We start from the raw sequence: 107396 nt of genomic DNA on the forward strand, positions 1-107396 counted from the left end.
TGTTCTTGGTTGTACTAATGAAGACTCTTTGTTTAATTGTTTACAATTTAAAGAGACAAATAAAAAATATACAAAATATGTAAACACGCAAAAATATAATTTATTGGACACGCTAAAAATACGCTATATTCATTCACTGAAATTATAACTTTTAAATGATTGATTTGTTTTTATCAAGACTGTATAAGTTTGTATCCAATAATTATTATTCTATTGGTATAAAATTTGCACTAAACACGCAATTCATTAGTTAGGTGACCATAATTTAAATTTAATAGGCGATTATTTTATGAGTAGCATTATAAAAATGTTAAAGTTACTCAACATTCGTGCGATTTGTGACCTACTCCCCGAAGGAGATGGGTTAGATCTTACCTAGAACTGTTCTGTGAATTTCTGCGTTAGTTCATCAGACCGCGAAATGACAATTATGCATACTTGCATAGGCTAATTGCACTTCAGCTGGGTCGATGATCGCCTGATGTCAAGATTGATATGATATTTCACGCCAGGGTCGACCGTGACACTCATTATTGTATATTATATAAATACTACACTCTAATTGTGGTAACATTAATCATGATTAAAATGCATTTTAATATTAAACGTTCGCAACAAAGGATTGTTCAGATTGTGGTTAACGAGCGCTACTGTCTGATGGATTCACAGTTAATATCAGTGGTCTGAATGTCTAAGTCTTTGGGTTATTATTCTGACATATAATTAACCTCAGTCCGTATTGTATGCACGACTATAAAATGTTGATTAAAACGTGATCTTTTGAGCTTTGATAATCAATCTGAAAAAACATTGAGTATAATAAAAGCAAAAAATTATAAAACAAAGGCGTTGCATAAACAACGATAAACGGTACATTGTTTTAAATTTAAAAAACACACCAAAATTATATAAATTGCTTTTAATTATATTTCTTTTTTGTACTGTAACATACAATTACAAAGCAAGTCACATACTTGGACAAAAAATATATAATAAAAAAGCAAACATATTTTTCGTACTAAATTTGATTTGAAGCTAGCAGTTTATTAGCGAGAGCATAATATCAAAGCTAATCTAATAACAATAACAATCGTTTGACGACAATGTGTGTGTATATGGCATAAGTTGTTATATATTTACATTAAATTTTTAGCGCAAATATTATTCAAAGTAATCTCTATCAGATACATTATGCTAATGTTTATTCTGTCTTAACCAATTTATTTGTTAGAAGGCAAAGCTATTTCTATATGTATACATAATTATTTTACTACAATTTCGGACAATATATAATTATTGTTATGTATATGTAAACTCTTCGTAGCCTTGTCTGCGTCTGAAATGTTGTACTCTGGTTTTCGTGAAGGTTTACGTGAAGAGGGAAGCAGCTGCTTTCTCGGTCTACTCTGCATGTGATTGTCGCCAGTGCTCCACTTAGTTTTGAGCTCAGATAAACTCGTATGTTCAAGTTGAAGTTCTTGATAATGTGTTGTCGGAAGTGTACATTTAGGAGCTGTGTATCCGCCTAAGCGATGTTAATGCTCGTCCTCTTCTCACTGCAATGGCCAACTACAAATAGTAATTTGATCTTACTAGAACCTATTTGTGTTGTCCGACCGATAAAAAATATACAAGTTGCAATGCACAACTTAGAGACTTGTCGTTTCGAATCCCAATGTGCTGTCCTTTGTTCGTTATAAGCAATAGCACTTACGGTTACTGTCATGCATTTGGCTAATCCCTCCATTATACGTACGATATGCATAACGGAGGTCTCAAAACTTACATACGGTGTCGTAAAACTGTTAGATTTGTTTATGGCGTTTTTAACGCGTAAGAATTTTTATTTTTACGGTCGATTTCAATAAAGGCTTTATGTCAGCCACATGTCTATTAGTCTTCAGTTGACTCAGTGATTTTGCTTTTATCTCCTCTATGGTCACAAAACGACAAACTTTTAATATCCTCTTTATGTGCGACAACAAGAAAAAGGCACAGAGAACAATATCTGCTAAATACGGTGGTTGCGGAATTACATCGGTATCCAGGGACGTCATTTAGGGGAAGGGGACATTTGTCCATCCTTGAATTTGGCCAGAAAAATGCATGTCATTTAATGAAATACTATAAATCTAAATAAAATCGAAATATTAAAAAAAACAACTACTAAGCAACTTTTGTCCCCCCCCGAAAAAAAATTTTGAAATGACGAGTCTGACACTCTCGGGTTATACTGCTAGGAAAATCTAAGAAAAACCAGTCTCGAATCTATCCTAAAAATATTTTTTTAGGATATCATTTCAGTGAAATTATATCGAAATATATATATTTTTACCAAAAGTGCTAGTAAAATTTCATATGATTTTAACTTTTCGATACGTAGTAACACTGGCGTAACCAGGATTTTGTCAAAGGGGGGAGGGGTTGTCAAAAAAAAGGCAAGATAATTTTTGTAATATATATTTAATAAACATAAAATCACCGGCTGCGCGCCGTCAAGTGGGGGGGAGGTCCAGACCCCCCGGCTGATAATTGACATGCGCATCAAAAACGATTTTACCAATGCGTGAAATTCACAAATTATTGTTATTTATATCAAGTACTGTATGTAAATAAAAACATGTCAACTGTCATTTTTAAAGTATGAACGATTATTCTCTAGCGTCTCAAATTAAATATTGTGTTCTTTATAAATTATATTTTACATTGGTTAACTTACTTATTAACACCGTTGATTTTTCAACCTGTACGACACTAATTATAAAATAAAAAGGTTTATTGTTTCACTCAGGTAGTATATTAAACATAGATATTTATTGTACAACATAATTATTATGAAATCCGAAACTTCATATGTAGACATTAGTTAATTTCAGATAACAAAATTAATTACAACGTTTGTTGTGTCAGTAGTTTTGTTTAGAAAAAATGTCCTTCAACTGAGTTTTGCCATAAATTATATGTATGATATGATCATCACGCCACTATCAAGGTCTTAGGAATTTTAATAAATTTTATCAGTTATTTGGTTTAAATTCATAATAAGAATAATATTGTGCGAACCTTTTTATTTAAATATTCAAAGTTTTTGTGTATTGAATTATTTTTAAATTCACTTTTTGTACAATTATTAGTAGGATGTGTCTCCAAGTCACCTAAAAGATCTGGTTGAACTCTTAGATCCCGGTGACTTCTGAAATAAATCTGGTCTAGCGTGAAGTGAAAAGCGTCTGCGTTCTCTGTAGTCGGCTCGGTTGATACTCAGCATAAGTTTGTTTCAAGTTAAAAGTGATGTTGCAGAAGTGTCTGATAGATTCTGATAGAATTGAGTTTAGAATGCTGTGTTTAAAGCATATATACTATATCAGAGTGAGGAGAGATATATGTATCATCTAAAAATACCCTCCGCATAATGATGCAATGTGGATCTGAGGGGTACTTTTTGTCGCATTCCATTGCATTATACAGCGTATTTCTTTGTATTTGTATTAGATTACTGTATAGTTTACAAGTTTGCTTAATGAAAGCCCATTTATAAAATACGTTTTTGATCCGCTCATATCGAAATGTAATTTATTGCCTTTTAACAAGTCTTTTTTTCACATATCCATACAAACATATGTATATAATAAAATAAAATTAATATTATTATGCTTTCAAATTTTTAACACAATAACGTGGTTTTATCAAATAGAATAATTGTCAATAGAAAATATTAGATAATGAATATGTCAGCAATTTATAAGAGAAATTATGAAAGCATTATCTTTATATTCCATTTTTAAGTAGAATAACTGTCAATTATATAATATGAAATTGCTTATCATCACATAAAATATTAGCATAAAGATATCGCTTATGGTTTTAAGAAATTTCATAATGAAATGAAAAAATATTGTAAGTCTATCATAAGTAACGTTTATTAGAAAGTTTTATAACTACACTTTTACTGTACAAAAGTGAGTATCGGAGACATATATTTTTTTAAATTAACTATTCTATAATATATTCGGTTTCTTGGAAAAAATATAGTTCCGCTGTTACTAGATCAGTATCTTACAATGATATTGAAAAACAATAATATTTTATAATTTTAATATTAAAACTTGTCAAGTAATATTGATTACTAATAAATTACAATAATTAAGTAATGAATTATTATTGATGAATTTCACGTGTGTTTATATTTATGGCATATTTCCATACACATTTGTTTAACAATTACACATAAATGTGTCAGATATGGTTCTATAATGAATGGTTTTACGTCATGCAACATCTTGAATTTTTGCATTCGTGTCAAGTTTAAATACTCACAATTATTGTCTTTTTATTGCAAGAATTCATCACGGTGCAGCAAATATTGTATGGCAATCCTTGAACTACAACTTTCCTCGGTTGGCTCATTAATAAATTAGCATTTTCTCAAACCGTTGTTAGTAGTTGATGATAGATAATATAGCATTTGTATTGGTTCAACACACTTTATGTGTTATAGTAATTTATTTTCATTATCTAATTATAATAATTTATATTTAGATTTTAATGTATGTTTTAAGGCTCTGAATGATCTAATAGTATATTATTGTTTTATTGCAGGTCCAAAAACACATTGCGTTACTGGTTTACTATTTTTGTTTGCTGGAATCTTCACGTGCTTCTATACGCCTTTAGAATTTTTCTTGAACGAACGCTTAAAAATGATTCCAGGTAAGATTTTACAATGATATATCATATATGGTAATAAATTAAGCTTGTTTTGATTTTTTATAGGACTACCGGCCTTTGATTGGTGGCTGAATCCACCGGAAAACGTACACTTGAACGTTTATCTATTTAACGTGACAAACCATGAGGAATTCTTAAATGGGATCGATACTGATCTGAAATTTGAAGAAGTTGGACCAATAGTTTATAAGTAAATATTAATAATTTTATATATTATCCAATCTTGAATGCTCTATATATACTTTCCCATATATTGGGCAATATAACATTGCTTAGACTAACTGTACTTCTAGATTCTTTGAAGAATGTTTCCATAGACCTATTCTCCTTTTTTTTGGTTTATAAATTATTCTTAAAAGAAGAACTTGTAATTACTTCGGCCATTTGCTCTTTTATAATGAATATAGTTCATAATCTGATTTTTTTAAAGGCATATACTTGACTCAAATTTGAGCACGTGCAAACGTTTGCTCCATGAAACATTTTCTTCTCTTCTATCAACACATCAACAAAGAATAAATATGAATATTATTACATATGCTCAAATTTAACTAAACCTTTGTCTTGAGAGGTAAATTTTCAAATGACACCACCAACTAGAGTCACTGGTTGGTGATAATGTAGGATTTTTACCCATTAAAACCCTTCTCTGCTTCATCTGCCGCTTTCACTTATTGCTTTAAGGAGGCGACTATCTTAGAGCTGGGTAATCTTCTTCGCCACTCTAGGCTCATTACAGGCAAAATAATTTTTAAAAACATGTATTTTTTAGGGAAATGCTGGAACACACAAATATCACGTTCAACGAAAACAGTACGTTGACATATACGGCCCGACGCTGGCCCGTGTTCATGCCTGAATTAAACACTCACATAGACTTAAACGCAACACTAATACATCCAAATATGGCACTCTTGGTTAGTAATGTGAATAAATTGATAATTAAATAATATGTATAAGTTACTATAATTTTGTTTTTAGGGGCTCGCGGCTTACATTCAAGACTTGTTTCCCATTAAGATGCTCTTCAACATTGCAGTGAGAAATTCTCCGGTATTCAAGCAAGAGTCCATATACAATTCTCTCTGGAATTCAACAGATCCTATATTGACTTTTATAAAAAGTTATTTTCCAGCTTTGGTTCCGACTGATAATCTCGGAATTTTAGACGCTGTAAGTATTTAAATATGGGTGCTATTTAACAACGAATTATTTTAAGAGATATGTGCATTTAAATAAATACTTTGTTCCATAAAATGAATTGTATGTGCATTTATGTAAGGTAAGTTTTCGGATTTTTCTTCAGAAAAGTATTTGTTGTATAGAATTATTCATACGGTGTTCACTTTTCTGACCGATGCTCGTTCACCCCTGCTCTCTCGCACCTAACTGTCATAATGTACAAACAATTCGTTTTATGAAACAATTATTTATATATTGCTTATTTAAATTGTTTTCCTTAAATATGTAGTCTTTGCCGATTTGCATCTTTATCTACTTCACTGCATGACATAATCCATTCTTGCTTTTGATTGTGTTTTTATAATCAGGTGCCCTCATTGTCTTATAACCTGCACAATGCAATGTCTATTATATCTCTATAGGGAAATTTATAGATACATATCAGTCTGTTATCTTTTGATCTTTTCCAAAGCCTGTCCATAACCAATGAAATATATATAAATATATTATTTAAACCATATTTATAGTACTTCTCATTAATTAATTCATTAGTACCAACTAAAATTGCAGATATTATGGATCCTTTTAGCTTATTCTTAATCTTATATGTTCTTGAATTGGTTTTATACACTTCTTTTTTACAATATCTTTATAAATAAAACTGAAATGTGTAAAAGTTTTTGGAATAAAATTATTAAATCTTTCTATAATTAATTTATTTGTTATATTTATTAATGCAAATATTTGTTTCAGATGTATAATGAGTTTACCGATGAAGCGACGGTATTCATAGGTCCAAAATGGGGCAACGAAAAGTTCTTCACGTTAGATAAATATCAAGGTTCTTCCACGTTACCGGGATACAGTCCGGAAATTTGTAAAGATACATTCGAAAACGCAACCGAAGGCATTTTATATTCGCAGAGATTGACGAATCAATCTAGATTGAGGTATTGGAGAAAAACTATTTGTAGAGTGGTTGACCTTTTATACGACGGTATGTATTTATATTGTAAAAATATACTTTTCATTATAATCTTTTCATGTTTTAATTTTATAGGCGAGAGGGTTGTAAATGGTGTAACGGGATATCAATATACATTACCGAATAATACATACTATAGGATAAACGATACTGATTCCGTTGATTGCTATGCAGGAAAGCAAGAATTACCGGATGGTCTTAGTGATGTTTCAATGTGCTTTGCCAGTAATGCATTTGCTATTTAATGATTTATGTAAATAATGTTGTTCAATTGAAATAATTATGATTTTGTGTTTTAGATTTTCCTGTGGCAACGTCTTTACCTCATTTTATTGGCGTCGATCCCAAATATTATAAGAGAATCAAGGGGATTAAGCCAGATAACGAACGACATATGTCATATGCATTAGTTGAACCGGTAATTATAAAGTTTTAATATGTGACAAGTTATGGTAAAAGTGTATACTATGTGCCTATTATTATATAATAGTACAATGATAGTTTTCTGTTTGCTTTCTTATTCTTCATATGTTGGCCACTAAGCACAGACTTTTTTGGTATTATGATCCATATTTTTAATAATGTACTAGACATATGTATTCTTTCAATTCAAAGCTTACTGAAGGATATTTAGTACATTTCATATTTACGTTTGTTAAAAATGTTGAGAATTTACCGACTGCATTGTTTTTGGTGAATACTCGTTTTCCATAATGAAAACTTCTATACTGTTGTTCTTAATAGACTTTTGAGAGTATTGTTTTTTTAATATTTGCTCGTACACACACATTGCTCATAAGCAGAACGACAGGAATTAATGTAAATGCTAGTAATAAAAAGTAATTCAAGTCGATGTAGACAATCTCTACACTGAGATTGTTTGCATTGATAAAACTGACGAATTTGTAGATCTAGGCTCATGAATGTATTGAAAGTGTGAGATTGATGCATCCACGGCGTACACAAGTATATTAAAAAGCACGTGTACATAAAAAATAACTAAAACATGTATTTACAAAACTTACAAAGACCCGTTCCGGTAAATGAGTGCGAGATGTATCAGTGTTTTCCAACAGTTGTAGGCTTTTGAGCAAAAAGTATTGAAGAAGATTTTTAGAACCACCGAATAGGGTGATATTTGACAGCGTTGAATTATGTGAGATGTATTGATAGCCTTACACTAGCAATTATATTGAAATATAATACAATATAACTAAAAGCCTGCAAAGCGGCTAACTTTGATTAAGTCTGTGGCAGTGCAGCATGTGCGATTCAGGATCACGATAGTATAGAAAGATGATATTGCCGCCGATCTGTAATACTGTCAACTCTAGTCGTTGCCAGGATGATTCATAACAGTCAGCACTTATGTGTCCAACAAGTCAACGATGACATGGAACCATAACTTCATTAATATTTAAAGAAGTGAAATGCAAACTAGCATGTTAATGCTAAGCAATTTCTCTCACTCTTCTGACGCTTAAGATAGGAAATAATAATTAATCAGTTTTTGTAGCACCGGAAACAAGAATGTTGCCAGATTACATTCAAACTAAAAAATACGAATATATGGAACTGACTGCCAGATGCGCAGAGAAGTCATTTAGAAGGGGAGGGAGGGGGAGGGAGCATTTGCTCCCCCCTTAAATTTGGTCAGAAAAATACATGTCATTTAATTAAATACTATGATTCATAATGCTTTCCCACTGCGACGGCATGATTTTATTGCTTTTGACGCAAATTTCTGACTTCTGAGAAGGGTAAATTGTTTTTTATGCTCTCCTATTGGTCAAAATTCGGTTTAGATATGCTTCATTCGATTCTCAATTATTGTTAATTGTAATATTGTTATAAAAAGTCTTAATATAAATGCTTGATAGCCAAGCGTTTGATTTTTTAATACCCATGGGATTTTAGAAGCTTAATGAAGATATCAATCGAATCACAACTGCCATAATCCAATAAAACTTAGGGTAAGAAGATCTTGGATAGATTGCAACTGCTTGGTCTGTAGCGCATGTGGTTTTTGAGGGCTATTTAATTAAATGACCATTTTTTGAAGAACTGGCGGGGCGCGGCGTGCTAGCCTAGGGCTGCCACACGTCCCGGTACATCGGGATATGTCCCGGTTTGTGTCCCAGTGTCCCTGTCCAAGAATCATTTATCCCGGTCAATTTAAAATTTACGCATATTAAAAAAATATTTTCTGATAATATACATAATCTATATATATAAAAGATTCGGGGTCAAATTTGAATATATTTTTTTTAACATGTAAGTCAATATTAACGAAATGTTCCAGAGTAAGTGTAGTGACACACGACCGTCAAAATACAGTTGGATGTTTTCATAGAAAAATATTCGCAAACAAGTAAAGTTTCCGCCATTTTGAGATTTAAAATTGTCTTCAAATTTTTTTTGTTTATTTTTTTATAATAAACGTATGATTGTCGATAAAAGTTTTGCGGGGGGGGGGGGGGTGTCCTGGTCGGTAGTACCACAATTATGGCAGCCCTATGCTAGCCCTTGGCCATGGCGAGAGAGAGAAAGTATATATGTGCTGCCAGTTGTTAAAAACCACACGCTTCTCAAGTTGAGCGGTGGTGTGGCAGCACTGGGAACTGTCAGAACGCCGCCACAGATCCCATTGCCAGAATTTTATTTGAAATTCGATATACATATATATATATATACACTTGTTATTCACTACTTAATTAGCCTATACATGGTCACAAACTTATAATCTACACATACTTAAACTAACAAAAATATGCATAATAAGAATTGAGAATCTAAAAAGAATAAAAAAGTGTGGTGAATAATTGTTTGTAGGCGAGATTACTTAACCCTTTGAACGCGATAGTCAAAAATAATATTTTATTTTATTTTTTTGAAAAATGCAAATTTTACCTTGATACTGTGTTTAAATGTTCTGATTTTTTAATTTTTATTCATTTAAAATGATATTTTATTTTTATTCAAACATAAAAGGTTTTTCTTGAAAAGCATTTTTTTACTGATTTTTGCGTAAAGAGATAAAAAAATCAATTAGGCGACTTTAGTCGCTTTCCGCGTTCAAAGGGTTAAACCAAAAATCTTGCTGGTAAGCGGATGCGCCGTTTCGTACTTGTTTTCGTTTGTGTCTAGTGCTTTGGTGTTGACATGTTGTGAAGTGGGCGGTATTTTGAATTCATCTGTTTATGCCGGTATAACACGATCTACCGAAACGACAACGTCTTTACCTTTAATATTCACCACAAATGTTTTAGTGTTTCGTTTCACAACTTTATATGGTCCGTTATACGGCATCTGTAGAATGTCTTTTGGTCCGTCGTGGCGAATGAAAACCTGCTCCGTAGTGGCCAAGTCTTTGAATATGAAAGACTTTTTGTTGCTGTGGTGCGTGCCGGGGACTGGTCGAAGCAGTTGGAAGTTTTCCTTCAGCTCTTTGGCAAAATCTCTTGCATGTTTGACGGTCTTGCAGCAAGAAATTCGCCTGGTAGTGGCAGTGATTCGCCATATACCATCTCTGCAGAAGTGGCTTTCATATCTTCGCCCCAGGATGATCTTAGACAATACATAAAAGAACTGTAGGTAACGTTCCAGTCCATCGGCCATTTTCATAACATTTAACTGCAGCTTTTAGTTGTCGATGCAAACGTTCTACCTTTCCGTTTGCTGCTGAATGATAAGCTGTGATCCTTAGGTGTTTAGCTCCCAACAGCTTGTTCATTTGATTGAACAGTTGTGATTCGAACTGGCGGCCTTGGTCGGTAGTAACGCCAAGAGGTACGCCGAATCGTGATATCCAGCCATTGTAGAATGCCCGGGCGACAATGCTTACTTCTTGATTCACTAAAGGGATGGCTTCAGGCCATCGTGTGAATCGATCTACACAAGTTAGACAATATCTTTGCCCTTCTGAATGTGGCATAATGATTATGTCTATTTGTACGTGCATTTTAGTAGTTGAAATTTTGGCACGTTGGCATTTATGAGTGCTTACAATTAGAAATTGGCGTTGCTTAGCCCAGAGAAAAGTGAGATGAAGGACTGAAACTCCTTCCTATGGTAAACCACATTAAATCTGTAGCTGTGTAAGGTGCATAAGAATCCGTCCATGAGCAACAACGTATGTACCTGGTTGAGTTTCACATTGAGGCGCAGGGTGTGAACTGTCGTTTCGCTCGGCTAAGCCCGGCGCGAATTTATTGATAGTCTCCCGACATCACTATTTCGTTTTAGATGATAATGATGTATGTTATGTGCAGCATTCCCATTAACACGTTTTTACCACTATGTTTCATAGTCTATTCATACTTTTAATAACAATAATAATACAGTGAAACGTTTTAAGTTGCAAAAGTAACAAGAGACTCTGCAACACTAAATGTCTTGTAACTTGATAAATGGACTTTTGATTAACTCAATCATCATATTTCATAATTGAAAGGTACATTGTATTTATTGAAAATTAAAGAATTACATTATAATATATATGTACTATTACATATAGAACATATAAATAAGAAGGCGCTTGTTACCACTAATAATTGACACCACTGGAGATACGGTTTACAAGGCACGGTATCCGGGGGCGTAGACCTTCGGCGACGTGCCATCTTGGGCTGTGGTCGTGAGACGCACTGATATAGTCGTCCTCAATAAGACAAACAGGCGTAGACTCCTTGCTGACCATCTAAGTAGTGCTTCGCTTTGAAGATTACAGTCTCAGGGCTTAATTATCTTAGGCAGCTCTAAACAGAATGATAGATCATGGTGTGCATCTGATAAAAGAAGCAGCAGTACTCCTTAGGAATTGATGAAGTCAAAAACAAACACATTGTTAGCACCAGAGAGCAAAGGCTGGCGGATAATCTACGAATAGGACCAAACGTATACGAAGCAGTGGGTACATCCACATAGGTCCTGTTCTAAAATCTCCAATATAAATATCCACAAGAGGAAATTAAAATGTAGTTGCTAGTTTGTAACAAATGTTACCATGCTAGTAAATACCTATTAGTATCTAAGATATTGAGTAAAAAACAAAATTGAACTATATAAGAATATGATAAAACTTGTCATCACATACGGCTGTCTCCGGTAAACATATTTGGACCCATAAGGCTTGATAATGGGACTGCCAAAAAGAAGAAGAAATGGTTAGTTGTAATGAGTTAGTGTATCGAATGTTATTTATGATTTCTCAATTTGTGTATCACCTAATTGGGTTACAAACAATCTATGAAATTGATTTTGCATTGTCAGTAGTCTTTTTCTTTTTACTTATCATTCTTGACTATTGTATTTTATATTGCTATTATTATATTTTACAGATGACCGGTATTCCATTAGAGTCTCGTGCAATATCACAGAGTAATTTGATAATCAGACCGCTCACCCGATTCAACAAAAACATAATGTTATTCAGCGATATGATACTACCAATGTTTTGGATGGAAATTGTGAGTATAACACATCTATATTATCATAAACCATAATATTAAACTAACAAATTTGTTTGAATTTCACAGAAAGAAGTAGAACTGCCTAACTACATTTGGCACCTTATAAACTTTTGCGTGATCTACGTTCCGACTGGTCAAATAGTATTCAGTGTTGCTTGTATTTTAATTGGAGTTCTATTTCTTTGGAAATTCTTGAGAGCAAAACTCCATGGATCTAAATCGTTTTACAGCCAACAGCAGTTGGACAACTTCACAAGGAGGAAGATAATGAAAGATAATTCTTTACATTTGTCGTGAATGAACGCGTTAATTTAATTATTTAAGTTGAATTTTAACTGCCAGTCAATTTGACCAAAGGAATGAAGTTTATATTTCAATTATATGATTATTAATAATGCTATTACTTAAATATTGTAATTTATTTTTATAACATAATCTAAAAAATGTTGATATTAAATAATTGAAAATTATAATTAAATTGACTTAATATATTGTATCATATATGCATAAATATATATGTTCCATTAAATAGTTAATATAAAACCTAAATAAATCAAAGCTTGTTGCCAAAGTAGAATTTATTATATATTTTATATTTGTTAGTGCAATACTTTGTTACTAAATTGTGTTGTTTCATTCAGCTTGATGTTATTTTAGCATATTTAAACCTAGTCATAAAACTAAGATTTTTTAATATGCAGAGGAAATTATAAGAAGTGAGAAAACTAAATATCGTTTATATATGTGATGTTTAGAGTCAATATCAGAAATAAATTGTTAAACATTTATAAATCATTAAATATATCTTTTGTTATATTTTAATATATAATATTATAATGATTTTCATCTTGAATACTACCTTTGTACATGCTTTCATATCACATTAATCCATGTCTGATATAATTAAAATATAAAACATGTTACATATAATAGTAACCAATTATTACCTTTACCCTAAGACTTAAAGTTAAGCATTTCGCTGACTTCTAGTCTGAATAGATGTCCAGCTATCAGATACTGCATTTTTATATTTTTTATAATACAGACTCTCGTTTTTGTTATATCAATGTCACCCAAATTCCACCCAAACTCAAAAGTTTACAGCCAACGAGAGTGATTATGCTTAGTGTTCCATCTTCCAGATGTAAACCGTTCTTATTCAAGTCTTGTAAAATTGTTTTAGTTCTTATGTATATACAGGTGCTTTTGAGAAGCACTTGTTGGCAAAGACCAATCTTGACTTAATGAAGTTTTTATATGTCTGAGTTAAAGTTTGGAAGAGTAAAGAAACATTTACTCTACATTACTGCATTGTAGAGACCACAAAAAATTAACATGTTTGATATTGATTTTAATAGTTCATCTGATACTAACCATAATAATGAAATCGTATATTATTAATTCTTGATTATTTAAAGACTCGCAGAGGGATATTTCCATAAATTAATATTAAAATGTTTTATACGAAGAAGAGAAATTATATATAAGAAATATATTTATCTTATATTGTAGAAAATTTTATTATACATTATAGAAAAAATATATGAATTTGTAATTGACTTTTTTTATTTTTATAGTCTTATATACTACTTGTAATTTATATTGTATTGAATAAACTTGCCTTGTCTGTCTGTGATAGAATAAATATAAATTCATATGCATAGGAATTTATATATTAACAAAATGCACTGCATTATTTCTTCAAAGCATTAAATTTTTTCTATAGTCAATTAAGCGGTGAATTATTATTTACTTCAAAATTAAAAAAAAATAGAATTGTCATTTTATACACAGATTATAATGTTTTTAATACATTAGGTGACTGACCAGAAAAACTATGTATTTAATATGATGTATAAATAATTTATAAGTAATATTATAATTATTATTGTAATATGTTTTATGTGTGTATTTTTGTATAATACCCATCCACAAAATATTTTTGTACAAGTACATACATACATATAATATATTGAATAAAAAGTTTTAAATTACCACAGTTTTACATTCAGATTTGCACAAATTAACAGAAATACTATACTGCTATATTATACAAGTATAAAGCGGACACTCTCAGTTCATTACCTTTAATATGACGCAGCCAAATGTTGATTTTTAGTTCAAGAGTCAATGGGTTTTTGACATTCATTGTATTAAAATTTATTACATTATTAGCATAAATATAATAACCACAGCTGATTTATAAACTAAAATAACGAATGTAACTCACCATTAAACAGTTATTTATTGAAATTTATTAAATAATAACTAAAATTATTTTGACAAAATATCCGGTCAAATGTGAAAAGTGCTTAAAACATGTTATACATGTTTAAATCTGAGATCACAGCTTGTAGACATAAGTAGACTTGGAAGAAATAGAAGTTCATGATTTCTGTAGGATAATACATAATAATGCTGGAAAAAAAGTAGCAGAGAAAGATATTTTACAATGGTTAGAAGTATATAAATGTGACCTTGAGAATCATGACTAAAAGTGAAATAGCAGATGGATTTATGATCTTGAAAAATGACGATAGAAGTGAAGATAGCGAGAAAGAAGATATAATACGCCAAAAAACAAACTTATCGGTGAAAAGATCGAATCTCGACAATCTAATAACAATTATTGGCTAATCGTCAGATAAAGAAATTCAATTATATTACACGTATTTTCGTAATTTTAGAGAGTTGATTATAAAAAAACAGCAGACTTCAAAAGTACAAACAAAACTTGATTTTTTTCAAAGCCAGCACGTCGACATTGAATATTAACGTCAATTTACATCGAGTGTCTGGATATATCATCCAAATACGAATAAACAGGATTTTTTGTGTTTTTACATTTTTTAAACTTTATACATACATATAAATAAAGTGTATTTTCGGAAAAAATGTTTCTTTATTTATTTTAATTTGATAGAAAAACGATCTGTTTGTGAGGACCACACAGATCACTCGTTTGTGGGAGATCTTATTCTTGAAACTCGCGTTAAAATCTGTGTAGAAGATATGTTGCAACTTGTTCAAACTACTACACCCTTAGACAATCGGCATTGGCCGTGGCAACTGAAAGTGGGCGAGCACTAAAACCCCCATCAAGCTGGCCATGTGTATAAAAACGGATTTACAGCGCAATCAGCAAATTTTCGAATCGTTCGATACCAGCTCCCATTAGACAACATCTAACTTGGACTCATTGAGTTCGTACAAACTCAAACCAATAGAAGCCGCTGATCCTATAAATAAGATCGAGAAAGCCGCTGCTTCCCTCTTTACGTCAAACCTAGTCCAGCTCGATGTGCAAAATTTAGAGCTAAAACCGTTTCGGAGACGACTGGATCTCAGACGCATACTTGACTCAGCTTATTACACAATATAAATTATGAACTAAATATAAAAAAAATAATAACCACTGAAACATAAGCAAGGACTGTTAAAACTTTGAAAAAACTTTATCTAATACTTGTTTTATTTTTAAATTTCTAAGATTTATTATACTCACCTAGCTTACAATTCATTTTAAATTAAAAGCCAGTCATTGAAATTCATTAAAAAATATTATTATTGATTCACATTGCTAACAATGCAACCTTCGTGTTACGCAATAAGCAGAAAAAACTATCGTGAACTCTTATCCATCTATATGAATGATAATTAGCATCAAGTTCTCATCTAAGGATATTGACCACGACCTTGTGACACTTGAGGTGCCAATTCGGAGATGATCATAGTAACCAGATGGCCTTTGAATCAGTTCAACTTTTCTATAATTCTGCAAAAGTGTATACATGCAGAAACCTTGACGTAAACAGTGTAAATACTGATGCAATTGCTATACACATTTTTCTGCTTTTGATTACTTTTCATAAAACTGTTATAACATATATGGATTATAACAGATTTTCACTATTAAGAGTGGCTCAGAACAACATTTACATATATATTTTTTTTATACATATGTACATATATAAATAAAAGGGGTAAGAGAGCGTAGTATCTTATTAAATTGAGCTTATAAAAAATTCTCTAATAATGAGCTTAATTAAGCGCACAGAGTATGTATAAAAACATAAACAATATAAAACACATATGGTAATTATATTTGTATAATTAATAGATTAATTTTCACTAACAATTTCATTTTCTAGTGTTAATATATAATTTAAATTGCATTAGCTTCAACTGAATAATACATTTTTTATGCATACAAGTGGTTTTACGCACAATTTCAAGTTTGAGAATGTTTGCGCGTGTTTTCATTTTACGACAAACTTTCCATTTCGCATGCGCTCCATTTATTGTATAATTGGAAGATTAATATTATACAGAAAAAGTTTTTATAATATGTATTTAATTCCTATGATTTGATTCATTGAAATAAATTAACCCAATATTAAATTTATTGTAATAGGAATGTCTAAAAAAAAACAATTCCTAAAAATAAATTTAAATTCAATTTTTTGTATAAAGGAATTTTGAGTTTTGGGAATTAAAGATTTTTTATTATTCTTATTAACGTATTTTTTATTTGTCACTTAGCAAATAATTAAGTAAAAAAATATTTTTATAAAATACATCTTAAATATGCTTTTATAATCTCTTGTTATAAAAGCATGGTTGTTTTATCTAATGAATTTTTAAAGTATATATTTAATTTATTTTGTAAACAATGAATATTCGGAGAGTATAAATATAGGTGATTCTCGGCGACGGCACGATTTTATTGCCTTTGACGTGGATTTTTGCCTTCTGACGAGAAATAATTGTTTTTTGCGCTCTCCTATTCGGTTTAGATGTGCTTTATTCGATTCTCACTCGTAATATAGTTATAAAAAGTTTTAATATAAACGTTCGATAATCGAGCATTTTCACCGCGATGGCACGATTTTTTTGCTTTTGACTTGGATTGGAAATTCACTATATGGCAACACTGAGCAGCAAAGAAATACACGATAATTATCATGTATATATTATAAGTAGATATTTTTTAATGCCTAATTAAAATATTTCACATAAAATATGATTTCAGAAAATATGTCGCAACGTTGAAAAATTTTTATATTAATTTGTAGCATGAAAGGGTTAATTCGTACGTATTATTATTTATTTAAGAAATTATATTATTATGTTAAAAAATGCCATTTTTGTCATGAGGCCCGGAATCATTGATTTCTCAAGGCCTGGGTTCGCTCTCGGCGACCCTGCGTTAAAAGCGGACAGATGGCGGACAGACACATCTGTGGTTTTTTACACCACACACGACCAGATTTGTCCGCCGGACGTCTGTGTGGCCAGCTATTATTTTAATTAAAATCTGCTTTTTATATATGTATGTATATATTCTATAAATATTATATATTTATTTATAAATGTAATATCTCTAGAGATTTTCTAAAAAACTTTGCTTATTATATTTTGTATTTTTTTTCTAAGTTCTAAGCCGTCGCTTCCGCTTCCGGACGCGCATATTTTAAAATAAAACATTCTATGCTCAATTTTATACTCTGTAAATCGTATCGCTGTATGAACGGTGTATATAATAATACACGTAAACAAAGGAAATATATTTAATTATAATTAATAAAAATAAAAATAGAGTTGACACGATGATTTTTGAGCCTACGCTAATGTACTCTTTTGTTGTCGACCAATGAAAAATAAGCATTCAAATATAAAACAAGATGGCCGACATCAACGTGACAACAGTTAAAATGTTGCTACGCAACAACAATTTTTATTAATTCGTCATGTGCGTTGTTCGATTTGACTGAATATTAATATTCGGATTGCAAATTAGCTAGGTATGTTATAACTATGTAAATGAAATATATACATAATGTGTGTAACGATTATAATAATACACTGATTAAACTAGATAAACAATCTTCGTAATGAAATCTTCAAATTTTGAATTCTCGGCGACGGGCTCCGCGGCCGAAAAGTGAGTTTTTCCTTTTATATTACATAGACATTATCATTGCTTCTGATTAAATGCACATATACGTTAGATTTGACTAAACCAGGTACGTTTTATTCGTGAGCATGTAATATATTATATATACTTAACACGTATGAAGACTAAGGTTAATGTCGATCAAACCGTATAAATGCCAATAAAACGTATTTTTTTTCTATTGATATTTGGGTATACTATATTTCACGACGATCGCGTGACAATGATTGTAATGCAGTTGGTTAATTAGCTAAAAAATTTGGTTACGGTAAAATAAATTAAAACCATTATTGAAGCAAAAAAATTCACCTATATCGTTCGGTTCCGAGCGACGACTCGCAATATACATATATGTAGTTTCTTGGATGTTATCTGATAGACGACATTTTACAATGATAATAAATATATGATTTCATACCTGAAATAATCGATATTCAAAATATCTAAGAGTGGGTAATTTTTAATTCCGATGTGGCAAAATATGTATACTTCATGGTTTTTAATCAATTTTTGTTCTGTGCCATATTTCTTTTTTCGGAAAAGCCAAATACTAGATATTTAGTTACATAAAACTTATGTAGTATATTCTTTATAAAAAGATAATACTTGCTGACAGTGACTTTAACATGAGAAGATTCACTCTTAGTTTATATATACTAATTCTACATTGTAGCCATATAGGTCATCATATTGTTCCATCATTGCTTCTGAAAAATAATTAAAAACAATGAGACCTTTATCAAGAGTTAAACATTGAACACATTTTACTATTAATATAATCCATTATTTAAATTTAAAAGACATCCGAAGAACAAAATTAACGAAAGTTACTGTTTAGAATTAAACACGTAGATTGGCATCTCCTCATTTTCTTCAAAGTTGTCGCAATACATCATATTTTGATTGTTTGCCATACGTAAATTTTATTGAATCTTTCATTGCTTCTGAAAATTAACTGTAAACGATACTATATAGTGAATAAATGTAACTTTTTGATTACACTAATATGAGATTTTTCATTATTACTACCATTGTAATATATTTAATTAACTTTGGTATGTATACCTTTAATTGCCAAATCACTGCTGTTTGTCTTTTAATATTTGATCCTAGAAAGTCAATAGTAATTTTGTTAGAATAACCGTGATATATTATGCATATAACCAAACATTTACTGGCACACTCCTAATTTATAGTTTTGATTATATTGTCTATAATTCTAATGCTATATCATTTTGAATCATCTTCAATTAACACTTTGTAATAAAAATTCTGTGATTATAACATATTTCACTGTTTATTTAATTGCACTAACCTGCGCGTGGCGTGCGCTTGACAGATGGCAAAAGAGTAGTCAAGTTTGAGAATTAAGGGAAATCCCGGTTTTGGGCGCGCTTGAGTACGAACAACGCAATTGATTTTATTGATTCAAATTGTACACAAAGGTATATAACACTAATTTAAATATTTTTAAAATTATAAAATACTTTACCTGATTTACTAAATTTACGAATGGAACACTTGCTATTATTTTTGTTGACTTTATTATATACCGTTCTGTTATGAATTCATTTTGTAAAACTTTTTAAAATAATATGCTATGTCATAAGAATTAGTAGAAGATAAATATTTTTTAATAATCGTAGGAATAATGACGACTACCTACATAAAATGCATTTATTAATTTTTCACTTTTCACTGTAGGCGAAAAGAATGTAACAAGGGTGTAGGTTTCGCAGCACCGGTGTATATAGCTTGGGGCGATCATTAATAAAAATGCCAACCGTTTAATATTGATTTGATAACATATGTTGTATTTTTATAATTTAAACTAAAAAAGAAACGCAAGTGGCAAGCAAGGTTTAATATTTCTGATTTTTAAAACGCCCATGTACATTTAATAATGTGACAAAACAGCAATAAATAAAAATTATTAGATAATGAAAATAATCGCACTTTTGGAATGTTGTTTTATCCTATGAACGCAAAGCGCGATTTTCATTTATTGAACCAATTAATGGGAAAGTTTATGAAAATATTTAGACTACGTAACTGTAGCAACGAAATTAATCGCAAGGACTTGCTAAAAGCTTATAGTAAAAATGTCGTTATGTCGCTTAACTTAAATAGGTGCTTATCAGGCGCCTATGGTGAGATACATTCCTTTTTGCTCGCTCGCGTGTTAAGTGACGAGAGCGAGTGAGAGATAAGAGCGTGGGTTACATGCGTCCCACACGCCCACTTCTTCTCACTCACTCTCGTCACTTAATACGCAAGCGAGCGAAAGGGAATGTATCACATCTGTTTATATATTATACATTCTATTATATATACAATCATTATTCAATTTAACACGATCTTTATTAGACATCAACAGAAAGTCCGCCCCCAAATCAACGAGACGGACTAGACGATCGAAAACAGTAAGGGACGTTGAACGTTCGCAAATTCTGAAGGATATATAAATCAGAACATATTCGTATTAAATCATTTACATCACTTCGTTTTCGACTCGGTATAAACGAGAATTCAGCTAAACTTGCGCCCCTCTTAGTAGCTCGTTAAAGCACCGCTTTTCAGTCAGGCCTTTTACCGGTTTAATTTATTTCAAAAGAGTTCAATCCGATCTTTGAGATGACTTGGAGATGCAGTATTACAAAAAAGCACATATAAATATTTATTATTGTATAAATTATATATATACAATTTAATAACTATTTCTTAATTGCTTGGATCGAATTGGATTATTGTAGAACATATTAATTCCTAAGGTTTGTAAGCCCTATTAAGCTTTTAAGGAATTTTGATGCATCAAAACTGGACAATGGAATGCGGTTGGTTGTAAGGACATTGAATTTATATGGTGTGATGTGATTGAGGTAGAAATCTTGACAGGCATATTTATTTTCATAATGTTATTAAGTAGTAGCGATTTTTATTTACGCTTTAAGCGATTTTTATTGGCAATTTGCATTGTTTCGCCATCAAAATGATTGTCATCTTCTTTAGCAGAAAATCACCTGAGAGTAGAATGCTTTTTAACTTTATCTTCAACTATTCTATTTATAATCGTTGTTTATATTTAAGTGTTAAATAATACAAAATGACTGGGAACAAAATGCTTTTTAGCTTTGTGTAAAGAGAATTGTTTTATATTATTTTAAATATAAAAAAATAGCTTTTCATTACAAGTTTTTTAACATATAGGAAGCAATTTTATTTAAATGATTCGTTAGTATTTATATTTTAATTCATCACTTTGTCAGTGTCGAATCAAATTGAATCAGTAACGTTTTTAAGGTCGAATCCCATAATTGGGCGAGAAATAACTCGAAGAGCTTTCATTGAATTAACGTTGAAACGTATTATTACGTATTATGTTACGTGGTCCGCTTACTATTCAGAAGGTGAACTACCCTGACTGTCAATGGTTCAAGTTGGCCTTTGGTCATAAAATTAACTTTCTGGCAGGAAAATGCAATGGAACTACTCACACGAATTGAGTCAGTACTAATACAATCGCCGTGAGAGTAGCTCGTGGTCAAGTGTCTAGTGATTCACCAATATATCATAAGTTAGTACAACTATTGAAACATTCAATGATAATAATAATAATGCAGATTTGTGCTAGTGGGAAATTTTATATGAGTGATGATTTTTAATGCTATATAATATTACATAAACTTGAAGGACAAGTCTTTATTTATCGTCTGCTAAACTAGTAAGGTTATATAATAAGGTTGTAGAGTTAAGGTTGATCTAAATACATGTATAATTGTAACGCGATTCTGAATCTGCGATTTATAGAGTTCATATACTAATATGAGTCACACTAAAAAATACATTAATTAATTGGCTTACTAAGTTTATAAATCTTAACTTAAAAAAATGTTTTTTTAAATAATTTATTGTATAAATTATTTATTACTTCAAAGAAATAATTTTAATTATGGTAGCAATGGATTAACTCCGACAGTTATATAAGGGATGTATTCATTTCCTGTTGATTTTTATATTATACTTATATTATGAACGGATGACCATGTTGCAACTTTCACGCATTTCCAACGAAACAATTATATGAATTATTCAACGATTTTAAACAATGGTGTCACCAAATAAATTAATTAAACTTTATAATGATTGTATATTGTATGTATGTAAAATATACGCATTGTCTTGAACGAGTTAAAAATTACAATTTTACTGACGATGAAGTGTTCTAGAAAGAAATTACGTTGACTTATATTAATTTACAATTTTAATGTGGATAATTAAATGCATCGGTAAAATAAAAAAATAACTTCAAAGAGTGTTATATTTTTAGTTATTTATTATTGATACCGAAACTTTTTAATTACTGTTATAACTTTCTCATTTCTTGAATATACAAATACTTTTAAAATTATGTTTCTCGTAACTTTCAAGTGAGCCTTTATTTTATACGTATCATTTTGATCTAAAAATATAACCTTGATCATATAGCATTTCCTATACACGAAATTGTTATTATGAATAATTTAACATTTATTGAATATTATAACACGATTTCCTGTTCTTTCTTGTTTAATTTATTAATTAAAAAACTTAAGATTAAGTTACACTGATATTTTTTTTTTTTTTGATATTGCAATTAGACATGAAAAAATATTTTTGCTATCGACTCTACAGATGATGATTTCAAGGTTATAGTTTATAGTATATAATAATTTTAACGAACTACGCAACTGATTGAAATTATATCTCTTGATTTATTTATGGTATAAATAAAATAAAAGCTCTCTTGAGGTTATAAATATTATTTTTATTTGATACACTATTGAAATTAACAATATTATAGTTTTTTTGTGGTTTAAACAACTTAGAAGTTATATTATATTGTGTTAATTTTGTTATCTATATACAAAAATGATTAATGAAAGGAATTTAACTTTAGTTTCTATCAATGTTTATTTTACTAAATTTAATTTAGAATTTAGTCTAGCAATTCATAATTATTATTATTTATTCATATCCCACTTAGCTATGTAACTAGAATTTTAACTTGTCTTTTAAAATATGTATAAATATCTCGGCAAGAGTATCGATCAATAATAACGTTCAATTCTATGAAGTTGTTTCTTAGATCGACGTTGTCCGAGTTAAATTAATAATAATTGACGTCGTATACTCGAAGCGAATATAACATATGTTATTATAAAAAAATATATATTTAATACGCGTATGTATGTGCATAGTACAATTTATGTTACGAACATGATTTCTTTAGATAATTAACGTTTGAAGGTGAGCATCAGTTAATTTCACAGCACCGTAAATTTTTTGCGGTTAGGTCGAATTTTACGAGTGCTTTAGCAAAACTTTCACATACGCAGTTAAATATGTGCGTAGAATGTTAGTGTTATATTAAAACATTATTGTAAAACAACCTTGTATCTATTATAAATAAAGTTGTCTCAAAATACTGAAATTAATTAATTTCTTAAAATCAATACATTGATAAAATTATTTATGCTTGAGGAACTATTTTTTTATTAATGAATTGCCTTTCTTCAAGTACATTGCTAAATTTATTTATTTAAAAAAATAACGCCAAATTATCAGGAAGTATCGAATTATAATTGATGGCTATAGATTTTTTATAATATAAATTGAATGAACTATTCCATTATGTTTTGTATACATAAGTCATTCATAGTTTTGTATTTATTTATTTGCATTAAAACTACGGAAAATCAAGTGGTTAGTAAATATATTAGCACTCGATTATTTTGTTATTATGTATAATCAACAGATTAATCACAGTCATGTTTGAAGACTACGTTAATATTATTGCAGCAAAAATAAAATAATAATAGATTTAAAATTAAGCAAGGTCTTGTGTTCTTAGAAATTTTCGACAACATCAATCTTACTATTTTTTGCTCCCACAGAATATTTATTATACATTTTTAATATAAATATTTTGGTTTTATTTTATAATGTCATTTATATTTAAACGACACTTTTATTAGTAAATACAGAAAAGAGAAACACTAATTATACATTGGTATTGACGCCACATGGAATACAAAAATGAGGCACAGGATCAGGGGGCGCGGACCATCGGCGGCGCGCCATCTTGAGGCAATGGTCGGTGAGACGCGCGGTTGGGGTCGTCGTTCTCAGGAGGTCGTAGTGCGCACTCTTGGCTGATTTATCTAAAAAGGACCTCGCTCCATGGGCACTATATATTCAGGGTCATCTGCAGTGGAGTCTTCAATGGGGTAGGCCAGCCGAGGACAAATGTTTAAAAAATGGCCTACAACGAGGACCCGACAAATACACTGGCGTTAAACGCAAAAAATGGAAATGCACTGTCTTCTCTGCTTTTTTTAACGACTTAAAGCATTCTATTCAAAATCATTGCTATTCCTAGCGCATGGTGTAGGGAGAAGGTTTCTCGGTAAACCTTTAGAAACGTGTGATAAGCCAACGATTTGGCGAAAGGCTTTATTACGATTCTGTTTTTAAACTAAAGCCACTACATAAACATGTTTTTTTGTAGTAGCAAATAATGTACAGTCATTCAAAAAATGTTTATTTGTTTATGTTTGTGTAGTATCAGCTGTTTCATGCTACTTTTTATCATAACCTAAAAGGTTGCTCCAATAGGACTATTTGAATGTTATTTTTTTATATTTTTGACGTATTTATATATAATAATTTAATAATCGGTTTTGATTACTAATTACGTATAAAATATCTAAAATCACTATTAGATTCCTACGAAAATGATTGTGACTTATTAATTTTTTTTTTAATTATTCCCAGCTTGTCAAAAAATATGATAATCTGTTGGTTTATATTTTTGGACGCGCATCACAGTATAAGTCGTATCGAAGATCGGGTGAGCTTTTGATAATTTGGGCAAAGGAAAGCTGCTATTCTAAGGATCGTTTCGATCGATTCAGTGTAGCTCCGCTTGGTCTGAGTTCGGACAAACTCTTGTTAATTACAATACGTCCTGATTCAAGTGCTTGAAGTTCCTAAATAAAGTGATAAGTACGGTAGTGTTCTGACTTATATAGTCTTGAGAATAAGGGAAAGTCTAATGTACCTTACAGTCATCGATACTTTGGCCAATATCGATGTCTAGGAGTAAAACCAGACTCATTGCTTTTGTCTAACACATATCTTATTATACTCTTTGGCGTGTATACATACCGTAATTTAGATTCAAAATATGTAAATTTGGCGACGGTACCCGTTTCATTTCACCCGCTAATAATAGCCTGTTCTTATACATAAGGATGGAATAGCGTAGTTTGTAACGTCTTAGACTAGTTACACTGAGGTTTGGGGTTCGAGCTCTAGCATCGGCACTCGAATTTTTATTTATAAAAAAATAGCTCCAGCTGCAGTGTCATCTATTGGTTATAAAGTATATTATATATAATAATTTATAATTATTATGTGTAATATAATTTATATTATAGTTAATACTTACTTGACTTACTCAGTTGGTACAGATTTACCCCGTTGTAACGCATTGGGCTTATGACTGTCAGGTTACGACGATTAATTAAAAAAATTGTTTATGTGTTCACGTCGATATTTTTTTATTTATTCAGTTTGTGTGGCACCCATTTGTAAAGATTTTAAATTTTCTTTGCTGTTTTAATGCCCTAGAACTGTTGAATAACTAAGCCTAACTTTTATGCAAACTCTCGTATTGTACGTGTTTCTGTTTCTACCAACGCTTTTAACTGAAGAAAGTTTTATAAATATTTAATAAATTATAGATTTTTTTATGCATATAAATCAATAATATAACTGAATTTTTATAAAAATATAAATTAAAATAAAATATGAAATAAAAAACAGCAATTAATAGTTTATAGTTAGATAGCTTTAATATACTTGTTAATGTAAAACAAGCAGTAGAAGATGTCAAGCAAATGAATACTAGAGCAAAAGGTCACTAGGCGCATTAGCTTACAAATTAGATATACATATGTATAGCCTTTCAGATAATGCCCTAAATAAAAATAACAAGTAGTAGTTTAATTTATACTAAAAGATAATGAACATTATTAAGATATTTTACCCTGTAAGCATAATCTATTCATTTAAAAATAATCATCATCAGTTCATAATGTACGATTTTTTATTAAAAAAAACGACTTTTATAACTCGAGAGTTCTAATGTGCGAATAATGCTTCTAAAAAAGTATAAAGGAATTCAAAAGCATTCCAAGTATTTTTTTGTTGTACGGTCAAAGAGGAGTGACGTATTAAGCTACATCATACATCATTGATCATAATAGTGGAGTACTTAAAAAAATAATTATCGTAAGTTTAGATTCAGGTTGCGATTCAATCAATCGACGGTCAAGTGCGACAGTGAATTTTCATTCAAGGTCTACGTGTATTTTTTTTTGTGGAAATCGTCACACTGTCATGACTAGCATGACAACGTGACGCACGGTTGACTGACTTTATTTTTTTAGGCAATGAATGAATAAATTTGCAATTAAGGATATTAGGTTATGCGAAACAGTAGTGAGATTAGTTAGCAACAGGAAATAGTTTTTATATACATATATTATTTTAAATTCATAGCAGTTTGAGATGTGTAGCTCCACTTATTGAACTCTCGTTATGCCAAGTAGAAATAAGTGGCAGTCCTAGCTAGTGTTTGAAATTAGTACAGAACAGTGTATTGGGTAGTATATTATTGTGGAGATAAGGGAAGTTTAATGTTACTTCTAGTCAGAACCAGACTTTTTGTTATTGACATATTAGACTTGTAGATCCGAAATCTGTACGTCTGACAATGTCGTCATCTTCTTTTGGTTTTGTATCTTTGTTTGTGTTACATTAAGACCCAACGGCTTTAGTGCACTTTTTATGTGATATTAATGTACGTTTTTACTTCGACAATGCTTGGTTATTTTAAGGCAAACAAATTTGTTTAATGATCCTTGCTACTATTTTCAAAAACATATGCATAAATCATCAATGTTTTAAATTAAAATTTGAGTATTGAACATATATGTTTATTATTATCATATCACAATGTTTTTTTTCAATGCCTCAAACATCTCTATCATAATAAAAAAAAAACAAGTATTAAAAACATGAATAGCTGCTTCAAATATGTTTTTAATGAATATAAAATGTTTTACGAAAAATAATATCAATTGAAAGAGTAATTTAGTAAATTTCAAATCATCTCCAGCACTAGATCTATAATAAACTAAATATGACAATGAAAAGGGCAACAGTAATATTACTGTGAAACTAGTTAAAATTTTGTTTTTAATATGCCATTGTAATTTTTATGTTAAATAGTGTTTTAATATTTTTATCATTTTGCATATGAGAGTTTTATTTGAAAATGCACGTCGTAAATTTCAGTAGAAGTGTCTGAGAAAGTGGTCGTTGGTTCCATAAGAGATTTTGTTTTCCGTCCCTTTCGGTGGGACGGCCAAATACAGAGGTGGCCGTTGGGTACTTTTTTAAGCAGATGAAGTCGATTTAAAACGGTCGTTCAGATACGTGTTGCTCTTTATCAAAGCGTTGCAACGGATTCTTTCAATATTTCAGATGCATCGCCCATTTTATCAAAGATGTTCTTTTATGTGTTAGGTGTTTGAAAGCATATGCCGAAACTGACTTTGTCTATGATTTATTAGCAGAATATTTTCAGATTTAATCCATTCATCGGGTGATATTTCATTTAATATATAATTTATTTTTGACAAAATAAATGTTCAATGGGTATTAATGACATAACATTAAATAAATAACAACTTTGCAAATTCATAGAAGAGAAACATATTTTTTCGATTAATTTTATTTGATATGTATGTAGTATAAAATATATATAATTATTTAATGTCAAGCAGTAATTAATTTAATATCATAATTTCTCAATGACTAGTGTAATTAAGTTCATTTACCAGTCTAAGACACACATAAGTCACATCTTAAACATATTATGAATTAATTATAGCACAGGTAATTATTCTCCAAGAATTGCAGTAGTTTGTGGTTACGTTTTATTGATATAATTTCCTGCGCATTAACCTAGATTATCAAGTTTGTTATACATTTATTTATTCACGTTTATATTTTTTAGATCAATAATAAATATTTTAAAAATGGGGCATCGCGAAGGTGGCGATATATCTTATAGAGATATGATGGAAGCCCCTGAAATAAATTCACCAGTGAAGAATTTCTATGAGGGAAGCACCATATTTGTCACAGGTGCAACTGGATTCATGGGAAAAATCTTAATTGAAAAACTTTTAAGGTTAGTGAATAAAATATAAGTGTATGCATTACATAATTTAAAACATATTTTTATATTTGATTGACATTTTTCAGAACTTGTCCTAATTTAAAAAAAATAATCGTTCTGGCCAGAGCGAAGAAGGGAAAAGAAATAACAACACGGTTTGAAGAACAGTTTTCAGATATTGTGAGTATATTTTTAATTAACTAATACTTTCAAATCTGCTAAATGATAATATAGTGATTTCCAAAATAATGTACATTTTACACATAGTATAAATTTATGATTTATTGATTAGTAATTCCACTTAAAAACTAATAATTTTTGATTCGGAGAATATTTTCTCAATTACATATTTCTGAGAGTTCTACAATGTTATCTTTTTCTTTATAAGTATTTAAAATAATAATAAAGTGTATAAAGCGCGATCATAAAATAATTGACGTGTATAATATTTACGTAAATACTTGGAAACGTTTATATAGTAATTTCAACAGCCGCAACTTAAAGTGTATTACATAAGTGATATTCGATTCAGGAAAATCAACATCTAGAGACTTGGTCAATCGAGTGAATGATTTAAAAGTAAACTGTACAAAAAATTGGCAAACAAAGTTAAATATCTCGATGACATAAGAAAACAATAACAGTCAACACATATTTTGTTTTTTTGTGGCATATTTGGAATATGCACAACACAACACAGATTATAAATAAATATTGTATGCTAATATATTATAACAGGTTTGATCACTTATATTGTGTCATATATTTTTTTAGTTGTATGAAAGACTCAGAATTGAACAACCAAACTTTTTGTCAAAGTTGACTTTTGTATCTGGTGATGTCGGTCAACTCAAGATGGGATTAAGTGACTCAACCTATGAAACGATAAGCAAAGAGGTAAGAAAACATGCTTATTTAACTATCAAACAAAATTTACTGATCACTTATTTGTTTTTAAAGATAAACGTCATATTTCACATGGCTGCTACCGTCAGATTTGACGAAAGAATGCAATTGGCCATTCGCGTGAACGTCAGAGGTACTAGAGAAGTGTTTAATTTGGCAAAGCAGTGTCCATCTCTGAGGGCATTCTTACACGTGTCTACAGCTTTCTCCAATTGCGTCGTTCATAATATAGAAGAGAAGTAAGAGCGACTTATTTATAACCATAAAAAAAAGATTGAATCACAATGGTTAGAGACACGTATTGAAATGATTAATTGTTGATCATGAAAGCGAAAGTGCGTGTTTGAAAATACAATAAATAGTATATAGATTCTTAATAGTAGTTAGAATATAACATAGGTATTCGGTAGATGATTTATTAACCTAAAGGTTTCATTGAGCTCACATCTACAACGTTACGTTAACTATCCAGTTTTTTATCATAGTAGTGTGCTTAAAATATGCAATTGATTAATCTAGATTGTAAAAAATGTATGTTTAATGTATTATTATATTTAATTTGTAATAGCTGTCACTGGTAATAAAAAATACGCATAATTTATAATATAATAATCTTGAAAGTGAAACGTTAAATATTTAATTAGCCATACAAACAGTTAATAAATAATAAAGTAATGCATCTTCAGAATGATTTATTATGATGAATAATTCATTTTCTTTAAACTTCTAGGTTTTATGATCCACCAATACCGGCAGATAAATTGATTGAAATATCTGATCTTATGGACGAAGAGACTCTACACAAAATCACACCTACGTGAGAATCTTTAACACATCTATTAAATAAAATTTTTAATTAATTATTAATGCAATTTTTAATTTAAAAACTAGATTGTTAGGCGAATTTCCCAACACTTATGCTTATACCAAAGTTGCAGCTGAAAATATTGTCAAGGAAATGTCCGAAGGACTTCCGGTAGCAATGATAAGACCATCCATAAGTAATGAAATTAGTCAAAGTATTATATTTTATTATTAACTATTTTATATAATATTGTTTTTTGCTATTCTTCAGTTATTGCGACAGCTAAAGAACCCGTTCAAGGTTGGATTGATAACGTTTATGGTCCTACAGGGGTAATAAAATATTTTTTACTTTAATATTAAAAAAATATTATTATATATTTAATATATACAATACTTATTTCAGGTTGTTGTTGGTGCTGGATTAGGACTATTACATACATTGAATTGCGATCCAGAAGTTCTCGCCGATATAATTCCAGTAGATTATGTAATAAATGCCTGTCTAGTAATTGCTTATGAGGTAAATTCTTAATTCATCTTCTTTAATAGAGAAACATATAAACATATAAACTTTAACTGATAATTTTGAAATAAACATCTCTGAAAAATGTTTATTACGAATTAATATTTATAAGGTACAAGTAATTTATATATTTATATAACAATGTTTATATTAATCTTTCGATGGGACTTTTTTTAGTATATCGTACAAAATATATACAGAGAAATATGAATGCTAGTATCGAGTGGTAAATTTGAATTGGCATGTCCGAGAGTCTTCGCTGTAATCGTCGATGATGGTTGATTGGTGATGTATGTTTTAGTGGGACCGTGGATTAGTGATTCGTAATGTGACTGAGTGTCTCATATTTTATGCTAGATCTAGAACGAATTGGGGACAAGGCCAATTGAGATACAATCGCATTATAATCATACAGACCCCAAACCATCTAATGATAAAAGCTAGTTTTTAGTTGCTATTTGATGTAATGCTCCATTTGGGTTTCAATACTGCGATAATTTATAATTATTGTAGGATTTAGTGGCAATTTTAAAATGATTTCTAATGTTTATTATTGAATGGAAAATATTGTCGTTTACGTGATTTTTAATTTTAAGTTAAGATTCCCCACAAAATTGCACAACACAAAACTTTATAAAAATTAAAAAGAATATAGCGTATTTCTTTCTATATCTAATAATTATATTCTTAAATGTATAAAGCACGATGCCTGATTTTAATTTAATTTTTTTATATTTATATTTATATTAACAAAGAACGGAATAGCGTAGTCCGTATCGTTTCAGACTAGTTGAGGGTTCGAGCCCCGGCAGCAGCACTCAAATTTTTATTATTAAAAATGCGCTATGAAAAAAAAACCGACTCCAGCTGCAGTAACATCTATTGATTATTAATTGTATGGAATATAATAATTTCTAACTAATGATGTGGATATGAGCGATTCCCAGACTTTCATTTTGGTGGATTGTCCGATTGACTTATTCAGTTGGTTATTCAGTTGGGCTTACGCCTGTCAGGTATAAGCCCAATGGAATATTTAATAATAATAAAAAAATACCTTATCATAATTATTATCTAATAAATAATTATAATTTCTTAATCGCGCTTTGCGCTAATTATCTTGCACTTTCAGAAAAAAATATTATTGAGTTCGTGCGAATGACAAAAAATAATTAATAGGATAATCTAGTTAAATAATGAGCTGTGAATAGTATATAGCGCATTGGTACAGCGTTTTTTAATTATATAGTATTTTTAGTTAGAAATTTAGATATATAGAAAGCTAGCTTATTACTATAAATTTTGTTTCATTGATGTTTATTCGTATGGCCATTTTTTATACATTATTTATTTACGGCAACGGTCTCAGAAAATGTTGCTGTGTCATCAGCATAACAAATGTTAGTTGTAGTCTGTTGGATTTACGCGTTCGAATAATTTCTAAGAATCTATATAACATATGTGAACAGGCTCACGAACACTGTGACATCTTTAAAGTAGTGTCTGCACGCAGAAGAGTGCTTTTCAAGTACTTCGCTAAAAGCGTGCGTTCAGCATGCCCTTATCTCTCACTCACTCTCGTCACTTAACATGCGAGCGAGCGAAAGAGAAATTATTTTATCGTACGCGCCTGGTATTTAAACCTTTCTTAAATACAAATTGTTTTCTGTTAATTGGAAGACATCGATAGTAAGGAAAATGTTTATGCACAACGTTTAGTCGAATATCCAAGTCATATTTCAGCTGCAATAACAGGAGTAAATTGTAGCTATCTCTCTGGGTCGGCCAGCTGCTAATTATTAACTCGCTGACTGACCAGTTATGGATGCTCGTGTTCACTTTTGTGAAAATACGATTAAATGCCTAATTTCGAGCATGTAATGAATATGAAACTTTTTCTGCAGATCATTAGTGTATGCTAATGACATGACAATGTAATAATAAAATGTTTAAATATGATATTATTTAGTTACTATTGATTTTTATACTAAAATTACAGTCCATTACTACAACTTTTATTTTTTATGATTTCAGATAGCCAGAGTTCATGAAATACCAAATAAAGAAAAAATTACCAATGCTGATGCTACTGAAAAACAGTCTGAACCAGAAGTTCCGATATATAATTACGTTAGCTCAAATAAAAGACCAGTTAATTGGCGTAAGTTTATTATTTACAATTTTAATAAAAAATACTTGAATAAGTTCAGATCCGTGATATTAGGATAAACTATTAAAATTCACTTTGCTATGATTGATTAAAGTTGTGGACCAGATAAAAAATATATGTGAACCAATGTTTTTATTACTGCTTCATCGTTTTGGCTTTTAATATGTTTTATAATATTTGATTAAACGAGATTTTATAAATGTAAGCATAAACATATTATTTTTAAGCGATAAAAGATTGTTTTTTTATTACGAGATAATTTTAGAATATTTGTCTAATAATGACTTAATATTTTTTCAGGCCAATTTATGTATTATATCGAAAAATATGGATTAGATGTACCGACGATGTTCTGTATATGGGTATATTCGTTTAGGCTCAACAAGAATTACTACGTTCACATGCTTTTTGTAATTTTTCTTCATACTATACCAGCTTATATAATCGACGCTGGTACTTATTGTATAGGAAAAGAGCCTCAGTGAGTTAAATATTTAATTTATTATAAAATAAAGTAAAAATTATACATGATAATCTTATATTTTTACAGATTAGTGAAAGCTTACCAAAAAATCCACAAATTTTCCAAAGTAATAACATATTTCTGTACACAGCGCTGGTATTTTCACACTCAAAACGTTCAGAATCTTTGTAAGTCTGTCACTGCAGATGATCAAACATTGTTTGATTTTGATATATCTACTCTAAACTGGGAAGATTACTTCTATACGTATATCAGAGGGTTGCGAGTGTATCTGATCAAAGATTCTTTGGATACATTGGAAAATGCCAGGAAAAGATACCGTCTTTTGCAAATAGCTCATTACACTTTAGTGACGGTTTTCTCTCTAATTCTTCTCAAAATCGGAATGATGATTTTTAAAGTTCTAGTTTAAGTTTATTTATTATGTATTTTTATTTATAGTTAATAAAATTGATTTTCATTATAAATTTAAATTTTGTAGTTTGATTGCTGAAATCTCCTCGACGCGCGTCCCAGTTATTAATAGCATTGTTCAATATCGTAAATTATGCTACTTGAGTTGTCTTCTAAAAGATAAGTGTATGAAAAATTAGGTGAAAAACCTTATGTGCCAGTTATGTGATGTAAGGCAAGAAATTTGGTCGCATATGTATATTTAAAAAATACTTCCTACTCAAAAAATGGCCGTAGAAAAAAAGGATTATGCGAATATAGGAGAACCTATTACTGGTATGAAATTAATGTTTTATATGTATTTTTAGTGTCACTAGTTTATTTTAAATTATAAAAATAATAAAATTACTAATAAATAAAATGGCGATATACAATAAATTAACTCTCTATTTTAAATATAATTCCACAATCGAAATATCGGCACAAGATATTGCATTTCATAACATAAATATAATATCTAAATATTTTGCATACAAACTCCACTATGAGTATGTATGTATATCTTTTTATTTGTTGTTCTTTTCTGTAAAATAAATTCGACGTAGTAACTATACGATAAATACAGGTTTTCAAATACATATACATGTGTATTTATAGATTGATTTATTGAAATGTACAGAATTTTACGTTTATTTTACAACATTTGCTAGTTTATCATAAATAAATAAAAATAAAATTAACTTGCACAACAAGTTAATAAATCAATTTAAATTCCACACAATTATTACCCACGTTAAGTTAAATAATGATTTTAATTTAATTAAAGAGTTCTGAACATACTATTTTATTATTAAAAAAGATTGTAACGTATGACTAAATCATTGATTATGTTTATTATTATGAAAGAGATTTTAATTGATTTGCATCCATTTTCACCGTCAGCGTAAATAATGGATATTAATAATCTGAGCGGACATTTATTAACAGTTTAAAAAATACTTACAACAAGTAATAGGGCCAAATATATTACCCAAATATTTTATTATTACCCAAATATATTCGCCAAACAATTGCACTAAAAGGTCGCTGCCAAATGCAATGGAATGCGTTGCGAACAGGTACCGAAGTTCCAATCACACATTGTATAGAACGACAACTTTGCTAATTATACCTATATAATTTTTTTTAAATATATGTATTATACAATAGCAAAGAGTCTGGCTCTGCCCTGAAAAGTCGACGATCGAGGGCTAAAATAAACTTTATTGATTCTCTCATAGGTGTATCATTGCCGTGAATGATTCTTTTTAGACTTCCGATTTGAAATAAACTGCCAAACTAGCACCAATCGGAGCTCCACCGAATCGAGCGAGATCCCTAAAATCTCGAGAATTCATTCGCTTTACTTTATTTTTACTTAACCAAAAAAATATACTAGTAAAAACTAATATTATGCTATTATCACAATGCTAATAAGAATAAATTAAAAATTGTTTTTAGAATTTTAAACGTGCAATATTTAATTTAAAATATGTCGTACGAATGTGGGTGGTTTTAACCACCCGTACACAGTTTGAGAAGTCACGTTAACGACCACTTGAACAACGAAAAAATAAATCTCTTTTACTATAGTAGTATTACTCCGTTACTAAAGTTAAAGCCACACACAAGACAATCAAAGAGATATGCATACCAAAAAAGACTAACGTGAAGAAAGGAAATCGCGCACGGGTACCGAATATGACATCTTATATATGAAAAGACACGTGCCAGAGACAATACTTTGATTCTGCTTCTATTACTATTCCGTGTTTTTTTCTTAAGGCGTGAACACATTTTAGAGGTGTGTTCCAGAAGTCACATCAGCAGAAAGACATCGAGTCTGAGATCAAGACAACTCGGGACATTAGCAGATCGCCAAGAGATATTCAGAGAGCCACACGAGAACATGACATGACAACGGCAATTCCAGCTTCTCAAATTACAATTACAACCCGACACACAAGCGAAGACTCTGACTTCTAAGAGCCGCATCTTGATTTAATATTACTCGGATATTAAATTAATTGTTGTCAACTTTTCTTGCGTATATTTGCCTAAAAAGACATACCAATTTGGTCTTAAAAAGCAAAAATTGTGACACTGACGTGATAAGCACTTAAAAGTGGTGACTCTGACATGATAAAAACCCTGAAATAAATTTACAATTTAATATGTACAATAAATTTCTTGATTTTTATTTTTATATGACAATCTAACATATAGTTATTTCAGAATATGGGTGGGGATACAGACATATCCAAACATTATTATTATTCTCAATTTTCTCAACGGCTTATGTGGTTAGATCAAGCATGAGCATTGCTATAATTGCGATGACGGATAAAACAGACAACTCTACAGATTTTGAAGTAATAAATACATCTAAGAAACTAAATATATTTTGATATTTTTTTTATAAATAATTTTTTAGACATTTGATTGGGATAAAAAGACTCAAGACTACATATTGGGTGCTTTTTATTGGGGTTATGTTATCAATCAAATCCCCGGTGCTCAACTGGCTCATGTGTATGGCGGAAAATTTATTATAATGCTATCCTTATTGGCGAATGGATTACTATTAATGGTCATGCCTTTAGTCATATCTATGGTATTTAATAGAAATCGTATTGAATTATTATTTTAAATATTAAGATAATATAATATGAAAAAATGTAGGGAGGATGGAAAGCTGCTTGTGGGATGAGAATGCTTCAAGGATTGTTTCAATCTCCTGTTATGCCTGCGATGAATACAATATTAAGCAAATGGGCGCCATTGAACGAAAGAGGACGACATTCTAATTTTATAATTGCAGGTAATATACAATATTTTATTTAAAATATTTTTCATTTTATTTATTGAATATTTTTTATAGGAACTCCATTCGGCACTATAATAGGTTTGCCATTAGTTGGATACTTATCAGGACATTTTGGGTGGCCAAAAGCTTTTCAAATAGTAGGGGCTATCACAATTCTAGTTACTGCTATATTCTTCTTTTTTGTTGCTGACTTTCCTTCACAACATCGAAAGATTAGCAAAGAAGAGAGGAATTTCATTGACGCTTCACTGGGATACGAAATTGGTCTAAAAGTATTAAAAAAAAAAATATTTGATTATATACTATATTTTATATTATTTTTGCATTTATAAAAGGCTCTCAAAACTCCTTGGAAGTCGATAGTTACCTCTCGACACGTATGGGTATATACCACAGCAATGACAGGAATCAATTGGTGTATTGTAACGATGATGCTGGAGACACCGAGTTTTTTAAATATGGCATTGAATATCAGCACTGAAAATGTTAATATAACATATATTTTGGTTCATATTTATGTTAGATTACTAATAAATTTATTTAATTTAAAACAGAGTGGATTATATATGATGATTCCTTATATGACTATGTGGGTATTTGGATTTATATGCAGTATTATATCTGACTATATAATTAAACATAAATATGCTTCTATACCAGTGGTTAGAAAGGCGGCTAGTGCTATTGGTTATATATTTTTATTATGTATATATTATATACAATATATAAAATTAAAAATAATTATTATTTATTTAATAATAAACATTTCAGCTGCTTGGGGTATTGCATTTGGTTTGATAGTTCTCTGCTTTATACCAAAGGAGCAAGTGTCCTTGTCTATTTTATTTCTCTCAATCTCAATTGGTGTCTTGTCTGCCTCCTACGTTGGATATATGGTAACTTATAATATTTAATACATTTTTATATATGTCGGTGGTGGAACTTGTAGTTTTATTCTAAGTGAATATGTACTACTTATTTATTTATACAATTCCGGACAAAGATAACCATACAAACAATGGTTCAAATGCGGCGTAGTATTGATTCAGGTGTGTTTTCATGATAGAAACGGACAAAGATTTTCTTGATGAAATAGTGCATTCAATAGACTTTAGATTTTTGTCTCTAGCGGCATCTAAGAATAACAAAAACTTGATGAATGTCAATCTTTTAACTTCGCATTCGATAAGCCTTTTATACCTGTCTTCACATGACTATTTACTAATCATGATTTTATTACGTTTAATATGCCTCTGTAGTAACCCATATGACGTAAACAAGTATACATATAAACTGATGGGTTGAGTATTATACGTTTTAGATAGATTATTATGCCAAATTGTCGTTACTGTGAAATTTAACTTACAATGTTTACCTCTACTATTGAAGCATAAGTAAAGCTCCTGGGTGAGCCTTTATAAACGAATCCTTGTGATGGATAACAAAACCTATTCGCTGAACAAGATAATGCGTATTATTCAAACGCTGTTTCGACAATCACAACATGTTGTATAAGTAGTGATAAATTTGTCGTAGTCATTGTTTACGTCCTTGTGTGTTTTAATTTAATGATTTATGTCAAGGGTTTGTTTGTGAAGAAACTTTGTTTTTTTGGCTTTTAAGGCGGAATTAAGACGCCGGAAAAGCTGGCAGCAGTTTTTTAAATTTATGTGAAATTTACCACAACATATATGTACATAGTGTCAGAAAGTACTAAGCTGGCGTGTCAAGTTGAGTGCTGTAGGATTTTCTTCGTTGTCCTCTCTGGACCTCGCTCGTTTGCCGTCTACTGACTCTAACTCGAACGCTATTTGCTGTCTGTCTGAGCTCGTCTGCTGTCTCATGATGTGACAATGTGTCATATTTTTTATAATCTTGATTCAGGGCAGCTCTAGTGAATCACAGCGGAGAATGTTGGTGGGTCAATTGCATATCTTTTCGGTCTCACCAACAAAATATGTTTACACCTTGAAGTGAAACTGCAAGGTGGCCACTTTCGATGTCGTTAATAAAGGTGTAGATGATCATATTGTTTTTTGGGTAACATGGATGCATTGTGTCGTGCATCCTTTACGCACAAAAGAGTAATTTTACTCGGAACGGACGTGCTAACAGGTGGTCTGTAAATTCTTACAATGCAATTGTCCAGCACTGATTTCTCTCTTCTATTGGTAGGTCTTTTGTCGAGGCGAATTGGTATTTTCTTTTCATAATAAATTTTAAATATTCGTTTGAATGACATGCTAACAGTTGGTCTGTAAATTCTTACAGTGAAATTGTTCATCACTGATTTCTCTCTTCTATTGGTAGGTCTTTTGTCGAAGCGAGTTGGTACTTTCTTTTCATAATAAATTTGAAATATTCGTTTGAATGATAGTTAAGTTAACGATGCAGCTGGTTAAAACCCCCCACAGTTCAATTAACGATATGTAGGATCCCCCATAAATCAATGCGGCACATCTTGCATTATTCATGTCACATTTTTCTGATTTTTAGTATAATTTCGCTTAAATAAGGTTTACTATTTATCTCAAAAGTAAAATTTTAAAATTATTAGTGAAGCATATCATCTAGCTTAGCATGTTTAATAAACTGTTTTAGTGTTATAATTATTCACCGCAAAACATTGATCGTATATGCATTTCAACAATCTTTGCTTCATAATACAAATTTACTGTGAAAGGATAAGGTACGTAAAATTTATATAGTTTTGAATAATAAAATATGCATTAGCATTTTAAAATATTGAGAAGCCCTGTGCCGCAAAGCTACGCCACTGAAGCATACGAATAATATTTGTTGTATTGATGTGTTAATTTATTTACAGTTGAATCCCATTGAACTAGCGCCTAATTTTGTTGGACCAATAGTCGGTTTGGGAAACTGCGTTTCAAATGTCGTTGGAATTTTGGCACCAATCACTGCTGGATATCTATTGGAAGATGCGGTAATTTTATATGTATTAATGGAATATGCTAGATAATATACATTTAAACATGTGTTGTGATTTAATACAATCAGTTGAGATAGTGCGTCGATTGACTGAGAATATAAAAAAATATTCATCATACTTTATTTTATAGTCTGATACGGCTCAATGGAGAAACGTGTTTTTAGTGACGGCGACTGTAGCGATTTGCACAAATTTGGTATTTATGGTATTTGGTGTTCATGATATCTTACCATGGAATGAACCAAATAAAGAAGATATTGGTGAGTATGATAATTAACACAGATTAAATTTAATTGAATGACTTGTTTTTATCAAACGTGATCGCGATTTCATTTATCGAGTACAATAGCAAATAATTAATGACGTTTTTGAAGGACAAATATTTTTATGTCAATGACTTTTAATCGTGACGTTTGTTTATTTGACCTCTATTTTTATTTATATTTAATTAATAACAGTGTATATATAATATACATTTAGAAATTGTTAAAATTAAGAGAAGTAATTAACATGTACAATATGTTAACGAATTTAGATTATTATTACAACCATTGATTACTAAGTAACAAACACAAAATATGTAAAACATATTGTCCTTCAATTAGCTTATCTGATATATAAAAATATTAACATGCATTTTCCATTAAATATCATTACCATAGGTACATAAGTTTTATCGCAGCCACATATTCATTGGACTCCCTTACGACTACTACTTGTTTCATTCAATGAAACATTTTTTAATGAAAAAATGTCTCTTATTCATTATTTTAATTCTAAACCAAAAAATATTTGTAACTATGCAGTAGTAATTAATCAGAAAGGTGAAAGAAGGTTATATAAAACTTTAGAAGAAGGCAATAAACTGTGTGGGGGATGTTCCAGAAATAACACGACAGTAGTTCTAGCGACTCTAATTGTATACTGTCTTACGACTCACTTTATTTGCTTAATTACTCCATATTTATAGTAAATATTTAATTTGAGAACGTGTGAATATTAATAATTACGTATTCATGCGCAACACGAGTAAATAATTAATTACATACAATTTGCTTTATTTGTAGCGTGTGTCTATTGTAACACGTGTAACAGATGTCTATTGTAAAATGTGTAACATAATCAATAATAATTTGTGGTTATTGGATCCGACCATTAGCGGTAGTTAATGTTTTATTAATAAATAAAATCATTACTTCTTAATTTTTTTGAAGAGTGAAAAACTTCATTACAAAATCTTTTTGAATAGTATTTTTTATACAATTCGAATGCTAAAACTGAACTAGTTTATAAATTTGTGGATGGTATATTTTTTATAATTATTATAGATAATTAAACTTATTATATATTTATTATTTATGATGATTTTAATATGTTCTATATTTAATGCTTACAGAAATGAAGAAAGAAGAAGTAATGTGTATCAATTCTAAAGAAAAAACTACAACTCCCGAGTAAACACCAAATATTATATATTCCGAAGAGCTTATATAAATTTGTTAATTGATAATAAGCACATTAAAATTCTTTGTAACAATCATATCGCTTTTAATTAATATAAGATATACACCTAATTGTAACAATACGACAAGCGATCGATAATTTTTTTTTCAGTATGCACCTAATAATATTCAAACTAAGGTGTTTTTAACATTAAAATCAATAAAGAAGTGCGAATAAAAAATCATTCCCTGCGCGATGTAAAAAAAGTGTACTAAAAAAAATGTGGAAAATCCTGAAAAATACGTAAATATATTTTTTTAATATATATATGTTTATAAAATAATTTTTAATATACATATCGCGTATAAATAAAATAACAGTTTTCAATATAAACAGTGCTGTATCTAATTAATAGATCGAATAAAATAATTATTACATAACGAGCGAATATTTTTCAGTACGGTTGTTTTCGCAGGGCAGGTAGGGGACTAGATAAAAATTTTATATTTTTGTGACGACTAAAAAAAGTGTAAAAGAAAATTCTCCTGATGATGCCAAAGTAATTTTGGCGAAATATAGAGACTCGAAAGTACATGAACGTGAAAAAAATCACGTAAATTGCTTGGTGTTATATGTATTAAAATTATTTTATTTATAGTATTAAATTTTTACAAGATATATTAATAGTTAACATTTATTTTGTTGTTGTCAAGTATTTAATTTATTGTTTCTCTACGCAATTAATTAGGATAATAAATTATTTTTATTTGTCTTGATCAAAAAATAAATCAAAAAGCAAATAATGTTTTAATCACCTAGTGACGCAATCAAGTTTGATATCTAACGACCCGTAATGCGAAACAATATATCTCATTTAGGTAAAAAAAATCGTCATCGTATGACGTCTAAAAGGCGTCAGTCATATTATTTCCCTAACCTTGTTTCATATTGTGTTTTGAATTTTCATAACAAACAATAAACTTGTACCCTATCGCGAAAAAGCTTGTTTTATTATGATTTACAATATTGCCGTGATTTATAATTGTAATGCACAATCGTTCGTTGGTGGTAATGCTATTTTCGAGTGTGTTATAAGTACTATATGGCGATTAGAGAAGCGATTCGCTCATTCTGTCGTATCCATTCGCAAAGTGACATAGTTTGAAGACAATATTTTTAAATATGGACGAGAGGTCAGAGACGAAATTCGAAGGAGATAAACAAGTCGATTGTGAGTTTTTGTCGGATTTTTCTAATAACAAATAAGATATTGTGTGATTTATTGACTTCGATGTTTCAGCGTACGGATTCGGTGTTAGACACGTTCAAGTGTTTTTGATTTTCATGTGTTTGATGGTTGGATACATGATGAGGGTTAATATGAGCGTGGCCATGGTGGCTATGACTGAAAAGAATAATTCGACCAGTGTAGAGGTACAAAACAATTTATAAAAATAATCTGTAAAACTGGCATGGTTATTATTCTATGGTTTGAATATCTTAACATATGAATTAAAAGCTATAAAAGTTCTCCTCTTATTATTATTATTATTCAACAATTACGGTTAATGACTGTCAAATTCATTTTTCTCAGCTGATGCTTTACTTTATCAAACAAATAATGTACCAATGAAACAATATTTATTATTGTGTTTTAATTTGCTGTAAGATATCTAGTGAGTATTGTGGATATGGAAATATTTTAAAGGCAAATTCAATTCACTTTTGGAGGAGCAATCGTATTGTCGTGCAAGAGAATCGAACCTTTTTGATTGATCATTGCAGATACGGGACGTCGCAGTTTTTTATGCATTTTGTTGACTCTTTGATCAAATCTTTAAAAATTAGTTTTGTGAGGATCTTTAGTGCCAGTGTATTTTAGATTTACATTACTAATTTAACACAAAAATTTTTCATTGAAATTAAAATTTACGAGGCGGGTTTCTCGTTAATAAAAAACTTTTTGAAAAGCATGACTTAGCGGATTTAATATCAGTAAATCATATTTTCTATATTTATTAAAAAGCAGTTTTAATCTGGTTCTGAGAAACGGTGTTATCTCATTTGTCGTAGCAATGGTCGCCACAAATGCAATTATGAGCCTAATATATCACGTTAAATATAAAAAATTATACAACTTGCCATAACAATCCTTATAATAGTAACAATGATTGCATAATAAGATAAACTAATGTATTATTAGAAATGTGTATGTTTTTATCTAGTAATAAATTTATAAACTTTTCACACAAACAATATAATAAATCATATGTAAATCAGAAGTGCATTTATTTTATCGCGCCATTTTGTATCTCTCATAAACAATGACAGATTATTTATTTGAATTTTAATTTTATTTTTCAGACATTCGAATGGAGCAAGCAAATCCAAGATATTATTTTCAGCTCATTCTTTTGGGGATACACAATAATGCAGATTCCAGCCGGTCAACTATCACAAAGATATGGAGCTAAAGTTTTATTATGTGTCGCTATGTTTGTGAATGGATTTTCGTGCCTTATTACACCATTGACCGCTAAAATAGTATAAAAAAATAATATACTTATTTAAAAAAAAAATATTTATTACACATACTAATTTTAGGGAGGCTGGAAAGTTCTGTGTGCCCTAAGGACATTGCAGGGGTTAACTCAAGCTGCTCTTTACCCTTGTATATATACTTTCATAAGCAAATGGATACCAAATCAGGAAAGGAGTAGATTAAGCAATGTTGTGTACTCTGGTAAATAATTAAAAAAAAAAAATAGTTTGTAAAACATTTAAAAAAGGTATTATGAGATTCAATGATGTATTTCAGGAAGTGCTATAGGCACAATTGTGGGAATGCCATTATCGAGTTTATTGGCCTCGACAAATATAGGATGGCCTTTAATATTTTACACATTTGGATCATTGGCTATATTATCGGGAATTATATGGTTATGTTTTGGTGCTAATACTCCTTCGACCAGTAAATTCATCACTCAAGAGGAAAAGTCATACATAGAAGCATCGCTAGGAAAACCTCCAAATAATAAAGTACACTAATCTTACATTTTACAAAAATATAAAATGAAATTTTAATCGATATCTATTTTTAGAAATTAAAAACACCCTGGAAATCGATATTAACTTCACTGCCAGTAATTTCGTTAATATTGGCTCACGTTGGTTGCAATTGGGGTTTCTTGATTTTCTTGATTGAAACTCCAAGCTATTTGAAGAGGGTTTTAGGAGTTGATATAAAAAAGGTACTATTAATTTATATTTAAACTTAGAATCACAATAATTAAATTTGGAATTCTCATTTTAGAGTGGTTTGTTATCGGCCTTGCCTTACACGGCAATGTTCTTCGGCGCCATTGCATTGAGCTTCATATCGGATTATATAGTTAATCATAAATTGGTTTCGGTGGCAACCTCGAGAAAGTTGTTTAACACAATTGGTACTTTGATACTTCGAACGTTCTTACTTAATTAATCGTGTTTATAGACAATAATTTTGTTCAGGTGAATGGCTACCTGCGTTGGGAGTGATTGCTTTGGGTTATGTACCACCTGGACAAGAAACCATCAGTATTATACTCATAATATTGATTGTGGGATGTTTTTCTGGAATGAATATGGGTTATATGGTATGAATTTTTATTTATATTTTTATCAAAATTATAGAAAATTCTATTCACATTACGTAGAGCCTTAATACAATTTATTTAATTCAAATCTTACGTTAATTTTGGGACACCCTTTATATGTATGTAAGGTTTGCGTATGATAAATCATATTTCAAAATTTCTAAAAATTGATTGTATCATTCATTATAGTTTGATTTTATGCCTTAATATGCGCAACATTGACGTCAAGATAAGATATCACTACTTGAATATACAATGACATAGTGATATCAATTATGTTTTAAAGCACCATACTTAGCTTATCTCCTTTAGAAACTATTATTATTATTCGTATGAGTGAAATTTTTTCATAATTAAATCAAAATTATTTTTTTTATAAATGACTAAAACTATATTAGTTTTAATTATTATACACGATTTAAACTTATTTTCCCATATTTCAACTGTGAAGCTATAGCCATGATTACAAATTTTCCATAACTTTACGCTACGTAGTTTCCAGGTCGTTTTTGAGATTTGGTTAAACTCCTGGATTCCAGTAACTTCTTAATTGGATCTAGTCTGACGTATAAGTGGAAATCAGCTGTTTCCTGTGGCTACTAACATTTACAAACTATATGGATTGAAATGAATTTGTTGAATTAAAAAACATTTTCTTAAGTTATATAATAAAAAATTAAAGTAATTGTACTAAATTTAATTTCAACATATATCATTGTTTGATTGCATGTTTTTACGGATTTTTTCAGATGAATCATATTGATCTGTCGCCCAACTATTCTGGTTCATTAGTAGCTCTGACTAATTGTATTGCAAATGCAGTTGGAGTTTTCGCACCAATAACGGCTGGCTATATTTTAACTGATGATGTATTTATTTTATTATTTATTTTAATATTTTAAGCAATCGAAGCTCTAACACAAACATTTATATTTAAAGACTGATCCTGAAAAATGGAGAATAGTATTCTTGTTTACGGCTGGCGTGTATTTCTTTACGAATCTATTCTTTTTGATATTCGGCAGCAGCGATAGACAACCTTGGAACGAGCTTAATGTTAAAAATGGAATAAGTAAAATTGAAAAAGGTAATAATAATTGACATATAATAATTAAATCTAATTTCAGAATATCATACATACATACTTTATATTGTTATTAGGTGATTTAGAAAATGAAAATATCATCAATGCGGAAGCTGTAGGACTAATGAATAAATAGTTTTATAGTATATAATTAGTATTTAAATGTACAAAAATGTGATATTATATTTATATTGTGAAATAAAATATTAAAATAAATTGTATTTAGCGTTTTCTTTACTACGGATATGAAAAACTTTTTGCTTTACGTCTAAATAAATATTTACAATTAATTATATAAGTATTTTAAGGTCATTATCTCTAAATTGTATAACATGTATTGTGCATGAGTGATCCCAATTATTTTGTTTAGGTTCAACCTCGACGATAAACTTGTCAGTCATATTTGATGTTATATTCAAGAAGTGTTTTATGTATCATTTTATTTTTTCTTAGTGTGACATAGTTGTAATCATCTCAACATGGATATAGAATGTGAAACAGTGGAAGGTAGAGGCGAAAATGTGAAAAGAACTTGGCTGAAAAGCGTTAGATTTCAACAAGCTTTAATTATGTTCTTTTGCGTGATAGTGATATATATTGTGCGAACTAGTATCAGTGTAGCTGTGATTGCTATGTCTGATATGTCAAACAACACAGATAGTGAAGCTCAGGTTTGGTTCATAATTGTTCAGATGAACTAATATGTCTTTTATATAAAATGATTACTTGAGGTTACAATTTATGAAAAAAGAAAGTATTTATTTTGATTGAATTTTTTTTTTTGTAAACATGTTTTTTGTCACTCTTGCTTTATTTTTTGACACCTGACGCCAGTAGAGATCGTTTCATAGAGAACAGTTCTAAGGGCTACTTTCTGCATTGTTCATAAAGTTCACTGATTGTTAAATGAAAATTAGAACAGTTTTCTTAAGTGAAATGGGTGTCCATTAACTCATTTTTTTTGGTCAGAAATGTCACTTCTTCCTGCTATAAATTATATAAAATATTTGCCATAAAGTTACCATTAAATTTTAACAGTAGTTGCTCCTTTCTCACAGAAGATACGATGCTATTAATATAAAAAAGCAACCATAATTTATTATTAATGATTTTATATTTTTAGACATATAATTGGACTAAAAAACAACAAGATTACATATTGTCGTCGTTCATTTGGGGATATTCTCTCATGCAAATACCAGCCGGAGTATTGACTGTCAAATTTGGAGGAAAATATTTTTTGGCTACTGCTCTACTGTCGAGTGGATTTTTTTCGTTAATCATGCCACATGTCGCAAAAATTGTAATAAAAATATGAGTTCATAAAAAAAATACACAAATAAAAATGAACGTGAAAAAATATTTTAATATAACATTTTAGGGTAGCTGGAAAGCTGTCTGTGTTTGTAGGGTTTTGCAAGGATTCTTTCAAGGATTTTTCATTCCTTCTATACACACATTGATTAGTAAATGGGCTCCACTAAGCGAAAGAAACAGAATCGGATTGTTCATATACTCTGGTAAGTACAAATAATTTACAAGATAACCTAAAGCTATATTTTAAACTCTAATATATCGTGAGACTCAAATGCAAGAAATATAAGACTTTTCGTGATATATAGTTAGAGTTTTTATTATCTTATATTACAATTGCGACAGATGATGTTTTCTCCGAGCAGTGTTGGAGAAGCTGGTCTTGTAGGTGTCTGCAGCGAGAGTGTCTGGAGGCAGTTCTTCTTGTTGCGATGATCGTGTTCGTATCTTCGCGTCTGTCGGTGGGAGTTTTCTCCGCATCGGAGTCCAGACTTAAGTATCCAGGGCTGCAAAGCTCGCTGACCAATGACAATTATGTAGCGATCATCCAGCCAATAGCTGCAGTTGCTTCTTAGAACGAAGAAATAAGCATACGCATTTAGAAAGCGTCATTCGCTTGATGGGCATTGTCCAAGGTCGTATTAAATTGCAACGGGAATCTTGTGGATCCGGTGATTTATTATATCCGTGATCGTTTAGCAGCAAAGAAATATTCTTTAAATAACGGAGAATATTTACAATAAGAACAAAACTCGTGTTTTATTTATGTGATTTTCTGGTCATAACAAGGGTTTTGTGTGGTCCATCCTTTACGCTATTGTCTCCTTGTTGGTGTATAATCATTTTAGTCACAGTAAAGTTTTTATAATTAGATCCTTTTAAACGTAGGCATATGTGTGTGGTCACCACAGATTCTTAATTATTATATTACAATAAAATTAAAACATCAATAAAAGTAGCATTTTTTTGTAGCAGCGTTTGAAATATATTTTGCTTTTTCCGTCATAAATTTTATTTTGTGTTGTATTTTCAGGTAACAACATTGGTACAATAATGGGTGTATTACCATCTGGTTACTTAGCTTCTACCAAAATCGGTTGGCCTCTAATATTTTACATAGTTGGTGGAATTTGTTTGTTGGTTGGGTGTGTTTGGTTGATTTTTGGAGAAGATTCGCCGTTAGAGCATAAAAATATATCAAAAGAAGAGAAAAGATACATACATGAATCTTTGGGCGAAGATACAAAAAATAAGGTATGCTATCAAACGAAGAATGTAAAATTCCTATAAAGTTCCAATATAGTTTGTGAAAATTATATCAAACCTTAAATTATATTTCATTTGGAAATCGCAAATAAATTTAATCATATAATTAATTTGAGTATTAAAGCAACATTGTGTTAACTTCTCGGAGTGTAATTCTAAATATTCAAAGATTAAAAATAAAGGAAAAAACATATACGCAAGTAAAGAGTACATTTTTAAAAACATAGAATAATTAAATTACATAAAGATATACCTGACTGAAAATCATCTTACCCAACCATAAGGGATCGCTTAGTTAAACTTTCTATTGGTCTCACACATGCGCCTCTTCTCTATTGACCCTACGGTTAATGTGCGTCTTCGAGAATAAAAACTATACTTCTTTTAGCGTTCAGTACAACTATATTTTATACGGTTTCTTGATACGCATACATAGACGATTATTCACCAAAACAATTACATTTAATTAATATGTAAAAATATAATATTAATTTATATTCGTTTGATAAATAGAATTTCGTTGACCTCATATAGCACACAGTGTGACAACACTCTGTGCTATTGGTAGTGAAAGAGTGCTGCAATTATTGCAGCACCTTTTCACTACCAATAACTGACTATCATATATATTTTTTTAGAAATTTAAAATACCAGTATTAAAAATCATCACCAGTGTACCGTTTCTCGCTTTAGCGGTAGCACAAATTGGGGCAGTTTTTGGTTTCACTGTAATGTTAACAGAAACTCCAAGCTACTTAAAAATGGCATTAGGATTGAATTTAGGAAAAGTATGCTTTATTAATTAGATATATTATATACAAAAATTCATATTTTTTATTTAAACAATGCAATGAAACTAGTCAGGAGCACTCACAGCAATATTTTATGCATCTGCTTGGATTTCTGCCATCATTGGAAGTTTTATAGCGGACTTTTTCTTAAACAGAAAATACTGCAGAGTTGCTACAATCAGAAAAATGGCTAATACTATTGGTTGAGTTAAAGATATATTATTTTTTTATGTTGTGAATATTTGTAATATGTATTTATTTTACAGGAACATGGGGCCCTGCTTTGGCAATGGTATTTTTGGCATTCGTACCAGCTGGTTATACAATTTTAGCAATCATAATAATAACTTTTATCATAAGCTTGGACGCTATCAATTCAATGGGATTCTTGGTATAATTTTATAAATTATTATTCTAATATTGTGACATAAACTACATTACTTTTAGATGAATCATATAGACTTAGCACCAAACTATGCTGGCATGCTTTTGGGAATAACAAACTTTTTGGCTGCGGCTACTTGTCATTTGGGACCGATAATAGCTGGAGTTATTCTTATAGATCCAGTTTGTATAATCTTTTATTATTACTTGAGTTTATAATTTATTAGAGCAATCCACAATGCAGCTTCGATGCGAAAAAGCCTTACAAGTTCTGGTTTGTTACATTTTCCGTTATTAATATGAATTAACTTTTTTTCTTACAATTTATTTTAAGACTGATGTTTTACAATGGCGGTTATTATTCTATATCAGTGCTGGTGTATATTTTATTAGCAATTTAATATTTATTGTCTTTGGAAAAGCAGAAATTCAACTATGGAATAAAATTGAGAGTAAGTTCAAAGTTCCTTATTTAATATTAAAAAATATATAATTTATTCTTATATTTCAGGTGAGCATACGAACGATTCAAGCAAAGAAAAACGTGAAATCTAATTAACAGAAAATTTACTTATAGGATAAATTAAAATATTTTGCAAAAAATAAAATAATAAATATTAAAAATAAGTTTTGGTTTATCTTATTTCTATGCTTTATTTATATAATAAAAATAACATTTAAAACTGTGCTTTACCGGCGCACGATACACGTGAGCAATACATATACATATGTATATATTGATTTATATTAAAAACCTGCTGTTTTGCTATTTCGTGGTATAATTCAAAACAATATAAACCCTGGATGATTCAAAGTGACTGCTCAGTCCGAATAGTTTTAACGATCGAAGTGAAAGTGGCGGGTTTATTTATGCACTGTATATGTGTTGCTTGTGTTTGCATTTTAAATTTCAAAAATACACCAGGTCTAGATCGTCATTTGAGTGATATATATATATATACTAATTTGGGTTTATTATGGTCAAAAGTTGACGGCACTCTGGTAACACTGGCGTATCGGACATTCTTATCGTAACGACCTGGCGGGCTCGCACTTAATCTGTAATTGCCACCCATTACCTCCCGCTGTCAAAAATGTATTTCGTCGTAATCAAGGTATAAAATTAATATTTACTCTTTCTAGTAAAAAAATATGTATGTGACAATGGTTATTTTTCAAATAGTCTTGAATTTAAAGATTTTTATTTGACTTGCATTAAAACAAGAATTAATAAATATTATTATTTCAAAAATTTAAATTCAATTCAAAAATTATAATTTAATTAATATTTATCTATTATACTCTTAAAATAATTATTCATCAATATAAAAAGTCAAATATATTTGATAATTGAATTGTTAGTTTAATTTTAAATTGTTTAAATATAGTATATAATTATTATTTACAATAAAACATATTGTGCTTTTGGACCAAAAACTATTTTAATGCTGGCAACACTAAAATTGGTAATGACAGTTGTCGTCTATTAAATGCACTTCACTTTAGAACAAGTTCTAATTGCTAGTTTAAATAATATTTCGTTTTTATTTTACAAACTGAATGACATTATAATAATTAATATCTTATAATGATAATTTTTTGTATTTATATCATACTTTAATACTTTTTAATTATTGTTTTACGTGAAGTTTTTTAAATTACAAGCAGTAGTAATAAGAAATGTATCAAGCGGGAATTTAATGTATTCAAACAATAGGCAAGTACATTATATACTAAATTAATCTTATATAGCAACTTTATTATTATATGATAACAATTTCATGATAAATTTCTAAAATAATTTTTATCTTATCAGTAAAATAATGAAGTCAAACAGAAGGTAAAATTATACTTTTCATATACATACGGTATTTTTGTGAACAAATCAATATGATTTTATTTTGTCTTATAACAATACAAATCTAATATTAAATGAATGGTATTATAGTATTGAATCAATAGTTTGAAAATATATAACTGCTTCTTTTTTATATGGAAAGAATTAAAAGGGTTAGAGAGATCCCAGAAGCGAAGAATAGCCAATATTTTGACCTTACTTTTAAACTTTTTAGGATGTATGGCATTTAATCCTATTTTTTTTTATATGGTTGTGAGGTATTTAAAGATATAAAAGATGATAAAAAATATAAATATCACTGGTTAAATAGCAGAAGTGACTTTATTTATGTATTCTGCATTGAAATCCGAACTTTTTTGGATAATTCTATTGCCTGTTAGCAATAAATCAGATTTTTATTGCATATCTAAATGCTATCCTTTCTACATATCTATCTAAAAGCCAGAATTATAACAGGAAATTTATTTTGACACTAAATCAGTGTCATCTCTGAAGATCTGCAAAAGTTAGTACCATCATATTGTTTTCAAGCTTTCCAAAAATCTCCCTTTAGCACAAACTGCAGCTATAATTTCATCCTATGTTTGTGTTTACTACTACTGGGATTTTACTAACTAATCAAAAAATTGTTTTATGTAGATTTTGATATCTAATAACAACTTATTTTTTTACAGATTTTTAAAAATAATATAAAATTAGGACAAAATGAATGTTCTTAAACAATGGAAAGTTTATACTATTATCATAATTATAGTGCTCTATAATGCTTATTCACTGTCAATATATTTTTCTCCTAAGAAAGATTTTTCTCTAATAACAAATAGATTTTCTGGGGACACAGTTTGTAAAAATATTATTAAGTTAATATTATCAAACGGAGCACTTGAGGTAATATAAATGCTATTATATATTTAAATTAAAAATCAATTTATCAATAACATGTTTAATCTTTGTAGAAAAAAGAAGATGAACGCATTCATGTATATTTGCATTTAAAATTTACAAAAGAAGAATTCGAAACACTTAATAAGTTTACTTCTCTTGAAAATCCTTTAAAAGTATCTGACTTGTACGAAGTAAACAAAATATTGTCAAATAATATAATAGTTGATGATGATCAAATTTCTGAGGAAATAATCGAAAAACTCAAAATAATATCACGTCGAATATTATTTGAATCTCCTTTTGTATATTTTCATTTTAATGATAAATTTAATTTTGTTATCGATAAATTAAACATTTGTATATATTTTGTAGTTTTGCATGCTGATTAATGCTATGTTTCTTGATTGGATTTATACTAATAGGGAAGAACATAACGACTGGAAATCGTTTTGTATAGTCTTGGGACTATTTATTTTATTCAACATTTCTGTTGTAAACTGGCAAAAGAGGTATAATTCATTTTATTACTGTTTATATGTTATATCATATGTTTATTTATTATATGTAATAATTATACTTGAAATTTCAGAAACAAATGATTAAAGAAAATCTTGAAAGATTGAACCAAATTGCAAATTTTGACATCTGAAATGCTGATAAAATTATTAATTATATAAAAAGAAGTGTTTTTTAATTAAGCATTTTAATTTATATATGTATATATATAATGAATGATGCTGTTGATAGATATTTGCAATTTAATATCAACTGCATTTATGTTTATAATATTAATATTTAATTTTGTATTTTTATAACACTTTTTTTTAAATATATTTTTCGATCAAAATTATCTCAAACATAAAATAAACTAAAATATATTTATTCTTCTATTTAGAAGTTTATTATTAGGTTTTCTTCTGGAAGAAAAATGCATCACAAGTGTAATGATAGTGGCTATCCATTTCGTCATTATTCATTATTGAAAAAGATGACAACTTCGGGTGTACGCCCCCACCAATTTGCTTTAAAGTACCAGATGTGACGGTACTTGGCATTATCGGTACAACAAGAAACTGTGAGTTGTATCAGGAGTCTGATGCATCAAGTATATAAATTCATGGATGATTCAAAACCCGTGAAGCGATTAACCTTTTATAACCTGAAGATAAGAGGAGCGTAGGTAGACTGCTACTGCATTGCCAGACGATCGGCAGCAGTAAAGCTCACCTTGAGTTGTAAAGCAATAATGATAATTGTTTTACTTCTCTCTTCGCGCTTCGATTCTGGTGGTAAATCCGGGTCGAAGGACCGAATATTTAATTTCTTCTTTGGCGGACAGATGATGATGGGTGGTAATTACACAGATTGAGTCGCTGCAGTGGAAGGTCCTTGAGCCCACGCCTTCCTCCTACAGTCGTATCAGGATCAGGAGTTTCGACCCATGAGCGACCGGATATTACCTAGCCTGGCTTTCGTGTCTGCCTACTACGCATACAGGTGCTAGGCCAGGCCTCCTTTCTAGGTTGTCACGAGAGACGACCGGACATGTAGACCGTCGCGATATAACCACTGATGGTCTCCGACATCACTTTCCTTTTTGGAGATGGAGGAGTCACCGCAGTAGTATTTTATTGAAAGTTTATATTTAGTTACATGTTATATTTTATATTCAAAAATGTGAGTGATCGACGGACGAGGCATCGCCGGTCCTCGAATTTCCGTCGCGGTCTGCCAAAGAATGTGCTGCCCTACGCCGCCGACACAGTGACACAGTGTTAGCAGAGTGCCGTCTAGTTTTGGCCATAATAAATAAATAAATTTGCCCCCACACTTTATTTGAAGAAAACGTAGCGTTCTTTTTGTTCACCTGCGACCTTGACCTTAGGAAGGTGGTCTTAACAGGACCTCGAAGAACCAGTAAAAATCAAAATATATTTGTAAAAACGTCTAATACATAATGGTTTAGAATAACTCATTAAAATGCTTCACGACCAATCGCTTCGACTGTCGGACAACGATTCTAGTGCATGAGAGGGCGTCCCAAGTAAATCACATCAAACATGACTCAAATTGTGTTATAATTCGCATCCCTTTAACAGATTTACTGGGGTACAATTATTATTTGATTTTCATAAAATATATTTATTTACTTACTCTAAAATGAACTATAATGTGTTACTATAAAAATTTACGTCGAGTTTTTTGTACTATATTGCTTTGACTAACTATGTTGTCAGTTATGTTAGGTCAGCTGTCAAATTATTGTTTTTATGATTACGGTTTATTGTTTGCTATGTTAGCTTTTCGTCGACAAATCATAAGTACATTACTAACTACATATATACATTTTTCATGTGATATCTTTGATATAATTGGGATTTTTTTGATATGTTTAATGAATTACTTTATTTAAACAATCATATAAATTTTATTTACAATTGCTTCTAAAAATCACTGAAATAATAGTGATACAATCATTGACCCCCTCCCCTAGTGACATATTTACATTAAAATAGATGTTGGTTCAATTGTAAAAATAATGAACACTTCTTTCGTTATCAATACAAGACTGTTTAAACAAGTTTTTGTATTTTTATTATAAACACATAATTTTAAATTATAATTTTATAAAATCATTATATTTATTATTTAAATAAAATTTTGAGATGGAGGGTGGGGGGGGGGTTAAATGAAATTTCAATGTTTACATTCATATTTTAGATCACGTAGATCATTGTAAGTTGGACGTGGGTTTAGAGGTGGGCATAGATCTGCATTGACTGGCTGGTCTAAACTTCTGGCTGGCTTCTGGGTGACTTACTCAGTGGCGTAGCTATGGTGGGGCGGAGGGGGCGGGCCGCCCCGGACGGCACTTGCTTGGGGGCGGCATATTCGCGATGGGATCGTCTAGTGTGGTTCTTAACCCTGAATGCACTAAAACATATATAAATCCACGAATAATAAGATCTTAATAATAAGCAATTTATTATTTTAATAAATGCTGATTTTATGACCCTGCAAAAAATGTATGGGGGGGGGGCGGCAATTTTAAGGATCGCCCTGGGCGGCACATACCCTAGCTACGCCACTGGACTTACTGTTTTACTCTATATTGGAACCGAAGATTGGAGCTGAAGTATGCCATCAACTGTTCAAGCCTGAATTTATTCCTTGAATTTCTCTTTCTTTACTAAATTTTATAAATATCCATAGAGAAGGCAACTTTTGCTAATGGTCCTTTCGATTCAAACCAAACGGTTTTATACATGCGGCCTGTGGAATGTGATCGTTGCAGACTTCAATGACGTAATCTTCACGATACGTTTTACATTTAAATTAAAAATAAAGTATAGCCATCTTAAGAGTTCGCTACGCGGTGTTGACTACATGTGGTTTACGCATTAAAATAAAAAATATTTTTTAATTAGGAGTAAAATTGAGCACCTCTGCTCATGATAAAGTACACTAAATGGCCGCTAAGGTCGCTCAGATCGTGGTTAAATTTGTTCTGTTACAGTGGAACTCGACATATGTTAGAGTAAAAATATCTTTTACAATTCAGTAGTCACGTTAGTTTTATCTTATCGCGTTGTTTGCGCTATGTGGTGTTATTGTTTGTATAAATTAATTAAAATAAAACTCAGTGTAAGAAATTTTTGCGCGAAATGACGTCTCATGTGGATTTTGATTCCACATTAGAAGATAATGAAATACTTAAGGGTATAAATATATATTTTATTGTGTCCTGAAGAAAAGAAAGTGCAAGAAAAAGTTTACATTTATGACAAATAATTGTGATTTTTAATATATTTTCAGTAGACGATAAAAGTGGCAAATATTTGTGACTTTTGTTGGTTTCTATAATGTATATTTATGAACCTGAAATTTCGCATACCGGCATAGTTTTCTTGGAATATTTTCATAATTTTGGACCTTTAAGTCCGAGTGGTGTGTGACTTTGTCAGTGATATACTTTATGGATCTGTTTAGTATATATTTTATTGCACGTGTAACTATGCATACCAATACTAAGAGTCTAGATTAATGGAATTAGTGTAGCAGGGCGTCGAGTCCTTGAAAAGCTGATATGCGTGTGTCAACCCATGTATAATTTTCCTGCGAGCAGCTTAAGCAAATAATGTCAATGCTTATATAGACTAATTAGGCCGCATAGTTATACTCCGATTTTCTAATGTAAGTCTAATCTATTTAAGGATATAATGCTAATATACAATACATTGTTTAGTGGTGATGAACGGTAATAAAAGTTCTAGCCATCTTATTATGCGGATATCTCTATAAATATGTTAAATATGCCACCAAAAAACCATCACTGATTAAATAACGATTTATAATATGAGAAGTATGTAGGAGCCACTATAGCTTATAAACAATACAATTTTGCACCAAATTATTGATTTATTTGTAGCCACACAATTTGGTTTAAGAAGTTGAACTTTAAAAATACCACATTGTAATATGGATCTTCCTAGAATTTATTTGTAATTAAGGCAACTATTTTAATTGGCTATTCTAAAAGCAAATATATTTTTATTTCTTGCATTATATTAATATCGACTAAAGTGTCTTTTAACTTTATTTAAATATATTTTTGGTAAGGCTTGCTTTCGCAATGACTATCAATATATCAAAATCACTTGGGTAACCTTACTCTTTCCATGGTCAACAATATGTGGCTTACTCTAGAATGGGCAGTCAAAAAGGTTTGTTCATTATTACTCCAAATAACCAAACAATTTATGTTTATCATACATCATTAAAATAGTAATTTATAGAATATACTAATATACAATAAAAAATATTTACAAAAATTAAAACAAATGTACCAATGAGATTTTACTTATCTGCGGGGACGTCCATAAATACCCGAATTCAAGATAATATTTGTTCATCATTAAAAGCTGCGACGAGCATTGGCTTCACATAATGCCATTATTGCGAGCCCTGTTCCCAACCGCTGAGCAACGTCGCTCGTTTGCAACATCATGTATACTCTGGTAGACCGGTAGATTGTAAGTAAAAAATAGTTAAAGGCAATAAATACATGGCGTCTATGTAAATCGCAGGAATTTGTACTCCAGCTAATATGTACTTTTTCATACTTATTTATTATATCCGTTCTATAGTTTTCAATTGAATTAAAAAATATTATTTTTTAATTCAACATTAAAAAATCTTCATTTGTCCTTATTAATTAAAATTGTTTATTTTTTTCAGGAATCAAATATAAGGTTAGGTATGTTCAAGTATTGATGCTTTTTCTGAATGTGGTATCTTCTGGTGTCATAAGATGGCTCATGAGTGTAGCAGTACTAGCGATGACAGAAAAATCCAATAATACAGATGCCGCCGTAAGTATAAAATAAATGTATATATCAAACATTAATTAAGCTTTCATTAAAATGAATTATTTCAGACTTATGATTGGGATAAAAAGATTCAAGGTTTTATCTTGAGCTCGTTTTTCTGGGGAGAGATGTTGATGCAGTTTTCGGCTGGAATTTTAACTTATAAATATGGCGCTAAAAGATGGATGAGCACTTCGTGTATCGTTTCAGGTGTATTGGTCATGCTATTGCCATTGTTTGCCACTTATGTGAGTAATCTATAAGTTTAATATGAACGAATTTAAAAATATATCTTACAGAATGCATTTATAAAGTGATAAATTATATTAAAATATTACAAAGCATTTAGAATATTAACAACCACATAGAGATACGCAGTTATTCTTAAGACTCTATATTTTTATGAGTGCCTTAAATCTCTCAATCATTTATATAACTTTAAAGTTAATTATCTCAAAACATGTCATAGTTAAATTCGCTCATCTAATCTCAACCACTCATGGTGTACTTCATTACATTATTCAAATGATATTTTAATGAAATAAAAGGCGTAATATTTATGAAATAAAGACTCTTGGTTATTTTAGTATAGTATGAAGTGATTTATTAATGAATAGTGTCTTAATGAGTCTTAGCAAAATGTATCAGATTATAGTGTGAATGGTCTAAATTCTTGTCAGAAGTAGAGTACCGAAAGTTAATCGATGGCAAAAGTGCTGTTTTGAAGATGTGAGATTTTTAATAGCATATACAACGTCATTTTCATTTACAATTCTAGTGTATAATCGTCATACAACTATATTTTTATCATTTTAGGGTGGCTGGATCGGTGTTTGTGTATCAAGAGTCTTACAAGGGATTTTTCAATGCTTTATTAATCCGTGTGTGCATTCACTGCTAGGAAAATGGGCTCCTTTGCATGAGAGGACACGATTGGGAACATTTATTTTTACAGGTAATTATTAAATGTGATGTATCTATGTAAATCGCTTACAAATATATTTGAGAAAATCAACGACAAAAGCATAATTTATTTAATGTACCGTATATTTTTCAGGAGTATTTATAGCAACAATATACAGCATGCCGATTGCCAGCTACTTAATTAATAGTAGTTATGGTTGGCCTTGGACGTTGTATATTTTTGGATTTCAATCCATATTTTTTGGATTTGTTTGGCAAATTTTTGGAGCTGAATCTCCGTCTGAGCATAGCAGTATTACAATGGAAGAGAAAAGGTTGATTGAATCTTCTCTGAACACAAAAAGTGATGAGGTAATTTATTAATTAAGCATTGGTATTACAAATATATCATATTAAAATTGATTGAACATTTTAGAAAAAAATCATTCCCTGGAAGGCAATTTTGACGTCAATGCCTGTAATAGCATTCGTATTAACTAACGTTGGATGCGATTGGGGGTTTACTGTGATTCACGTAGAAATGCCTACTTATTTTAGAAAAGTTTTAAAAATTGACATGAAATACGTATGTGGCATAATATAAAATATAAACATATATTAAATATGAACTGATAAATGTTGTAATAGATAGGATTTTTCACATCATTGGCTGATTTATTAGCTATATTTACTACGCTATCTTCCAGTGTGATTGCTGATAAGTTATTGAGCAAAAATAAATCTCTTACATTCATAAGAAAATTATTTAATTCGATAGGTAATAAACGTTGTTTATATCAAATATTTTATTACTGTTAAATGTTTTTTATTTATTTTTGTAGCAGCTGGAGGAGCTGCAATAAGTCTGACTATTTTAGCTCTCTGTTTTAACGGTTACTATACTTCATCTATAATTTTGATAGTATTTTCCGTAGGATTCGATTCAACTGTGAACTCTGGTTTTAGTGTAATTGCCAAATTTATTTATTTTATTACTACAATTTATTTTAATCTATTTTTTACAGTTTAACGATATAGATTTGTCGCCGAATTTTGCTGGAGTACTGTATGCAATATCTAGTAATGTTACCAGATTAATAACTATGTTTGGACCTACTGTGACTGGATTGATAGTTAAAGATACGGTTTGTTAATAATATTTTTATTAATTAATACATTTTTAATTAAAAAATATGTTTTATTCGGATAGAGTAATACGTTCCAATGGAGTATAGTTTTTCTCATATCAGCTCTAATGTATTTTATGGGAAATTTAGTATTTTTGATTTTTGGCAGTGGAAAGAAACAACCATGGGATAGCCATGGCATTGTTAAAGATACAGGTTAGTTTAATATGATGTATTTTTGAAATAAAAAAACAATATGATGATGTTTTTCATAATATTTCAGAACTAGATAATGAAGACAACTTACTTGAAATGCAGAATATATGATATTATTTGATTATGACTGAAATTATTGTATACTAAAACATAGTAACAATAATAATTATAATAATAAGAAACGACTACATCGAATATTTTAATATTAAAATATAGATACAATTACAAAGCCTATTTATTATTATATATTTTAATTTACATTATACCATTAATAATACTATAAAATTTTATGAATTAAATCACAATTGTTGTAAAATTTAAATTTAATTTAGTCTTATAGAAGTAGATAACACATAGCTCATAAATTTTAAAAGTTGACACGTTATATTTATTTTTTTATAAATCAAGTCAGTGCTTTAATTTGACTAATTCATACATATCTTTCAAACATCATGTAGCTAAAATTCCTATATTATAATTAATTAACTCATGAAACAATAAGATATTTCATACATAATATTTAAAAATAAATACTCTTATAATCCACATAATAGATAACACAACGTCAACAAATTTTAACACTTGATTTTTACTATAGTAAATATTGTTCTTAATCTATGTACGATTAAGTATTTTGTGTCAAGTATATTTCCTCATACGAAAACCTCGAGATAATCACATTTGATGTGACTTATCCATCATTGAGATCATTAAATACAATATTGGTAACCACAGTACTACATTTTAAAAATAGAACCGCTTAGAGTCACATCTTTTGATTGTACCGGAAGCCAATAATTTCGTTCGTCTAACTTTTTTATTTAATACAATAGCATACCTTCTCATTTATTATCCTTGAATTTATTTACAATTAAAATAGTAATTAAGTGCGTATATTTCAGTAGCTTAAGTGAATTAAACAATAAAAATGATTATACATTTATAACGCTACTTTTTTTTTAGCAATGTCATAAAATCACTGTTGGTTATCTTATCACACCCTCTAAGCTTGTTTAAGGCTAAAGGATTTAAATGTATAATGTCAGCGTGTACGATTTATATTGTCATCAACAGTTTATTAGATGTGATGTAATATATTATAATAAGTTAGAGCATCGAGTGGTGTGGTTTGGTTTGGACGGTTGATATGTCACAAGAAGATAAAACGGTAAAGTACGAGGTTGAAGAGAAACCAAGCAAAGGTATGTACATATATTATAATCCATTCCCTGAAATATTTTAAATTGGAAAATAGATAAATTTAACTAATTAAAATGATCATTCGATCCACTATTTATATGTTGTGTATAAATAAATAGTTAGCTGATTATTTATATATTTTTTTGTGATATTTATAATTTTAACGGAAACGTCTTTATACGATAATTACATTACTCAGTTGCAGATAAAAAAATAAGTAGGTATTGTGCTATGTATGATAAATATTATAGTAAATCTTTTAAAAGCTATAAAGAGTATAAATAAATAAAATATTGTATAATATTAGATAATCCCAAATGAATGTTGCTTTTTTAAGAATGAAACATAAGAATCACTTTTAAACGTTTATTTTTATTTTATTGATGCAAAATTAAATTTCTGCTCCCATTCTCAAATTTTTAATTTCATTGATTTAAATATTAAGAGGTTTCAATTTAAAATATTACGATATATTTTGAATTTTATTTCTCTCTAGCAAGTGTCGCATCGATCAAAATAAATGGTAGTCGGAAGGAGCAAGGTCTGGAGAATAAGGTGGATGAGATAAAACTTTCCAGCCATGTTCCTTGATTTTATCGAGGCAATTTTGAGAATTGTCACATTTTAAAACTATTCCAACTCTGTTGACAAATGCGGACCATTTTCGTGCAAATGATCCAGCTGATCACAATATAAAATTTCTGTTATTGTTTGGCCAGTTTTAAGAGTTTCGTAATACACAATTTCTTTGCAATCCAAATTTTTTTATAAGAAAGTGGTTACAATTTTTTTTTAAGAAATTCATATAATGTAGTTTTGTATAAATTGTTCACTGCCAGGGCTTGAACCCGCTACCTCAGAATTATTAGTCTACGCTATTCCGTCCTTCAGGTTTTAAATTCAATACAAATCAGATTAAACATTAATCAACTTTAAAAATTTGAGAAGAGACTAGATGGCAATGTACTTCAAATATAAAATATTTTATGATTATTTCAGAACCATGGCTAAAAACACGCTATGTGCAATCTCTTATAATATTCGCCAACGTCATCGCTTCAGGTATAGTCAGATGGATTATGAGCGTTGCTATATTAGCTATGACGGAAAAATCACACGCTGATGTTTATGTATGATGTTTATTAAATATAATTTATTATTAATATTTACTCATTATGTTTTGTTATTGATTCAGATATACGATTGGGACAAAAAAACACAAGGATTTATTCTAAGTGCTTTAATGTGGGGTGAAATGGCGATGCAAATGTGTGCCGGTATTATAATATGCAAATGTGGTGCAAAAATTTCTATGAGTGTTGCCAGTATAGCTTCAGGAGTTTTAGTGATATTTTTGCCAGCGTTCTCCTATTATGTGAGCATTTTTTTATTATTATAAATAAAAAATATATTACTCATACAATGCATTTTTAGGGAGGTTGGCTTGGAGCATCTTTCTCCAGATTTTTACAAGGCATGTTCCAGAGTTTCATATACCCTTGTGTTCATGTTTTAATAGGAAAATGGGCACCGACTAGTGAAAGAACTAGAATTGGATCGTTCATATATTCTGGTATAACTCTTTCATTTAATATTACACTTATTATTTATTATTGACTGATTATATATATTTACAGGATGTTTTCTTGCCACCGTTTTCTGCATGCCAATATCTAGCTTAATACTAAAAAGTACATTAGGGTGGCCATGGATGCTATACATATTTGGATTCACTTCTGTGTTTCTCGGAATCATATGGCAAATATACGGAGCTGATTCTCCTGCAGATCACAAGTCAATATCTCAAGAAGAGAATATATTAATAGAGAGCTCTCTCTATGAAGATGGCAATAAAGAAGTTGGCAAGATACCTTGGAAACAAATTCTCAAATCTAAACCTGTCTATGCCATCATAATATGCCACGTGGGATGCGAATGGGCCTATACTGTGGTGCATGTAGAAATGGCTACTTTCTTCAGAAAAGCGTTGGGTGTCGGTCTTGAATATGTACGTTGAAAGTGAGTAGAGTACGCTCGGGATAAGGATTCCGGTTTGTTATTGTGTGCGTGAACTGTGTGGCTCAAAACAATTTCGCTCAGAATATTTAATTTTTTTATTTTAAAAGAAAATATATGTTTATTTAACATACCTACATCTGAGTTGGAAATTTCAACGGACAATTAAAAATATATTATATAATCGAAGAAACCGGACATTGATGTCATTAATTAAATATTTGCAAAATTCAAAATCTTTCACTAGTCAAAAAAATAATGAAGTCTTTAGCTATTTTTCAAAAGCAAAAAGATATAAAATGGGGAAAGAAATTATTCGCAGATTGTTTAATGGCTCAAAGACTCTATTAAATCATTAGAATCCATTGAAAAAATTAAAAAATTATCATTGGCGCAACGATAAGAATAATAACTTTTTTAAGCCTTACAGAGAATAGTGTAAAAAAACCAACAACGTACGGATTAATGGAAAAATAATTAAAATATTTTAATCCACGGGTAAGAGAACAAATAACTTACAGTGTATTTTTGAAGCCTTGATATCAATTAACCCAGATATGCCTAAGAAATTTTGTTCTCTTAAAATTTCATTTATAAATAAAAAACAGTGGCACGAGTTTAGTGACCTACCCATGGGACAGTGGGCATATCTGGGTTAAACCAATATCAACACAAAATTATTTAAAATAAATCACTAGAGAAGATTAAACTTCTGTGCCACACTGCACTTTAATGACGAATACCAGCGTTGACGAATCAGCGATTGTCCTTAAAAGAGAAAGCGAGACAACGAAGTACACGCTACATCGCTTCTCCCTCTCATATACATGTTCATGCACACAATAACAAACCGGCATCCTTATCCCGAGCGTACTCTAAGATGATATTATTTTAAATTGCTGTAGTTTATCATTTATTTTTCTATATTACAGGTTGGTATTCTGAATTCATTGGCAGATCTAGCTGCAGTCTTTAACATGTTGATTACCAGTAGTTTGGCCGATTGTTTCAGAAATAGGGGATACTTTACAATTACGACTGTTCGAAAATTATTTAACACCTTAGGTAATACTTGATGCATTTATAATAATTTTTATGTATTCGCATATTAAACAATTTTTTTAATCATCTCATTGTTATATTATATTATTTTTCTAATCTACCGATTTAGTGAGATTAAATAACTATATATTATTTTTAAATAGTTTCTTTGTACAACCACATTACTTCGAGATTTATTAACACTTAACAGCATATAATAAAACAAATGGTCATTGTTATGATGCAATAATACTTCAACACGTGTTAATAATTATCATTTGATTTATTGCAGGTTCTTGGGTTGTCTGCATATTTTTAATAATTTTAATTAGTTTGCCATTAAATGTTAATATTGCTATTCCAATTGCATTAATAGTTTTATCTGTCGCTCTCGATTCTTCCTGCAACTCTGGATTCTTTGTAAGATCAATATGTTTTTTTTTGTATTCATATTAAATATTATTAATTAATATTATATGCAGATGAACCACATTGATTTATCACCAAACTATTCGTCAATATTATTTGGAATATCTAGCAATGTAACAAAATTAGTTACAATGATGGCTCCTATAGTAACTGGATACATTGTATCTGATACTGTACGAATAAAATAAAATATGGATTTGTTGAGTAAAATGTAAATGAAATTAATTTTGCAGTCAAACATCAATCAATGGAATATTGTTTTCGCTATATCTATCGTCACCTATTTTTTGGGCAATTTAGCGTTTGTGCTGTTTGGTAGTGGTGAAAAACAACCATGGGATTCACAAACATCAAAATCAGGTATTATTTGTAATATATTTCATAATTAAATATACACTAATGTTATTTATATTTTTTAGACATACAAGCAACTGAAGCATTAATGGAACTAAATAAAATTGACACGAAATGATTAGTAAATTATTTTTATAAATAAAATTAATAAAAACAATTTAACATATGTTTAATTTTATAAATAAATCATTCCAATAAGTACATAAAATATAAAAGTTATAAACAATTTAAGTACGTAAATACTAAATAAGATCTTTAAGATATAGTCATTTAATAATAATTTTAAAAAGCACACATGTCCAATTATTCATTTTTTAATGTATAAGTACAATAGGTGCTGAAGATTTCATTTCTAACGAGTGCTTCTAACATGTTGGATTACAAATATGGTACGCAAATATTTTTAATGTTGTTGTATTATACATATAACCAAATATGATTTCAGGATGGAGTTTTAAAACAAGACACGTCCAAATGGTTTTACTTTCATTTTGCTTATATGCTTTTAAAAGTGTAATTGTTGGCAATAATATGGCTATATTAGCTATGACTGATAAAATTCACAGCGCTAACGTTGCGGTATGCTTCATTATAATATATTTAATTAAACAATAACACATTATGTTGTATGTATTAATTGCAGGTCTATGATTGGGATAAGCAAATTATTGGATATATACTAGCATGTTCATATTGGGGTGATTTTTTAGTACAATTTTTAGTGGGACCCATTATACATAAATATGGTGGGAAACCATTTATATCTATCGGCTTGGGAGGTAGTGCTCTTACTCAATTTTTTATGCCGGATTTAGCTGAATGGGTAATTTAAGTATTTAATATATAAGCAATACTTTTTAAACATATTGTAAAAATATTTATTACAATTATAGGGTGGATGGATGGGAATGTGTTTTGGTTCAATGCTAAGTGGATTTTTCGGCGGAGTTTTTTATCCATGCATGCAAAATATTTTAGGTAAATGGGCACCTAATGGCGAAAGGACTAGAATGGGAGTGTGTATATTTATAGGTCTTAAAAACACTATTGATTGACTACTATTTTTAATTAAAATATACGTATATAAATATATATCTCAGGTATATATGTGGCATCTATTATCACTTTACCGCTATCAGGTTATATAGCAACATCTTCGTGTGGCTGGAAGGGTATATATACTTTTTTTGCCATTCAAAATACATGTCTTTGTATTTTATGGATATTTCACGGATCAAGCAGTCCTTCAGATCATAAAAATATGTCTGAAAAAGAAAGAGAACTGATCTACTCTTCTTTGGGTAATACGTGTAATGAAAAGGTATTTTTAAATACGATTTTATTATTTATTATATATGTATGAATTGATATATTTGTTCATGAATAGTTACAAAATATACAGTGGAAGGCAATCTTTACATGTAAAGCATATTACGCTCTTTTAGTAGTAGAAGCTTCTACTCTTTGGGGTAACTTCATAATATCGAATGAAATACCAACATTTTTCAAACAAGTTGTAGGAACAGAGCTGCAAGATGTATGAAATTGTTTATTTTATATAATATATAAAAGAAAAATACTACATAATTATTAAAAATTTAGAGTGGAGTATTTTCTTCATTTGGATACATATTGGCAATTATATTTTCAGTATGCTCATGTTGGCTATTTGATTACTTGTTGGCTAAAAACTATTTCAGTTTGAAGCAACTGAGAATGGCCTTCAATACAATAGGTTATAACAATTAATGTAATTATATTTTATTAATACAATTTTATTTATAAATAATATTTTTAGGAACATGTGTTCCAGCAATCGGTTTTGTGATTATTACATTTATTCCGATACAATACGTATTAGTTATTGTAATACTAACAACAATAATCACAGGCATAGAAGCTATAGATAGCTGTGGATATTCCGTTAGTGTAATATTTATTATAGTTTTATATTTATATAAATTTAATTTATTATTTTTGTGTATTAATTTAGATGAACTATGTTGATTTATCGCCGTATTACAGCAGTTTGCTGTTTAGCATATCTGCAATGACTTCTGACGTATTTGCTTTATTGGCACCGCTTCTTAATGGATATATATTGGATGATATTGTAAGTTTTATTCAAGTGATTTAAATTATATCAAATAAAAAATACTTTTAATTTAAGACGGACATCACGAAATGGAGAAAAGTATTTTTGGTTACAGCAGGAATATATTTTATTGGTAACCTAATATTCCTCATTTTTGGAAAAACTGAAAAACAGCATTGGGATCATGCAACAAAAGGTAACATATCAAAAATGATGTAAAATATTTTTATTGTGATGATTGAAAAAAATATATTTTATTCTAGATGAACCAAAAGAAGACATCGTATCTAAAAAAGCAACAGTGATAGCAATTTGCTTATAAACTTTCATTAGTGTCTTAAATCATAAAAAAATGAACAGTGATTGACTTAACTAATATAACTATATTTTTACCGTTTTATGTAATAAATATATTTCAAACTGTTTTTTTATTATTTTTATTTAATAATTTTTAGTATAAATAAATTTATATTTGTAATATTATTATCCAGCTTAGTTTTAAACATCATTAAATATCAAAGTTTCACATCAGGTATTTTTTTCTGGAAATATTTAGCTGAGTTGTAAACCCATTTTAAATTAAAATAAAATGTTAACTAGTTTTTAAAGATTGAATCATTTTGACTATCATTGAAAATCTTATATATTCGTCTATGTAGCGCAAATTTACGCAGTGACGCGGTAACAGTCAAAAATGCACTAGGATCTTTCGGAGGCGTGATAATTGGTAGCGATATCTCCCCATTTATATTGTAAATCGCATAGCTACATAATGGTTTTAATGTCTAATTTAAAAAAAGAATAAAAAAATCAGGACGAAGCAAAAATAATATTTAAAACCCAAAAAGATGAGGGTCCGATATTCACACACTAGCTGGCTTCGGTACCTCACGACAGTGAAGTATCGAACAGCTAGTTTTTAATAATTTCATTACACTGACACAGTTGCATATTATCATCGTATTTAAGTAATAACTAGTAATATTATTTTTTATATATTTACAAATAAAAGTGTAGATAAAAAATATTTTAAAGCTTAGCTAAGCTTTCTTGTAATTATTTAGTAGTAAATTTACCTTGAATAAAATTTACGATGTACAATTTGAAAACATAAACTTATATGAATCAAAATACAGTTGTTAATACTATGTAAATTTAATTTCGCCTAATAAAAGTAGATAACATGTTTATAACTCATAAATTTTAAAAGTCGACAAGTTATTTATTTATTTTGAAATAAAAACAGTGGTTTTTATTTTGATTCCCTATTTTTTTTGTGTGTTTAAATAATTATCTTTTTAACTTAACTTATTAAGTAAAAAAAAGTAGAGGGCAAAATTATTTTACATAAACGAAGATTAAGCATTTAAATTCCTTAACACATTTTAATACCAATAATTTAATTCGTATTTATAATATTTACATTTTATTATTTATGTGCGTGTGTTTCAGTAGTGACAGTGAATAAAACATATTTTTTTATTTATTATAACAGCAAATTAAAAATCACTGTTGCTTATCTTATCATACCATCTGACGATTATTTAAGTCTAAAATATTTAAATGTAGTATTTGAGCGTGTACGAATTTATATTGCCATCGCCCGTTTATTAGACGTACTGTAGAGTATGTATAATAAAATTTGGGGTTAGAGCATAGAGTGATGTGGTTTGGATTAGACGGTTGATATGTCTCAAGAAGATAAAACGTGCGAGGATAACGAGAAAGCGATCAAAGGTATGTTATCATGTTATAATCTAAGACTCTTTTTTTACATTTGATGTCCACTAAAAATATTTTAGAAATATATAGTTCAATGATATATTTTAATAAGTCTATTTTTTAAAATAATTTAGTTGTTTATCTTGATACGATAAATCTAGCTTTCTATGTGAATCTTAGGTACATTCAAGTCAAAGTATTTTTTGTATTAAAATATAGTTTGAATAAATAAATGTAACTATAGGATAAATAGTAAATTAGACTACACATCAATCCACTTTAACAATTTGAGTAGAGAGTAAATGGTAATTTACTTTAAATATAAAATATTTTTTATTTATTTCAGAACCATGGCTAAAAACACGCTATATACAATCTCTTATAATATTCGCCAACGTTATCGCTTCAGGGATAGTCAGATGGATTATGAGCGTTGCTATATTAGCCATGACGGAAAAATCACACGCTGATGTTTATGTATGATGTCTATTGCACATAATTTATATTTTAAATTTATTCATTATGTTTTATCATTGATTCAGATATACGATTGGGACAAAAAAACACAAGGATTTATTCTAAGCGCCATAATGTGGGGCGAAATGGCAATGCAAATGCTTGCCGGTATTATAATATGCAAATGGGGTGCAAAAATATCTATGAGTGTTTCCAGTATAGCTTCGGGAGTTTTAGTAATATTTTTGCCTGCGTTTTCCTATTATGTAAGCAATTAGTTAATATTAAAAATAATTAATTTAATACAAAGGTTTTTCAAATATAAATAAATATCATATAGCGAGGGCCACTTCAAAAACAAATAATAAATAATGATATACATTTTTAGGGAGGCTGGCTTGGAGCATCTTTTTCAAGATTCTTACAAGGCGTGTTCCAGAGTTTTATTTACCCTTGCGTTCATGTTTTAATAGGCAAATGGGCACCGACAAATGAAAGAACTAGAATTGGAGCATGTATATATTCCGGTATTACCCTATTATTAATATTTATTTATAATATTAAAAAAACAATGTTGTGTATTTTTTAGGATGCTATCTTTCCACTGTGTTTTGCATGCCGATATCGAGCTTAATACTTAAGAGTACATTAGGGTGGCCATGGATGCTATACATATTTGGATTCGCTTCTGTATTTGTCGGTATCATATGGCAAATATACGGAGCTGATACGCCTGCAGATCACAAGACAATATCTCAAGAAGAGATGAGATTAATAGAGAAATCTCTTTATGAAGATGGTAATAAAGAAATTGGAAAGATTCCTTGGAAAGAAATTTTTAAATCTAAACCCGTCTATGCCATCATAATATGCCACGTAGGATGCGAATGGGCCTATACTGTGGTACACGTTGAAATGGCTACTTACTTCAGAAAAGCGTTAGATGTGGATCTCGAATATGTATGTTAATATTGAGTAATGTGGTATATATTTTCATTGATTTATATTTTAATATTACAGGTTGGTCTTCTCAATTCATTGGCAGATCTAGCTGCAGTCTTTAACATGTTGATTATGAGTAATATAGCTGATTGTTTCAGAAATAGGGGATATTTTACAATCACGACTATTAGAAAATTGTTTAATACACTTGGTAATACATTTTATTATTTAATAGTTACAAAATTTTTGATGTGAGTTAAATTTAATTGTTTTTAAACATATTATATTATTTTTACAATGAATCGATTAAGTGAGAATAAATAACTATATATTATTTATTAATCGGTTTATTTTTATTACATTACCAAAATAATAGTCATTGTTATATTTATATTTATAATAGTCATTTTAATTTATTACAGGTTCATGGGTTGTCTGCATATTTTTAATTATTTTAGTATGTCTTCCATTGAATGTAAATATTTTTATTCCAATTACTTTGGTAGTTTTATCTGTTGCTCTCGATTCTTCTTGCAGCTCAGGATTCTTTGTAAGTATTAACATGTTTTTATTATTTATATATATATATATATATATATATATATATATATATATATATATATATATATATATATATATATATATATATATATATATATATATATATATATATATATATTATTATATATTTTTTTATTGATAGATGAACCACATTGATCTATCACCAAACTACGCGTCCATATTATTTGGAATATCTTGTTGTGTAACAAAATTAGTTACAATGGTGTCTCCGATTGTTACTGGATACATTGTATCTGATACTGTACGTATAAAATAAATTATGTATTTGTGAAATGTTATGTTTATTATTTTATTATTGCAGACAAACATTTATCAATGGAATATTGTTTTCATCATATCTATCGTTGCCTATTTTTTTGGTAATTTAGCATTTGTGCTATATGGTAGTGGTGAAAAACAAGCATGGGATTCACAGACAGAAAGTTTTGAATCAGGTATTATTTTTAATATATTTATACAATAAAATATACTTTACATTAATATTATTTTAGAAATAAAATCGAAAGAAGCTTTAATGGAACTTGAGGAAATTAACACAAAATAAGTTGTAAATTATTTTTAATTAATTAAAATATTTAAAAAAATTAGCATATTTTTTTAGTAACATAGTCACATCATGATATTCTAAATGAATTACCATATAATATATTTATATTGTAAAATAAGGTATTTCATAAATTTAAAAAAGAGAAGAAAATGCGACTGAAACATCTAGTCGCATTAATATGTTAGTAATTTTTATGGATCTGTGAATTTTTAATTTTTGTATTTAATTACTAAATTATATATTTGTCATAAAATATCTTTACTATAATATTGATATTTATAAATGTAAATATACCTGTTTTGAAACTATACCTTCTTTATCTCCTGATAAGATTATTATTAAGTTATTTTAGTAAACAAACTATTGTAATATAATTATTTTAATATAATCGGTAATAACTATCTACTTCATTAGGTCAAGATCAAACTTATATATATATATTTAAATATTTTTAGAATTTACACTATCTTATCATGATATTGTGCAAACATATGTTTGCTTAATTTACACTGATGTATTGAATAAGAGGAATTGTTAACGGCCTGACTAGCTAATTTCGTGCCTGAAAACATTGGCGACAAGCTCAAGCTTAGTCAAAACTCAATTATGAAGTGGTTTGTCAATAACTAAACTCTTCTGCCGTTTGATGATTTATTTGCTACTGAAATCTTATTATCGTAAAGATAAAGATTGTTCTAATACTGCTGGTGAATTGCGTCGGAATATTAATCACGTCGGATAGGAAATTTTAGCGTCATATCGCTAGTATATTGTCCTTACAATTTCTATACAGCGGTTATAAAGAACTAGAATTGGTGCATTTATATATTATGGTATTACCCTATTATTACTAATTATTTATAATATTAAAACCGAAAAACAGCCTTGAAATATTTGGCATTAAAGGTAAAAAAATACCAAACATAATATGAACTATGTTTGTTGTGATGCATGCAAACAACTATTGTATTCTAGATGAACCAAAAGATTTCGTATCTTAAAACAGCAGTGGTATCATAAAGTGTTATAAACTTTTAGATAATCCAAAATTAATCAGTTGTCGGTTGATATTATTAATATATATATTTTGCCGTTTAAATAAAAACGTGGAAATCAAACTTTTTGAGTATTTCTTGCTATTTTAATAATAAATATATATTAATTTAGTTTGCATAATAATTAAATTAAACTTTTATCATCATAATTTGAGAAAAATGTGTTACACCTACGTATTTATATATGTATTGTATAATAAACTATTTTAAATTGCTGCAAAATATATACATATTTAGTAATTAATTATTAATTAATTTCAGTATTTATGATTATAAATTATAATTTTTCGTAGCCTATCGTTTACACCAAATTATTATAAGCCTTATATTTTTAATCACCTCATTATGTTATTTATATGAATTTTATTTATTATTTAATATATAATAATAATAATATATTTTAATAATTTATGATGTTTGGTGTGTATGTTCTTAATAATTCAGTTATATATTATCTACGTTTAAGTGTTCACACGGCTACTTCTATGATTGTTTTCTTATCTAGTTATATTCAATCGCTCTTGTAATTCGGACCAGTATTGTGAGTATTACATGTTGTTTAATTCATTGAGTATATTAGGTACAAATATTTTTTATGAATCTAAACATCGAATGTTTGCTAATATTAAGACGAAATGATTCCATACAATCAAAGTATGACAATTTAATTAAATAATTTATATATACTCTTATGTTATCTGTATATTGTTTAAATATAGCTCTATAACTTTGTTTAGAATCATTGAAGAGAAAGAAGTTTGTTCTTCATGGTCTGCAGCAACCGTAATTCAGACATAATGGAAGAAAACAATGGTAATTCACCACATTTACATGTAACGAATCAATTGAATTTATATTATTTATGTTGATTATATACATATATATTTTATATACATATCAGGTTTAAGTGTAGATTAGCTAATCCATAACTGTCAACTTCATAGAATAAGCAGAAAAATTTTTTGGTCTATTCGATTATGTTATATATTTGTTTAAAATCAGTTGATTAATAATAATCGGGTGATAATTTCATAGGATATGTATTAAATGTGGCATTAATAAGTATTTTTCACTAATTTATATAATGACAAGAATTAGAAAATTTGTGAGTTTGAGACGAGATATTATCAAAATACATACGAGTTTTACCAGTTCAGATAAGATTACTATTTATTTGGTATCTGATAAATAATCAATTAGTTATAGTTCCAAACAAATAATTATACGCGTACCTTATTATATTTATACATTCTTTTTGCTAAGTTTATTGAAAATGAATTGGGATGAGGTGTGATGAAGATAATAATGTTTATGTACTGTCTGTGATACGTGTGTTAATTGTCAGCCATATTGGATCCGTAGTTTGTGATTGACAGACAAATGTCGATGATACGTTTTTTGTTAAAAATGGAATACAGTGCAATGAAACGGTGCAAATTTTAGAGATAGCTTTCCCAAGGATGTTATGTCCAAAAGAAAACTTATTAGTGATACAAATGTTATTAAGAAAGTTAGGAAGACTTCGAAGATAACAAGAGAGATAGGCGACCTAGCACATTACCTATGTGAAAAAAATTGAGGACATTATTCTTGGTAATTGCCGAATTCAAGTGATTGCTAAAGAAGATTATATTTTGGACATATTAAGTATGAAACTATAAGCAGATAAAATTGTTCTAAAACTTAACAACCTATAATTTATCTTGCGTGGCATATCAGGTGATGAATCATAGGTATATAGTTATAACATTAAACCAATAGTCCAATCGTCTCGATGAAAATGTCGAGAAAAAAAAACACGTTAAGTTTAATCGATTGTCATGGTTCATATTCAAGTATTGCAGATTAAACATTCTTAAAATAACCGTTTAAAAAGCACATGTCATCTAAAGTAGAATCAAACACTCTAGTTCTTTTTTTGTTAAAAAAATCCTCTCGTTGTGTTGATGTTAGTTTAATCGATAAATAGTCACAGTAAATTATCCTCCTGCCCATCGAATAAAATATTTGGAATTCTTTCTCCATTAATTCGTAATGCCTGCAGTACACTCTCTGGAAGTTGTCCGAACCGAAGTTACAACTAAAGTCGGCCGAGATTAAGCGACCACACTGTCGCAAATTTCATATGCCTTGAATGACATCCGGACGGCGGCTTCTGTCACGTACAGCCGGCATACTTGCACACGATCAAAAAATGTGCCAAATAATCGCAATTTTTAAATTGTCATATTATTACAATTACGCTATTGATAATTAAAAAAGTTTGTGTGGGCACTCACCAATACAATATCAGTGAAAACTTTCATCACTTCATCTCAGACCAATGATGAACCGAAGTTGTCAGATGAAACGTCTGAAGTAAAGTAATTCCTTTTGATTTGAATGCCAGTGTTCCAGTATCTATATCCATCGTAGATTTTTTGTCTGCCTTTTTTTCGGCGGAAAAATCAATTATATTATAGAAGGATAGCGAGTTTTTTTGAATAGGAATTGCCATTGGACTCTAATGCACGTCAGAAACGATCGTTTTGAGTTATCGCTTCTAAAGGCGGTGGTAATTTAATTTAATTTATGGCACCTTAATCCAAACAGAGGTTTCCCACGGTGTTTCATTTTAACGAATAACGGTTGAAACGCTTTATCAAAAGTTTTGATAAGCCTCTTTTGTAGTAATATTTAACGTTAATCCATCTAATTTGAAACGAAGAATGCCTTATTAAAATTAAAATGTATTTTCATATATTTTTTAGGATGGAGTTTTGGAACAAGACACATTCAAGTGTTATTGTTTATAATTTCTATGTATTCTGTGATGTGTATTGGAGTGTGTACAAACATAGCCATATTAGCCATGACAGATAAAAATGACACAAACAACAATACGGTAGTAATATAATAATTCATATAAAATACACTCTAGTAATTTTTAATAAATCATATAAAATATATAGATATTCGATTGGAACAAGCAAACTATTGGATACATTGCTTCTTCCCAATATTGGGGTGACATCATAGTGCAATTAGGTATAGGTCCTATATTGCATAAATTCGGTGGAAAACTATTCGTGACCATCAGTTTGGGAGGCACGGCTATAATTCAGTTATTAATACCATATCTAGCTGAACTGGTATGATTTATGAAGTTATATAATTTATTTATGTATATTTATATTTAATATAATTTTAGGCTGATTGGAAAGGGATGTGTTTTGGTGGATTATTGATGGGAATTTTGGGTGGTCTCTATTTTCCCGCTTTGCAAACTTTATTGGGTAAATGGGCACCAGTTGACGAAAGGACAAGAATGGGAATGTTTTCATATACAGGTGTGATTTATAATCATAAAAAATACGATTATTATATTAATTAAAATTGTGTTATAGGTTTAAATTTGGCATACATTACATCGTTCCCATTTTCGGCATATATATCATCATCTTCGTATGGATGGAAGGGTGTATATTATTTTTATGGCTGTCAAAATTTACTTTGCTGTTTATTGTGGATATTTTTGGCAGCAAATAGTCCTTCTGAACATAAACATATATCAAAAGCAGAGAGAGAAATGATTTTGACGTCTTTAGAACAATCGGAAAATGAAACAGTACCTAATTTAATTTATGATATTATTATTTTACAAATATATTAAGCTTTGTATTTATATTTTTTATTAGTCACAAAAAATACCATGGATGGCAATTTTTACATCGAAACCATATTGGGCAGTATTATTAGTACAAGCTGGCGCATTGTGGAGTTTTTTCGTAATATCCTACGAAATGCCATCATACTTCAAAAATGGTGTTGGAACAGAGTTACAAGAAGTATTATTACTACACTCGAAAACAATCAACAGAATTCGACACTTATATTATTTATTATCTAGAGCGGACTCTTCTCTTCATTTGGATACATATTGGCAATTCTAACCGGAGTCATTGGAAGTATGTCATTCGATTACTTGTTAATAAAAAAATATTTTAGTTTGACTCAATTGAGAAAGATCTACAATACGATAGGTACATATTTAAAATTCATGTATTTAAACATTAAAATGTTATTATTAAATATTCCGTCATTTATTTAAGGAACTTGTGGACCAGCAATTTGTCTAGTGATTGTATCGTACATTCCAATACAATACGTAAAAACAATCATTTCACTAACGACCTTAATTGTAGGATTGGATTCTATAAATGGCTGTGGATATATGGCGAGTTATTCTTTTATATAATATTTAATTTATATATTTGCTAATAAATAATAAATCATTTTAGATGAGCTTTGTAGATTTATCTCCACATTATTGTGGTATGTTATATAGTATATCTATAGTATTTTCTGATATTATTTGCTTATTGGCGCCAGTCTTTGATGGATACATATTAGATGATATTGTGAGTATATACATACATATGTATGTATTATAAGCAATATTAACAATAATAAAAATATTAATAATTTTAGACGGATATTACGAAATGGAGAAAAGTTTTATTAATGGCTAGTGCAACGTATTTTTTCGGTAATTTAATATTTTTAATATTCGGAACAGCCGAAAAACAACCTTGGGATAATGACAAAGAAAAGAAAATTGAAGGTGAGAAAAAATATGAACTTGAAAAATTTTTCACGACGCGAAAATGCCATGTAAAATATTTATTATGTTTCAGACAAAGATGAAGTAAACGGTGCATCTGAAAAAATGATAGTTGATTCAGTAACATAAGTCACATTATGAAATTCTAAATGAGTTACCATATAATTTTACTATACTCAGGTATTTTATAAATTCAAAAAAATGGCTAATGAAAGGTATTTACGATAATAATTAGTCGCAGTATTATGTTAGTAATTTTTATGGATCTGTGAATTTTATTTTTATGTTTTTAATTATTAAATTATATTTTTTAGATATTTATTTTGTAAACCTTTACATTTATTTTATATAATATCATACAATATTTGTACCCTAATATTAATATTTATAAATGTAAATATACCTTATTTATCTTCTAATAAGACTATTATTAAATTACTTTAATAATCAAACAATTGTAATGTACTTATTATGTCATACTAAATAACAACTATCTACTTAATTAGATCAAGATCAAACTCACTATTTTTATTTTGTAATTATAAGTCATACTGTAGTATATATTTAAATAGTTTTATCTTATCATATTATTGTGCAAACATAAGTTTCGTTAATTTAAACTGATGCATTAAATAAGAGGGATTGTTAATGGCTTTACTAAAGCAAATATAACGATCATAGCTAATTTCGGGCCTGAAAATCTAGACTTGTGTTATTTTAGCGTAAGCTGCACTGGTGACAAGCTCGGGGTTAATCAATTCTGAATTATAAAGTAATTTGGCAATAAAAAAGATAAACGTTTCTGCCGCTTGGTGATTTATTTGCTACCAAAATCTTATTATTATCTTAAAGATAAAGACTGTTTTAGTGCTGAAGGTACATTGCGTTCGAAAGTAAAATCGACAGTGGCGGTTTTGTTTTTTCTTAAGGACGTGTTTTTTAATCCTAAAAATACACATTCCTAATTGATTTGTCCATGCTAGTATATAATTAATGCAGCTTCAAAAAGTTAATCGTGTAAATGACTTTTAGGGCTATATCTACCGTAGAAACGTAGAAACAAATATTTACCGTATATTATGACTTGTTGCAGCTTGTAAATTTTAATTAAGTAAATTTAAGGCTTTAAATGCGATATAAATATTAATACAAGTACAAGATTTTCTTATATATATTTCATATAAAAATATATTTTAATGTACTTTTTTCATAATACAATATTAAGCACACTTACTATCCATACATTGCTTTGCAATGTATTAGTGTTAAAAAAATTATAACGATATTATTGAAAATTTACCTAATTGTTACCTTACATGTTAATTAACGTTACCAAAACTATTTGACCGTTTAGTGAATACTTAATATATAATTTATTTATAATCTTTGACTTTCGCGTCAATTCACTTTATTTCGCACAGATACCGTTACTTCTCAATATCGAGAAGCGACCACAATGATTTCGCTTATAAAGGTTGTTCCAAGAAAAATACTTTTGATTCATTAAGGTTTAATAGTACGGGCATTAAATAAGCATTATCGTGCATTTGGTCAAGATATTAATCAAACACCTATACATAAAATGCTAATAAACACATACTGAAATTAGATAACACAATATAAACAGATTTTAATATACATTATTGTCCTTATTCTACGTACGGTCAAGTATTTTATATCGTATATAAAAACGTCATTGAGTCACTTAAAATATAATATTGATACCGCTTGTCCCATTTATAAATTACACTCGATTAGAGCCAGGTCCGTCGAATGAACCGGATGCAAATAATTCCATTTGTCTTAGTTCATACTGAGCGGTAGTAGTACACACACTTAAAACAAATTGCGGCAGAGATATTCAAACCAATTTTGAATCAACTAAATATTTAGTTCTTTGTTAAAATTAATAATCTCGCTATAGCGGACAAATACCGACGGATGTCAATTGGATACAGATTTATTGAATTGCTATAATAGTTTGATGTTTATTGAATATTATGAATAAGCTCGGCGGACGAGGCCCCGCCGGTCACTGTTCTCTGGTCGTGGTCCACTAAAGAATTGTTTTACTCTCGCCGCAGTTACGTTAGTGTTGCCAGAATGCTGCCTAGTTTGTGGCAAAATAAATTCGCACGCGGTTGAAGTTACTTTATTTTTTAGATTATGTTGTGTTCTGGTGTAATAATGGTGGTATGTTAGCTGTTATTTTTGGCTGACCCATAGAAACTAGAAGAATCTGGAGAATGAAAGTTTTATGCAAACTAGTACTAAATACGTCTTTCAGGGTAAGGAGGGAAAGAAAAATTCTCTAAGTACGAAATAAAGAGCTGAGTCACTAGTGTCCTTATTAAATATATTGTATTGAATACCTGCAGCGAGCAAACTCTCAGCAATTCAAGGTGCAGGCGGAAATAGGCACGAAAGCTAGCCGTCATTGGCAGTCACAAAAGTAAATCGCGTATGTGTTATGTCGAAAAAAACAAAACTATTAAAATAACAATAGATATTTATTAAGTTTTTACCTGATTTATTTAACACGTTACTTAGCATTTTGAGATGTGGGAGCTTTTGTATTGTGCCTTTTCTTACTCGCATCTCGATTGCCGACGTTTCGACCACCGATATTGGGGTCATCATCTTCGGCGTAAGCTTAGCTGCCGCAGACTCTTGAGCTGGGTCGTCTTTGATTAGATCACGTGTTTTGTTATTATTATTTGTTACTAAGGGAACAACAAATGCATCAATTTTCGAATTGATTTGTTTAAATGAATTTATATTTGTATGAATTTTGTTGAAATTTTATTATCGGCAATTCGTTTAACGACTTCTCGGCCGACGATTTTAAGGTCATCATCTAGGATTCTAGGGCATCATCCTAAAATTTAGGGTGATGCCTAGAAGATGACCACAACTTCAATATTGGCAATTCTATTTTTAGTGTGTAATTATTAATTTTACAATTAATAAATTTGTATATTATTTTTAATACTACTTCATTCATTAATATTGTTTTAAGAAACTTATGAACCGGCAATCAGTTTCTGATTATATTATTTTTTGCGTTACAATACGTTTTAATTATTATTAAAATAACAAAATTAATCACAGGCGTAGAAGCTATGGAAAAATGTGAATAAACTGCTTATATATTTTTAATTAAATTTTGATTTTATATGTGTTTAATTCAGCATACATTTTTAATACATAATTAAAATTAATTGCTTAGATTTATCTCTATTTTATTGCAGTCAACTGTTTAGAATATATATTCTTTAAATTAATGTTGGATGATGATTTTACATTCACTAATATAATTTATAAAAAAATATCGACAATTTGAAATGGACATCACAAAGTGGAGTAAATATTTTTTGATGATTTAATTTCTAGAATAACTGAGATCAATTTTTAGAATAACTGAGAAAGGTAATATTATAAATAAATTTTATTAGTCTGCCATCTCTTACTTACTGTTGCTATTTCTACGAAAACTTCTCAAAATTTAATAAAACTGTAACGAAATTATAAACATTTTAGTAATGAATATGTAATAAAATGTTTTATGCAATACTATATTTTTAATAATATAATAATCATATATATATTTTTACAAATAATTTTTTTTACAGTAATAATAATATTTTTAATTTATTTTTGTATATTATCTACATTTTAAGTGTTCATTCAACAACTTGGATGATTGTTATGTTATCTAGTTACATTCGATTGCTCTCGAAATTCGGACAAATATTGTGAGAATCAAATTTTATATAATTCATTTCTCGATAAGTCAGGTCGTCGGTTGGGCAATCCATGTGTAAATGTATACATTACTCCTATCCTCGAAGAAAACGAAGAGCTAACTTGAGGTGGTTGAAATACAACTCAGGTATGACAATTTAATATAATTATTAATATATATTGTATATATATACTAATAATCTTATCTTGTCATAGTTCAAATACAGTTTGATTACATTGTTTCGAATCATTGAAGAAAAGGAAGTTTATTAATAAAGGTGTGCGTACAGTGTTCTTCTAATATAATGGAAGAAAATAATGGTAATATATGTAACGAATTAATTTAATATTTTAATTATTTTATTATATAATTATATTTACTTTTAAACACACATTTTTATTTAAATGGCCAGAGTTGCCAAAATTGTCAAACAATTACTAATTATAATCAAAATACATGTATGGATAAGATTTCAATAATTTCGTATTAAAATATCATAAATTTATTTAGTACAGCAATGAGTAAAATAATATTAAGAATTTTTTTCTGTGTTAATAGAAAATTTATATTTTTATAATAATTTTGTTTATTAATATAATACAAATACTTCAATAATTACATAATCATGTTGTGGAGCACTTAATGCCATATATGTTATGACCCAGTTCGATTTAAGATAATCGCCTCGATGTTTATCTATAAGATTAAAAAAATATTATCTAAAAAAAGATAATCAATCGAAATTATAATTAATAATATTTATTAACTGTTATCTTTAAAATTGGTGTGACTTAGTCATTTAGTGAGACGCTTGATGGATTTGTTTGGTATATTTTTTTGCGCAATTTTATATATGTATATCAATATAGATCAGGTGTCAGTGTTGGGGGTCGGTGCAGAATGCGACAGAGCCCAGATGAATCGTACGGGTGTAGCGGAGTACTTGAAGAGCAAATGAAGAGTGAGTAAAGTTTGTTCTGGTAAAATCTTAGTTATCTTTGATGCGTGGTGAACGGATTTATTCCTACCATATTTTTGCCCCATTGTATACGTAATTGTTAACTGGCGCGTGATTTTATAGAGGAACAACCACAAATGAGTATTTTTTATACTTGCTCTGAGCGCGACAATGCTATATAATTTATTAACCACGTCTTTGGATGAAGTATTATGTGTCGCTTCCACATCTCTTTTTTTTTCTACGTCTTTCCAGTGTCTCATAATAGCAATTAATACTTCTGGGTGATCTGTCGCTATTTATTAAATACGATTTTTCCGGAGGGTTGATCTTTAAAGCGCCTTTGTTCAAATCGGATTCTCCACATTATTTTGATGGAAAAAATCTTGCTATAGAATATATATTTATCATTAGTGCAACATTGTAAAGTTTACTGCATAATATACTAATATGTAGCAAAAACATAACAATATTTACATTTTAGCTTTAAGAATTGTATGTTTAGTATTATGAACTGAATTGTATTTAAGCTTTTTGTGTCATGCAATTGCTTAATTAGTTTGTAGATTTTACCACATTAATAATAATTTTAAAGCAGTTTACAGTTGTATCTTTATTTATAATATCATCGTTGCTTTTTATTTATAGCACACATCTTCTTTGCTGTTTTTAACCAAAATTTAATATCTTACCTGCAAACCGAATTTATTGTTTCGGTGTTATGCGATAACTGGGGTGTTAAAAGTCTGCACATGACAATTGTTTAGCTTAACAATGACCATTTGAAATCGACGTTGAAGACTTTGGAAAGCCGTCAGCCATCAGAAAAGAATATTTTATTAGCTTAGAATTAAGTTAGATAAAACATTAACGGTTTTGCTTCAAATAAACATAGTGTGAATTATCCTATGTCATTATCAGACGGAGACCATGAAGCCAGATTTCACTAACGAAGATAAATTGAAGGTGGTGTTAGGCACTAATGCAATTAACTCTCATTTGTCTAATCTTCTTCAAAGAACCAGTATAAAAGATGTGCCATCGCTGGTCATTCCACGACCTCAGCAAACTTACTCTTGGAAGAGAACGACTCATCAATCGATCACTATCTGTATGAAGAAGACTCTTAAGACTCGCCAATTTGACTCCACCACCCGATACTGACACCTATATATTTTTGTTCACATTATGGTAAATTATATATTTTGTATAATGAACTGTTACTAATGAAAAAACTGGCTGAAAAAATTAACACCACTCGGCCACTAGTCCCCAAAAGTTGTAAATTTAAGTGTATATATATATAAGCGAATTGCAATGCGTTGATTATGGATGGTCCTGACAGAAATATATAATTTGTAGCAAAATATGAATAGAATTTTATAATATAATACTTATTAATAAAATAAATAAATGGTATTTTTTCAGCAATATCAAAAAAGTATTATATAAATATCGTCAATCAGCATATATCAGGAAATTTTAATTCGCGTTTTATTCTCGTATTAATTAATAATAGTTTACCGTACTTTTGTATTTGCTTGGGATTAAACTTATACACTTAAAAATAAATAAAAAAAAAATAATGACATAGGAAATGAAATATTCCGCTAATTGTCAATCGCTACGCACACATTCAGTAACAATTACTTTTGTAAATTTAAAGATACCGTAAAAAAATGCGTTACATGACAAAGAAGCTCTGATTATAATTCATTTAAATAAACCTGTTACTACAAATTTATTTCAATACTTGGTTATATATATATATATATATATATATATATATATATATATATATATATATATATATATATATTATGTTTACTGCCTTGTCTTCACGTATTGCAGTAAGAGGTAATGGACGTCAGCACGTCGTTGTTCAGCTATACATTCAACTTAAAAGTTGAATATATCACAATTGACTTAGAAATGGCAACCAGAATGACATGTGCAAACGTCACTTCCCTATTGTTTACTGTTTGGAACGAGTTCTCGTGACTGACAGACAAACTGTTTTATTACATATTTATGAAACATAATTTTACACAAAGAAAGGAGTTATTGCTTATAAAGAAAAGTTTTATTTTATACTATTTTGCTATACAATTTTATTATTAATTACACATTTTTCATATCCATACTTGTTGACTTTAAGCAAGAAAGAAAAATCAATTTTGAAGGCAAAATTGCAGATTAAAAAAAACAATTTAAAATAAAATACACTTCCAATGATTCTCAATTTTAATTATAACTTAATAAAATATGTTTTCAGGATGGAAACTTGGAACAAGACACGTACAAGTATTCTTATTTGCAGTTGCTATTTATGCAGTGACGTGTGTTGGAGTATGCACCAATATAGCTATATTAGCTATGAAGGATATAAATGATATTAACAACAATACGGTATTAATAATATTAGTAGATTAATGAATATAACAGATCTAACATAGTTTTTTATAAAATCATTTATAGGTATTCAATTGGGACAAGCAAACTATCGGATATATAGCTTCGTCTCAATATTGGGGAGATATCACGGCGCAAATATTTGCAGGTCCTTTATTGCTTAAATTTGGTGGAAAACCATTCGTAACAATCAGTTTGGGAGGCACAGCTCTAGTTCAATTATTAACTCCATATTTAGCTGAAATGGTATGATTTAAAAACCTTATAAAATTTAACTGTATTTATTTTATTTATTGTACTTTTAGGCCGACTGGAAAGGGATGTATTTAAATGGATTGATAAATGGAATTTTTGTTGGTGTCTATTTTCCTGCTCTACAAACATTACTGGGCAAATGGGCGCCAGTTGAAGAAAGGACGAGCATGGGAGTATTTTCAAACTTAGGTAAGATATAAAATATTATTATAATATTACTAAAATAACAATTAAATTGTGTTATAGGTTTAAATGTTGCATACATTATATCGTTTCCATTATCGGCATATGTATCATCTTCGTTTAGTTGGAAAGGTGTATTTTATTTTTTTGGCTGCCATAATTTACTTTGCTGTTTATTGTGGGTATTTTTGGGAGCTAATAGTCCTACTGAGCATAAAAGTATATCAATAGCTGAGAAAGTTATGATATTGTCGTCTTTGGAGCAAACAGAAGACGAAACAGTACTTATTTTATAATACAATGTTATTATTGATATCACACAATTATTTAATGTTTTTTTTAATAGCCACAAAAAACACCATGGAAAGCAATTTTTACATCAAAACCATATTGGACAGTATCATTTGTACAAGCAGGTGCATTATGGAGTTTTTTTGTAATATCTTATGAAATGCCATCATACTTTAAAAATTGTGTTGGAACAGAATTGCAAGAGGTATTATCACTAGCTCTAAAGTGGATAATCAAAATATTAAATATAATGTATATTACAAATTTTATTTATTTTGTTAAAATACAGAGCGGACTCTTCTCTTCATTTGGATACATATTGGCGATTGTAATGGGAATTCTTGCAAGTTTGTCGTTTGATTGGTTGTTAAAAAAGAAATATTATAATTTGACTCAATTAAGAAAGATCTACAATACAATAGGTAAATATCTGTTATTAAAATATTGCAAATCATATATAATACATATTTTTTTAAGGAACATGGGGACCAGCAATTTTTCTCGTTATTGTGTCATACATTCCAATAGAATACGTAAAAACTATTATCTCACTAACGACTTTAATAGTTGGATTGGATTCTATAAATGGCTGTGGATATATGGTGAGTGAATGATTTTAAAGTATTCTTTTTAAATATATTTTAATGACATTTAAATGAATCATTTAAGATGAGCTTTGTGGATTTATCTCCATATTATTGCGGTATGCTTTATTGTATATCTATGGTGTTTTCCGATATTGTTTGCTTATTGGCACCAATTTTTGATGGATACATTTTAGATGATATTGTGAGTATATACGTTTGTATTATAATTAACATAAATACATTTAAAAATTATTTATCTTCTTAGACGGATATCGTGAAATGGAGAAAAGTATTATTTATGGCTAGTGCAACATATTTCTTTGGCAATTTATTATTTTTGATATACGGAACAGCCGAAAAACAGTCTTGGGATAGTGGAAAAGAAGATCAACAAATTACAGGTAAAGAAAAATTATATCAAAATATGGTATAATAAAATGCAATAATATGCATGTATTATGTTTCAGACGATATTGAAATGAACAATGTGTCTGAAAAGATGATGGATAATCCAGTAGCATAAAACGAATATGTCAATTAATTAATTTTATAATATGATCAAGAACTTCTCTAAGTTTGTACAAAATAAATAGACTGAAAAGGAAGGGAACAATAAGTCGCAATATTATATTAGTAAATTTTATGGATCTGTATTTTTAATTTAAATAATTATTAATTTATCAACTGACTTAGTATTTTTATATATTTTTTACAATTTTATTATCTAAAAATATGTTTTTATTAATTTTGCGAGCATAATAAAAATATACTAAAATCAACACTATTATTTGCGTGTACTGCAATACTTTTTTTTAAACATTACATGTATTGATCCAATACATTACAACAAGGTAAAGACAATCATCACCTAAAGTAGACTGAAATCAATCTGTAAATTATATATATATATTATTATTTAAAAAACAATGGACATCACTATGTACGAGCAAGTTTAATTTTATTTTTTGCTAATTATATATAATGTGATAATCGATCTAAATTATATTATTATAATAATCATAAATTCTACAAAATATAAATTATTAAACACAATAATTGATATAGAGCTAGAAATTTAATTTCAATCTTAAAAATTAATTTATTATTAAAACAGTTAAATTACTCCCTTTTAAAAAAAAATTGTTTCAAGTATATATCCTCATGATCATGGCAAAACATATTCATCATTGAGTCCTACGGTTTGATTTGTTCTTCATCAGATTGTATTTTTCGAATACTTTAAATTTATTATATCATCGAATATTTTTCGAAAAAATATTTATATATTTTTTTGTGAAAAATAAATAAACTAGTGTGCATAAATACTTTTTTTACTTCATCTGTAAAATAATAAAATAATATTTTTTCAATGATTTAGATAACAATAAATACGTGTAAGTATTTTTAAAGACTGTAACTTCACCAAAAGTACTGTCAGGTATTCTACATAATTAGATGTTAGAAAGTACAATATAAATCTAAGCCCTTCATGAATCAATCCTAAAAAAAATTGCAATCAAGAACAGACAAGTAGACTCAGTGGCGTAGCTATGGGAGGGCGGAGGGGGCGGGCCGCCCTGGGCGGCACTTGCTTGGGGGCGGCATATTTCGATGGGATCGTCTAGTGTGGTTCTTAACCCTGAATGCACTAAAACATATATAAATCCACGAATAACAAAAGCTTAATAATAACCAATTTATATGTTTATGCGTAATAAGATAATGAAGCGATCAAAAAATACTAATCATTTAATGCACATTAATTTAAAAATACACACGCGACATTAAAAACTTAAATTATTAGAAAAGTTGAGAAATTAATTTATATTAATTTGTAAATGGGGTTGCAAGGATCATACAAAAGGGTTTTTAAGAACTTCACAGGCGTTCATTTATTCTAGCAGTGCCAAAACATCAGCTCTTCGAGGACACTGACATGTAAATGACAACTTTGGTACTCTATCATAAATAGATTTAATGTTGCTACAACACTTCGATTCATATGGACTCTTTCGCATTCAACTTTGCCGCCCGATACTGAAAAAATATTTTAATTAAATAAAGAAAACATATTTCTGTATTTAATTGAAATAAACTTTGCGAAAAAAACGCGTTCAAAGCCACATAAAGCAATCCATAAGTTTTGCGTGTTGCTAAGTCTTCATTAAAAAAATAATCACAAATGCAAGTATACTGGTTTGTTAAGTGTTTTTTTATTTATTTTCTTGAAACGTAATATAAAATAAATATTTTTCTTTATTTAATTGAAATATACTTCAAAATTCAAATATACTTCAAAATTCATTAAAAGCGCCATAAAGCAATTAATAATTTTGCGTGTTGCTAGGTCTTTGTTATGCATATTATACGTAACAATGTCAATTGTGTGCGCCTTGCTGGATGAAAATGCAAGTTCTTTTATAATAACAAAGGACAACATTTTTTTCAACACAACACAACAAAAGTTACATTAATCTACAGAAAAATCTAATTACACTCTTAAATCAGCGTAACTGCCAGTTACAGCAAAAAGTGAATGCCTGCTTTCTTTTACTCTCCTTAAGGCTGGTTAAGTGTATAAAAAAATATACACGGTGACTAAATCTATACTCACTTCTGACAACACATCAAGAACTTCCACATGAGATTTAAAAACAAAGCGACGCGAACCATCGTCATAGATAGAAAAGATTGGAAAAGCAGCCGCTTCCCTCTTAACGTAAACTGCTCTAGGTCGTCGTCCAGAATCCAGAGCTCACCCCGCTTCGGACACAATAACGGCTACGAGGACTTTACATATACATGTATTTACATAAACATAATTACACAACTGTACGCAAATGGGACTAAAATTGTTCTATTTTTATTAAATAAATTCGCATACTATTATATTGTATTACTGCTAGGACACAAACTTCACTTATTCCTGGTCTCTACTACGGCAGCGACCCCTTGAAGGGGGCGCGAAAGTGGTGCCTCCGACGTGATCCGAACACGCAACCTTCTGATCTGGAGTCAGAATATCAATTATTAAGTAAAATAACTTATTATTGTACCGAAATAAACTCGTGACACCAAAAATTACAATTAAAAAAATCAGATGTAACAGTTTATAATCAGCTGTCATGTTGCTGTCTCTCGTTTATTTATTGTCTTCAAATTATTTTTTAACGTTTTTAAGTTGGAATGTTAAGAGAACGACAATATGTATTTTGTTTATATGTGTCATTATAAACTATATTTATTTGACAATAGATTTATTATTATAAACACATATGACACATATGACAATTAAATAAGAAAGAGGAGTAAACCGCGTATGACCTCTTATGAAAATTGTATGTTAGAAGATATATAATGATTTATATGCATGGTTTTATATTATCTTATCGCGCTTTTGCTCATATATGGTTTGATTACATTGTTTTAAATCATTGAAAAGAAGGAAGTTCATTGTTAAAGGCGTGTGCACAGTGTTCTTGTAACAACATGGTAGAAAATAATGGTAACTTATCCAATTTTTGTACAGTGATTTAATTAAATATTAATTAATTGAATCAATATATGTATATACTTGAATCAACATATATGTTTGGTTCGAGTTTTCGAGTTGTTATCATAATATATATATATACAGATTAGTACTCATCAGTGTGTTGGGATAAGATTAGATTTGTTTTATGTTTACTAAATTAATAATTAATAGATAATGAATCGCTAAAATTACAAGCATAAGCTGTTTTATGTCACAAATGTCTTATCAACATAAGCTTACAACTAAGCTTTTATTGCACGTTAAGCGGCATTAAAAATAAAAAAGATGTTTTTGCTCTATAATTTTCTAGTCCTTAATTAAAACTTGATTTAAACTAATTTTAACATATATTTTGATTTAAAAAATATGCAATGTCGATATACTAATAAATTAAAAATTAGCATTGTGTTTTAAATAACAAAAAAACACTTATGAAGTCCAGTACCCGCACGCTGGGTAGCTGCGGTACCTCGCGACAGTGTAATTGTCAATGCTAAATTCAGTATGAATTGTTTTTCGTAATTTCAAGATATAAACGTTAATAAGATATGTTTCTAGGATGGAAATTTGGAACAAGACACTTACAAGTGTTATTCTATGCAATTGCAATGTATTCTGTAATTTGTATTACAGTGTGTAACAATATAGCAATTTTGGCTATGACAAATAAAAATGATATTAACAACAATACGGTATTAATCAAAATATTGAATTATGTAGTATAAAAAATATATATTTTTGTATTGAAATTAAAAACAGATTTTTGATTGGGATAAGCAAACAATCGGATACATAGCTTCATCTCAATATTGGGGCGATATCGTAGCTCAAATTATTGCAGGACCTATATTGCATAAATTCGGCGGAAAACCGTTCGTGACAATAAGTTTGGGAGGCACGGCTCTAAATCAATTAATGATACCATTTTTAGCTGAACTGGTATAATTTTTAAATCGTTTAATATAAAATTACGATTATGTTGAATAAATATAATTTTAGGCTGATTGGAAGGGGATGTGTTTTGGTGGATTATTAAATGGAATTTTGGTTGGTATTTATTTTCCTGCTTTTCACACATTGTTGGGTAAATGGGCGCCAGTTGAAGAAAGAACAAGAATGGGAGTGTTTTCATACATAGGTAAGATATATTTTTTTTTATAAATTTTTAGTTAAAGTATTATATAAAATTACGTTTTAGGTTTAAATTTGGCATACCTTATATCATTCCCACTATCGGCATATATAGCATCATCTTCGTTTGGATATAAAGGTGTATATTATTTTTATGGCTGTCAAAATTTACTTTATTGTTTATTGTGGATGTTTTTGGGAGCAAATAGTCCTTCTGAACATAAAAGTATATCGAAAGCGGAGAGAGATTTAATATTATCTTCTTTAGAGCAAACAGAAAATGAAACAGTAATTATTTTATATTTAATTTACTTTAATACAAATTTTAAATGTCTTATTTTTATTTATTAATAGCCACAAAAAACACCATGGAAAGAAATTTTTACATCAAAGCCTTATTGGGCATTAATAATAGTACAAGCTGGCGCATTATGGAGTTTTTTTGTAATATCGTACGAAATGCCATCATACTTTAAAAATTGTGTTGGAACAGATTTGCAAGAAGTATGCCAGATATGTTTCAATAAAATTGGTATTCCGTCACTTTCTTAGATATATTAAATATAAAAGTAAATAATTTAATTATTAATAAATATGGACAGTGACAGAATATTATTAAATTTAATTATATTTATAGAACATATTTTGACATTATTTTATTTATTAAAAAGTAGAGCGGACTCTTTTCTTCATTTGGATTCATATTGGCAATTTTAACTGCAATCAGTGGAAGTATATCGTTGGATTATCTATTGATAAAGAAATGTTTTACTTTGACCCAATTAAGAATGATCTACAATACTATAGGTATGATAAATAAGAATAATTTATATATATCATAAAAATGTAAATAATAAATAATACACCATATATTTTAAGGAACTTGGGGCCCAGCATTTTTTCTTGTAATTGTTTCATACATTCCGATAGAATATGTAACTACTATTATTTCACTAACAACTATAATTGTGGGAATAAATTCTATAAATGGCTGCGGATATATAGCGAGTGAACTTTTTATTTATTATTTTTCTTATATTTATTATTATACATATTAAATATTTTTAGATGAACTACGTCGATTTATCTCCACACTATTGTGGCATACTATATAGTATATCTATGATATTTTCCGATGTTGCTTGCTTATTGGCCCCAATTTATGATGGATACGTTTTAGATGATATTGTGAGTATTTATATTGTATTAATAAGTAACATTTATGTATTTAAAAATATTTATAATTTTAGACAGATATTGTGAAATGGAGAAAAGTGTTATTAATGGCTAGTGCAACATTTTTTTTTGGCAACTTAATATTTTTGATTTTTGGAACGGCAGAAAAACAGCCTTGGGATAATGGCAAAAAAGAACAAAATAAAGGTAAAGAAGAGAAATAACTTTTATAAATACAAATGTAATGATTTTTTTTTCATATTTTAGACGATGTGGAAATAAACAGTTTACCCGAAAAATTCTAATTATGATTGATGCTAATAAATTACTATATCATTGGATCATTATGTTTGATCATACAATATTGAAATTAATATATAATATTTGTATTTTGAAAAACATCTAAAATATAATAATTTTAGCATTACTAAATATTTTTGATTGATCAGACTGCTCATTACGCACGCAGTTAGTTGTTAAACGACATTACTCATTGAATGTGCGTGTTCACATACTGGACAAGTTGCATGTCGATTGGTTTTACCTAAAAAGTTGGAGTTTGGAAAACAATTTCGGGAAAACGTACTTGGAAGTCAATATTATTCTTAGTAACAATCATTACTAGGTACTTATTATTACATTTGTTCTATTTAAATATGACCTAAAACACTAATTGTGGAGATACTTTATAAACACCTGATTATACATATGTGTTTCATAAACTTTTTGATACATAGTTGTAATAATACCATTTTCGGAGCATGCACTAACTACAATATATCATTATGTTTGCATATTACACATTATCTATCTTTAAGTATTCACACAACAGAATATAATAATGATATACTTGTACATATAACTAATTTTTCTCATGCTTTTTTTAAAATCTCTGCGTTTATTTATTATTTTATTTTCTAAATTAGTAAGTACATAATCCACAGATGAAGTTATTACGTAAACAACAACAAGCAACAACCAACGAATATTTCTTAACATTGCAAAAAATGATCTGTTATGCACATTATTTATGTGTAACTACTCTTAAAAGTCAACAGACTTCGAGGGATTCATTTAAGCAGATTTATACGTTATAAAAATACAGCGACAACTCTTAAGTGTCGCGTTTTAATTTAACTGTGTTCATAAACACTAATAGATTTATCCGGGCTAAAGAGTATGAAGTCTTTATATGATTAAGACAAAAACATATGTTTGTTTTGCAACAAAAATAAATAAAAAAGCGAAATTGTAGTCCAAGAGATACTTGGGAAGTTAAAGTGGAAGTTCCGATCAAAAGTTCTGTTAAATTTTTTTTTTCTATGGCTGAGTTATGGCCTAAATGTAATCAGGAGTAAAAGTAAAGAAAAGCAACAAATCTCTTCTCCTTATATTTTTTGACTAATCTGGATAATTTAGGGTGGAAGTCGAATCTTTGTTACTAATTGATAAATATATTCTTAGAATTTCTACATGTTGAGCAAATGCAATTGCAAATCGCTTCAAAATTTTCTATATATATTTTTTCGTGTTAAATGCTAAGTGCTTTTAATATACCCTGGCCCAATGCGTTACAATAGAGTAAACACAATCAATTTACAAGTAAATAATGTTGTGTGTGTGTGAACTCTCCGATGTGAGCTAGTTACATCGTCAACGAACAAGATTTGAGTTCCATTTACAACCAATCTATTGTCGAGCGACTAAGCAAATAGTCAATATAAAAATGCGTTGGACAGGTTAGGTGCAAGCGAGTGATCGTTAGTCAAAACAGTGAATACCCCATGAATAATTCTATGAAACAAATTTATATAAAATTAATTTATAAATTGACAACAAGATTTACTGCACATAAATGATTTAAAACACCTATCAAATACATCAATTATTTAATTTTGAATATTTTGCCAAACAATGAGAACATACATTGTTTATAAATTACTTTTTGTGTAATTTGACAGTGCATAAATTGCCTAGGATGTATGCATTTTCAAAATTCACTTTACTTGTAACATATACACAAGTAAATTATACGGTACATTTATTAAATCAATAAAAAAAAAACAGTTTGAGATTCGACATTATGGACCACAGAATATCAATCGTTCGCAACCAATTCTGCGATTTTACGATCCTCGCGATCAAAAATAAAATAGTTTGATTCTACCCGCAGCGGAGTGCAGTGCGATAGAAATGTAAAGATTATTACTATTTAAGTATAAAAATGCAATTGAAAGTGAAAAACATGTATCGTGCGAGCAAGATATCGCGTATGACATATATTATATTAAATAGGCAATTAACTGTTTATTTCATATCAGTTGTTAATATTAATTATAAAATTCTTCATGCTTGTTGTTGATATTGTTAACGCATGAGCAATGGTAATCGATGTATTCTGTGTTTATCGTGTTTATTTTGACCACTTAATTATCCGAAAAGTATTTTATTTGTTAGATAAAACCAACTTCTGGATTTTTTAAAATCGCAAGTATGCAATATAGAGCATTTTGACAATATGTATATTTTTAAAAGTATTTTTTTTAATGCTACATGAATAAAAAATTAGTAAAAAAATACATTGCATTTGCTAAAATTTTTGTCACAGAGATTAAATAAATAGATTTCAATGGCAACATATGCGCTGAATTAAAATCTGTATTTAGTTTTATAGTATGTGTAGTATGGTTCTTAATTATTCGTAGTTTTCAACTATTCAAATATTGAATAAAAAATGAATGAAGTATTCGAATATTCGTGAATATTTATCGGTTTTTACTTATAATTTACTTAAGCAATTATTGCCAAAAATAATTAATTGCCTGTAAAATATTATTTTATTTAAAAAATAAATATCGATTAATAATAATTATATTATTTAATCATTTATCACTTTTATAGTCGGTAAACTTTTTGAATTTTATAAAGTATGCTTAAAACAGTATTAAAAAATAGAATGCTGTATTTATTAATACATACATCATTTCAGTTTAATTCAGAACTAAGATCAACTGCGATTAAATTTATTTAACATAATTAATACATAGCTTTATCGAATTTATTGTATATTCAATAGCTAATAATGTATGGAACGAATTTGATACACATAAATATCTGATCCGTATCGGCGTTTGTTATGTGCGGAACTGCATATTAAATAAATACTTAGAAATAAATTAACTGAGATCGAATTATTAAACTATATAAAATAAAATCTTTGCGTCTTGAAACAACAAATAAAAAAACGTAACATGAACTTCACAAAAAATTGCGATGCATACTTCGTTTATCGATAATAAAGGAAGGGCCCTTGCAATGTTTTGTTTCGTTCAACGAACGAATTCTGCGAATTTCCCCCTTAGTAGACACCCCCGATTAATATTATATTTACAAATGTTTTATTGAGAAGAAGCGTCTCATTGTCTCGCATTTCAAAATAAAATAAAGGCGAATAAAATTTGGAGCGGCACTAGTTACTCTGATATATTGAAAGAAAAAACAATTACATCGTTGCTCAAGTTCACAAATTGTTACATTTTAAGATTTTTGCAAATTTAATTCCAATATTAACATATTCGATTGAGAATGCTAATGTGTAGTTATTACAAAATATATAGAGTTGCATATCAACTGTGTTAATAAAAAAAAGAGAGATAAGGGCGTGCGTTACATGCGTTCCGCACGCCCTTATCTCTCACTCCTTTTTTTCACTTAATATGCGAGCGAGTGAAAAGGAAAGTGTCTCACCGTGCGCACCTGATATAGATACGTGTTGGTCTCATGGCTTTGTCTGCGCCAGGTTGTATCAAATCAAACTCGCAAGATCGGATTGAATTCAATTTATTTTTTTAATTTAAAATCAATTAATATGTATGTTTAAATGTAACTAAACTAATTTTTGTAGGTTGCATATAATAAATATCAATACAAAGAAAAGTTTTATATGTTTAGAAAATCGCAAAAAGAGTCGCAACCAAAATATATCTAGTTAAAACGCTTCAGACAAAATAAAGCTGCATACAATTTGTATTTTTGGCTTGCCGTGGAGGTCCAACGAGTCAAGGGCAAAGCCCCGGTGTCGGGCCCGAGAGCTTCGACCCTCCCTATATGCGCGGTTATGCCATCATGGGATTGTTCAATACGATAACTTCTGAGATCTCGATAGCTTAGAGAAGCAGTTTAGTGTCTATGATTTAATTATTTTAAATCATAGAATCAGTAGAATCAGCCTTTGTGTATATTATATATCCCACACTATTTTAAAAGTTATTTATTACAGTTTAATTATATTATTAAGGAAGGATTGATGCGGAAGAAGATCATTAAAGGCGAAGAGCAAAGTGTTATTCAAACACAATGGAAAAAAATAATGGTAAGTTGTATTAATGTTTAATTTAAATATTATAAATACTTTTGAGCACATTGCTGAGTTTTGTCCCGAAAGTAAGTGTATTAATTTTTCTTTGACATATATAATGACTAGGTGACGAAACACTTAATTTGTGTATATTGCCGTGAAAATGATTGTTCATTATTGTCCATTTAAAACATTTTACAACATAAAAAACCAAAAGGTCATATTTTAACCCTTTGAGCGGTATCGCCGTACATGTACGGCGGTCGAACATTTACTGTTTTGAGGTACCCCAGATAATTATATATTTACATACATAACTGAGGACATAATGAATAAAAACATTATATAATATTTTTTTAAATTTGATTTAACGCAAATGATTTTTATGAATAATAATTCTAATAAATTATAGAATACGTAATAAATAAACATAAATATACTTATGTAGTATATCGTAATGCAATACATCTAGGAACAACACGTTTTATCTCGCTGCAATAGTTTTTGTTATTTATTATCATTTGTTGTCATCACGAAGTGACTACGATGGTTTCGTTTATTAAATTCACCCCGGAGACAGAATAAAGCTTCGTTAAATGCGATGGACATTACAGGCAAAGTTGGACAAAACGGTCAGAATTAGCATTGTTCCGTTTGTCCAAGCTTCTGTGAAAGAATATTTAAAAGGCTTGATACTTGCTTACTAAAGGAGATTGCAAGATCATGCATTTAGGCACTCTGTTACTGCAATAACAACTCTATATCTTGACCACCAGCTTCAACCGCAACTATTTTGCTATAATATAAACCTTGCACAATTAACATATAAACGGCTTTACATCAGTTCACTGAAGAGGATTAACAGCGCCACAAGTAGATCAGAAAGAGCAGAGAACCGAGGACAGAGAACAGAGAGAATCACTTCGGTACACAGTAACGTTTTCAAGAGGCACTAATAATGACTTCTTTAAGGATCTTCTAGGACAACATAAGTTGAAATTACAGTTAAATGGTCAGCATTATGGGACTGTTAAAATCATAAAACAATTGTAATCGATAAACTAAGCAGACTTATATAATATTATGTACTCCTGGGTTATTTCCCAAGGATCGTAGATAACTTCATCGTGAATTCATAAGAATTTTATATATTATTTTAATATAAAATCAGTATATTGAAACGGTCTACAGATGTTTAATGATTATAATGCTCGAATAAAATTTATCCCAGACATAATTCACGAATAACAAGAATATATTATGGATAGTTTAAAACAAGCATGTATATACTGATACAGCTACTTGTTCATAACCAATGAAAAAATTACAATATAAACATCATTATAAAAACAAGAATTATTAACTAAAATATATTAAGAATTAAGGGGAAACATGTAAAGCCTGTTTACAGATTTAATTCATGAAATCAAGATATTTTGCTTGAAGTAACCAAACGGTTGACGACAGGTCAATCATCAGCTGACGATAAGTTTGAGACCTGTCGCCTGATACTGGTTTATTTTATTACTTTGTATTATTAATATTAATGTAATTTCTTATATAATGCTTAGCTCAATATAAAAAGGCTCTTATATAATTTTAGGATGGAAACCCGGAACAAGACACGTACAAGTGTTCTTGTATTCAATTGCCATGTATTCTATTATGTGTGTTGGAGTCTGCAACAATATAGCTATATTATCAATGACAGATAGAAATAATATAAGCAATAATACGGTATTATATTTAAATTATTAAATTATAATAGATTAAATAAAATATTTTTAATAAAATCTATTATAGGAGTTCAATTGGGACAAGCAAACTATTGGATATATAGCCTCGTCTCAATATTGGGGCGATATCATAGCGCAAATACTTGCAGGTCCTCTACTATACAAATTTGGTGGAAAACCATTTGTAACATTCAGTTTGGGAGGCACGGCTCTAATTCAGTTATTATTACCATATTTAGCTAAACTGGTATGTTTTTAAAACCAAATAGAATTTAGTCATGTTTATTCATGTTGAATATAATTTTAGGCCGATTGGAAAGGGATGTGTTTTGGTGGCCTATTTAATGGAATTTTAGTTGGTGTTTATTATCCAGCTTTGTTAACATTGTTGGGTAAATGGGCGCCAGTTGACGAAAGGACGAGAATGGGAATGTTTTCATTCATAGGTAAGATACAATACATTATTATTTAACAATAAAAATATTCATTAAAATTTTGTTTCAGGTTTAAATTTTTCATATATTATATCATTACCATTAGCAGCATATATATCATCATTTTCATATGGATGGAAGGGTATATATTATTTTTATGGCTGCCAAAATTTACTTTGTTGTATATTGTGGATATTTTTGGGAGCAAATAGTCCTTCTGAGCATAAACATATATCGAGAGCAGAAAGAGAATTAATATTGACGTCTTTAGAGCAAACTGAAAACGAAACAGTACTTATTTAATTTATTGTGTAATTATTGTAATACAATTATTACATATTTTTAATATTTTTTTAATAGCCACAAAATACACCGTTGAAGGCAATTTTTACATCAAAGCCATATTGGGCAGTATTAATAGTACAAGCAGGAGCATTATGGAGTTTTTTTGTAATATCGTATGAATTACCGTCATACTTTAAAAATGGTGTTGGAACAGATTTACAAGAGGTATGATTACTAGGCTTTAGATTATAAATTACATTGTTTTAAAAATACTTTATTTTACTAATATTTAATTGGAACAATCGATAAAATATTAAATGTATTTTTATTACATATTTTGATTTTTTTAAATTTATTAAAAAGTAGAGTGGACTCTTTTCTTCATTTGGATACATATTGGCAATTCTAACTGGAATAATTGGAAGTTTGTCATTCGATTACATGCTGATAAAGAAATATTTTAGTATGACTCAATTAAGAATGGTCTATAATACAATAGGTAAGTATTTTAAATATTAATGCATTTAAATGTAATTTATAAGTAATGCATTTTTTTTTGAAAGGAACTTGGGGACCAGCAATTTGTCTTGTGATTGTGTCATACATTCCAATAGAATACGTAAAAACTATTATTTCACTAACAACTTTAATTGTTGGATTAAATTCAATAACTGGTTGCGGATATATGGTGAGTGTTTTGCTTATTTTTTATTAATGCAATTGAATTTTTAATAATATTTATATGTTATATAATTCCAGATGAGTTTTGTTGATTTATCTCCACATTATTGTGGTATGCTTTACAGTATATCTATAGTATTTTCTGACTTTTTTTGCTTATTGGCACCAGTTTTTGATGGATACATATTAGATGATATTGTAGGTAATACTATACATTATTAATATTTATATATTTAGTAATATAATAATGTTTTTAGACTGATATCGTGAAATGGAGAAAAGTATTATTAATGGCTAGTGCAACATACTTCGTTGGTAATTTAATATTTTTGATTTTCGGAACAGCCGAAAAACAGCCATGGGATAATGGCACAGAAGATCGTCAAAATAAAGGTGATAAAGAAGAATAACTAAACAAGTTTGAAGTAGAAGATAACATATAATGAATATTCATTTTTCAGACGAAGTAGCAATGAACGAAGCATCTGAAAAAATGATAGCTGGTTCAAAATCGTAGTAAGATATCATGAGGATTATCTTAAAGCAATATAAAGTTAGATAATTGCAAAGATCTGTTAACTTTTCCTTGTATGGATTTATAATTAATCTTAAATAGTTATTATTTTAATGTAAGTATTTATTACTTTTGTACAAACTTTTGTAATCATTAAATAAGTATAACATTTTTATATTGATTTTCTAAGCACGTGTTACATCATCATAATTAGGTATTCTGGTTTCTGGATGTTTTTAATTTTTCGAAATAAGTAACTTCATTTTCATTTTTTCATTTTCTTAAGAAATTTTAATATATAAAAAATATGTATATCATCTTTTATATTAAATAAATAAAAAAAATATATTTTTTTTACGTTTTTTGTGTTCCTATTTTTTATATTTTATTCACATATAATGTAAAGTAATGATAAATTATGTTATATTATAATTTTCTAATTTTTGTTATTATTTAAAAAAACAATAACTATTTTAAAATACCGGTATCGATACAATTTAATTATGAAAATGTACAGTACTGATGCTTAAGTTCAATATAAATTATGTCGAGACCACCCATGATCGTTGCGATAAAATTTATGCCAGACTTGCTAAAAGGCTATATAATTAATTGTTTATTTGGCATATAAATGTGTTATAAAAACAATAGCGTGCTGAGCGGACATCAATTGAACGTATAAAACCGCTTTCAAAAAGGACCCGAACAAAAGATACGGTCGGTACCAGATACAAAGGAATGCGTTGCATACCGATATATTTATTTAGTATAAAGCACATACTGATTCTACTGTTTCAATCTCAGTTACTTAGTCAACTTAATCCGTTCATATTCTATTATTGTGGTTACTTAAAAATAAAATAAAATAAATATATAAAAAGAATTTTAAATTGGAAATTTAAATAAAATAAAAGTAAAAACATAGTTTTTAACTAAGTTACAAAATTTAAAATTCATAATTTTTTAAAAAAAAATCTTAAGTAAACGGTATATTTACGGTTTTCTCTAATTTCTTTAAGTTTTAATTTCAGTTCATTAATTAATTAATTTTTAATTTCTCTAATTTCTATTGCTTAGAAATATATATCTACTGGTACAAATGTATTTGGAATTCACTAGTGAAAATATATCTTCACCAAAAAATACATTGTAACATTTATAAAACTCGTGTAAATAAAAAATGGTAAGTATGTTAATATATATATATATATATATTACTATGTATTTACATCTCTATTCCGTATTTTTAATATTAGGAGTATGAAAGATGTTAAAATGAAAGTAAGAGTAAGATTTACAAAAAAAAAAAATAGTAACAAAATCGTGATTACGTTTTGTGAATATATTTGTTGGATATTATCTACGTGTAAGTGGCTACATAGCAACATTGATAAATGTTATGTTATCTAGTTTCATTCAATTGCTCTCGTATTTATTTTTTCTAAAAGCCAGATCGTTCCATTCTTACTATACTCGAAAAAAGGTTGTTGGATTATATATAAGGTGCTGAATACTGCTATACAACTCAGGTATGACAATTTAATACAATAATTAATATATTATATATTCATACATATGTATGTACTATATGATCTCATATTATCTTATCACGTTATTGCTTCAATAAATGTGAGTTTGATTACACTATTTAGAACCATTGAAGAAGTTCCTTATTGTAGGCGTGCTGCGAACTGTTCTTCAAACATGGAAGAAAATATTGGTAATTTACCTATTTTGTTCAACAAATCAATTAAATATATTATATATAAATAGGTTTATTTTAATACACACAATTGAGTTTAAATTTGCTGAATTTGCTAACTTTGTATGTCTGGTATAAGTTATTATCAAAATATATACATAGATTAGTACATATCAGATTATTCGGATAAGATTGGATTAATATCGTTTTGAAAAAGGATCAATTCATGTTGAATAGCAATGAAAATAAATATAGAGGACATAACATTTGTGTGTATAACGCAGTGGCGTCAAATGTTTTTTTTTATATATTTATAACTGCGTATTATGATAGTTTGTTATATATAATGAGAAAACCTAATTTGTGATGATCGATCAGAATTATAATTATATAATCGGATTCGTATGAATTAATTGCTACTCGCCCTATTAAAGTTTAGTGTTTTATTATGATATAAAGTTATTCTTAATTCCAATTTATTACTTTAAAGAAGCTGATGATCATAAAGTATTTTTAAAAATGTATGTATATGTGTGGTCATCTATAATGGATTATCATTTAGCATAAAAATGCCATTCCATGTCATATTCTAGAGCAAGAACATCAAATAACTTTGATTATAAATAAATATGTGCTTCAACGCACAGAAGTAATAGCCGATTTAGGTGTCCTAGAGGAGGCGGACTGCCTTGGACAGCTCTTGCACGGGGGCGGCACTTTCGCGATGAAAGGACCCAGTTGCGGATTTATTTCGCTAGTAACCCGATGCTTCACAAATTTCTGCGAGGCTCTATATAAACATATATACAAAAATTCAGAGCGTGATTGCAAAATAACCCCCTCCTCTCATTATAAAATATTTTCTAATTAAAACAGCTATTTTTATATTGTATTTCAGTTTTTTTGCTCGCACTTTTGTTATCAGTTTTTCATTTACGTCTTCATTGATTTTAAGAAGAACAATAAATAATCAGCGTATAAAATATTTTTATAAGTACCTGAATGTAAGGAAGATTGCTTTAAAAGCTTCTTACTATTTGAAACATAAAATATGCATAAATTGGTCAAAGACATGCTTATTTATTATATTTGCAAAAAATAATATCTACACTCTAATGGGTACTACATATTCATTAAATATCTTCAAAAGATTTTTTTGCAAAATTCGAAAGATCGTATCAACATTCAACAATATATTACAATATAAACTTAGTAATAAAGCATTCAGTTCGACTTGGAAAGAATGAACATGCTTTTTTTGGTCTTTTTTTATTAGCAATTATTAAAAAAAACTGACTGTTTTTTCTCGGTAATACCGGCATTGAAAATCCCGGTATTATTACAATATGCATTCAACAATATGAGTATTGGACAACTCCCTAATAAGCACAGCTGTCGTATAATGTTGATTTGCTCATCTAGGTACTCGCAGTTGGTGGACGCATTATGATCTAGTCATTTATGTTATTATTGTAAATATTTCTATATGTAATATTTTTAAAATGATTTTACCCTGCACGTGGATGTACATGTATAAATCAACTATATAAAATAAAGAACATTATACATATAGTACTAATACATCCATTAAGTACAATGTAACTCGGATTAGGATTACCTAATCTCTTGGATAAATACCAAGGTGATTAATTAAACTCGATATAATATAAAGTGGCTACACCGAGATAATGTAATAGTTACATTATCTCAGTGTAGCCACTTTATATTATATTATATTGGTTATGACTCAGCTAGATTTTAATTGAACACCTTGGTATTTATCCAAGTGATTAGGTAATATTAATCCGAGGCACTTGATCATACAAAATGTTACAATTAAGTATATCCAGCAACTCTTATCTTACAGATACGATGTAACAATGTTTTATAATTATGAATGTCACAAATCGTATATTTTTTTTAGATATTTTCGTTGGTTCTTAATTATATCTATCTTTGGTGCATTTAGAAAGTTTGTAAGAACAGTAGATATATGAGTAGCAAGATTGAAAATATATATTTTAGTCCAAGTGTTCACTGGAGTTTATTCATGAACATACTTGTTTGTGTATGCACAAATTGTAGGTTTTAGTGCTAACTGTCAAATGCTATTAACAAATAAACTTTTACGTTTCAAAACATACTACAGTGAAATCTCTTTGTAACGAATACCGAAATAACGAAATTCCCAGTATAACGAATCTTTAATTTGTCCCCGAAAACTTTCATACAAAATGTTTTCATTGTAACGAAGACTGATCTCAGTATAACAAAATATTTTGATCCGAATTTAAGAATGAAATTACAACTTGACACAATATTTCTCCGAATTCAGTTCGTCCTTGACTTGACGTGTGCCGGATGTGTTTACAAGCGACATTCAAAATGTTTTGCCGACCCTCAAACTATTTTTATAAAACATTTTTTTAACAAATTTTACTGTGTTCATTACAGTATCCTTAAAAATGGTCAAGAAAGGATCTGATGTTGTAGTAATATGGCAATTAAAAATAAAATAAAAATATATCATCTTCCTTACATTAAATATAACGAATTTTCAGTATAACGATATTTTTTCTTCGGTCTCGTGAGCTACGCTGTACTGAGATTTCACTGTAGTTTATTTATACACTTCCTAATACACGCAAACACGTGAAAGAATGAAATGAAAGATACAAGGCTTAGACTCATATACGGCATGTAACATATGATACAGGCATTCATGAGACGTTCAATGTTCTGGCCAACGTTCGCTCGCTCTCACCTAAACAGGAATATAGGCATGAACAGTTTTGAGACTATGTACAGAACTTTTAGATGAAAAAGATATGTATCACATAAAAAACAACTTAAAACTTATTATTAAACAATATATAATCGTTTTTATATACATAACTAAGAGCATCTTCCTTGGCATAGTACAATAATACTTATAATAAAGCCGAATTATTTGTGCATGAAAAAACTAGTTCGTTTATCTATTATTTCTTTTGTGTATAATCATAAACAAACGAAATGTATACTTGGACTGTAATATATACACCAAATAGATCTATAGTTAAAAGTTCAGTTCAATTTGCAACTAATACTAGTGAATGCGATAATAAAGAAATTATGTGTATCCACATTTCTTAATATAAATTTATATATTTTATTTAAACATACTTTTAGGGTGGAAACTTGGAACAAGACACTTACAAGTATTTTTATATGCAGTTGCCATGTATTCTGTGATGTGTATTGGAGTGTGCACCAATATAGCCATATTAGCTATGACAGATCAAAATGATTTAAACAACAATACGGTATTAATCACCTTAATTAATTGATTTATACCTAATATTTTTTTATAAAATTAAATATAGATATTCGAATGGGACAAGCAAACTATTGGATATATAGCTTCGTCTCAGTATTGGGGCGATTTAATTGCGCAAATATTCGTAGGTCCCATATCGCACAAATTCGGTGGAAAACCATTCCTAACAATCAGTTTAGGAGGCACGGGTCTAGTTCAATTATTAACACCATATTTCGCTAAACTGGTATGATTTAAAAATATTGTAAAATTAAACTATGTATATTTTGATTTACTATAATTTTAGGCCGATTGGAAAGGTATGTATTTTGGAGGACTATTAAGTGGAATTTTAGTTGGTGTGTATTTTCCTGCTTTGCATACATTGTTGGGAAAATGGGCTCCAGTTGACGAAAGGACAAGAATGGGAATGTTTTCATACATAGGTGAGATACAAAATCTGAATATTATGCTGTTTATATAATAATTAAAATTGTGTTATAGGTTTGAATTTGGCACACATTATAGCATTCCCATTATCAGCATATATATCGTCATCTTCATATGGATGGAAGGGCGTATTTTATTTTTATGGTTGGCAAAATATACTTTGCTGTTTATTGTGGATATTTTTGGGAGCAAGTACTCCTTCTGAACATAAAAGTATATCGAAAGAAGAGAGAGAATTAATATTGACTTCTTTAGAACAAACAGAAGATGAAACAGTACTTTTTTTAAATCTAATGTGTTATTATCATAATAAAAGTATTTAATGTTTTAAATGTATTTTTAATAGCTGCAAAATACACCATGGAAGGCAATTTTAACATCGAAACCGTATTGGGCAATATTATTAGCACAAGCTGGAGCATTATGGAGTTTTTTTGTAATATCGTATGAAATGCCGTCTTACTTTAAAAATTGTGTTGGAACAGAATTACAAGAGGTATGATTACTAGCCTTAAGATCAACCTTAATTGAAATATTGTTTTTATTGTAATATATATACATTTATTATTTAGATAAAAATAATCAGAAAAACATTAAAATTTTATGCATTACATCTTTATAATGTAGAGTGGACTCTTTTCTTCATATGGATACATATTGGCAATTGTAACTGGAGTTATTGGAAGTGTTTCATTAGATTACTTGTTGATAAAGAACATTTTTAATTTAACCCAATTGAGAAAGATCTACAATACAATAGGTACATAGTAACTTTATATTTGTAAACAATGAAATGTAATGAATTAATATTTTTAAGGCACTTGGGGTCCAGCAATATGTCTTGTGATTGTATCATACATTCCAATAGAATATGTTAAAACTATTATTGCACTAACAACTTTAATTGTTGGATTGAATTCTATAAATGGTTGCGGATATATGGCGAGTAGTATATATTTTAATTATTAATATATTATATTTTTAATAATATTTATAATAATTACAGATGAGCTTCGTGGATATATCTCCATATTATTGTGGCATGCTATATAGTTTATCTATGGTATTTTCCGATATTGTTTGCTTATTGGCACCTATTTTTGATGGATATTTACTAGATGATATTGTGAGTTTTTTATATTATATAAAAATTTGTATTTTTAATTAAATACATGTTTATGAATTTAGACTGATATCGTGAAATGGAGAAAAGTCTTGTTAATGGCAAGTGCAACATTTTTTTTTGGTAATTTAATATTTTTAGTGTTCGGAACAGCCGAAAAACAGTCTTGGGATAATGGCGCTGAAAAGCGAGAAATTGAAGGTAAAAGAGAATAATTATTAAGTATAATAATTAAGTTTTTTAAGAAATTTATTTAGTTGCAGACAATGTGGAAATAAACAGTGCATCTGAAAAGATGATTGTTGACTCAGTAATATAATATGATAAATAACATTATTATTTTACTATATTTTATATTTATTACGAGTTTCTAAGGGTAAGAATATGGCTGAAGAAAATATTGTCCGAGAGCAAACAGTCACAGTATTATGTTAGTAAATTCAATGAATCTGTAATTTTAAAATATATATATTTATGATTAATAATTAATAAATTGTATTTTAATAAAATGGTGTATTATTTTTCACATATTTTCACAATTCTATAATATTAAATTGAAAAATTGTTGTTAATTACATTTAAATTTAAAAAGTATTATTATATTTACCCAAATGTTACAGTAAAAGTAAATATTAATAACAATGAAATGTTTGAGTAAGATCGGTTACTACAAAAGTTATTTTCACTCGTTATGCAAATTTGACTGAATATAATAAATTAATTTATAAATTAAAGAGGCGTGTTTGAACCATAAAAGTGTAATATGTACATAACATGTGTGCAAATTGAGAGTTAAAGTGATAAAATACGTGTAAATTATTATAAAATATATTTTTAAAAGCCGCTTATAGATAATGCTGTCTTATGCTCAACATTTGAAAGATTGTATTAAAACTGTTTCACATTTCGTTCTGATTCCTTCAAATACCAAACTACGTGAAGTATTTTTGAGGTTTTTAAAATTAATTTACGTCATCCAAGAGTTGATTTACTTCAAAGTTATATTAAATAAGGACATGTCTCTAAATGTGTTTTGCATTTTCCTTGAACTCTTTCTAAATATTTCATGAGTTACAATTAAAGCATATTTTTTTATTCAGAACAATCACTTACTTGAAGGAATGGTATTATTCAAGATATTAAGTTTGTGTTAGATATTAGACAAAATGCTTACAGGTAATATAATCAATAAATCGTATAGTTTGTTATAAATTATTAATATAAACATTTGCGCTTTATTCTATATTACTGTCAAGAACACAAATAAAATACCTAAATCAACAGTTTACAAATCTAAACCATTATAGTTATTTTAATTATTAGGAAACATTACATCAATGTGACTTGAAAGTAACAACTAAATTAAAGAAGAAATACTAAAATAGCAGCAAATACTAGCTGGGAGATTATTTAATTTAGCAAATATGTATAATATGTACAGTGATTATTTGAATGCGTGTGGTTGAGAGACTAGAAAATACTCATACAATTTTTTACAATACCTATGTACG

At 29.0% G+C, this 107396-nt stretch overlaps 12 protein-coding genes and 1 long non-coding RNA gene across 29 annotated transcripts in view; 12 read left to right on the top strand and 1 right to left on the bottom strand.

Annotated features, from left to right (window-relative positions):
• The window catches only part of LOC148235878 (scavenger receptor class B member 1-like), a 29025-nt gene extending 16036 nt beyond the window's left edge, over positions 1–12989 (top strand). For all 3 annotated transcript variants that reach the window (XM_088184397.1, XM_088184398.1, XM_088184399.1), the window contains 9 exons: positions 4600–4710; positions 4774–4918; positions 5501–5645; positions 5710–5901; positions 6664–6907; positions 6971–7120; positions 7195–7313; positions 12235–12363; positions 12433–12989. In XM_088184397.1, the coding sequence (XP_088040523.1) occupies positions 4600–4710; positions 4774–4918; positions 5501–5645; positions 5710–5901; positions 6664–6907; positions 6971–7120; positions 7195–7313; positions 12235–12363; positions 12433–12663 (1466 nt within the window). In that variant the 3' untranslated portion in view covers positions 12664–12989. The remainder of the gene's footprint in view (positions 1–4599; positions 4711–4773; positions 4919–5500; positions 5646–5709; positions 5902–6663; positions 6908–6970; positions 7121–7194; positions 7314–12234; positions 12364–12432) is intronic.
• Positions 6957–12059, bottom strand: LOC148235879 (uncharacterized). Its single transcript, XR_015809331.1, has 2 exons — positions 9985–12059; positions 6957–9743 (listed from the first exon to the last, which is right to left on the bottom strand). It is a non-coding gene; the product is annotated as an uncharacterized LOC148235879 (long non-coding RNA).
• An 8733-nt stretch (positions 12990–21722) lies between the features above and the next one.
• On the top strand, positions 21723–33976 carry LOC148235880 (fatty acyl-CoA reductase wat-like). Its single transcript, XM_088184030.1, has 12 exons — positions 21723–21896; positions 28449–28625; positions 28700–28793; positions 29388–29510; positions 29574–29758; positions 30250–30336; positions 30411–30520; positions 30595–30656; positions 30730–30846; positions 32884–33010; positions 33320–33500; positions 33570–33976. The coding sequence occupies exons 2-12, from the start codon at positions 28471–28473 to the stop codon at positions 33913–33915; spliced, it is 1587 nt and encodes a 528-aa protein (XP_088040156.1). The 5' UTR covers positions 21723–21896; positions 28449–28470; the 3' UTR covers positions 33916–33976.
• Positions 33977–34099: 123 nt separating this feature from the next.
• Positions 34100–41255, top strand: LOC148235881 (putative inorganic phosphate cotransporter). Of its 2 annotated transcripts, none has more exons than XM_088184033.1 (11): positions 34100–34232; positions 36162–36307; positions 36370–36549; positions 36618–36756; positions 36817–37034; positions 37098–37247; positions 37317–37449; positions 37534–37658; positions 39590–39709; positions 39846–39975; positions 41112–41255. In XM_088184033.1, the coding sequence occupies exons 1-11, from the start codon at positions 34184–34186 to the stop codon at positions 41171–41173; spliced, it is 1452 nt and encodes a 483-aa protein (XP_088040159.1). In that variant the 5' UTR covers positions 34100–34183; the 3' UTR covers positions 41174–41255. The 2 variants fall into 2 exon arrangements, with proteins under 2 accessions (XP_088040159.1, XP_088040158.1); XM_088184032.1 differs by having other exon boundaries at positions 34103–34232; positions 36171–36307.
• Positions 41256–41408: 153 nt separating this feature from the next.
• LOC148235882 (putative inorganic phosphate cotransporter) lies at positions 41409–46096 on the top strand. The gene is made up of 11 exons (XM_088184031.1): positions 41409–42389; positions 42459–42592; positions 43523–43702; positions 43763–43901; positions 43977–44197; positions 44260–44409; positions 44472–44604; positions 44669–44793; positions 45543–45662; positions 45733–45880; positions 45955–46096. The coding sequence occupies exons 1-11, from the start codon at positions 42341–42343 to the stop codon at positions 46011–46013; spliced, it is 1458 nt and encodes a 485-aa protein (XP_088040157.1). The 5' UTR covers positions 41409–42340; the 3' UTR covers positions 46014–46096.
• Positions 46097–46364: 268 nt separating this feature from the next.
• On the top strand, positions 46365–50261 carry LOC148235883 (putative inorganic phosphate cotransporter). Its single transcript, XM_088184045.1, has 10 exons — positions 46365–46548; positions 47001–47180; positions 47259–47397; positions 48225–48445; positions 49096–49245; positions 49318–49450; positions 49515–49639; positions 49696–49815; positions 49967–50084; positions 50144–50261. Exons 1-10 carry the CDS (start codon positions 46447–46449, stop codon positions 50185–50187), a joined length of 1332 nt encoding a protein of 443 aa, XP_088040171.1. The 5' UTR covers positions 46365–46446; the 3' UTR covers positions 50188–50261.
• Positions 50262–55767: 5506 nt separating this feature from the next.
• Positions 55768–60219, top strand: LOC148235884 (putative inorganic phosphate cotransporter). Of its 10 annotated transcripts, XM_088184039.1 has the most exons (12): positions 55771–56095; positions 56996–57099; positions 57614–57747; positions 57813–57992; positions 58561–58699; positions 58802–59019; positions 59084–59233; positions 59296–59425; positions 59490–59614; positions 59673–59792; positions 59858–59990; positions 60058–60219. In XM_088184039.1, exons 2-12 carry the CDS (start codon positions 57084–57086, stop codon positions 60099–60101), a joined length of 1389 nt encoding a protein of 462 aa, XP_088040165.1. In that variant the 5' UTR covers positions 55771–56095; positions 56996–57083; the 3' UTR covers positions 60102–60219. The 10 variants fall into 10 exon arrangements, 9 of the variants coding, with proteins under 9 accessions (XP_088040161.1, XP_088040165.1, XP_088040162.1 ...); XM_088184035.1 differs by lacking the exon at positions 56996–57099 and having other exon boundaries at positions 55768–56095; positions 59493–59614; XM_088184036.1 differs by having other exon boundaries at positions 55771–57099.
• A 143-nt stretch (positions 60220–60362) lies between these two features.
• LOC148235885 (uncharacterized) lies at positions 60363–71433 on the top strand. The gene is made up of 30 exons (XM_088184837.1): positions 60363–61192; positions 62190–62320; positions 62386–62565; positions 62625–62763; positions 62828–63198; positions 64139–64271; positions 64540–64667; positions 64730–64849; positions 64910–65036; positions 65096–65112; positions 65460–65609; positions 65674–65853; positions 65924–66062; positions 66131–66351; positions 66418–66567; positions 66633–66765; positions 66829–66953; positions 67024–67143; positions 67201–67321; positions 67389–67426; positions 68805–68862; positions 69194–69324; positions 69390–69569; positions 69692–69830; positions 69893–70263; positions 70324–70456; positions 70668–70795; positions 70949–71068; positions 71129–71261; positions 71319–71433. Exons 1-30 carry the CDS (start codon positions 61138–61140, stop codon positions 71369–71371), a joined length of 4224 nt encoding a protein of 1407 aa, XP_088040963.1. The 5' UTR covers positions 60363–61137; the 3' UTR covers positions 71372–71433.
• A 1457-nt stretch (positions 71434–72890) lies between these two features.
• Positions 72891–77394, top strand: LOC148235886 (putative inorganic phosphate cotransporter). 2 transcript variants are annotated; one of them, XR_015809325.1, is made up of 6 exons: positions 72891–73242; positions 75180–75313; positions 75381–75560; positions 75620–75758; positions 75816–76256; positions 76319–76448. XR_015809325.1 is itself a non-coding variant. In XM_088184359.1 (6 exons), exons 1-6 carry the CDS (start codon positions 76125–76127, stop codon positions 77159–77161), a joined length of 699 nt encoding a protein of 232 aa, XP_088040485.1. In that variant the 5' UTR covers positions 76087–76124; the 3' UTR covers positions 77162–77394. The 2 variants fall into 2 exon arrangements, 1 of the variants encoding a protein (XP_088040485.1); XM_088184359.1 differs by lacking the exons at positions 72891–73242; positions 75180–75313; positions 75381–75560; positions 75620–75758 and adding exons at positions 76521–76645; positions 76710–76829; positions 76900–77032; positions 77106–77394 and having other exon boundaries at positions 76087–76256; positions 76319–76451.
• A 3160-nt stretch (positions 77395–80554) lies between these two features.
• LOC148235887 (sialin-like) lies at positions 80555–86278 on the top strand. Of its 2 annotated transcripts, XM_088184279.1 has the most exons (13): positions 80555–80924; positions 80993–81097; positions 81647–81738; positions 84011–84144; positions 84214–84393; positions 84453–84591; positions 84649–84866; positions 84932–85081; positions 85166–85298; positions 85354–85478; positions 85546–85665; positions 85729–85864; positions 85931–86278. In XM_088184279.1, exons 3-13 carry the CDS (start codon positions 81678–81680, stop codon positions 85984–85986), a joined length of 1452 nt encoding a protein of 483 aa, XP_088040405.1. In that variant the 5' UTR covers positions 80555–80924; positions 80993–81097; positions 81647–81677; the 3' UTR covers positions 85987–86278. The 2 variants fall into 2 exon arrangements, with proteins under 2 accessions (XP_088040405.1, XP_088040407.1); XM_088184281.1 differs by lacking the exon at positions 81647–81738 and having other exon boundaries at positions 85931–86276.
• Positions 86279–88902: 2624 nt separating this feature from the next.
• On the top strand, positions 88903–91732 carry LOC148235888 (sialin-like). Its single transcript, XM_088184710.1, has 11 exons — positions 88903–88968; positions 89557–89690; positions 89758–89937; positions 89998–90136; positions 90197–90417; positions 90484–90633; positions 90804–90936; positions 91009–91133; positions 91198–91317; positions 91380–91512; positions 91573–91732. The coding sequence occupies exons 1-11, from the start codon at positions 88953–88955 to the stop codon at positions 91608–91610; spliced, it is 1389 nt and encodes a 462-aa protein (XP_088040836.1). The 5' UTR covers positions 88903–88952; the 3' UTR covers positions 91611–91732.
• Positions 91733–91776: 44 nt separating this feature from the next.
• On the top strand, positions 91777–99601 carry LOC148235889 (vesicular glutamate transporter 1-like). Of its 2 annotated transcripts, XM_088184711.1 has the most exons (12): positions 91777–91930; positions 95603–95677; positions 97266–97399; positions 97466–97645; positions 97706–97844; positions 97903–98123; positions 98193–98342; positions 98484–98616; positions 98681–98805; positions 98877–98996; positions 99056–99191; positions 99260–99601. In XM_088184711.1, the coding sequence occupies exons 2-12, from the start codon at positions 95662–95664 to the stop codon at positions 99313–99315; spliced, it is 1410 nt and encodes a 469-aa protein (XP_088040837.1). In that variant the 5' UTR covers positions 91777–91930; positions 95603–95661; the 3' UTR covers positions 99316–99601. The 2 variants fall into 2 exon arrangements, with proteins under 2 accessions (XP_088040837.1, XP_088040838.1); XM_088184712.1 differs by lacking the exons at positions 98681–98805; positions 98877–98996; positions 99056–99191; positions 99260–99601 and having other exon boundaries at positions 91793–91930; positions 98481–98612.
• A 1382-nt stretch (positions 99602–100983) lies between these two features.
• LOC148235890 (sialin-like) lies at positions 100984–106321 on the top strand. Of its 2 annotated transcripts, XM_088184256.1 has the most exons (11): positions 100984–101032; positions 104186–104319; positions 104380–104559; positions 104620–104758; positions 104817–105037; positions 105109–105258; positions 105390–105522; positions 105580–105704; positions 105769–105888; positions 105951–106086; positions 106143–106321. In XM_088184256.1, the coding sequence occupies exons 1-11, from the start codon at positions 101017–101019 to the stop codon at positions 106202–106204; spliced, it is 1416 nt and encodes a 471-aa protein (XP_088040382.1). In that variant the 5' UTR covers positions 100984–101016; the 3' UTR covers positions 106205–106321. The 2 variants fall into 2 exon arrangements, with proteins under 2 accessions (XP_088040382.1, XP_088040383.1); XM_088184257.1 differs by lacking the exons at positions 105769–105888; positions 105951–106086; positions 106143–106321 and having other exon boundaries at positions 105335–105522.
• Positions 106322–107396: the final 1075 nt, after the last annotated feature.

Source organism: Plectrocnemia conspersa, unplaced genomic scaffold, assembly GCF_051122295.1.
Source record: "Plectrocnemia conspersa isolate PC_06_02 unplaced genomic scaffold, ASM5112229v1 ptg000004l, whole genome shotgun sequence".
Lineage (NCBI taxonomy): Eukaryota > Metazoa > Arthropoda > Insecta > Trichoptera > Polycentropodidae > Plectrocnemia > Plectrocnemia conspersa.

Excerpts from the sequence above, each read along its gene's own strand:
- LOC148235886 (XM_088184359.1), top strand. The coding sequence starts at position 76,125 with ATGGCAATTTTTACATCGAAACCATATTGGGCAGTATTATTAGTACAA. Across the intron at positions 76,452-76,520 it reads AAAGATCTACAATACGATAG|GAACTTGTGGACCAGCAATT; the intron begins GTACATATTTAA and ends CATTTATTTAAG. Across the intron at positions 76,830-76,899 it reads GATACATATTAGATGATATT|ACGGATATTACGAAATGGAG; the intron begins GTGAGTATATAC and ends TAATAATTTTAG.
- LOC148235889 (XM_088184711.1), top strand. Across the intron at positions 98,617-98,680 it reads AATGGTCTATAATACAATAG|GAACTTGGGGACCAGCAATT; the intron begins GTAAGTATTTTA and ends TTTTTTTGAAAG. Across the intron at positions 98,806-98,876 it reads TAACTGGTTGCGGATATATG|ATGAGTTTTGTTGATTTATC; the intron begins GTGAGTGTTTTG and ends ATATAATTCCAG.
- LOC148235888 (XM_088184710.1), top strand. Across the intron at positions 89,938-89,997 it reads TACCATTTTTAGCTGAACTG|GCTGATTGGAAGGGGATGTG; the intron begins GTATAATTTTTA and ends ATATAATTTTAG. Across the intron at positions 91,134-91,197 it reads TAAATGGCTGCGGATATATA|ATGAACTACGTCGATTTATC; the intron begins GCGAGTGAACTT and ends AAATATTTTTAG.
- LOC148235885 (XM_088184837.1), top strand. The coding sequence starts at position 61,138 with ATGTCACAAGAAGATAAAACGGTAAAGTACGAGGTTGAAGAGAAACCA. Across the intron at positions 66,568-66,632 it reads TAGGAACAGAGCTGCAAGAT|AGTGGAGTATTTTCTTCATT; the intron begins GTATGAAATTGT and ends TTAAAAATTTAG. Across the intron at positions 71,069-71,128 it reads GATACATTGTATCTGATACT|ACAAACATTTATCAATGGAA; the intron begins GTACGTATAAAA and ends TTATTATTGCAG.
- LOC148235880 (XM_088184030.1), top strand. The coding sequence starts at position 28,471 with ATGGGGCATCGCGAAGGTGGCGATATATCTTATAGAGATATGATGGAA. Across the intron at positions 30,337-30,410 it reads CTACACAAAATCACACCTAC|ATTGTTAGGCGAATTTCCCA; the intron begins GTGAGAATCTTT and ends TTTAAAAACTAG. Across the intron at positions 30,847-32,883 it reads GTCTAGTAATTGCTTATGAG|ATAGCCAGAGTTCATGAAAT; the intron begins GTAAATTCTTAA and ends TTATGATTTCAG.
- LOC148235882 (XM_088184031.1), top strand. The coding sequence starts at position 42,341 with ATGGACGAGAGGTCAGAGACGAAATTCGAAGGAGATAAACAAGTCGAT. Across the intron at positions 42,390-42,458 it reads AGGAGATAAACAAGTCGATT|CGTACGGATTCGGTGTTAGA; the intron begins GTGAGTTTTTGT and ends TCGATGTTTCAG. Across the intron at positions 45,881-45,954 it reads AATAAGTAAAATTGAAAAAG|GTGATTTAGAAAATGAAAAT; the intron begins GTAATAATAATT and ends TATTGTTATTAG.
- LOC148235887 (XM_088184279.1), top strand. The coding sequence starts at position 81,678 with ATGCGACAGAGCCCAGATGAATCGTACGGGTGTAGCGGAGTACTTGAA. Across the intron at positions 84,867-84,931 it reads AGCAAACAGAAGACGAAACA|CCACAAAAAACACCATGGAA; the intron begins GTACTTATTTTA and ends TTTTTTTAATAG. Across the intron at positions 85,479-85,545 it reads TAAATGGCTGTGGATATATG|ATGAGCTTTGTGGATTTATC; the intron begins GTGAGTGAATGA and ends GAATCATTTAAG.
- LOC148235883 (XM_088184045.1), top strand. The coding sequence starts at position 46,447 with ATGTTCTTTTGCGTGATAGTGATATATATTGTGCGAACTAGTATCAGT. Across the intron at positions 47,398-48,224 it reads CGGATTGTTCATATACTCTG|GTAACAACATTGGTACAATA; the intron begins GTAAGTACAAAT and ends TTGTATTTTCAG. Across the intron at positions 49,246-49,317 it reads TAGGATTGAATTTAGGAAAA|TCAGGAGCACTCACAGCAAT; the intron begins GTATGCTTTATT and ends CAATGAAACTAG.
- LOC148235881 (XM_088184033.1), top strand. The coding sequence starts at position 34,184 with ATGGCCGTAGAAAAAAAGGATTATGCGAATATAGGAGAACCTATTACT. Across the intron at positions 34,233-36,161 it reads TATAGGAGAACCTATTACTG|TTATTTCAGAATATGGGTGG; the intron begins GTATGAAATTAA and ends TCTAACATATAG. Across the intron at positions 39,976-41,111 it reads ACCAAATAAAGAAGATATTG|AAATGAAGAAAGAAGAAGTA; the intron begins GTGAGTATGATA and ends TAATGCTTACAG.
- LOC148235890 (XM_088184256.1), top strand. Across the intron at positions 104,560-104,619 it reads CACCATATTTCGCTAAACTG|GCCGATTGGAAAGGTATGTA; the intron begins GTATGATTTAAA and ends CTATAATTTTAG. Across the intron at positions 105,259-105,389 it reads TTGGAACAGAATTACAAGAG|AGTGGACTCTTTTCTTCATA; the intron begins GTATGATTACTA and ends TTTATAATGTAG.
- LOC148235884 (XM_088184034.1), top strand. The coding sequence starts at position 56,041 with ATGACGTCTCATGTGGATTTTGATTCCACATTAGAAGATAATGAAATA. Across the intron at positions 59,020-59,083 it reads TGAACACAAAAAGTGATGAG|AAAAAAATCATTCCCTGGAA; the intron begins GTAATTTATTAA and ends TGAACATTTTAG. Across the intron at positions 59,426-59,489 it reads AAAATTATTTAATTCGATAG|CAGCTGGAGGAGCTGCAATA; the intron begins GTAATAAACGTT and ends TTATTTTTGTAG.